Consider the following 143,865-nt stretch of genomic DNA (forward strand, 5'->3'; position numbering starts at 1 on the left):
GGAAGGATATGGACATTGTGCAGGCAGAAGGGATTAGTTTAGATAGGCATTTAATTATTAATTTAATTAGTTCAGCACAACAGCGTGGGCCGAATGGCCTGTTCCTGTGCTGGTCTATGTTCTGTGAGCAGAGTAATCGAAAGATGTGATAAGATAGCACATGAATCTAAGCTCTAATGTCGTTCCTGAATGAATACAGTGCTGCACCGGCAATGAGACTTCATCAACACCAGTTGGTTTGGAGGCATCCTGTTGCCTTACACTTTCCAAGGGCCAGCCAGCCAGTTATTTGTCATTTCTGCCAGCTGCAACAAGATCCCACCACCAGCCACGTCTCCTCCTCCCCACTCCTCTCCACCTTCTGCAGGGACGACTCCCCCTGTGACACCCTGGTCCGCTCACCCCTCCCTACCCACCATTCCCAGACCCCCGGCACTTTCCCCTGTAGTCGCAGGAGGTGTAACACCCGTCCCTACACCTCCTCCCTCACCACTCTCCAGGGACCTAAACAGCCCTTCCAGGTGAGGCAGGGATTCACGCGCACCTGCTCCAACCTGGTCTCCTTGTATTTGGTGCTCCCGATGTGGCCTCCTTGACATCGGTGAGACTAAGCACAGACTGGGCAACCGTTTAGCAGAGCACCTACTTTCGGACCAAAGTGCCCACCCTGAGCTCCCAGTTGCATGCCATTCATAGAACAGTACAGCACAATACAGGCCCTTCGGCCCACAACATTGTGCCAACCTTTAAACCTCGCCTAAGACTATCTAACCCCTTCCTCCCACATATCCCTCCATTTTAAATTCCTCCATATGCTTATCTAGCAATCTCTTGAATTTGACCAATGTACCTGCCTCCACCACCACCCCAGGCAGCACATTCCATGCCCCAACCACTCTCTGGGTAAAAAACCTTCCTCTTGATATCTCCCTTGAACTTCCAACCCATTACTTTAAAGCCATGCCCTCTTGTATTGAGCATTGGTGTCCTGGGAAAGAGGCGCTGGCTGTCCACTCTATCTATTCCTCTTAATATTTTCTACACCTCCATCATGTCTCCCCTCATCCTTCTTCTCTCCAAAAAGTAAAGCCCCAGCTCCCTTAGTCTCTCCTCATAACACATACTCTCCAAACCAGGCAGCATCCTGGTAAATCTCTTCTGCACCCTTTCCAACGCTTCCACATCCTTCCTATAATGAGGCGACCAGAACTGGACACAGTACTCCAAGTGTGGTCTAACCAGAATTCCAATTCCCCTTCCCCATTCCCACAATGACCTGTCCATCCTCAGCCTTCTCCACTGCCAGGGTGAGGCCCAACGCAAACCAGAGGAACAACACCTCACATTCCCCCTGGGCAGTCTGCAACCCGACAGCACAAACATTTGAGTCTTCCAATTTTCAGTTGGTTCTTTACCCCCTTTCCCCTCCAATCCTCCAGCAGATTGCTTGATGCTCCAGATTCCAACCCCTACAGTCTCTCGTGTGGGCCAGTTACCAGTTGTCCAACTCGAGAGAAACCCATAAGCAATGCGCCCACCTCTCACGGTGGGGGCAGCCCTCCTACGGTGGGGTGGTCAGCGGATCACGAGCAAGATCCCGTCCTCCTCCTATCTCAGTGGGACACGGCAATAAGCCAATAGTCTGTGCTTGTGTTTGCATTTCCCTGTCGTGGGGTGGATAGACCAATGACTTCATGAAAACGACCTCTCACCAACAACTCCTCCACCTCAGAAATCTAGGTTACTTGTTAATCTCATGCTGACTCTCCTTCAGGACCTCAGCACATCCACCTCCAACACTCTCCACCCCCTGCTCCTCACTCAACTGATCTCTGGAACCTCTGTCAACCCTACAACTTCACTTTCTCCCAGTTTGTTTCCCCCCCCACCCCCCAAACATTCGCAGCTCTGCCTCCAGTTCCCCAGGTCCTCAGTCCACAGACACAAGAGACTGCAGAGGTTGGAATCTGGAACAACAAACAATCTGCTGGAGGAACTTGGCAGGTCGAGCAGCATCTGTTGGGGGGGGGGGGGGGGGGGAAAAGAGGAGTTGTCAATACTTCAAGACTGGGACTGGAGAAGGGAGAGGGGAGAGGAGGAGCGGTGAGACGGGGGCCAGTGGGTGATTGGTGGACCAAGAAGGGGGTGAAGGAAGTCCTCCTTCTACTGGCTATCTTCTGTCTGCACCCTCAGTCCTGATGCAGGGTCTCAACCTGAAACGTCGACAATTCCTTCCCCCCTCCACAGATGCTGCTCGATCCTCTGAGTCCCTCCGGCAGATTGTTTATTGCTCCTCAGTCTGGACTTCACCTTCTAAGTCCCTCTGCCCTTGAAACCAACAACTTTCAGCGAGCCACCTTTCCCAGGTTCTCTTGTGGCTACATGTTGTATTTCACCCAATTACAAAAGAGCCTTAGGAATGTCCTACTGTTTTAAAAGCATCGCCCACATGTAAGCTATTGCTTTAGGCTGTAAAGCTCCCTAGCCTCAGCACAGATACGACTCCATAACCATTTGGCACAAGGTACACATTAGCAGCAGATGTTTCTGGGAGCCGGCAATTTACCGACAGCAGGGTGGTACCCATCACCTGGCAGGTGAGACACGAGTTCATTTCCTGACTCACAAACGTAAGCTCTGAGGTAAATCAAATTTTTTTATTTACATGGAAAAACCACACCGTCCCAATTATCTCCCCCTTCCTGCTGGGGCGGGAAGGGGGAGATAAACAAAACAAAGAAGAAAAAAACAATGCTGCAGCGGCTGTTGTAATCTTGCTTCGATAAGTATCGGGCAAGTCAGACTCTGTTTGATTCTGAGTCAAATCTCACTGGAAGGGGCCAGCAGAGGAATCACAAATCGGAATGCCTGATCCTACCAAGAGACATCTCACTGGGGATCCAGTCGTCGTTGGAAGCTTTGGCATCTTCACCTCCGTGGTCAGACACCAGACACATCCACGCACTTTGGAGGGAGGGCTCAGATTTTCACCACTTGTGCAGCCACGCAGGGGGTCTGCCTCTCCGCCTCCCCGCTCCTCTGCTTCTGCACAAACAGGCGGCCGTAGGTCCCACCAACTTGACCCTTGGTCAACCTCCCGGGGTTGACACAGATGCAGCCCAGGACGTCCTAGCGAAGGGCAAGGCACAGACAAAAGGCAGTCATGGTCAGTGTCTCCCACACGCTCCAGCATATCCATTGCTTTGCTTCAGATAATGGAGGCAGGTTAAGTACAAAGCAAAGTCCCTCAGAGGTCAGTCAAGGATGACCTGGTTCACACCTGCATTGTACCCGTCAGCTATCCTTTATAACGAGGACTAATGTTCAGGATGACACATACGGAAGGAAGGCTAAAGATTCAGACTGTCCGTCAAATATTCATGAACCTGGAGTCATCCAGCACAGAAAGAGGCCCTTCAGCCCACTGTGCCCATGCTGACTATTGTGCTTGTCTATACTAGTCCCATTTTCCCACATTTGGCCCATACACTTCTATACCTTAACGATGCAAGTTCTTCAATGCTTCTGAAACGTTGTGAGTGTAGCTGCCTCTGCTACCTCTTCAGGCAGTCCATTCCAGATTCCAACCATTCCCGGTGGAAAAAACTCCCCCTTCGGATCCCTTCTAAACTTATAGAACATAGAACAGTACAGCACAATACAGGCCCTTCGGCCCACAATGTTGTGCCGACCTTTAAGCCTCGCCTAAGACTATCTAACCCCTTCCTCCCACATACCCCTCCATTTTAAATTCCTCCATATGCTTATCTAGCAATCTCTTGAATTTGACCAATGTACCTGCCTCCACCACCGCCCCAGGCAGCGCATTCCATGCCCCAACCACTCTCTGGGTAAAAAGCCCCCCTCTTCCCACCCATTACTTTAAAGCCATGCCCTCTTGTATTGAGCATTGGTGCCCTGGGAAAGAGGCGCTGGCTGTCTACTCTATCTATTCCTCTTTTGTATACCTCTATCATGTCTCCTCTCATCCTCCTCCTCTCCAAAGAGTAAAGCCCTAGCTCCCTTAGTCTCTCCTCATAATGCATACTCTCTAAACCAGGCAGCATCCTGATAAATCTCCTCTGCACCCTTTCCAACGCTTCCACATCCCTCCTATAATGAGGCGACCAGAACTGGACACAGTACTCTAAGTGTGGTCTAACCAGAGTTTTGTAAAGCTGCATCATTACCTCGCGGCTCTTAAACTCGATCCCACAACTTATGAAAGCTAACATCTCATAAGCTTTCTTAACTACCCTATCCACCTGTGAGATAACTTTCAGGGATCGGTGGATATGGACCCCCAGATCCCTCTGCTCCTCCACACTACCAAGAATCCTGCCATTAACTTTGAACTCTGCCATGGAGTTTGTCCTTCCAAAGGGAACACATATTCCTTCTGGTTTTCTCACCATGGGAAAAAGATTCTTACCATCTATCCTATCTATCCCTCTAACAGGTCATCCCTTGGCCTCCCCCCGCTCCGAAGAAAACAAACCCAGCCCTTCCAAGCCACACACAACTCAGCGGATTGAGCAGCATCTGTGGGGGAAGAGGAAGATGCAGGGTTCCAATCCGAAATGTCGACCATTCCTTTCCCCTGCTTGACCCGCTGAGCTATTCCAGCAGATCGTTTGTTGCTGCAAAAATGTCACCGTCCAACCAACTGATTTTATTTGAGCGGCAGCCAAAACAACAGAGCAAGGCTTTGGCCATTCAGTGACAGTCTCGGGCTACCTGGGAGTGTTTGCTCACCTTGACAAAGTAACGCAGCTCAGAGGGAACAATCAAAACGTCGGGAGTAACAGGGAGCTGTACGTACAGCTGGAAGCAATCGTAGTCCACATTCACCTCTTCTGCAGGCGGGTAGAGAGGGTAGTAACTGCGGGGTGGGAGGTGGAGAAACACGTGGTTGATAAGTAGTTTTCCAGTGACTTTTGTTTAACATAAATTCAAGCCTTCTGCCCATATTGCAAAGCAATCCCAGGTTGACCACTGATGCACTCAGACCAAAAGATGCAAGGTGAGAGTCGATTTATTCAATCTTGGGCAGTAGATTTATTGCTGCACCCAGCTACTCCGAGCCACTGCTATGGCCCCACGTCAGTTAATCCCAGAGTGAGACTGGTGGGGGGGGGGGGGGGGGGGGGAGGGTTGGGTTGTTTAAGGAGTCTGACCCAGTAGTGATGAACAAATGGTCAGGTCAGAGGGCTAAGTGGGACTCCAAGTGGGGAGCTTGGAATTGATGACGCTCCAGTACTCCAGCAGCAAGGAGCTGGTGGAATTTTCATCCCTGTCTCTGGGGCTGAAGGTTTAATATTCAGCCAGCAGTGTGCATGAACATAGTAAACATGGGCAGGCACGGTAGCATAGTGGTTAGCGTAACGCTTTACAGTGCCAGCAACCCCGGTTCAATTCTGGCCACTGTCTGTAAGGAATTTGTACATTCTCGCGTCTGCGTGGGTTTCCTCTGGGTGCTCCGGTTTCCTCCCACATTCCAAAGACGTACAGGTTAGGAAGTTGTGGGCATGCTATGTTGGCGCCGGAAGCGTGGCGACACTTGCGGGCTGCCCCCGGAACACTCTATGCAAAAAGATGCATTTCACTGTGTGTTTCGATGTACATGTGACTAATAAAGAAATCTGATCTTAAAGTTCTGAGGGGCATGGAGAAAGACGGTAAAGATAATGTCATTTGATGGGATATAGAGCTTTACATTACTACCGACAGAGCCACATGTCCTGTTAGTCACTGTGAACAAGGAGGGGACCCACTCCCCCAAGTGTGACTAATGAAATGGATATGCAGGGGGGCACAATAGTGGTGATGGGGGCGAAAGAGGAACCCACCCTCTGCCAGGATTCACACATCAAGATGCTGGGGTCCGAGTCCATAGGACGCTCAAAGCAGCTGCACAGGTTGACTCTGTGGTTAAGAAGGCATATGGTGTATTGTCCTTCATCAATCGTGGAATTGAATTTAGGAGCCAAGAGGTAATGTTGCAGCTATATAGGACCCTGATCAGACCCCACTTGGAATACTGTGCTCAGTTCTGGTTGCCTCACTACAGGAAGGATGTGGAAGCCATAGAAAGGGTGCAGAAGAGATTTACAAGGATGCTGCCTGGATTGGGGAGCATGTTTTATGAAAACAGGTTGAGTGAACTTGGCCTTTTCTCCTTGGAGCGACAGAGGATGAGGGGGGACCTGATAGAGGTGTATAAGATGATGAGAGGTATTGATCGGGTGGATAGTCAGAGGCTTTTTCCCAGGGCTGAAATGGTTGCCACAAGAGGACACAGGTTTAAGGTGCTGGGGAGTAGATATAGAGGAGATGTCAGGGGTAATTTTTTTTTACTCAGAGAGTGGTGATTGCGTGGAATGGGCTGCCGGCAACGGTGGTGGAGGCGGATACAATAGGGTCTTTTAAGAGACTTTTGGATAGGTACATGGAGTTGAGAAAAATAGAGGGTTATGGGTAAGCCGAGTAATCTCTAAGGTAGGGACATGTTCGGCACAGCTTTGTGGGCTGAAGGGCCTTCTTGGCGTCCATATTCTATGTTCTGGCATTTGGGATTGGCACCCTAGGGCAGAGAGGCTCGTTGTCCTAACACCAGCGGTTATCTTTCAGAAAGGTGGGGGCGTGCAGGAGGCCAGAAATAATCTGCTCACCTTCTCTGAGTCAGGATGTGCTTGAGGATTCTTGTAAATCTGTCTGATCCGCCTAGAGAACTGGAGATGGAAATATGCACAGTCAGGGGTTTAATGAGTCATTTATCCCAAGAACACAATGTAACCTCACTGATTTAATGCAAATGCCAGGAACCATGGAAATTCCAGCATAATAAACATTTGGTTTTAGTACTTCCAAACCAACTCTAAAGCCACTTAAATTCCTGCTTAATATATACACAATTCCTCTTTAATTGGTTCTAACAATTCACTTTCTTCTTCTGAGTGACGTTGATGTGAAAAATATCTTTGCAACAGCCCCAGTTTTTTCCCTTGTGAAGACTCCATGCCCATTGGCACTAATCTTTCATCATGATCCTCCAAAGTCTCACAGACTGCCAGGAGATTTCTCAGCCTCCTCTATTACAATGTCAGAAGCCTCAATGCTTCTGAAGTCTTTTCACAACATCTAAAGCCTTTATAACTTGTTCCACCACCATGTATTATTGGCAGTCGTATATGGCAGCTACTGTGCTATTCAATTGCAGAGAGTTGTAGACACAGCTCAGTTCATCGCACAAACCAGTCTCCTCTCCACTGACTCTGTCTACACTTCCCACTGCCTCGGGAAAGCAGCCAATTTAGTTAAGGACCTCCCACTCCGTTCATTCTCTTCTCCCCTCTCCCATGAGGCAGAAGATACAAAAGCCTGAGAGCATGAAACATCAGGCTCAAGGACAGCTTCTTTCCTGCTGTTATCAGATTCTTGACGGACCTCTCAGATGATCTCTTGATCTCCTCTGTCATGGCCCTCGCACTTTATTTGTCTGCCTGCACCGCACTCTCTCTCTGTAACACTATATTCTTCATCTGGTTTTCTTTTTACTACCTCCACAGAATTATGTTTGGCATAAACTCTCTGGATGGCATGCAAAACAAGAGCTTCTCACAATCTTGGTACACATGACAATAATAAACCAATACCCAGTATTTTCCTAACCTTTAAGTCAATAAAACATGCTGCAGGATTTTGCTGCTTGCAAACTGGTTGCCAGCTTCTCTATAAGAGTGACCACACTTCAAAACCACTTTATTTGTTGATTGCCTCGATGCCTCAGAGGCTGCGATGGTCACTGTGTGCGTGAAATGGAGACACAAGAGAGAGACTGCAGATATACCAGAGAAACAAAGGACTGCAGATGCTGGAATCTAGATGAAAAACACGATGATGCTGGAGGAACTCAGCAGGCCGGGCAGCATCCGTGGAGAAAAGCAGGCGGTCAGCGTTTCGGGTCAGGACCCTTCTTCAGCACTGAAGATAGGTAAAGGGGGAAGCCCAATATATGGGAGGGAAAAGCAGAGCAGTGATAGGTAGACAGAAGAGGGGAGGAGGGGTGGGCACAGGGTGGTGATAGGTAGATGTAGGTAAGAGATAGTGATAGGTAGGTGCGGGGGAAGAGGGGAGAGCAGATCCACCAGGGGATGGGTCAAAGGTAAGGAGAGAGGAAAAAAAAGGCAAGGAAAGGGAAGAAGAGAAGAAACATGGTGGGGGGGGTGGGGGAAGGTGGTGCGGGGTGATGTTGTGAGGATGACCTAAAGTGGGAGAATTCAATGTTCATGCCGTTAGGCTGCAAGGTTCCAAGACAAAAAACAAGGTGCTGTTACTCCAGTTTGCCCATGGAATTCTCCCGGCAGTGTCGGAGGCCGAGGACTGACATATCAGTGATAGTGTGGGAGGGGGAGTTGAAGTGACCGGCAACAGGGAGATGTAGATCGCGGTTACAGACGAAGTGCAGGTGTTCTGCGAAACGGTCACCTAGACTGCGTTTGGTCTCACCAATGTAGAGGAGGCCACACTTGGAGCACTGAATGCAGTCGATGATATTAGGGGAGGTGCAGGTGAGTCTCTGTCTCACTTGAAAGGACTGTTTTGGTCCCTGGATGGAGGTGATGTAGGGGCAGGTGTTGCACCTATGGCGAGGGCAGTGGAAAGTAAGGGTGGGAGTGGGGTGGGTGGGGGGGAGGAGTGAACGAGGGAGTTGCGGAGAGAGCAGTCCCTGCGAAAGTCAGAAGGGAGTGGGGAGGGAAAATATGCTCGGTGGTGTGGTCCCGTTGGAGATGGCAGAAGTGGCGGAGAATGATGCGTTGGATACACAGGCTGGCGGGATGAAATGGGGGGACAAAGGGGACCCTATCCCTGTTGGGTCTGGGAGACTGCAGATGCTGGAAATCTGGAGCAACACACAAAATACATGCTGGAGGAACTCAGCAGGCCAGGCAGCACTGCTAACGTCGACTGTCCATTTCCCTCCATAGGTGCTGCTGACCTGCTGAGTCCCTCCAGCATGTCAGGCAACATCTATGGAGAGAAATAAACAGTCAACGTTTCAGATCGAGACCCTTCACCAGGACATCAGAAGTTTTTCGTTGTACCTCTACCTCACTGTACTTGTGCACATGACAATAAACTCAATGTGACTTGATGACTTGAAGTGTTCTGTACTGCCAGCTTGTCTCATTGAGTTAGAGGGTTAACAGGACCATAATACAAGTAGACAGTCCAGTGGAATGATAAGTGGGTCAAAGGCTCTCAACGTATACACTGAAGATAATTAAAGAACAGACATTACTCTCTTCATGAACCCATTACCTCAAACATTCTCCTGAACTCAGAGTTGGATTTATTGCTGGATATGCCACATTTACTGTCCCTTGTTCTGGGTTCTCTCCCTCCCAGCAGAAACATGTACATGTCAAGCACATGGATCCCCTTCACAACTCTTAAGCAGGTCAAGCCCTCAACCTCCTCTTTGCCAGGGGGACACATCTTCCTACACCACAGTGCCTGAATTTCAAGCAAATTCATCAGATTACGAACCGTTTTGAGATCTTGTGGAGGCTTTGCAAGGCAACGCCAACTTTTAACATAATACCGAGGCTCACTGAGGTCCAACGTAAACCACGTTTGTTAAACTGTAGCAGGTCCAGGAGCTGACTATTAGCTTTACACATCTGGGTTACATACAGCAGAGAGCAGCGGAGCTGGGCTTGCATGCTTCACCTCTGATGGATCCAACAGAGGCAAAGCTTTGGAACACGAAGCTGGCTGAAGGACTCTGCCAGCTCCCAGTCCACATATAGGAAGCATCTGCTCCAGGATGGAGGGGGGACCACATTGCCAGGAATAGCCAAGTCTGTTGCTTGAGATCATGCATGCCAGGAATGTCATCTGTACAACGTGGAATCATGGAATGCGACAGGGCTTCTCTCTTTCGGATCCTGATTACTCCAGCAGACACTACGCCATTCCTGAGGTTCCAGCTGTGCAATGGCTATATATAATTTTCCTGGCTTCACCAATGGATTGTAGAGATGGTTACTGGCAGTTATGCATCTACTCAGTCCACAGGGACGTAGGCTCCCTTCCTTGTCTTGGGGAGGTACTTGGGCCATCACCTCAGTTTGTGGTCAATGCCCTCACTCCAGACACTTGGGATCTAGCTGCGCACAATTTGGCCTCTATGTTATAACACATGAAGGTTCCTTCCTGAGGATGGGACCTCCTGAGGACATGGAAGGTGCTGTGGAGATGAGTGTCTCCTCTTACTCAAGCCTAATCCTTTCGTTGACCCCTGCACATGGACAGGCTTATTGCAGGGACGCGATTAGAAATGACCAATGCAGTAGAAACCATGCACTGTATACTGGGTCTCCCTGACCTCTGTGGCTCAGTAATGGGAATTTTATCTGTTGCAATGGAAAGGGCAAACTGTGCAATTTAACCAGGAATGGAACTGAAACAGGTTTCCAAGAGAAGGACCTGGTACTGATCACCTCTGGTGATATTTTTTGCCTATACCTTCCCTCATGCTTGATATACTCAACCAGCCCCAAACAGATTCATAGAAACATAGAAGACCTACAGCATTATACAGGCCCTTCAGCCCACAAGGTTGTGCCGAACATGTCCCTACCTTAGAAATTACTAGACTCACCCATAGCCTTCTCAGCTCCATGTACCTATCCAAAAGTCTCTTAAAGGACCCTATTGCATCTGCCTCCACCACCGTTGCTGGCAGCCCATTCCACGCACTCACCACTCTCGGAGTAAAAAACATACCCCTGACATCTCCTCTGTACCTACTCCCCAGCACCTTAAACCTGTGTCCTCTTGTGGCAACCATTTCAGCCCTGGGGAAAAGCCTCTGACTATCCACACGATCAATACCTCTCATCATCTTATACACCTCTATCAGGTCCCCCCTCATCCTCCGTCGCTCCAAAAGGCCGAGTTCACTCAACCTGTTTTCCTAAGGCATGCTCCCCAATCCAGGCAACATCCTTGTAAATCTCCTCTGCACCCTTTCTATGGCTTCCACATCCTTCCTGTAGTGAGGTGACCAGAACTGAGCACAGTAGGGTCTGACTAGGGTCCTATATAGCTGCAATATTACCTCTCGGCTCCTAAATTCAATTCCACAATTGATTCCTTTGAAAGAACCCAATCACATTTGTTGAAGAGGGCAAATTATCATAATAGAAATTCAGAAAGGAAAAGTGCTTACATTTCCACAACCTCAGTACTACAAAGCACTCCATAGCCAATGAAAGAGGTTTGAAGTGAAGTTAGCGTTGTGTTGTGGGAATGGTTTGATCTGTCCGCTCTGCTGCTTAAAGGCACGTGTGTGTGTGTGCGTTTAGAAAATTCACACGAGCTCTGTGTGGAATGGCTGCAATTGCCTTATTTTCTCCACAGTTTAAACTCACCTACTAAAACTTTATATTTTGGTGAACAAGTAATTCTGCCCTCCTCACCCTACCCTGAAAGAGAATGGACTCCTTTCCTCAAGAGTCCATTGCTTGTAGGCTGACAGCTGTTAATTAGGACACATTCCTTGCAGGAGGGCGCTTCCCAATAGGATCTTACCGACAGAGTTTGCTTTGAACAACTCAGACATGGCTTCCCTTCCTTCCCTTGGTACAGACCAGCCTCCAGCCGATTTAATAATAAAGGAAAGTGCTCTCTCTAGATCAAAGCCTCTGGGATGAAAAGCCAGCTCTGCAGCAAGTTAGCTGGTCTCAGTCACAGCAACAGTGGCATCAGCAACCTTGGCAGGCTGGGAAAATTGGGATGCAGGCAGCAGTACTACAGTGTCCACACTTCTCGCTGCCTCGGTAAAGCAACCAACGTAATCAAAGACCCCACCCACCCCAGACATTCACTCTTCTCCCCCCTCCCATCAGGCAGGAGATACAAAAGCCTGAAAGCACGTACCACCAGGCTCAAGGAGAGCTTCTATCCCGCTGTTATAAGATTACTGAAATGGTCCCCCTAGTATGTTAGAGGTGGACTCTTGTCCTCAGAATCTATCTCGTTTTGACATTGTCTGCCTGCACTGCACTTTCTCTGTAATTGTAAGACTTTATTCTGTGTTCTGTTATTGCTTTTCCCTTGTACTGCCTCGATGCACTGATGTGATGAAATGATCTGTATGGATGGCATGCAAAACAAGGTTTTTCACTGCACCTCAGTATATGTGACAATAATAAAACAATTTAGTGGCAGGATCCTTAACAGCATTGATGAACAGAGAGATCTTGGGGTCCAGGTACACTGCTCCATAGAATTGGCTACAGGGGTTGATAGGGCGGTAAAGAAGGTGTATGGCATGCTTGCCTTCATTAGTCAAAGCATTGAGTTCAAGAACCAGAAAGTCACGGTACAGCTTTATAAACTCTGGTTGGAGCATTGCGTTCAATTCTGGTCACCTCATTATAGGAAGGATGTGGAGGTTTTGGAGAGGGTACAGAGGAGGTTTACCAGGATGCTGCCTGGTTTGGAGGACACATACTATGAGTAGAGTTTGGACAAGCTGGGGCTGTTTTCTCTGGAGCGGAGGCGGCTGAGGGGAGATTTGATAGAAGTTTATAAAATTATGCATAGTCAGGCAGTATCTTTTTCCCAGGATTGAACTGTCTAATACCAAAGGGCATGTATTTAAGGTGAGAGGGAGAAAGTTTAAAGATGTGTAGGGTGAGTTTTTTTTGTACAGAGTGGTGGGTGCCTGGAATGCACTGCTAGGGTGGTGGTGGAGGCAGATAGCCTAGGAGCATTTAAAAGACTCTTAGATAGGTGCATGGATATGTAGAGAAGGGAGGGATATGGTCAATGTGTGGGGAAGAGGGATTAGATTAATTAGGAGTCATTGGTTTAATCAGTTTGTCACAACATTGTGGGCCGAAGGGCCTGTGCTATACTGTTCTATGTTACACTTCTTGGTAACAAAATTAAGAGCAAGGGCGAAATGTTATGCTTTGCTCAATTTCAGCTTCCTTTCTACTCTTGTGGACAGTCTGCAGATCTGGCTGTGGCTAGAAGTTTACAAGGCCTCAGCAAAACCTCACCAATCATGAACTGCACTCCAGTCCAACAAGACTCAGCTGCTCCCACATAATCACCAGAGAGTCTGGGAGGTCAGCTCGCAGATACCAGGGATGGCTCTCTCCCAACCCGCTTCCTCTCCTTGCTTGCTGTCTCACCATGAGAGCAATGCAGATCGCAGACTCCACTTTATCCTTCACAACGTTGTTCCAGTCACAAGGATCATCCCACTGCTCATCTCTGTTCTTTTCCCACCCTCTGTAATTTCTCTTCCACCCCCCACCACACCCTGGCATTAATCTGTCAATAGATTATAAGTAAACAAGCTTGCTGAAGAACCTAGGGTTTTACTAACGCAATTTATTTACAACACCATCAATTATAAGATTAGGACCGACTGAAGGGGGCAGGCTAGAATTGGCAGCAACTTGACATTAGTCATGTTGTGTTTGCAGTTCAGCCTTTTTGCATCTGTTTTTCATTATCGTCTTGTTACTTTCCTACTTATTTTTGCTAATTTAAGGCAGTGGGATAGTTTGACACTGCAGCATCAGCTGTTTTGTACAGGGACAGACAAGGAAAGGACTCAGCCATCAGGAAAGCTTATGAACTCAATTAGTTCCAAATCAAAACTGGCTTCTCCAGTTGCTCTCTCTGAATCAGGGAGAGGGCCAAAGACCAACTAAAGAGACTGACAAGACAAAAGTTTGATGAGATCACATCTTAACCATCTAAATTCCAGGGAATTCAATCTTCCTGAAATCTCACCTTGTAGACAAGAGAGCTGCCTGTAGCAAACGTGAAATAAAACTTGCAAGAGGTGTCGAAATCAACATAACTTTCCCCCCATTACAATAGTCTGGTGGTTAAGAAAAGTGTCGACCCCTTGAAAACTTTGGCATGGTTCTAACTGAAAATAAGGGGCTGCGAAATGTTGGGTAATTACGGTACTAACAGCAGAGGACATGCCAGATATCCCAGATAATCCAATACTGGGACAGAGATCACCAACATTCACATAAGCAAAACAATAAAGAAGAAAATATTGGCAGGGCAGACTGACAATTGGAGTCAGAGTTATCCAGCATGCAAGCAGGCCCTTCAGCCCAACTTGTCCATTTGAGCTAATCCCACTTGCCTGCGCTTGGCCCACATTGCTCTAAACCTTTCCTATCCGTGTCCAAGTGACTTTTAAACACATTCTAAATGTACCGAGCTCTGCAGCTCCCTCCTCATTCCATATACCCAACCCTTTTTGAATCTTTCCTCTCTTACCTTAAATCTGAGATTCCCTTCCCCTGGGAAATAATCCAGTTGATCTACACCCCTTATGATTTTATAAACCTCTCCAAGGAGAGAATAGCTATGTCAGCACAACATTGTGAGCTGAAGGGCCTGTTCTGTGCTGTACTTTTCTATGGTCACCCCTCAGTCTCCTAAACTCCAGGGGAAAAAAGAAGTCCCAGCCTATCAAGTCTCTCCTTATAACTCAAGCCTCAGTAACATCCTTGTGAATCTTTCCTGCACCCGTTCCAGATTAAGGGCATCCTTCCTATAGCTGGGCGACAATACTCCAAGTGTGGTCTCACCAACGACTTGTACGGTTGCAACATGACATCCCAACTACTGCACTCAAACCTCCAGGACTAAATGATTTCCACCACAGGGCTGTTGAGAATATTGTGGATCCCCTAACTATAGATATTTCCCAAAGTTCACTTGATTCAAGAAATGCTGGACAAATTGCACATCCCTCTCTTATTTAAGAAACAGTCAGAGGAAAACCAGAGATATAGAAGGGTTGGTTATCACAGCACTTGTGGAAGGGAAGGTCTTTGAAGATAAAAATTGTGTCAATTGAATTCCTTGGAATCCCTCAGCTGATCAGAGAGCTGGGACGGATTTGTAAAGAGTAGGATATCCCTCACAAACCTGACAACATTTGTTAAAGAGCTCACTGAAGTGGTGGACAGGGAATGGTATTTATATGGACTCTAAGAAGGAAGTGGATAAAAACCCTCATAAGAGACCATCAACCAAAGTTAAAGCTCTTGGAATGAAAGGATATTTTACTGACCCAATTAGGAAAAAGGCTGAACAGCAGAAGACTGTTGGTGTAAATTAGTAGGCTGGGACTACTGATGACCCAGGAGGATCTGTGACGATTGGTACATACACATTTATATACGGCTCAGAAATAGGGGGCAGGAAACCACATATCCAATTTTGCCACTGACACTTGGTAATACAGCAACATTAGCACTGTAGGTGGGAGGCACAAAAATCACAGATGCATTAATGTATTGACTAAATGGGTACATCTGTGGGAAACTGAGAATGTAGCCAGGTAGGAGCTTGCCCACTTTGCACCATAAAAGAACAGAACAAAGAATTTTCCAAATGTTAAAAAACACAGAAGCTGTAGCAATCCAAAGGCTTTGGAGTGCATGCCGATCATTAAAACATCTTAGACCCATAGAAAATGGGTCCAAGATGTTTTAAAGATCTTTTCACTAAAGCCTAGTGGAAGTGTTATTTAAATCTAGATTGGAAAACAAGGTGGTAGAAGTTATGCTCCAGCATACAAAGCCTTAGTGAGACCACACTTAGAAACACAGAAAACCTACAGCACAATTCAGGGCCTTCGGCAGACAGAGGGGGAGAGGGATTGGGGGGGGGGGGGGGGGGGTGGGGAGAGAGGGACAGGGAGGGACAGAGGGGGACCTCCTCTTTATTAAAGCCAGAAGAGCATTGATTGCTGCAAACTAACCTGAGGAATTTAGATGGTGTTGTCTAGATTGAATCGCTGCCTTGTTATTTATCCATCGTGACCTGTTTATCCCTTTCTGAAATGGCCTTCTGGAGATTTAATCGGATAATAGTGACAAAATAGAAGGGGAAGCTGCTTCATATTACGGGTCTGGAAGGCACACGGCCACCCTATCCGGATGTATCACGGCTTGGTACGGCAATTGCTCTGCCCGTGACTGCAAGAAACCGCAGAAAGTTGTGGACACAGCTCAGCACATCATGGAAACCAGCCTCCCCTCCCCTCCAGTCTACACTTCCTGCTGCCTCGGTAAAGCAGCCAACATAATCAAAGACCCCACCCACCCTGGCCATTCTCTCTTCTCCCCACCCCCCACCAATTGGACAAAAGATACAAAAGTCTGAAAGCACGGACCACCAGGCTCGAGGACAGCTTCTACCCCACTGTTATAAGAGTATTGAACGGTTCCCTAGTACGATAAGATGGACTCTTGACCTCACAATCTACCTTGTTATGGCCTTATTGTCTACCTGCACTGCACTTTCTCTGTAACTATAATACTTTATTCTGCATTCTGTTGTTGTTTTCCCTTGTACAACTTCAATGCACTGACGTTTTGCAATGATCTGAATGGATGGCACGCAAAACAATGTTTTTTTTTCACTGTACCTTGGTACATGTGACAATAATAAAACAATTTACCATGTGAGGCTCCTAGAGATCTGGTGAACAAACCCAGCTCCCCAATCCCAATGGCAGAATGAGAGAGAGATAGAAAATCAAGAAGGAGGGAAATCATCTCGGGCTCCCACCTCTGATCAACTGTACAGATACATGCCAGCAGAGGAGGACAGAATCGCCAAGCCCCATCCCTCCCTATCTCCCAGCCTCTACAACCATCGGGGAACTCAAGTGGCTGCTGCCTACACACGAACCTGCCTTACACAACCCAGTGAAGCTCAGTCAACGTGGGAATTAGAGGGTAACTGGTGCCCACTGATTACAAACCAGGCAGAGAACTGCTTTCAAGGAACGAACGCAAGGCAGGAATCACAAGCATATAACGACTGGCTCACTCCAATAAATGCAACTCCAAACCTGTGACAATTTGCATACATTTCAGGTTTTAAGACAATTACTCCCTTCTAACTCACTCTCTCCATGTTGGTATCTAGACTATGATTGCCACTTTGTTTAAAGAACAAAGAATCTGGTGATAGAACCGTTATGACTTTTAATAGTGATGAATAGATATTAAATGACTGCAATATCCAAGATGTACCGTCCAACAGATGAAGACAGAGTGTAGGAATGTAGTAAACAGGAGAGGACCGTACAGCCGGCATGGCCACAGCACAATCACAGGGCTCGGAAAACATCGCTGCCAAAATGGCAACTTCCCCAAAGAGCCCTGCCAATTTTACTTTAATGACTTTCATAACTTAACCAGATGTATGTGTGAGAGAGAGACAGAGAGAGAGAGACAGAGACAGAGAGAGACAGAGAGAGACAGACAGAGAGAGACAGAGACAGAGACAGAGAGAGAGACAGAGAGAGAGACAGAGAGAGAGACAGAGAGAGACAGAGAGAGACAGAGAGAGAGACAGAGAGAGAGACAGAGACAGAGACAGACAGAGAGAGAGACAGAGAGAGAGACAGAGAGAGAGACAGAGAGAGAGACAGAGAGAGACAGAGAGAGACAGAGAGAGACAGAGAGAGATTCTACAATTAACCAAGATTTTAGTCTGATGCTACACCAACATTGACCATACCAAATTCTTGCATAAACAGCTCCCAATTAATTTTGCTCTGGTCCACATACCCAAGGGTGGCTTGTACTGGTGGGCAACACATTTGGATCGACTCATAGGATGAAGAAGGGTAAGTAGGATGACCCAAAATTCCCTGGAGTTTGGATAAATGAGAGGTGATCTCACTGGAACAGTGAAGGGGTGACGGGAGTAGATGCTGGGAGGCTGCCCTTCAGCTTGAAAAGTCTAGTCAGAGGACAAGGGGAAATCAGGAGGAAGAGGGTCAGTCATTTAGCTCAGGGTCGAGGAGTTATTTCTGCACTCAAACATTGCAATTCCATACCTTAAAGTTGTGAATGACCAGTCACTGGGTACATTCAAGGATAAGATTTGACCTTTGTACGTATTTTGAAAGGCAAGATAATAAAAAGATGGGAATTGGGCAGGCATGACAATACCAGAGCAATCCTAAGGGGCCTCGTGCCCTTCTCGTTCTCATGATCTAGATGGCACTATGAAATTAGCTCAGAAGTGTCAACACTACCACCATCTTGTACGTCAACTGACCATGGACACTTCTCAAGAGTTCACCATGTTAATTCTCATTAATAAGTTGATTTGTGGGAAGATTTACTGTAGAGGAAGTCACAATTACAGCCTGCCACATCTGTGCCAGCTACTTGCTCGGGTGATCAAAGACCAACATCCGACCCCCAGTCTCTCCCTGCAGTTCCAACCATCAACATTCCCTTGAAAGGTGCTTCCCATATTCTCAGTTGCGTGTGGAGTTTGCGTGCTCTCCTTGCTTGGATCTCTCCCAGGTGCTCTGGTTACCTCTGACATCCCAAAGACAAGCTGGTAGGTTAACTGGCTGCTGTAAATTACCCCCCATGTAGTTGGGTGGTGGGAGAATTGGGGGGGGGGGGGGGGTGGAAATTGAAGGTCATGAGAGAGAGAATAGGTTATAAGTGGGGGAACGGGACCCATGGGATTGCTCCGAGAGCTGGAATACACTCAATAGGTCAAATGACCTACGTCAGAAGAAAATAGGAGGAGCACTCCATCAAAAACAAAATACATGGCTCAACCATCCTTGGGGTGAAGAAATTTCTCTCCACTCTTGCTGAGTGACAATTTTAATTAATGAGCCTTCTTTATTGGAATTGGAATAGAAACATAAAACATAGAAAACCTACAGCACAATACAGGCCCTTCGGCCCACAAAGTTGTGCCGAACGTGTCCCTACCTTAGAAATTACTAGGCTTACCCATAGCCCTCTATTTTTCTCAGCTCCATGTACCTATCCAAAAGTCTCTTAAAAGACCCTATTGTATCCGCCTCCACCACCGTTGCCGGCAGCCCATTCCACGCACTCACCACTCTCTGAGTTAAAAAACTTACCCCTGACATCTCCTCTATACCTACTCCCCAGCACCTTAAACCTGTGTCCTCTTGTGGCAACCATTTCAGCCCTGGGAAAAGCCTCTGACTATCCACACAATCAATGCCTCTCATCATCTTATACACCTCTATCAGGTCCCCCCTCATCCTCTGCTGCTCCAAGGAGAAAAGGCCGAGTTCACTCAACCTGTTTTCATAAGACATGCACTCCAATCCAGGCAGCATCCTTGTAAGTCTCCTCTGCGCCCTTTCTATGGGTTCTATGGAATCCAAGGACTTCAGAGAAAACCCAAAAGAAAAAAAATAAAATTGTAGATGCTGGAAATCTGAAAAAAACAGAAAATATTGGAAACACTCAGCAGGTCAGGCATCAGCTGCAGAAAGAGAAATTGCCAGTGCTTCATGTCGGGGACCCTTCTTCAGAAGGCAGGGTCTCATACCTCTGAAATGTGACACTGCTGCATTTCCAGAGCTTTCTGTTTGTTTCAGATAAAAACATATCCTTGCTGTCAGTGAACCACACCCCCACACTCTTCTAAATAACAAGCACTGTTCTCCCATTAATTAACAATTGATATTTACATAGCAACTTTAATCCAATAAAACATCCCAAAATATTATAAAAAAAGCATTACTAAACAGATGTCCTTGCCAAATTACACAAAGAGACATTAGAGCAGATAACCAAACACTTGGTCAAATACATATTCTTTGAGGAATTTCTTAATGGAAAGAAAGATTTAGACAGGAAATTCCAGATACCAGAACACAGACTGCTGGAGATCCCATTATTGATGGGGTGATTCCGTGTAAACCCAGTGAAGGTGTATGCAAAATGTCAAACTGGAAGGGGGGATAGGGTGGGGCAAAGATCTCAGACTAGAGGGCTGCAACAAGTTACGGAGATAACGAGAGGCAGAGAATTTGAAGGAAAGATGCAAATTTTAAAATTGACGTACTGCAGGATGGGCAGTGCGATAAAGGGGAAATCAAAGTTAAATAAGGAGCAAGTTGGGTTGCTAATGGAAATAGTCAGATCTTGAGGGAACAAAGATACAGGCGTCAACAGGAGTTAAACAGTCATGGAGAGAGAGAGTCATACAACATGGAAACCAGCCCTTCAGCCCAACTTGACCAAGATGTTTTCCTGAGCTAGTCCCGTTGGCTCATGTCCCTCTAAATTCTTCCCATCCATCTACCTGTCCAAATACCTTTTAAACCTCTGTATGGAAAATCTTGCCCCTCAGGTGTCCTTTAAACTTATGCCCTCTCATCTTAAACCTGTGCTACGTAGTTTTGGACTCCCCTGCCCTGGGTAAAGGACTGTGACAATCCACCTTATCTATGCCCCTCATAATTTTTATAAACCTCTATAAGGTCACCTCTCAGCCTCCTTCACTCCAGGGAAAACAGCCACAGTCTATCCAGTCTGTACTTATAACTCAAGCCCTCCTGTTCCAGCAACATCCTTTGTGAATCTTTTATGAACCTTGTCTAGTTTAATCACATCTTTTCTATAGTATGGCAACCAGAACTGCAGTCTCCAGACGCGGTCTCACCACTGTCTTGTACAGCTGCCTCCTACCCCTCCCCTCCCTCCCCCACCCCTCCCTGTCCCTCCCTCCACCCACCCCTCCCTGTCCCTCCCTTCCCCCAGCTGTAACATGACGTCCCAACTTTGGTACTCCACGTCCATCCTATGAAGGCAAGTGTGCTATACATCACCACCTTGTACATCTTAGAGGTTCCATGGGAGTTGGTGGTGAATTTGGAGTTTCTGTTTAAGTAATGTAACCTACTTCCCACATACCCGTTAATCTCCTCCGCGCTCATATGAATGAGAACATCTGTTGACGTCACCCCGAAGACTACTCCGTTGATATTCAGTGTGCAGGGATCAGAGACAAAATGGACTCGCTGTCAAAAGAAGCAAATGCACAAGACATTTAAAGATGTTTATTGTCCCATTATTATTCACTCCTGTCCTGAAGTGATGAATCCTCTGTCCTCCCATCACCAGATATCCTGGCGCCAAATCAAAATCAAAATTGCAAATGCTGGAAATCTGAAATAGTAACAGAAAATGCTGGAAACACTCAGCAGGTCAGGCAGCGTCTGTGGAGAGAGAAACAGATAATGTTTCAGGTCAGAGTTATCAGGATTATTATTTTTCTACTAAAAGATGGGCCTGAAATGTAAACTCAGTTTCTCTCTCCGCAGATGCTGCCCGACCTGCTGAGTGTTTTCAGCACTTTGGTTTTATTAACTTTTAGGCACCTCATCCATTTGCCATTATGCACTTGGGAGAGGTAGCACTAAGAAGCTGTAAACAAGGAACACATAATTCAGCTTACTTGTATAATTTTCCTGCATTCCAGCCCAAACACACTGGGTCTTAATACTCTTGCAACCATTTTTAGAGACTATGCAGTGAGTCTTTTGACCATGAAAAGTTTCTGAGGTTATTGTTATTGTTCGTACGAGGTATGTACAGAAAATCATGAGCTGGGTATATACGGCATCAGTAATGATACAGACAGAATGAGCTGGGTATATACGGCATCAGTAATGACACAGACAGAATGTGCAAACTCCGCACACGCAGCTCCCAGGGTCAGGACTGAATCTGGGTCGCTGGAGCTGGAGGTCAGCAGGACTAGAATCATAGAGCACTACAGCACAGAAACAGGCCCTTCTGCCCATCAAGTCCATGCCAGCCTGGTTTCTGACTAGTCCCAGCTACCTGCACCCGGACTATAGCCCTCCATACCTCTCTCATTCACGTACCTATCCAAACTTCTCGTAAATGTTACAATTGAACCCGCATCCACCACTTCCACTGGCAGCTCATTCCACACTTGCACCACCCTCTGAGTGAAGAAGTTCCCTCTCAGATTCCCCTTAAATATTTCACCTGTCACCCTAAACCTATGACCTCTAGTTCTCGCCTCACCCAACCCGAGGGGAAAAAGCCAAATGTATTCACCCTATCTATACCCCTCATCGTTTTGTATACTTTTATAACACGACCCCTCATCCTCCTGCGCTCCAGGGAATAAAATCCTAACCTATTCAACCTTTCCCTGTAACTCAGGTCCTCATGCCCTGCCAACATCTGTGTAAATTTTCTCTGCACTCTTTCAAGATTAATATCTTTCCTGTAGGTAGGTGACCAGAACTGCACACAGTATTCCAAGTTTGGCCTCACTAACATCGTATACAACTTCAACATAACATCCCAACTCCTGTACTCAATGCCCTGATTTATGAAGGCCAATGTGCCAAAAGCTCTCCTTACGACCCTATCTGCCTGTGATGTCACTTACAAGGAATTATGGACTGTATTCCCAGGCCCCTTTGTTCCACCGCACACTTCAGAGCCCTACCATTCACTGTGCAAGTCTTACCCTGGTTTGTCCTCCCAAAGTGCATCACCTCACACTTGTCTGCATTAAATTGCATCTGCCATTTTTCAGCACATTTTCCCAGCTGGTCCAGATCACTTTGCAAGCTTTGATAGCCTTCCTCATTATCCACTACGCCCCCAATCTTGGTGCCATCTGCAAATTTGCTGATCCAGTTTACCACATTGTCATCTAAATCATTAATATAGATGATAAACAACAATGGACCCAGCACCGATCCCTGCGGCACACCACTAGTCACAGGCCTCTGACTAACTACTGAAACTGTTCCAGATGGCTGTGGATTCAAGTGCTGTTCCAAGGACTGAAGCACAAAAATCTAAGCCAGAGTGGAGCGTTGGAAGTGCTGCAATCTCGATGCTGCCAGTTTACAGATGAGACCTTGTACAAAGGCTTCATCTGTTCCCTGAGCCAAATGGGAAAGAGACCACGTGGGATTCCCCTGGGCGCTCTGGTTTCCTCCCACATCCAGGGCTGGGCTGGTTGGCAGGCTCATTGGCTGCTGTGAACTATCCCTAGTGCAAGCGGTAGAAGGGGAATCCTTAGGGGTGTTAATGGGCTTGCAAGAGTCATAGCAACAGTATGACCACTTTGCCCTACAATGGACTTTGTTGTTTTGTTCTAATTATGTTCCTTCTTGTAAAAATTGTGTATAATTTATATTTATGTTTTTCTTGTGAATGCTGCTTATCTGACGCTATGTGCCTGTGATGCTGCTGCAAGTAAGTTTTTCATTGCACCTGTGCACACATGGACTCGTGCATGTGGCGATAAACTCGACTTTGAAATAAATGGGGGAATGAGACTGATGGAATTGTTCTGAGAGCTAGCACAGACCTGAAGGGCCAAATGGCCTCCGTGTACATTACAAGAAGACATACGAACAGCTGCTCATGCGAAAACTTTACACGGGTCAGGAGAAAGGAACCGGCCATATCCTGGGCATCAACAGCAGCCGGAGAACCACAGCTGGCATGGGAATAATAAAACGGCTTTAATGCTGAAGAGCATTTGGGGTCATCCTGCTAATAAATCTTTAAATTGGAACAAGCTCAGACTAAAAGCCTACTTTCCACATCAGGTTGTCTCATTTTATTGAGGTCAATATCAATCTGTTCCATTCTCTGACCGTCATCGCTCAAAGTCAATCACTGGGGAATTTCAGTGAGTGTGGATAAGAGTTGATGGGTGGGGGGCACAAAGAAAGGAGGAGTGGGGATTGGATCAGAAATTGATGGTGATTCTGGGCACTGCATCAGCAACTAATCTCAGGAACTTGGGTTCAAATCTAGTCCAGCCCGATAAGAGCTGGACATGTCCTTGCATTGCTAGTTACAATGGCTTCCAACGAGGATGAGAATATTAGAAATAAATGCACAACTTCAAGTCAATTCACAGATGGGGGCAAGGACCAAAACTCTACTGTGCCTGACTCAGGAGTGTTTGGACTAAGCAGAACTGAGGGAGGTTCCTCACAGCTCCAGTAACCCGGGTTCGATCCTGACCTCTGGTGCTGTCTGTGTGGAGTCTGCACGTTCTCCGTGTGACTGAGTGCGTTTCCTCCAGGTGCTCCCACATTCTAAAGACGTGCTGGTTGCCAAGGTCAATTAGCCACTGTAAATTGTCCCTAATGTAATCGGATGAGTAGCAGAATCTGGGGGGAGTTGATGGGAATAAATGAAATCAGTGTAGGACAGTGTAAAATAGGCAGTTGATAGTTGATGAATAGGCAGTTCATAGTCAATGAAATCTCGCTGGGCTGAAGGGCCTGTTTCCGTGCTGTATCACGCGATGACTCCAGAACTAGCCTCGAAACAGGTAACTATTCCTGTTACTACCTTCCTCTTCTCATTACTACCATCGGGGAGGTGGTACAGGAGCCTGAAGACCCACACTCAACGATTCAGGAACAGCCTCTTCCCCTCTGCCATCAGATTTCTGAACGGTCCATGAACCCTACCTCGTAATTCCTCTTCTTTTTCTACTATTTATTTTGCAGTCTAGAGTAATTTTATGTCTTTGCACTGTACTGCTGCCGCAGAACAACACATTTCACAATATACTAGGGACTAGAGGAAGTTTCGGCACAGACTAGAAGGGCCGAATGGCCTGTTTTCAGTGCTGTGGTGTTCTATGGTTCTACAAGTCAGTGATAATAAGCCCGATTCCCAACCTTAAAGGACAAGGGCAACAAGTCAGAAGGTCAACAGTTTGAGCCCCACTTCAGAGTTTTGAGCACTTTGTCCAGGTTCCAGCATTGTGGCATATCGGGGGTGCCAACTGTGTAAGATCTCACAATTGTGACACAACAGATGCACAGAAGGACCAAGTGCTGGTAAATAGAATTGGTGTAGGAGACCCAACGCAGACTAGGTGACCGCTTCGCAGAACACCTGTGCTCTGTCTATAACCGCGACCTGCGTCTTCCTGTTGCTGGTCACTTCAACTCCCCCTCCCACACTACCACTCCCTCAGCCTCCTCCACTGCCAGGAGAATTCCAAGCACAAACTGGAGGAACAGCACCTCGTTTTCCGTCTTGGAACCTTGCAGCCTAACAGCATGAGCATTGAATTCTCCCACTTTAAGTAATCCCCACACCCCCCCCCCCCCCCCACCGTGCTTCTTCCCTTTCCTAGCCTCTCTCTTTTCTCTACCACCCCTTTCTCTCCTTACCTTTGACCCCTCCCCCGGTGGATCTGCTCTCCCCTCCTCCCCCTGCACCAGCCCATCACTATCTCTTACCTGCATCTACCCATCACCACCCTGTGCCCACCCCGCCTCCCCTCTTTTGTCCACCTGTCACTGCTCCGCTTTTCCCTCCTGTATACTGGGCTTCCTCTTTTCCTATCTTCAGTGCTGAAGTGGGGTCCTGACCCGAAACGTTGACCGCCTGCTTTTCTCCACGGATGCTGCCTGGCCTGCTGAATTCCTCCAGCATCATCGTGTTTTTCATTGGTATAGGTGGCTACTTGATGCTTGGCATGGACGTGGTGGGTTGACTGACTTGTTTCTGTGTTGGATGACTCTATAACCCTGACTAAACTGCTAATCCCAAACCTGGTCTGCTCCCTGTCATTTTTTCCCCTCCTCCTGGTGATTAGATCTTTTGCATTTGCATTAGTCCCATTCTCCCACGGGACGAATGGGATGAAAAAAGATCAAATCACCAAGGGGTGGGAAAAAAAAGAGCTGCACTTCCACAGAAGACAAGAGAGACTGCAGATGCTGGAATCTGGAGCAACACACAGAACGCAGCAGGTTGAGCAGCATCTGTGGAGGCAAAAAGGTGCAGGTCGATGCTTCCGGTCAAGAGGATTGAGAGGGAACAGGAAAGGTTGCCAGTATACAACAGTGTGAATGGGGTTGGGATAGAGGTTGGTCAGTCATAGGTGGAAACAGATGGGGGCTGTTGGGCAGGTGCATTTCCACAGCACCTTACACAGCCTTGAGTTATTCCACAGGGTTTTACGGCAAAGGGATAGTGTGTTGCATCAATGTTTACAGTGAAGTGTGATCATTGATTCAACACAGGAAACACAGCAGCAGACTTGCACAGAGCAAGTTCTGACAGCAGGGTTTTAGTGATGTTGGTTGGAGGTACTGGGGGGGGGAAGCTCTCCTGCTATAATTCTAAGATATCTTTGTTAGCCACATGTACATCGAAACACACATTGAAGTGCATCTTTTTGCATAAAGTGTTCTGGGGGCAGCCCGCAAGTGTCGCCACGCTTCCGGCACCAACATAGCATGCCCACAACTTCCTAACCCGTACGTCTTTGGAATGTGGGAGGAAACCGGAGCAGCCGGAGGAAACCCACGCAGACACGGGGAGAACGTACAAACTCCCTACAGACAGCGGCCAGGTCACTAGCACTGTAAAGCGTTACCTAACTCTGAAACCTTTTACTTCCTCTTACAAAGGTAGACATGACCTTGGTTTAGTGTTTTACCTAAACGACAGCACTGTGCTGCCTCAGGTGTTTTATTACAGGGTTGGTTCAGAGCCTGAAGTGGCTCTCGACTTCAGATGAGACCAGAGTGCTACCCATTGAACACTTTTATCCCTGGTGGCCTGGGGGTGGGGGGGGAGGGGAGAAACGTGGCCATTATCACATTCCTGTTCATGGTCACATGCAGAGTGCAAGGAGCATTAGGGAAGTATATGACAAAGAAACTCACCCCTTTGTTAGCTCCTGCTCAAGTGGTCCCCGAGGGAGTTCAGTTAAGTGGCTTCATGCAAATTCCTTGGGGGATGGGGGCAATAAATTACATAGGGTTTCAGGCTTCAGGGCAGAACCTCCAAGCTGTTCACTTGCAGTAAATGAGGTTGATGCCTTAAAGGCACAGGCACATAAACACACAGTTTATGTAACAGCTTGAATGATGTGAACTACCCCTGCTGCCATAACTGCAATGGTGGCACAGACAGTCGTACTGCTGCCTCACAGTCCCGGGGACCAGGATCAATCCTAATCTCGGGCGTTACATAGAACGGTACAGCACAGGAACACCCTCCACGGACTCTGTCTACACTTCTCACTGCCTCAGGAAAGCAACCAACATAATCAAGGACCCCACCAACCCCGGTCATTCTCTCTTCTCCCCCTTCCATCAGGCTGAAGATACAGAAGCCTGAAAGCACGTACTACCAGGCTCAAGGACAGCTTCTGTCCCACTGTTACAAGACTATTGAATGGTCTCCTTGTACAATAAGATGGACTCTTGACCTCACAATCTATCTTGTTATGGCTTTGCACCTTATTGTCTGCCTGCACCATTTTCTCTGTAACACTATTATTCCGCATTCTGTTATTGTTTTCCCTTGTACTACCTCAATGCACTGTTGTAATGAAATGATCTGTATGGATGGCATGCAAAACAAAGTTTTTCACTGTGACAATAATAAACCAATTCCATTTCGGCTCAAGATATTGTGCCAAACTAATTAAACCAGTAATTAAACACCTAACTAAACTAATCCCTTCTGCCTACACAATGTCTCTATCCCTTCATTCTCTACACATTTCTGAGAGCCTCCTAAATGCCACTATTGTATCTGCCTCCATCACCAGCCCTGGCAGCACACTCTGGGCACCATCCACTCTGTAAAAAAAAATCTTGCCCTGCACATCTCCTTTGAATTTACCCCCCCTCACCTTAAATGCCTGCCCTCTAGTATTAGACATTCCACACAGCGTTGCCCATGTGGAATTTGCATGTTCTTCTCGCAGCCGAGTGGGTTTCCATCGGATGCTCCAGTTTCCTCCCACAGCTCCAAGGCAACTATTGCAAATTATCCTTCGGTGCAGGTAAATGGCAAAAGAATCAAAGGGCAGTTGAGGGGCATGAAAGTGTGAATAAGTTGTAGGGTTTCAAGGAAATAAGCAGGGAGAATGGGACTGATGCGATTGGGTCACAGATGGAGTTACAGACTCGTACAGCACACACACTTTGGCCCAGCAAGTCCACACCAGTGATCGTGCACCCAGTCCCATTTTTTCCTCCTTGTATTCCCATCAACTTCCCCCTTCTATTGGTATTGGTTTATTATTATCACGCACCGAGGTACAGTGAAAAACTTGTCTTGCAAACCGATCGTACAGGTCAATTCATTACACAGTGCAGTTACATTGGGTTAGTACAGGGTGCATTGATGTAGTACAGTTAAAAACAATAACAGTACAGAGTAAAGTGTCACAGCTACAGAGAAAGTGCAGTGCAATAAGGTGCAAGGTAGATCGTGAGGTCAGACTCCATCTCACTGTATAAGGGAATGGTTCAATAGTCTTATCACAGTGGGGTAGAAGCTGTCCTTGAGTCTGGTGGTACGTGCCCAGATGTTACCAGTAGGGGCTATTCACATTCGGCAATTAGCCCACCAACCCGCATGTCTTTGGGATGCGGGAGGACACCTGAACACCCGGGGGAAACCCACACTGGAAGAACGTGTAAATTCCATACAGACAGCACCGGGGGTCGGGATCAAACCCAGGTTCCCTGGAGCTGCGAAGTAGCAGCACTAACCACTGCGCTGCACTAAACATCTGCCAGGGACCGCCTTCTGTGTTGTAATTAGTATGTAAATAACACTTGCTGTGATACATGGAACAATCTTGGCTACATTGTCTTACTGCGACAGATGTCAAAGGAAGGAGGTGGGGGAAACATCAGGCCAACGTTAGGCGTGGATGGTAGGAGAGCACTGCTGGTGAGATGCTAGTGTGAAGCAGACACTAGTTAGGTGTAGAGGCTGACTTACTATTGGAAACAGGCATCACCAGGGTCCCCAAAAGCACTTGCATATCTCCCCTTCAAGGATAAAACAAGACTCAGCCAGTTCCATCACGGGTACAGCTCTCCCCACCATCGGGGACATCTACAAGAGGTGACATCTCAGGAAGGCAAAGTCCACTATCAGGGATCCCCACCACCCGGGCTATGCCCTCTTCTCGATGCTGCCATCAGGCAGGAGGTACAGGAGCCTGAAGACCCACACCTCATGGTTCAACAACAGCTTCTTCCCCACTGCTGTCAGGTTTTTGAACTTACCTGACAAACCCTAACACTACCTTAGACTATACTTGTATTTTTCCTATCTCTCAACCTGCACTAATGTCGTTAGGTGCTTTTAATTTCTATTGTTGTGCAAGTTATGTATAATTTATGTTAATTTGTTTGTTAACTTATCTTTGTAATGTACTGTGCTGCTTCTGCAAAAAGCTAATTTTCATGGCAGTTATACCCTGGGTATGTGCGTCTGTGACAATGAACTTGACTGATCTTCCATTCCTGACACCAGGAAAACCAAGCTGAGCCTTTCATAGAGGGTTAGTAGGGATCTGGGTGAAGAATGGAGACAAACAAACAGGTGACTGTTATGCTTCAGATAGTTTGTGACTCTGCTATGAAATTCATTTCTCTAAATAGCAGGATCTGAATCTGAAAGCAAAGCTCTCCAGCCAAGGTACCGGTGCTTTTTAGTTGCTGCCACACAACAGTTTTAGGTTGGGGGAAATTCAGCGGTCACCAGGTACATTGCCATCTGTCAAGGGCTCCATCGCATCCCCCTCCACATGGGTCTATAACAGTGTAAATAAAGCCTTTTGGACCAATCAGATTAAAACACTGGCTCATAATTAGAAGATCAGTTCAAATCCCACATTGAGGAATTTGAGAATTGGAATTGCATTATAACAAAACAGATTAAAAAGCCGAGATCGATAGATTTTTTTCCATTACAAAGAGGAGTTAGTGCAGGAAACAGCTGCTGAGATAACATATCAGCTGCTATCTTCATGAATGGCAGAGCAGACACAAGGGGCCAAATGGCCTACTCCTGCCCCTATTTCTAATGTTCTTATTAGGTTCTTAACACCTTATAAAAGTGACCACAAAGCAGTCAGATCATCAGCTAACCTTAGATGGTTCATTAAGTGGATGTCCTTGTTTGAATCAGGTGTAAATAGGACACCCAACATCTGAAGTGACAGACAAAAAGCTGGAGGAACTCAGCGGGTCAGGCAGCATCTATGGAGGAAAATGGACAGTCGATGTTTCAGGTGGAGGAAGCGTCCCAATCCGAAACGTGGACTGTCCGTTTCCCTCCATGGATGCTACTCGACCTGCTGTTCCTCCAGCTTTGTGTGTTGCTCCAGATTCAAGCATCTGCAGTCTCGTGTCTCCCTCTGAAGTATCGGGACAATTATGAAATGGTCAATAAACCAGCAATACTCACACTCCATGAAGGAATTAAATTATAAAAGCTCAGAATTGAAACTGAAACAGATAGCGAAAGATAAATAAAAGGAAAAATACCCCTTTATCGTCTTTGGCCGGCTCGAAGCAGTGGAACGGTGGCTGAGGGTACACAAAGTCATGATGAACATCCCTCAGCGACGGCACGAACACAAGGTGAGCCCCTGAACTGTACAGAAGACATTCCAAATTAAACAGAGATACAACCGTGTGCTGAAGTTATGCACAGATAACACATCCTCCCCATGGCTTACTTGGGGCCAAATAGAAACGTTACCAGATAAAAGCCCACATCATATTAAAAGCCAGCATTTGAGAATTTAGAAAATTAAGGAAAAAAAAATATCATCAACAAAGCTGAAAGGACAAGCTGCAGTTATGCAATTACTTTTAACACCGTCCCAGCTAGTCCCAATTTCCTGCATTCGGCCCATATCCTTCCAGGCCCCTCCCCTCCATGTACCTATCCAAGTGCTTCTTAAATGATCCTGTCGTACCTGCCTCACTCACTCCCTCTGGCAGCTCGTTCCACATACTCACCACCAAAAAAAGTTGCCCCTCAGGTCCTCCTCAAATCCTTCCCCTCTCACCCTAAACCTATTCCACCCAGTTCCACAATCCCCTAACCTGGGGGGGGGGGGGGGGGGGGGGGACTTACCACCTACCTTATCAATGCTCTCCTGATGAATCTTCCCTTAACCCCTCCAGTGCAATCATGTCCTCCCTATGGTGTGGTGATACCTGGGCAATCTTCAATATTGTTAGGGAGATGCTGGTGTAACTATACTGGAATAATTTGGCTAGAGGTGTGAATAACTCTGGAGCTCAGATTTCTCAACCAGCATGTTGTTCAGATGAACAATCTTTACTGTGCTAAATAATAGGCAATAATTGGTTACTGTGACAGGTTGGGCTGAAGGGCCTGTATCTGTGCTGAATTGCTCCATGACTTTGACAGATTATAATCAGATACAAATCAGCAGCAAACTGAAGGAGGAAATATGATGAGAGGGTTGACCAACAGTCTGAGGAGTAGCGAGGTCATAGACTACAGCATGTACCTGGGTTGATTTAGAGGGGAGTTGTAGGGTCTTGTTTGGCTAACACAGCAGGTGACACCAGAATGGGGTTTTGTGCGTGCGACGAGGCTGAATTGGTGAGAGAGGCAGCATAAAAGGGAGACATTATAGGGCCAGGGTTTACAGAGACATCTCCCAGGCTGTCTCTTGCATCTCAAATTGACAATAGCAGAGCAGCAGATGGAGAGAAGGCTGGGGAGGGTTATCCTGCACAGAAATCGAATGGAAAAGGGTTGTCACTGAGAGGGGAAAACAAAGTTTTGGGTCACAGTTTCCAGTCAACATCCTCATGGAATTAATAATTGGAGCCACAGGATGGTTCCAGAGTCTACAGGACCAGCCAGCTCGATTGGGGAAAACTATAAAGGGTTAAAGGAAACAACAGAGCCAGAGAGAGTGACCGAGGGCAGAGTGTACCAGAAGGCAGAGGGGGCAGCTGGAGAAGAGGAGTTGTATACACAGTGTCCAAGGGAGCAAGAGCTCATGGCACCCTCATCTGGACATCTCAGCATTTACACTCCACTATTAATGTAATAAAAGAGACCCCAATCTCCTGCTTGAAAGGCCAGTTGGAAGTTTTTAAGCCATTTAATTAGGCCGAAGCTCCAGATCCAGAGCACAGGCTTAAGTCCAACTGTTCACTCCAGCCAAGTGCCAATGCCAATCCCAGGACATCTATGCTGTGCTGGCAAAGTCCACCGAAGCAGCTCAGACTTACTCGCATTTCCCCAGCACTTAATCTGCCTGCTGCACTCCTGCCAAGTTAGATCTGGCACGTCCAATGAAATCAATGATGTCCATAGAACAGTGTTGACACAGGTTGCCTTTTAATTTCATTTAGTACAATTAATTTAAGTTATTTTAGTATTTTTAAGTGTGTGCAAACGCACTTCTTAGTATTTCTTGGTTACTAATTATTTTATTAATGGCTCCCAAATGTTTTTGAATGGTGGTGAGGTGCCAAAGACATTCACAAACATTCAGTTTAAAGAACATCTTTGACAGCCAGCGAGGTCCAGACTAGGCTGTCGAAGCCTTTCTGAGTGCAGAGCCAGACACGTGCTTGGAGGACCCCTGATCTACGCGGGGCTTTCCAATGGAAGGCTGCTCCAGAAACAACATGCAGGAGAAAGCACGCTCCAGAAGCAGGGGACAGGCAATTGTCCATCGGCAGAAGATCCCTTCTATAAATCACTGAATTATAAGAGTTCCAACTGACTGAAGTCAGCTCATGGCTCTGGGGTCAGGGACAAGATCAGGGCCTGACCCAAACCCAACAGGACCCAACTAAGTATCAAGTTTGGATGTGTACATTCTGATAAAACATTCAGTGTTGCACTGGGTCGGCCCAGATCAGCATTTATCCAGGTTTGCTTTGTATTACCCTAAGCATCCTTTCTTCTCGATCAATACCTGGCACCTCATCCTCAACCAGTGCCTTTGGAACTACTGTATCCACAGCTGTGGTCAGGTCAGCAATGTTGCTTCTAGTCAGGCTTAGATTGGTTGTGGCTGTGTTCGGTTTCAATTTAACACTCAGGCAGACCTCCAACTCCTGGCCGCAGTCTGAGCTCTTGTCTTGTTGAGCTTGACAACAAGTCTAACTCATGCAATCCAAATCACTGACCGAAGAGCTGGATGGAATCTATCATTAATTTCTAATGACATAGAGGGGCCATTAAGCTCAACAAGTCTCTGCCGACTCTGAGAAGTTCCCTGTGAGTCCCACTGCACCACTTAATTCCCTGTAACCCATTCTCCTCCACATTGCTCACCAACTGCACCTGATTATTCTGAAACCTGCCTACACGAGGGGGAATTTACAGTGGCCAATTAACCCGTCAATCTTTGGAATGTGCGAGGAAACTGAAGAACCTGGGGCAGCACCAATGACCAATTGCCCAGCCTGGCTTAGTGATGGGAATCTTCACTGTTAATACGAGTACAATGTAGAAGAAAGTTCTTCCTAATCCACTGCAGTTAGACCCACTGGTATTGGCAAACTACAGAGTTTTAGCAACGGCCATTATAGCTTCCAAACTTGCTATCTCCTCCAGCTAAATGAGACATTTCTACAACGAGGGAAGGTTTTACACGTGTGGACGGGTCTCCCACAAGGTTTGGAAAGCGGCTGTGGAATTTTATCTGTGATCCATCACATGAAATGCCACTCGCTTCTCCTCCTGCAGCCTACAGTACCTGCCCTGCTTCCCCAGCTGCTTGCTATCTACTGCACAGTGTTTATAACTGAACAAACTTTGACTGGTTAAATAAAGAGGGACACATACCTCCTTGTTCCTTCCACAATTCCCTTCATACATTGCTTAAAAACCTCCTGGAATGTCACTGTCAGCTGGCAGTTCTGGGAAGAAGACAGTAGAAACAATGAGTTGCAACATGATGAACAACCACATAAGCCCAAAACCTCTCAACATGGAAAAGGGAGGGAAAGCTGCACTGAAAGTTGCTGCCCTTGTATAGCCCACAGGCAGCACTCCCTCAGTAGCACCCCACTCCCTCAGCACTGCCCCTCCCACAGAGCAGCGCTCCCTCAGGAGCATCCCCCCACAGGGCAGTGCTCCCTCAGGAGCACCCCACTCCCCTAGTTTTGCCCCTCCCACAGAGCAGCACTCCCTCAGTAGCACCCCACTCCCCCAGTTCTGCCCCTCCCACAGGGCAGCGCTCCGTCAGGAGCACCCCCCCACAGGGCAGCGCTCCCTCAGTAGCACCCCACTCCCCCAGTTCTGCCCCTCCCACAGGGCAGCGCTCCGTCAGGAGCACCCCACTCCCTCAGCACTGCCTCTCCCTCAGGGCGGTGCTCCCTCATTAGCACCCCACTCCCTCAGCGCTGCCCCTCCCACAGAGCAGCACTCCCTCAGGAGCATCCCACTCCCTCAGCACTGCCTCTCCCTCAGGGCGGTGCTCCCTCAGTAGCACCCCACTCCCTCAGCGCTGCCCCTCCCACAGAGCAGCACTCCCTCAGGAGCACCCCACTCCCTCAGCAGCATCCCACTCCCTCAGCAGCATCCCACTCCCTCAGCACTGCTCCTCCCACAGTTTGCAGGGAGAACGTGCAAACTCCCCACAGACAGCACCGGAGGTCAGGATCGAACCCAGGCCATTGGAGCTGAAGCAGCAGCTCGACTCGCTGTTCCACTATGCCACCCAAGTCGAGTTTATTGTCACATGTACAAGTAAGTGTGTGCACAGGTGCAATAAAAAACTTGCTTGCAGCAACAACACAGGCACATAACATCATAAGCAGCATTCACAAGAAAAACAAATTAAACAAGCGTTTCCCCTTCAAGTATTAATCCAATTCTCTTTCGAAAGTGCCAAATGAATCCACAGCCCAGTCAAGTTGCTGATCCCACCAGAACTCTGCATTAAAAAAAATTCAAATCTTTTCCCCTCTCGTTCCTTTGCCAATCACCATAATGCACTTGAATTTATCATTAAACAAAACTTATAGGAGCTCACCTCAATCTGCTCGTGCTTGCTGTCCACAAACGGCCCCAACTAAAAGGAAAAAGGAACATTGAAAAAGACAGCAAGTTACTTACAGGAGACACCTGGGAAAGAGACTGGGATACAATCAAGGTGTTAAGATAATACAGGTTCAACCAGGAAAGAGAGCCAAAGGTCGTGACAGGTGCACCGTAGAAAGCATCCTATCCAGATGCATCACGGCTTGGTAAGGCAGCTGCTCTGCCCAAGACCACAAGAAACTGCAGAGAGTTGTGGACACAGCTCAGCACATCATGGACACGAGCCTCCCCTCCATGGACTCTGTCTATACTTCTCACTGCCTCGGTAAAGCAGTAAAAATAATCAAAGACCCCACCCACCCCGGACATTCTTTCTTCTCCCCTCTCCCATCGAGCTGAAGATATAGAAGCCTGAAAACACGTACCACCAGGCTTGAGGACAGCTTCTAACTTGCTGTTATAAGACTGTGGAATGGACCTTCTGTACGACAAGATGGTCTCTTGACCACACGATCTACCTCGTTATGGCCTTGCACCTTATTGTCTGCCTGCACTGCACTCTCTCTGCAACTGTCCATTATAGGAAGTATGTGGAAGCGTTGGAAAGGGTGCAGAGGAGATTTACCAGGATGCTGCCTGGTTTAGAGAGTATGCGTTATGAGGAGAGACTAAGGGAGCTAGGGCTTTACTCTTTGCAGAGAAGGAGGATGAGAGGAGACATGATAGAGGTGTACAAAATATTAAGAGGAATAGATAGAGTGGACAGCCAGCGCCTCTTTCCCAGGGCACCAATGCTCAATACAAGAGGGCATGGCTTTAAAGTAATGGGTGGAAAGTTCAAGGGAGATATCAGAGGGAGGTTTTTCACCCAGAGAGTGGTTGGGGCATGGAATGCGCTGCTTGGGGTGGTGGTGGAGGCAGGTACATTGGACCAATTCAAGAGATTACTAGATAAGCATATGGAGGAATTTAAAACAGAGGGATATGTGGGAGGAAGGGGTTAGATAGTCTTTGGCGAGGTTTAAAGGTCGGCACAACATTGTGGGCTGAAGGGCCTGTATTGTGCTGTACTGTTCTATGTTCTAAGTTCTGCATTCTTTTACTGCTTTTCCCTTGTAATACCTCAATGTACTGATGTTGTGAATTGATCTGTATGGATGGCATGCAAAACAAAGTTTTTCCACTGTATCTCAGTACATGTGACAATAATAAACTAATTACAGTTAGTAAGTATTGGAAGAATTGGCACATTACAGACTAACCCAGGAGGCATGCCCTACAGACAGGATCTTGCAATGGGGCTGGTGCAGTAGGAACTTCATATTTCAGGGGTTATTGTGCTATGTAAAATTAGCTTTAGTAAAATGGCATGAGCATCGATTTCTCTAACTTCCAGTAACCACTCTCCCTTCTTTCCCTTATCCCACCGGCCCCCATCACACCTTCTCTTTCCCCTCCATCTGCCCATCACCCACATCCACTCCTCCCTCCGGTTCCCCTCCCCACCTCCCTCCCTTTATTCCAAGGTGCACTATCCTCTGCCATCACATTCCATCTTCTTCAGTCCTTTGTTACTTCCACCTATCACCTTCCCAGCTTCTGACATCATTCCCACCCTCCCCCACCGGCCGATCACACACCCACCCTCAACCTGGATCCACCTATCACCTGCCAGCTCTTGTACCACCACTTCCTGCCACCTTTTTATACCGGCTGCCTCCCCTTTTCCTTTCCGGTCCTGAGGAAGGGTCTTGACCTGAAACGGGGATTGTCTGTTTCCCTCCACAGATGCTGCCTGACCCGCTGAGTTCCTCCAGCATTTTGTGTGCTGTTCCGGATTTCCAACACCTGCAGTCTCGGGTCTCCCTAAAATTAGCCCTGCTGTATTTCCGCTGGGAGATCAGTGCTTGCAGCTGCAATCAGATGCTGCACACCCGAGCCAAGTTGCTGGTTTGGGCTGCACATTTACTGAGAGTGGGAACAAAGCTCCCCCCACCACCTCCCACCCTCAAATAACAAGTCTCCAACGAACCCAAAGGTTATAGATCCCCCCCCGCCCCCACAAAGGCACACATGACCTTACTGCCAGTGAACTACAGGAGAAAATGTTAGGGGTCAGGGAGAAATAGGCAAAGCTTGACTGATAGTAATGTTACGTTAATAGATGGGCTTATTCTGCCAGAAGTGAAGAGATAATGCAAAATATTAAAAGGAATAGATAGAGTGGACTCTATCTATTCTTTTCCAGGGCACCAATGCTCAGTACAAGAGGGCATGGCTTTAAAGTAATGGGCGGGAAGTTCAAGGGAGATATCAAAGGGAAGTTTTTTTACCCAGAGAGTGGTTGGGGCATGGAATGCGCTGCCTGGGGCGGTGGTGGAGGCAGGTACGTTGGTCAAATTCAAGAGATTGCTAGGTAAGCATATGGAGGAATTTAAAATAGAGGGATATGTGGGAGGAAGGGGTTAGATAGTCTTAGGCCTGGTATAAAGGTCAGCACAACATTGTGGGCCAAAGGGCCTGTATTGTGTTGTACTGTTCTATGATATTACACACCAGTATACAGACGTCTGGTTGGTCCTTGTTGATGACATCTATAAGGTCCATCATGGGGTCATAGGTGATGCTGTCCGAGGTGGTGTATGGTCCACAGGCCACAAGAACCATCTGCTGCTCCAGTCCTGGATAGAATTCACAGCTTATTAACCTCCATCTGACACGAGAACCCCACCCCCTCCCTCTGGCATCCAGTTCAGCTGTGAGTACCATCTTATCCACATCAAATACAGAGACAAGAAACTGTGGCTCAGTCAAACTCTGCTGCACACAAATAAACACCTCCCTGGAATACACTCCAGAGAAATCACCCCCCACAGAAGGCCAAGGTTCTATACTGAGCCACGTTAAATAACATATAATATTGATTGCCGCTGAGTACCACAGATCCATACGAAATGAATTGGATCACCTGGACAACGTCGAGGATATAACCAGTAGGAAAAGATTGTACAAAAAGCCACGATATTTTCAAATAAGAGAAGATTAATGGTCAAACCAAATGAGGATTTTAATTACGAAGGGGCTTGGTAGAAAAGATAGTGCGCCAAAGGTCACACCATCTGCATCGAAGGTGCAGCTGGGGGAGGGTGAGGGCAGAACTATCAAAGGTAGTCACTAATAAATCTAATATAGAAAATGCAACGGGCAATACTATCCGCAATTATTATTAATGGCCTTGCATGTTATCCACTTACCTTCCAAGTCCTCCTCCAATTCCCTGTTAGGTCTGTAGAAAGGCAGCGGGACAGTCTGCAACAAGAGGCACAGAAGACACTCGTTCACTGCAAGGAGCAGGTGGTCAGAGACACAATGCAAGTTCAGGGAGTTTTCTCCTTGTGTAACTGCACTGACTGCAAACCCTCAAACATTCAGCCATCCTTATGGTCCCTAGCACAAGTTGCCAATGTTAGGAACTAACACAGAACAGGAGGACAAGAGACATGCTTATTACATGTGAGAAACATAGGACACGGAATGGTGGGAGTCTGGAATGCACTGCCTGAGGAGATTGTGGAGGCAAAGAAGCACCTGAATCGGCAAGGCGTAAAAGGCTATGGGCAAGTGTTGGTAAAACAAACAAGCTGCTGGGGCAACTCAGGTGGTCAGGTGGCATCTGTGGACAGCCAACGCTTCAGGTTGAGACTCTTCATCTGGACTGGTACTGGAAGTATTGGTAAAACAGCAACAGCAAGTGTTGGTAAATGAAACTAGTGCAGATGGGTACTTGCTGGTCAGCATTGACATGGAGGGGCTGAAGGGCCTGAGTTGTATGGATTCAATGAATAAGACACAAGTCCCCTGTGGAGGCCACAAGAGATGCTTACAAACTGATAGCAAGGCATCACACAGGACTTCACAGCACCCGGAGATACAGACAAACCATAAAACCATGGGAGCTGGATAGACTGGTTCCCAGGAAGTTCCTACTTTTGAGGGGAACTTTTCTGGGCTCTCAGTCAAGGAAAGAATACGGCAGAACAAGTGGGAATTATTACGTTAACAGGAAGCCTGGCCATTGCACATGTACTGACCTCGTACAACTGGGAAGCCACGATGCAGCGGCCAGTGCTGTTTATTCCCTCCAGGACCACCACCTGATAAGAGCAAACACCACTGTGGTCAGATCCAGTGCTCCAACATAGGCGGCAGATGCAGCAGAATTAACCAGAGGACAATTAACCCCGAGGCAGTTCTGTTACCCTCAACCATAAGACGCCCAGAATGGAGATCAGAAGTATTAGTGAATAACAATCACTGTGCATCATGCTAAAAAATATTTTTAAAAAATGCAGATGCTGGTAGCTCAAAATGAAATCAGAACATGCTGGAAACAGCCAGCTGGTCTGGCAGGACAAGTAAAACAGAGTTAACATTTCAGGTCAAAGACCAAAGGATCTTAGGGTTAATGTTTTAGGACAAAGATTTATTGGTCCTTGACCTGAAATGTGGTTTGGTTATCCAAGATGGTACTGGAGTGTGGCAACTCTTTGCAAGCTGCTCACAGCAGATCTATTTATTGTAACCATTCTATACTTCTAAATCTCAATTCTAAGACTGCAAGGATTACTCACCTTATTTGTCTACCTGCACTGCACTCATAACAGTAACACTATATTCTGCATTCTGTTTTGTTTCCTTTTTACTACCTTGATGTACTTCTGTATGGAATGATCTGTCTGGATGGGCACGCTAACATTATTCACCGTATCTCGGTACATGTGACAATAATAAACCAATCACCCACCAACTCAGTTTTACTTTCCACAGATGCTGCCTGACCTGCTGGGTATTTCTATCACACAAAAAGTGCTGGAGGAACTCAGCGGGTTGGACAGCATCCATGGAGGGAAACGGACGGTCGACGTTTCAGGTTGAGACCCTTCATTTGGATTCAGTCCAGGTGAAGGGTCTCAACCCAAAACGTCGACAGTCCTTTTCCCTCCATAGATGCTGCCTAACCCGCTGAGTTCCTCCAGCACTTTTTGTGTGTTGGTCCAGATTCCAGCATCTGCAGTCTCGTATTTCTAGCATTCTCTGTTTCTTTAATATGTTCTTCCTGTAAATTTACAGATGCGTTAGAGATTGGCGTCAGTCGACTTTCTTTTCCCCAAAACTTATTGTGTGTACATTCTCTATTGCATAGAGTTGCTTTCTTCAGCACATGTAGTTGTGGAGAAACCAGAAGGTTACAGAAGCCTGAAGTCCCACACCACCAGGTTCAGGGACAGCCACTTCCCTTCAGCCATCATCTTGAACTGACCTGCACAACCCCAACTCCTACCTCAGCAATGGAACACGATGGACCACCTCCTGCACTACCTTGGACTTGTCTTCAATTGTCTTTGGTTTTGTTTTACACTAAGATTTTGCTTTTCTTTTACCATTGTATGATATAATTTATATTCTGTGTGTTGTCTGTACCTACGTGCCTGTGATGCTCCTGGAAGCATGTTTTCCATCGTACTGTACCTCACTGTACTTGTGAGTATGACAATGGACTTGACTTGATCTCCCTGATCACAGACTGTCTACACTTCTCGCTGCCTCGATAAAGCAGCCAGCATAACCAAAGACCCCACCCACCTCGGACATTCTCTCTTCTCTCCTCTCCCATCAGGAAGATCCTGAAAGCACGTACCACCAGGCTCAAGGACAGCTACTATCCCACTGCTATACAAGAATGTTGAACAGTTCCCTAGTACAATAAGATGGATGAAAAACATGGATGAGTCCTAAAGAAGGGTCCTGACCCGAAACGTTGACCGCCTGCTTTTCTCCACGAATGCTGCCTGGCCTGCTGAGTCCCTCCAGCATCATCGTGTTTTTCATCTAGATTCCAGCATCTGCTGTCCTTTGTTTCTTTACAATAAGATGGACTCTTGACCTCACACTCCACCTCATTATGACCTTGCACCTTATTGTCTGCCTGCAATGCACTTTCTCTGTAACTGTGACACTTCATTCTGCATTCTGTTATTGTTTTTACCCTGTACTACCTCAATGCACTGTGTAATGAATTGACCTGTACAATCGGTTTGCAAGACAAGTTTTTCACTGTACCTCGGTACAAGTGACAATAATAAACCAATTCCAGTTCTTTTCTTTTCCCACTGTATGGTATAATGTTATATATAATTTATATTCTGCGTGTTGTCTGTACCTAAATGCCTGTGATGCTGCTGCAAAGCAAGATTTTCATTTACTTTTACCTCACTGTACTGGTGTACATGACAATAAACTTGATTCTATCCCTCAGTTTGGACTCACAAGAGCTTTCATTCCCAGAGACAGAGTGGTTTCCCTTCTGCACTGCACATTGGGTAAAATACATTCCATTCCAGCAAACCTTCTGCCACCTGGCAATGATCTACTGCCCTGTGGATCAAAGGTCGTCCATGGTTTGAAATATGTCAGTGGTCTCAGAACAGCTTTTATATGTTTAATTATGGAAACAATTTGGGTCCCTCAATAAATGTCCCTTTTTTTCCCATATTCCAGGCTTTTTTGTATCCATACCCCTTCAGAATCTTGCGAAAGGTCACATTTAGCATCCAATGAGCCTTGATCAGAAAAATACAGATTCAGCTCAAACACGCATGGAATGAAAGAAACCCGCCAGTCTCACGCCGCTACACTGCTCCGCATACCTGCCCAGGGAAGAGAGAATATTCCTTTAACTCCGACAGATCCACCGGCACTTGCATTCCTGTCGAGTGTTCCAGATCCCCCTGCAATATCACTGACTTTGCATTAAGTTTTCCATTGCTGTCACAGGCAATCTGCCCCAGAAACTTTACTGGTTCCTGCAATAAATTAAAAAGGTACAATTATTGAAAGGCCATGAAAACATGAGCTAATTTATGATGCAGGGTTTTGACCTGAAATATCGATAGTTCCTCCCCCCCCCCCCTCCCCACAGATGCTGCTTGGCCTGCTGAGTTCTTCCAGCAGATAATTTGTTGCAATGAATTTATGCTCAGCTTCTATATAATTCCAGCACAAGGACTGAATCAAACATGCCCAATTGATCTCCCCTTCAATCCTCTATACTCACTGAACCCACACAGCCTGCTGGTCCAATTTGAAAATATTCATCCTCACCCCCTCCCTATGCCTGCACCTTCTTTCAACTCTACAACTGACTGGTATCTTTACACGCCTCCAATTCTGGCTTCTTACACAACCCCTGGTTTCCATTACTTTCCCATTGTGGCTATGCCTTCTACTATCCGTGTCCCGAACTCTGGAATACCTCCTTAAACCTCTCCACCTCACTCCACTTTAGATGCTTGATAGATCCATTCTCTGCCCAGGCTTTTACTCACCTGCTCTAATATCTCATGTGACTGGGCGTCATATTTACCTGGAACACCTCACTACTTTAAGAATGTTTTGAAAATTCAGGTGTATATTGCTGCAGCGTAAAACCTTAGCTTCTCAATTACCCTCCAACACCTTCCCCTCCTGCGTCACTGATCATTGAGTATCCTGTGGGAACCAGCTTGAACTCACTTCAATTCAAAACTGTGAAAGGACTACATTGGGCAGTGAACAGAATGCACACAGTGGACTCTCTAGTGGTTGAAAAGTTAAAGGACGCTAAAGATTTGGTGCAAGAACCTGGAGGAAAAAAATGTTATCATTTACCAAGCTCTAGTCTATAGCCAAGCGTTAGTAAAGGAATGACCTTGGGCAATGGATTAACGAGTTAAAGTAACACACAAAGCACTGGAGGAACTCAGTGGGTCAAGAAGCATCTATGGAGGGAAATGGACATTCGCCGTTTTGGATCAACACCCTTCATCTGGACTAAAAGAAAGGTGGGGGGGAGGGGCAGATAGCTTGTATGGAAAGGTGCAGGGTGTGTCTTCCCTTCCCTCGACTTCTTTACACCGGCAATCTCCCCTCTTTCTTTCAGTCCAGATGAAGGGTCTTGACCCAAAACATTGACTGTCCATTTCCCTCCGTAGATGCTGCCTGACCTGCTGAGTTCCTCCAGTGCTTTGTGTTGCTCCAGATTCCTGCAGCTGCAATCTCGTGTCACCAGTTCAAGTGTTGAGCTCACTACTCTGCAATATTGAAGCCCTGACGCAGAATGAAAGGAGGCAGTGCAACTAAGATTTTAAAGCCAAATCCTCGATTTCTGCTGTTTTATGGGGTGATGAAATATTTCACTCAATACTTGGCAATTTCCTCGATGCAGTTCTGGTTACACAATGGAATCATTGTACTTGCTCCTACTGGAGATAATACCGGATGCTACCAGGAGGTGGCATACAGAAACAACTTCTCACAAGATGAAAATACTGCTGTGTGTTTACTCTAAATGTAAAACTACAAATAACTAAACTTTTGCTTGCATCCTTCACCCAGATCTTATATCTCACAAACCTCCATTTCTGTAACAACTACGAAACTTCCTAAGAAATATTAATAGCAGAAAATTGGTCAAAGGTTGGTCTCAATGAGTGTCTTAATGTAGTGAGGGGAAGCAGAAATCTTCGAGAACATAGGGTCCAAGGAACTGACGGCACAGCCAGCAGTGATGGAAAGTGACGCACAAGAGGCCAGAATTGCAGGGGTTTGGAGATCTAGCTGGGTTATAGAGCTGGATGAAATTACAGAGATAGGGAGGATTGAAGACACTGATTTGAAAGCCAGAACGAGAATTTTAAAACTGAAACGTTGAGTGATAGTAGATTAGCAAGCATTAAAATAATGGGACAGAAACCTTGAACTGAGTTTAGATTTATGAGGATGTTGCTGGGACTCAAAAGACTGAGTTATAGGGAGAGGTTGAGCAGGCTAAGACTTTATTCATTGGAGTGTAAGAGACTGATGGATGATCTTATAAGAGCATAAAATCATAAAGGCCATAGATAGGGTGAATGCGCACAGTCTTTTCCCATAGATGGGAAATCAAGAACTAGAGTGCACAAGTTTAAGGTGAGAGGGGAGAGATTTAATGGGAACCTGAGGAGCAACCTTTTTCACACAGCGAGTGGTCGGTATATGGAATGAGCTGCCAGAGGAAGTGGTTGAGGCAGGTATATTAACAACATTTAAAAAGCACTTGGACAGGTATGTGGATAGGAAAGGCTTAGAGGGATATGGGCCAAATGCAGGGAAATTGGACTAACTTCGATGGGTATTTTGGTCAGTATGAACTGGTAGGGCCAAAGGGCCTGTTTCCATGCTGTGTGACTCTAAAACCTCCGACAAGAAACATTCCAGAACAATTTTCAAGTTAAATAAATTCAATTTAACTTTTAAAGCTTGATTAAAGGAGATCCCTTTGCAACACAGTAAGTTTACTGATTTTGAATCAAGTGCAATTTATTACAAGATTTTGGGGATAGAACACAAACTATAATGAGGAAAGACTGTTGCCCACCTGAGCTTGTACGGCCACTGGCCTGAATTCCTCGATGTGCTGATGATCTGTCAAAGACGGAGTCAAATCCTCAATCCTGCTGTTCAGAACTGAAAGGGTTTAATGAACAGGCGTGGGGGTTAGTCATTCTTACTTTCTCCAACATTCTCAGCTCTCACACACAAAACCTTGTTGACAAAGTGCTTTCCCCCACCCAGCAAGGGCAGTATCAAAACAGAAAAAGCTGGAAAATCTCAGCAAGTCAGGTGGCATCTATGGAAAGAGAAACACTTCAGATCCAGGACAGTTTGTCAGTTCTGTTTATAGTTCAGATTTCCAGCATCTGCAGTTTTTATTTTCATTTAGTTTAAGTGCATGGCTGGACAGCAGATGTCAGTGGCTTGGAGACTGAAATTCTCCAACTTCCAGTAACCTGCTCCCCCTCTGTCACTTTTCTCTCTCCTCCTGCTCTCCCCAGCTCTTCCTACACCCTCCCTAGACCCCCTATCACTCTGTTTCTTTCCCCTCCTCCACCTAGTCCTTACCTCTCACTGTCTTGGTGAAGCAGCCAGCATAATCAAAGACCCCACCCACCCGGGTCATTCTCTCCTCTTCTGTCAGGTAGAAGATACAGGAGCCTGAGGACATGTTCCGCCAGACAAGGACAGCTTCTACCCCACCGTGATGACTATTGAACGGTTCCCTTATACGATGAGATGGACTATGACCTCACGATCTACCTTGTTGTGACCTTGCACCTTATTGCACTGCACTTTCTCTGTAGCTGTGACACTTTACTCTGTACTGTCATTGTTTTTACCCGTACTACCTCAATACACTCTTTACTAATTTAATGTAATTGCACTGTGTAATGAATTGACCTGTACGATCGGGACGCAGGACAGGTTTTTCACTGGACCTCGGTACAAGTGACAATAATAAACCGATACCAAATACTCCATCTGCCCATCACCCACACACTCTTCCCTTCCTCTCCCCCCCACTGCCCATATGCCCTCCCCACCCTCTCTTTATTCCACGCTCCACCTTCCTCTCATAGCAGATCCCACCATCTGCAGCTCTCTGTCACCTCCACCCACCACCTCCCAGCCTCTGTCGGTATTCCTACTCTTCCATCCTCCATCTGCCTATCACACCACACCACCCCCCCCCCCCTCCAAATCCAGATCCACCCATCACCTGCCAGCACCTCCCCCACCCCTTCCCTCCACCTCTTTATACTGACTATCTCCCCTCCATCTTTCAGCCCAGATGAAGGGTCTCGACCCGAAACGTCGACTCCACAGATGCTGCCCGACCTGCTGAGTTCCTCCGGCTTTTTGGGCGTTGCTCCTGACATCAGCGGCTGTTCCTCTGTGTAAAGCTTGTGTCCTAGCCCAATTCCCATACCTGTCTCCGTCCTAGCAGGAGTCACTATGTGGCCAGCAAGGGAAATCCGATTGCTCCCTTCGCCCAAGGCCACCGGGTTAAGGTTAATGCTGGTACCTCAGGTTAAGGACGGCTAACTCCGTACAGATATGGAACCGGACCCAAGGCCTTTGGCTCTGTAGGGACAGGAGGGCACCATTCAAGACAGGTTCAATTCCCGCCACTGTCTGTAAGGAGTTTGTACGTTCTCCCAGTGCATCTGCGTGGGTTTCCTCTGGGTGCTCAGGTTTCGTCCCACATTCCAAAGATGTACAGGTTAGGAGCTGTGGGCATGCTATGTTGGCGCCGGAAGAGTGGCGACACTTGCGGACTGCCCCCAGCACATTCTCAGTAATGCAAAAAGACACATTTCACTGTGTGTTTCGATGTACATGTGACTAATAAATAAATATCTTATCTATATAACCAAGGACATCTTGTATCTATTCAATCAGGTCAGTGCACAGGCAGTCGGAAAACCCAGTGAAACCAGAACACAACCACGGTACCTTCTCGGATGTCAAAGAGCTTCTGGAACATGTGTTTAAATCTTTTGGTGATCGAGTCCTCAGGCGCAGTTAGGAGCTGCACACTGGCATTCTTGCCACCCACACCATGCCACATATTCCCATGTACTGCGCCAAAGGAGGTGACCACTTCACCGCGGTTAGTTCTGGAACTATACTTCTGAGATGGGGTGGGACTGTGGAGAGAAAGGGAGGAAGTGAGTCTTCAAACACTAACGTAGTCATTGCCACAGGGGTTCATTCTATGGGATGTCGATGGCATGCCAACTCACTGCATGGGTTGAAGTGACAATTTTATGACAAAACATCGCAAGGAGCTGCACAGGAACAAATAGCGAACAAAATGCAACACCAAGCCACACAAGAGATATTGGGCCCAAAAACCTGGTCATAAGGATCGGTTTTTAGGAGACACTGCAGATACTGGAATCTGGAGCAAAATAAAACAAGCTGCTGGAGAAATCCAGTGGGTCAAGGAGCATCTGTGGAGGCAAAGGGATAGTTGACATTTTGGGTCAAAACCCTGCATTGGAACCCAAAACGTCAACTATCCCTTCTGTTATGAGTCAGGTTGCTATTTGGTGAATGTCCCTTTAAGGCACCTGGACAGTGGAGTAGTTGTGTGTGTGTGTGTGTGTGTGTGTGTGTGTGTGTGTGTGTGTGTGTGTGTGTGTGTGTGTGTGTGGTGTCATCAAGACAGCAAGATTATAACAACGTGCTGACAGTTTAACTCAGAGACAGAGACAGTCTCCATAATGGACAAAGAACAATAGCTGTGTCTGCCACTACAATCCACGTATGGATTTTTGGAGCAATCAAGTGGAGTCCACTCTGTCGTTAACCTGTGGCGGGAAACAGGTATTTCTGTGGACGGCCATGTATCAAATGCCTTCGGGGTGGCGGACACTTCGGAACAAAGCAATGGAGATCATTGGAGATTGAGGTGTCGTATGGGTTCCATCGTGGAACATGTGGATTTCGTAATTTCTCTCTACATTTTCTCTTCAGTCAACAGTGGTTTTGCAAAAGCCTTTGCTCACGTTTCACCTTATGACTTGCCGAACTGAACTTTCAGAACTATTCCTAGAATTGGGGTTTGGGAATTTGCCACACACTGAGTTTAGTTTTGGGGATTATGTCTGATATCTAAGGTTTTTACTTTTCTTATTACTACAAGTAGTTATTAATAAAATAGTTTTTAACACTTGTACATGCTTCGGTGTGTTTCTATTGTTGCTGGTACGTAACAGATGCTGCTCAACCCACTGAGTTTCTCCAGCAGCTTGTTCTTTTGCTCTAGGTTTTACGAAGTGTTCTTAAGGAGAGAGAGGGAAAAATGGTGAAGATTAGGGAGGGGTTCCAGGGCTTAAGGCTGGCAGAGGAAGACATGGCAGCTGGCATTCATGCATGTACAATCGGATGTTCGAAAGACAGATTTGGAGGAGTGCAGAGATCAGAGTGGATTATAGGGCAGGTGGTCAAAGAGGTAGGAGGAGCTGAGGTCAGAGAGGGGCTTAACGATGAGAATCGTAAAATGGAGGCATTGTCTGACAGGAGACTAACAAGGTTAAAGTAACGTGGAGATTGTGGGGGACAGGAGCTGAACAAAGTTATAGAACATAGAACACTACAGCACAATACAGGCCCATCGGCCCACAATGTTGTGCCGACATTTTATCCTGCTCTAAGGTCTATCTAACCCTTCCTTCCCACATAGCCCCCTATTTTTCTAATCATTCATGTGTCTATCTAAGAGCCTCTTAAATGTCCCTGATGTATCTGCCTCCACAACCTCTGCCGGCAGTGCATTCCACGCACCCACCACTTGTGTAAAAAAACTTACCACTGACATCCCCCTTATACCTTCCTCCAATCACCTGAAAATTATGTCCCCTTGTGTTAGCCATTGTCGCCCTGGGAAAAAGTCTCTGACTGTCCACTCGATCTATGCCTCTTATCATCTTGTACACCTCTATCAAGTCACCTCTCATCCTCCTTCTCTCCAAAGAGAAAAGCCCCAGCTCGCTCAACCTATCCTCATAAGACATGCTCTCCAATCCAGGCAACATCCTGGTACCCTCCTCTCCTCTGCACCCTCTCTAAAGCTTCCACATCCTTCCTATAACGAGGCGACCAGAACTGAACACAATACTCCAAGTGTGGTCTGACTAGAGTTCTATAGAGCGGCAACATTACCTTGCGGCTCTTGAACTCAATACCCCAACTAATGAAGGCCAACACTCCATATGCCTTCTTTACAACCCTATCAACCTGCGTGGCAGCCTTGAGGGATCTGTGGACATGGACCCCATGATCCCTCTGTTCCTCCACACTGCTAGGAGTCCCGCCATTAACCTTGTAATCTGCCTTCGAATTCGATCTCCCAAAGTGTATCACTTCACACTTATCCGGGTTGAACTCTGTCTGCCACTTCTCAACCCAGCTCTGCATTCTATCAATATCCTGTTGTAATCTACAGCAACCTTCTACACTATCCACGACACCGCCAACCTTTGTATCATCAGCAAACTTACTAACCCATCCTTCCACATCCTCATCCAAGTCATTTATAAAAATCACAAAGAGCAGGGGTCCCAGAACATATCCCTGCAGAACACCACTGGTCACCGACTGTGCTGGTCTGTGCTGCAGAGAGCTGGATAAACTCAAGTTCAAATGCACACAAAGATAGTGCATTAGAGCTCAACAGTGGCTCTCACTGCAGAACTGAGGATTCAAATCCCACTCGAGATAAATTCCACAATCCAGCCCAACATTTTCCATTTCTACCACCCAGAGCGTGCTCCACTGTCAGAGGAGCCCTTGTTGTGACAGGGACATTACTGAAGCCCTGGCTTCCCTCTCAGGTGAATGTAAAGAAGTTCTACAGTCACTACTGTTAAAACAGAGGTGTTCTCTTCAGTGATCTGGGGTCAATATGCAATTGTCCAATAACATCACAGGAACATAATCTGATCATTATCATTTGCTGTTTGCAGAAGTTTGTTGTGAACAAAAAGGCTACTGGAGATACTTCATCTAGACTGTGGACCATCGATCTCACGAGGGGTAATACAACAACGCTGGGCTGACGAGGAGAAATCATATCATTCTCAACTCCAGCAACACACAAAACACTAGAGGAACTCAGCATCTGTGGAGGGAAATGGACAGTTAATGTTTCGGGTCGAGACCCTTCATCTGGACTGCTATAGGGCAGGTGGTCAAAGAGGTAGGAAGAGTGGAGGTCACAGAGGAGGGTTTCACAACAACAATGAGAACTTTGAAATGGAGGCATTGTCTGTCAGGAAACCAACGAGTCCAAGCAGCCCAGATGAAGGGTCTCAACCCGAAACATCAACTGTCCATTTCCTTCCACAGATAGAACCATAGAACACTACAGCACAGAAAACAGGCCATTCGGCCCTTCTAGTCTGTGCCAAAACTTTATTCCGCTAGTCCCATTGACCTCCACCCAGTCCATAACCCTCCAGACCTCTCCCGTCCATGTATCTATCCAATTTATTCTTAAGAGTGAGCCCACATTTACCACGTCAGATGGCAGCTCGTTCCACACTCCCACCACTCTGAGTGAAGAAGTTCCCCCTAAACCTTTCCCCTTTCACCCTAAAGCCATGTCCTCAAGTACTTATCTCTCCTAATCTAGGTGGAAAGAGCCTGCTCGCATTTACTCTGTAACGGCACGGTAGCATAGTGGTTAGCACAATGCTTTACAGCGCCAGCGACCCAGGTTCAAATCCGGCCACTGTCTGTAAGGAGTTTGTACGTTCTCCGTGTCTGCGTGGGTTTCCTCCGGGTGCTCTGGTTTCCTCCCACATTCCAAAAACGTACAGGTTAGGAAGTTATGGGCATGCTATGTTGGCGCCGGAAGCGTGGCGACACTTGCGGGCTGCCCCCCAAAATCACTACGCAAAAGGTGCATTTCACTGTGTGTTTCGATGTACATGTGACTAATAAAGATCTTATCTTATACCCCTCATAATTCTGTAAACCTTTATCAGATCTCCCCTCATTCTTCTACACTCCAAGGAATAAAGTCCTAACCTGTTACTTTTCCCTGTAACTCAACTCCTGAAGACCCAGCAACATTCTAGTAATTCTAGTAATACATACTAGTAATACATACTAGTAAAGCTGCCCAACCCGCTGAATTCCTCCAGTGTTCTGCGTTTTGTTCCAGATTCTAGTACCTAGTCTCGTCTCTTCATTCTCAACCCCAATTCATTCATAACAAGAAAATGAATAAAGATCAATGCTTGAATGTTAAATTCAGTCCAAGACATGACGTCCACCATACTAAATTGTAGAGGTAAGAAATACATTTAAAAAATAAAGCATGTGATACTGGAAATGTACAGCTCCTGGTAACAGTAAAGTATCCCAACATCTTTATACAGCAAATCAAAAGCAAGAGGGGAACTAGAGAGTACATAAAGGACAGAAGTACAAGAGCTAGCACAGAGCCAGTCTGTTGGATTAACAGCCTGCTACAGACAAGCCCAACTGCTGCTTCCTTCCAACGTGTCAGGCTGTTACCTGGGAGAGAAGGAGGCCGGGGAGAAGAGGACGCGAGGGCTGCGGGCAGCAGACGCCTTCTTCGATTGCCGGTTTTCTGGGGTGGTCAGTGCTCGCTTCTGTGAAGTCGCCTACGGGAAGGGGGAAAAGAAACAAGTAAGTGGGAAGCGTGCAGGATGAACGACCCACAGAACAGACCCCAACCCCACAAAAGAAATCCAAGTACAAAAACTTAGTGCAACAGGCCACCCCACCCAATCAATGACAATACCGAAGGATAATTTACAACCATTCAATTTCCAGCAGGCTGTTGAACAGATGCACAGATCTGTGGGGGTGGGGAAAGAAGGACAGACAAATGTAGAGGGCAAGAGTGCACACCATCCAGGCTGCTCTTGAGATGCGGCAGAATTAGCAAAGCACTGGGGAAGGGACTCTTGTCTGATATCCCAGTGTAGAGAGAAGTGCGGGAGGAGGAACCCAGAGTTAATTCTGACCCACAGGAGAGAGAGAGGTACATACCCTTCCTGGTGTGGCGTAGGAGTCCAGCAGGTCCTCTTCCTCCACTTCTGCTTGGACACTGCCCAGAGTTAAGTAAACGTGTTGGGCACCGTGCAACTCAGTTGTCACTTCCTCTAACCTTTAAGTAGAATTTACAGTTCCAAACAGGTCACTTTTTTTAAATCTACATCTTATTCTCTCCCTTCCTTCAGGTGACAAAGAGGGTTTTGCACTTACTGAGATTAAATCAACCTCCCCATGACAGAGAAACTCTTTGTCCTTTCTTCTGTTAGACTGCTTCTACTGATGTACTGTTGAAAGTATCCTGACTGGGTGCATCAGGGTCTGGGACGGCAATTCGAATGTGCAAGAACGTAAGAAGCTGCAGAGAGTAGTGGACTCAGCCCAATACATCACGGGCACATCCCTCCCCACCATCGGGAGTATCTACAGGAGGTGCTGCCTCAAGAAGGCAACCTCCATCATCAAAGATCCCCACCATCCGGGCCGTGCCATCTTCTCTCAGCAACCATTGGGTAGGAGGTACCTGAAGTCCCACACCACCAGGTTCAGGAACAGTTACTTCCCTCCAACCATTCGGTTCTTGAACCAACTGGTACAACCCTAATCACCACCTCAGTAGAGCAACACTATGTCCACTTTGCACTACAATGGACTTTGTTTTTTTAATTGTTCTAATTGTGTTCTTTGTATAATTTTTGTATACTGTAGGTTTTTCTTGTGACTGCTGTGTATCTGATTCTGATGCTGCTGCAGCTGTGCATACATGTACTAGTGCGCATGACAATAAACTTGACTTTGATTTCAGGGGACAACCAAAATGCTGTTGAACTGGACACAGCAAGCTCAAACTGGGCAAGGACAGCAGAGTTCCTCCCCTAGGCAAGATGACTCCTCCGTAAACCCCAAGTGGCAGTGTGCAGCTAGTAGATCCACTGCCTCATAACTCAGTGACTCGGGTTCAATCCTCACCTCCGATGCCAACTGTGTGGAGTTTGCACATTCTCCCTGTGACCGCGCAGGATTCCCCCGGGTGCTCAGGTTTTCTCCCACATCCTGACGTGCTGTTCGGTAGGTCAATTGGTCATTGTAAACTGCCTCTAGTCGCAGGTGGTAATGGCCACACAAGTGGTAAGATCTGGGAGTTGATGGGAACGTGGGAGAATACAATGACAGTAGTGGAAATGGGTGGTTGATGGGCTCGGGGAACTAAAGTGCCCATTTCCATCCTGCACTACTCTGTGATGTTCTCTCTCTCCTGAAAACAATGTGCACGTTTTAAAATTTATGTTTCATTAAAAAGATACAGGTCTTCAAGAGTGTTCAGGTCCTGTATTGGTGCCCGGTAGTTTCGCTTTGCTGGACACGTCTTATTGACCCTTTTGTTAAGTATCTGGCAAGAGGAAAAAAAAGCACATTTTGAGGATGGGTGACAACAGAGGGAATAACAGACTTTATCATTGTGTGAAATTCAATCTCAACCAGAGCTACAATAAGAGTACAGGAAGTACAAAGTACAGGAAGGAGATAGAGAGTCTAGTGACATGGTGTCAAGACAACAACCTTTCTCTCAATGTCAGCAAAACAAAAAAGCTGGTCATTGACTTCAGGAAAGGGGGGCGGTGCACATGCTCCTGTCGACATCAACGGTACTGAGATCAAGAAGGTTGAGAGCTTCAAATTCCTAGAAGTGAACATCACCAATAGCCTGTCTTGGTCAAACCACGTAGATTTTTAAGAAGAGAGAGAGAAAACAGGGAACAATGGACCAATTCGCCTGACATAAGATAGGAAAATGCTGGACTCCAATATTTAAAAAGTGCTAACACAACACTGAAAATATGTGATTGAGCAGAGTCAACATGAATGTTTGACAAATCATATTTTGAGGTTGCAACTTGCAGAATAGAGATGGGTGAGGCAGCTGACGCAAGGAATTTAGATTTCAGAAGGCAGTAAATTATATGCCACAACTGAAGTTATTAAAAAAAATGTAGAGGGCACAGTATTGGGGTTAGTATACAAGCACGGATCGTGGATTAGTTTACTGACAGAAACCAGAGTGGGAGTAAAAAGGAGACACAAGAGACTCAGATGCTGGAAATACCACATAAAAGACTTATCCATAAGATAAGGATGGGTGGAGATGGGGGTAATGTATCAGCATGGATAGAGGATTGGTTAACCAATAGAAGGCAGAGAGTTGGGATAAATGGGTGCTTCTCTGGTTGGCAATCAGGTCAGTGCTGGGCCTGCAACTGTTCACGATATACATTAACGATTTGGAAGAGGGAACCGACTGTAGTGTTTCTAAGTTTGCTGATGACAGTAAATTGAGTGGAAAAGCAAATTGTGCAGAGGATGTGGAGAGTCTGCAGAGAGATATAGATAGGTTAAGTGAGTGGGCAAGGGTCTGGCAGATGGAGTAAATGTTGGTAAATGCGAAGTCATCCACTTTGGAAGGAAAAATAGAAGATCAGATTATTACTTAAATGGCAAAAGATTGCAGCGTGCTGTTGTGCAGAGGGACTTGGCGGTGCTTGTGCATGAATCGCAGAAGGTTGGTTTGCAGGTGCAACAGGTTATCAAGGCGGCAAATGGAACATTGGCCTTCATTACTGGAGGGATTGAATTTCAGAGCAGGAAGGTTATACTGCAACTGTACAGGGTACTGGTGAAACTGCACCTGGAGCACTGCATGCTGTTCTGGTCTCCTTATTTGAAGAAGGATATACTGGCTTTGGAGGCGGTGCAGAGGAGGTTCACCAGGTTGATTCCGAAGATGAGGGGGTCAGCCTATGAGGAGAGCTTGAGTCACCTGGGACTATACTCGCTGGAATTCAGAAGAATGAGAGGGGATCTTATAGAAACATATAAAATTATGAAAGGGATAGATAAGATAGAGGCAGGAAGGTTGTTTCCACTGGTAGATGAGACTAGAACTAAGGGACAAAGCCTCAAGATTCGGGGGAATAGATTTAAGATGGAGATGAGGAGGAACTGCTTTTCCCCAGAGAGTAGTGAATCTCTGGCCAGGGAAGCAGTAGAGGCTACCTCATTAAATATACTTAAGACACAGTTAGATAGATTTTTGCACAGTAGGGGAATTAAGGGTTGTGGGGAAAAGGCAGGTAGGTGGAGCTGAGTCCACGGCCAGATCAGCCATGATCTTATTGAATGGTGGAGCAGGCTCGACAGGCCAGATGGCCGACTCCTGCTCCTATTTCTTATGTTTTTAAATCTGGATCAACATGCAAAGGAGCTGGAGGAACTCAGTGGGTCAGGCAGCATCACTGAGTCCCAGCAGCTCCTTAGTGTGTTGCTACAGTAAAAGGGTTCTTTTTGGGCTGGGAGGGTGTAACTAGTGCAGTACTTCAGGGATTGGTGCTGGGTCCCAGCTTCACACAATCTATCTCAATGATTTAATTAAGTTTTAATGTATCCAAGTTGACAATGAGACAAAGCTAGGTGGCAGCATGGACTGCAAGAGAATTAAGAATTAATAAACCAATTTAAGAAACATTTTTAAATTCAGCCCTCTCACCATCATTCACTCAGGCTATGATCTCTGACACCATGGAGAAATAGTGACCCATCACCTATGGAATATAGTTTTTTCCCACCAACCTGATATCATTAAGCCTCATTTAGAATACAAAAGACACCCACAGAACGAGGCAAAATTGCATGTTTAAGCTCATATTTCCATATTACATAAGAGGCCATTTCTATCACATGGTTTGGTAGGTCAATTGGTCATTGTAAATTGCTTCTAGTGTGTTAGAGGCAACTTACAATGACCAGAGTCTATGCCAGTTCCAGTAATGCCAGAGTAATCCCACTAATTTTTCCTGTAACCTACTCTCCACATATTCCCTTCAACATCCTCACATTCCACCATTCACTTGCATGCTTGGCCAATTAACCTTCTAACCCACACATCTTTGAGATGTGGCAGGAAACTGAAGAACCTAGGGAAACCCACGTGGTCACAGGGAGAACGTCTCCACACACAGTGCCGGAGGTCGGGATTGAACCCGGTCCCCAGAGATGTGATGCAGTGGCTCCACAAACTTCACCCCTGTGCCTCCCCAGAACACATTTGATCTCTGCTTGCCTGCCCCCGCCCCAGACCACTGCTGCCTGTGTTAAGAATCACACCACAGACAATGCAAGTCATCCACAAATGGGGGAACAAAACAACACTCACGACCAACGTCACTTCACGGCCCACTCCACCCTCCTCTGATCCCAACAGGTCACCCTACTTACTGGACTAGGGAAGAGCTTGGTGGCAAGGCTGCCCCACAGATCCTGCAGAATCATGCAGCACAGAGGCTATTCAGCACATCAATCCCAATCTAGCCCTTTGAAACAGATCTCCACCTAGTCTTGCTTCCCTTCAGCCCTGTGAAAATCCCCCCTCTGCATCTAATTGTGGAAAACTTCCTAATGAATCAGCTTCTGTTGCCTTTTCAGACACTGGAGTGACAACACTCTTGGGCAGAGAGGTTTCTCCCCAATTCCTCACTAGATTTATCAGTTTATAACATAATTTCTCCTGTCTTCCCCAAAAGTAGAACCTTTCTGCATATTTAGTTCAACTCCTTCACAATTTTAAAAGAGCTGTATCAGATCACCCTTTTGTTTTTTTTAAAATTTTCTAGAGAAACTATCCCAGCCTGTTCAATCTTTAGTTACACATAAACCAGGCTGTTCTGCGGAGTACTTTCTCCAACGTTTCTATACATGTTTCGCGGTCTTGATACCAGAACTGTGAGCAGAGCTCCAAGGATGCATTGGATTTAACCCAATTACCTCATGCTCAAAGATGTCCAGATTGTCTGCAGTCAGGGGAATCCCGTATCGTGTACTACTGAACGCAAACCATTCATTCACTATCGTCTCCTCCTTCAAGCGGTACGTGACGCACAACTCCACCACTGCACATTCACAGAGAAGGGCAAGAAAAACAATCAGAAACCAAAAGGAGAAACAAAAAAACCACAATCTTCTGCAACAGCCCACGGTTCCTGGATCATAAACCCCCACTACATCCACATCGCAACACCGGCACCACGGCTGTCCAATCCGAGTGGCTCTGGTCCTTATTGTGACAGGTGACCCTGTGTGTGATTGAGAGAGAGAGATTAACAAACCATGCACAGAGAAGATGTTCTCCCCTTGGGTTGGAAGTTAGAACCAAGGAGCATAGTTTCAGAATAAGCAGTTGCCCATTTAGGGCAGATGTGGAGGAATTTTCTCTTCCAGGGGCGTGAATCTTTCATGTTCTTTATTCCAGAGAGCTGTGGTGACAAAGTTATTGAATATATTCATAGCTGTCACGGACAGATTTTTGAACCAGAGGGGAGTCAACTGAACAGGCAGGAAGGTGGAATTGGTAAGATAAGATTTCTTTATTAGTCACATGTACATTGAAACACACAGTGAAATGCATCTTTTGCGTAGTGTTCTGGGGGCAGCCCGCAAGTGTCACCATGCTTCTGGCGCTGACATAGCATGCCCACAACTTCCTAACCTGTACATCTTTGGAATCTGGGAGGAAACCGGAGCACCCAGAGGAAACCCACGTAGACACGGGGAAAACGTACAAACTCCTTACAGACAGCGGCCGGAATTGAACCTGGGTCACTGGCGCTGTAATAGCATTACGCTAACCACTATACTACCGGTCAATATCTGATCAGCCATGACCTTAGTGAACAGCAGAGCAGGCTCAAGAGGCCATACTGCTTACCCTGTCCCCATTTTTCATGTCCTTATGCCGAGGGAGAACCTTGCTGACCAACTCAAATGTGGAACCAGATCAAGATCGAGTCAGGCACTGAATACTTCCAGTGGGATGCCTCCATCTTAGTTAGTCTACCTGCCACTTTCGTGTTATGATAAGAAACTGAAAATGTTGGAAAAACTCAGCAGGTAAGGCAGCATCTGGCCAAGGAGAAAGAGTTACTGTTTCAGGTCGACGGGTGTCTCCAGGGCCTTTGTTTCCAATCTCCAGCATCGGCAGTGTTGTTTTTACTCTCATCTGGTTTACACAGACAGATTGATGCAGTTACAATGTGGGATGGCAGTGAGGTGGGGAATACAGTATCAATTGACCCAAAGGGGCATTGCTACAGATTTATCACCCACACCATCATCATTTGCACTGGAACATTCTACCCCTTTAGTTAGCGCTCCAAAAGTTCAACCTGCACGTGTCTGACCTCACCTCAATACAAGTTACTCCACTGCTTCAGCTTAAGCTCTTAGAGACATAAAGTTATACAGCATGGAAACAGGTCGGCCCAATTCATCCACGCCAGCCAAGTTGTCTACCTGAGCGAGTCCCACTTGCCTGTGTTTGGCCTGTATCCCTCTAAACACTTTCTATCCACGTAGCTGTCCAAATGCGTTTTAAGGTTGTAATTGTCCCCGCCTCTACCACCTCCTCTGGTAGCTTGTTCCACACACCCACCACCCTCTCTGTGGAAAAACTTGCCCCTCAAGTCCCCTTTAAATCTTTCCCCTCTAGTTTTGGACTCCCCTACTCTGGGGAAAAGACTAATCATTCACCCTATCTACGCCCTCATGCTTCAGTTCAGTTCAAGAGAAGGTTTGCCTTTATGTCTTCAACTTAGGGTCCCAGTCCAGGAATGCTGGTGCATGTTATGGGTCACTTTACGTTAGTCCCTTGCAACCTGCAGCCTTCTAAGATATCACGTGGCCAATCGTACATTTGATCCGTACTGGCGAACAAAAAAAGGAGCAACAGACACCACCTTTGGGCACACAATTTTAATACTCAGACTCTAACAGTGGGGTACGTGAACTACCTGTACAAACCGTATCATTGTTGTGGTAGTAGCCTGCTTTATTTCCTAGGTTACTAATGGCAGTAAATGTTTGCTAAGTAAATATATGGCCATGCTAATGCACAATATTTCCTACTTAAGCCTGTGGCAAGAACAGTCACCATAGCCATACCTGGACTAAACAGCAATTCCTTTCACAGCCAACATTTCAGGGGCTGTGATGAGGGAGCACTATATAGACACAAGGGCTGATGAAGCACTGGTCTGGCATGGTAGTGTAGCAGTTAGCGTAATGCTTTACAGCACCAGCGACCCGGGTTCAATTCTGTCTGTAAGGAGTTTGCATGTTCTCCCTGTATCTGCGTGGGTTTCCTCCAGGTGCTCCGGTTTCCTCCCACATTCCAAAGATGTACGGATTAGGAAGTTGTGGGCATGCTATGTTGGTGCCAGAAGTGTGGCGACACTTGCGGGCTGCCCCCAGAACGCTACGCAAAAGATGTATTTCACTGTGTGTTTCAATGTACATGTGACTAATAAAGATCTCTTATCTTATTTGACCCTGAGCCAAGAACAATGCAAGACATACACCTATTCATAATCTGATTTGGGGATCTTGCTGTGTACAACCGGGCTACTACAATTAAAACTGGGACAGACTCTGCTTAATGCAGCAACTTGGGAAGCAACTCCTAGGACAATAAAGCCTTGGCATCAGTGCAACCTTTTAAAGCAAGGATTAGTTTTTTCCTAGCAAACCACAAAGAGCTGGAGGGACTCAGCAGGTCGAGCAGCATCTATGGAGAAGAACAAGTGAAAGTTTGAACCTTCCTCCACAGATGCTGCCTGACCCTCCGGCTTTTTGTGTGTTGCTCCAGATTCCAGTCTCTTGTATCTCTATTGTCATTTTCCTGCCTGGAAGCAAAAGAGGGAGGAGGTAATGTCTTCATTGTTCCCTAGTTAGAGTCAGGTGAACAAGTTAATGAGTCAGTTAATGTCAAAGTTTACTTCATCTGTTGTGGGGGCAGTGCTGGGAAAACAGCACACTTACAATACGTTAGGATTGGACAAAGTTAACAAAAAAAGCAATTAAGGCAGCAAATGTTACACAAACCTTTATGAGAGGCTTTGATTATTAGACCAAGGAAGTTTAACTGCAATTGTATAGGGCTTTCATGAGACTGCACTTGGAGTACTATATCCAGATTTGGTCTCCTTACCAAGGGATAGATGTACTTGCCAGTGAAGGAGTGCAGTGAAGATTCACCAGACAGCTTCCAGGGATGGCAGGTTTGCCACACAAGAAAAGATTGCGTAAACTGGGACTGTATTCTCTATAGATTAGAAGAATGAGCAATTTCATTAAAAACTTAAAGGGTTTGACAGACGAGATGCAGAGAATGTGGGGAGAATGTAATGGGACGTGTAACTGGCCGTTTGGTCAGCACGGACTTGCAGAAGACACGAGAGACAGCAGATGCTGGAACCTGGAGCAAATAAAAACAATCCGCTGGAGGAACTCAGCGGGTCGAGCAGCATCTGCAGGAGGAAAGGAACTGTCGACGTTTCAGGTCAAAACCCTGGTGAATGATGAATCTCCTCTGCACCCTCTCCAGGACAATAACATTTTCCTTATAGTGTGGCAGCTAGAACTGCAGACAATACTCCAAGTGTGGTCTAACCAGTGTTCTGTAAAGTTGCAACATAGCATCCCAACTCTTATATTCCATACCCTGACCTATGAAGCCAAGCATACCATATGGCTTCTCCACCATCCTGTCTACCTGCATTGCCATTTCTGGGGAACTATGGAGTTGGACTCCTGGGTCTCTCTGTTCATCAACATTCCTTAGTCTCCTTCCATTTACTGCATATAGTCTACCCCTATTTGACTTCCCAAAATGTATTATTTATACATAACCATTTATCTGGTTGCCACAGTATAGGAAAGATGTGATTGTGCTGGAGGGGGTGTAGAGGAGATTTACCGGATATTGCCTGGATTGGAGGACATTAGTTATAGGGAGAGATTGGGCAGGCTGGGCTTGTTTTCCCTGGAGGGAACAAGGCTGAGGGATGACCTGATAGAAGTATACAATGTTATGAGGGATATAGATAGAGCAGATAATCAGGATCTTTCTCCCCATGATAGAGGTATCACAAATGAGAGAGTGTAGATTTAAGGTGAGAGGAAGGGGATTTAAAGGGAATCTTTTCTGACCTCATACCAGTTGGGATTAAATTTCATCTGTCCAATTTTCCACCTGGTCTACATCTTGCTGTTGCCTGCCTCACTACCTGCAACACTACCAATTTTCACATCATCTGCACCACCTACATTTGCACCCAAGTCGTTAATATATAATCACAAACAAGAAGGCTCGCCGCACCGATCCCTGCGGCACACCACAGATCACAGACCTCCCGTTAGAATAACATCCCTCCACCACATTCAGTTCTGCGCACCGCATTATAGGAAGGATGTCGAGGCTTTGGAGAGGGTGCAGAAGAGGTTCACCAGGATGCTGCCTGGATTAGAGGGCATGAGCTATAAGGAGAGGTTGGACAAACTTGGGTTGTTCTCTCTGAAGTGGCAGAACCTGAGGGGAGACCTGATAGAGGTCTATAAGATTATGAGAGGTGTAGCCAGTATCTTTTCCCCGAGGTTGAAATGTCTAATACCAGAGGGCAGGCATTTAAGGTGAGAAGGGGTAAGTTCAAAGGAGATGTGCGGAACAAGTTTTGTTTTACACACACAGAGAGCGGTGGGTGCCTGGAACGGGCTGCCAGGGGTCGGGGTGGAGGCAAATACGATAGGGGCATTCAAGAAGCTCTTAGATAGGCACATGAATGGCACATAGGCAGAAGGGACTAATTTAGTTGGGCATTTTATTACTAATGTAATTGGTTCAGCACAACATTGTCTTCCTGTGCTGTACTGTTCTGTGTACTCTGTCTCCAGTCACCAAGCCAATTCTGGAGGCAGAGTTACAGAGAAATTCCCTCACCCAGAGACTGGGTTTATTCTCTGAGGGGTGGCTTTATAGTATTGGTTTATTATTGTCACTTGTACCGAGATACAGTGAAAAACTTGTCTTGCATACCGATCGTACAGGTCAATTCATTACCCAGTGCAGTTACATTGGGTTAGTACAGGGTGCATTGATGTAGTACAGGTAAAAACAATAACAGTACAGAGTGAAGTGTCACAGCTACAGAGAAAGTGCAGTGCAATAAGGTGCAAGGTCACAACAAGGTAGATCATGAGGTCAGAGTCCATCTCATCGTATAAGGGAACCGTTCAATAGTCCTATCACAGTGTATAAAACCATAAGGGGCACAGACAGGGCAGATAATCTTTGCAATTTTGTTTTACTCAGGAGGCTGCGACAGGGACCCATGGGCTTTCTGACATTAACTAACCAAGGCTCGTGCAGGAAAGTGGTGCCGAGGTCAATAGACCAGAAACGAACTGATGGGAGGGTAGAGCAGGAGCGAGGGGCCGAGTGGCCAGCTCCTGCTATCTTTTCTCACTGCGCCCGCCCTCAGACTCACGTTTATCCAGCAAACCGTCATCTTCAACCGTCACGTCGAATGTTTCCAGCTCCTCGGCTATCGTCTTCACATTTACCGGCATCTCCGGGGCTTTGTTTACCTCAGTGGGAAGTTATGTTCACTCACTGAATCTATATTTTGTTTGTCGTCAACCGTTTCCAGCCGACTTCAAGCCTGACCCCAAAGAAGGCAGAAAGCGCTCAGATTCTCCCGCGCGTACCCTGCCTCCTCCCCCCCTCTCTTGGTCCTCCAGCCAATCAGTCTGCAGCATTCCGGTCCTCCAGCCAATCAGTCTGCAGCATTCCGGTCCTCCAGCCAATCAGTCTGCAGCATTCCGGTCCTCCAGCCAATCAGTCTGCAGCATTCCGGTCCTCCAGCCAATCAGTCTGCAGCATTCCGGTCCTCCAGCCAATCAGTCTGCAGCATTCCGGTCCTCCAGCCAATCAGTCTGCAGCATTCCGGTCCTCCAGCCAATCTGTCTGCAGCATTCCGGTCCTCCAGCCAATCAGTCTGCAGCATTCCGGTCCTCCAGCCAATCAGTCTGTAGCATTCCGGTCCTCCAGCCAATCAGTCTGCAGCATTCCGGTCCTCCAGCCAATCAGTCTGCAGCATTCCGGTCCTCCAGCCAATCTGTCTGCAGCATTCCGGTCCTCCAGCCAATCTGTCTGCAGCAACCTGGTCCTCCAGCCAATCAATGTGCAGTATTCACCTCCTCCAGCCAATCAATGTGCAGCGTTCACCTCCTCCAGCCAATCAGTCTGTAGAGTTCCGCGCCTCCAACCAATCAACGCGCTGCGCGGTGAACCTTAGCCCTTCAATTAGATTACACCGTCTAGTCTACTTAGCCAATCAGCGTGCAAATAACTTGCAATACAACCAATCGACGTGGAAGGCAGGATAATCAAAGTCCCGCCCAATTCCTCGATCCACCCAATAGTGAGAGCCCGCAGCAGAGAGGCGCCACCCAACCAGCCCCGCCCCAGCTGCGCGCGTTTTCATTGGACAGTTGATGGACGGAAACCTCCGGATTTGGCGCCCCTAGAGGCTGGGAGGACTACCGACAACATCCATTCCTTGCAGAGACCAATTGCCACGTCCAAGACTTTCCTGTCAGGGATGATCGTTAACTTACTGAAACTGCACCTTTAATCAATAGTAAAACCAGTAACTGAACATTCTTATAAATATATCAGTTTAGATAATATCAGTTACTGCAGGAAAAATGTGATGAAGTTGGGTGGCTCTTATATGACAGGAACAGACCCAACGGGCTGAATGGCCTCCAATGTCAATTTTCTATGATTTTATTGTTTGCAATGAATCAATGGAGAAAGTTAAGGGTCTCTGAATTAAAAAAAAAAACAGAAAATGCTCAAATAAAACATTCAGCAGTTCAGGCAGCATCAAAGTTATGCGGCACAGAAACAGGCCCTTCAGCCCAACTCATCCATGCCGACCGTGAATCCAACTGCACTAATCCCACTTGCCCGCATTAGGCCTGTACCCCCTACTCCTTTGCTACCCAAGTATCTGTCCAATTGCCTTTTAAACATTGCAATTGTATCTGCCTTCACCACCATTGACTTCAGGAAAGGAGGCGGTGTACATGCACCTGTCTACATCAACGGTGCTGAGGTCGAGAAGGTTGAGAGCTTCAAGTTCCTCAGAGTGAACATCACCAACAGCCTGTCCTGGTCAAATCACGTAGATGCCACGGCCATGAAAGCTCACCAGCGCCTCTACTTCCTCAGGAGGCTAAAGAAATTCGGTTTGTCCCCTTTGACTCTCACCAACTTCTCTCACCAACTTCTGGATGTATCACGGCTTGGTACGGCAACTGCTCTGCCTAGGACCTCAAAAAACTGCAGAGAGTTGTGGACACAGCCCAGCGCATCACGGACACCAGCCTCCCCGCCTTGGACTCTGTCTTTACCTCTCGTTGTCTTGGTGAAGCAGCCAGCATAATCAAAGACCCCACCCACCCAGGACATTCTCCCTTCTCTCCTCTTCTGTCGGGTAGAAGATACAGGAGCCCGAGGGCACGTACCACTAGACTTAAGGACAGCTTCTATCCCACTGTGATAAGACTACTGAACGGTTCCCTTATACGATGAGATGGACTCTGACCTCACGATCTACCTTGTTGTGACCTTGCACCTTATTGCACTGCACTTTCTCTGTAGCTGTGACACTTTACTCTGTACTGTTATTGTTTTTACCTGTACTACATCAATGCACTCTGTACTAACTCAATGTAACTGCACTGTGTAATGAATTGACCTGTACGATTGGTTTGCAAGACAAGTTTTTCACTGTACCTCGGTACAAGTGACAATAATAAACCAATACCAATACCACTGGCAGCTCGTTCCAGATACCCACCACCCTCTGAATGAAAAACTTGCCCCTCAGATCTCCTTGAAATTTCTCCGCTCTCAACTTAAACCTGTGCCCTCTAGTTCTAGACCCCCCTACCCTGGGAAAATAGATGCTATCCTACACTATCTATGCCCCTCATCATTTTATAATCCTCTGTAAAGTCACCCCTCAGCTCCTACTTTCCAGTGAGAATAAACCCAGTGAAACAAAGGACTGCAGATGCTGGAATCCAGATGAAAAAACAACAAGATGCTGGAGGAACTCAGCAGGCCAGGCAGTTTCTCCCCCCTATATACTGGGCTTCCCCATTTCCTACCTTCAGTCCTGAAGAAGGGTCCTAACCCGACACGTTGACCGTCTGTTTTTCTCCACGGATGCTGCCTGCCCTGCTGAGTTCCTCCAGCATCTTGTTGTTTTATCATCGAGGATAAACCCTGTCTGTCCAGTCTCTCCTTATAAGTAAAGCCCTCCATTCCAGGCAAAATCCTGGTGAATCTCTTCTGCGCTCTTTCTAAGGCTACCACATCCTTCCTGTAGCGTGGCAACCAGAACTTTTACACAATACTCCATGCAGCCTGACCAATGTTTCGTACAACATAAATATGACGTCCCAACCCTTATACTTAATGCTTCGGCCTATGGAGTCAAGCACGCCAAAAGCCTTCTTAACTACCTTATCCACCTGTATTGTCATTTTCAGGGAGCTACGAACTTGCACCCCAAGGTCCCTCTGTACATCAACACTCCTGAGGTCCCTGCCATTTACTGTGTTTATCCTGTTAGTATTTGATGCCCCAAAATGCATCATCTCACACTTGTCTGGATTAAATTCTACCTGATACTGCTCTGCCTAACCTTCCAACCGAGGTTACAGAGACTGGTGGGACTCAGCCAGTTCCATCACGGGGACAGCTCTCCCCACCATCAATGACCTAGGTATTGGTTTATTATTGTCACTTGTACTGAGCTACAGTGAAAAATTTGTCTTACAAACCGATCGTGCCGGTCAATTCATTACACAGTGCAGTTACATTGGGTTAGTACAGAGTGCATTGATGTAGTACAGGTAAAAATAATAATAGTACAGAGTAAAGTGTCACAGCTACAGAGAAAGTGCAGTGCAATAAGGTGCAAGGTCACAACAAGGTAGATTGTGAGGTCAGAGTCCATCTCAACAGAAGGGAACCGTTCAGTAGTCTTATCACAGTGGGGTAGAAGCTGTCCTTAAGTCTGGTGGTACGTGCCCTCAGGCTCCTCTATCTTCTACCCGATGGGAGAGGAGAGAGAATGTCCCGGGTGGGTAGGGTCTTTGATTATGCTGACTGCTTCACCAAGACAATGAGAGGTAAAGACAGAGTCCAAGGAGGGGAGACTGGTGTCTGTGATGCACTGGACTGTGTCCACAACTCTCTACACCTTCTTGCGGTCCTGGGCAGAGCAGTTGCCGTACCAAGCCGTGACAAAGCCGTGTACCAAGACATCTACAAGAGGCGACGTCTCAGGAAGGCGACATCCATCATCAGGGACCCCCACTACCCGGGCCGTGCCCTCTTCTCGATGCTGCCATCAGGCAGGAGGTACAGCAGCCTGAAGACCCACACCTTAAGGTTCAACAACAGCTTCTTCCCCACTGCCGTCAGGTTCTTGAACCCACTTAAGAAACCCCAACACTGCCTCAGACTGCATTCCCTCAACTTGCACTAATGTTGTAATGTTTGTTTTGTTGTGTAAGTTTTGTAGAATTGATGTGAATTTAAGTTTATATAATTTACATTTGTCATGTCTGTAATGTTTTGAGCAGCTCCTGCTGCAAAAAGCTAATGTTCATGGCATTTACACCCTGGGTATGTGTGCCCATGACAATAAACGATCTTCAACTTGATCTATGTCATGCTGTACCCTTTCACAACCTCCCTTCGCTATCTACTACTCCACTGATTTCTGCGTCATCAGCAAACTGAGAAATCCATCCACTTACATTCCCATGTGGAAATAGAACCACAGTTAACATTTTGGGTCAAAGACCTTTCATCAGAATTGGGAAAGAGAGAAAAACAAGATCGTTTTCAGTAGCAGAGATGGTGGGGGTGGGATGAATGGAAGAAGGGGAGTGTCTGTGATGGGCGATGGGTTCGTGTAGCAGCTACAATCAAATTATATTGTCCGTATTATACGTTTGTAATTGCAGGACTGTGGGACATACCCAGTGGGCCAGGCTAAACTCATGGAGAGGAAAATCTGAGCCAACAGCACAGATGGTTGACCGGCAGACATGGCCAGTCACAGACAGATAGAAAGAGCGAGTTACCTAAAGGTGGAGGATTCAACATCAAGTTCAGAGGCTACGACGCGCCCAGGTGGAACATGAGGTGTTTTCCTCAAGCTTGTGTTGGGCCTCGTCGTAGCAGCGCAGGGAGCTGGGGAGGGAGGGAGAGGGAGAGGGAGATGGGGAAAGGGAGTGGGGAGAGGATGGGAGAAGGGGGTAGGGGAGGGATGGAGGAGGGAGGGATGGAGGAGGGGAGGGAAAGTGAGGGAGGGGGAAGCAGGGAGAGGTGAGGAAAGGAGATTAGGGAGAGAGAGGAGGAGGGCAGATGGGGAGAAGGGGAACGTGAAAAAGGGAGCAAAGCAAAGGGGGAGACGGAGGGTGAGAGGAATGAGGGCTGGCGAGTGGAATGATAGGGCAGGCGAGGGGGACAAGAGGGGTGAGTGGGAGTTTGGAGGAAGTGGGGTGGGAGAGGGATCTCTGTATCCCTCCCTCACTCCCCTCTCCTTCCCTCCCTCCCTCTCCTCCTCCCTCCCTCTCCTTCCCTCTCTCTCTCCCCCTCCCTCCTTCCCCCTCCCTCACTCCCCCTCCCCTCTCCCTCCCTCTCTCCTCCTCCCTCTCCTTCCCTCTCTCTCTCCCCCTCCCTCTCCCTCTCTCCCTCCCCCCTCTCCCTCCGACCTCCCTCCCCTTCCCTCCCCCCTCCCTCCCCTTCCCTCCCCCCTCCCTCCCCTTCCCTCCCCCTCCCCTCCCTCTCCCCTCCCTCTCCCCTCCCCCTCCCCCCTCCTCTCTCCCCCCTCTCCCCCCTCTCCCCCTCCCCCCTCTCTCCCCCCTCCCCCCCTCTCTCCCTCCCCTCCTCTCTCCCTCCCCTCTCTCCCTCTCTCTCCTCCTCTCTCCCTCTCTCCCTCCCCTCCCTCTCTCCCCCTCCCCTCCTCTCTCCCCCTCCCCTCCTCTCTCCCCCCTCCCCCCTCTCCCCCCTCTCTCCCTCCTCCCCCCTCTCTCCCTCCTCCCCCCCTCTCTCCCTCCCCTCCTCTCTCCCTCCCCTCCTCTCTCCCTCTCCCCCCTCCTCTCTCCCTCTCTCTCCTCCTCTCTCCCTCTCTCCCTCCCCTCCCTCTCTCCCCCTCTCCCTCCCCTCCCTCTCTCCCCCTCCCCTCCTCTCTCCCCCCTCCCCCCCTCTTCCCCCCTCCCCCCTCTTCCCCCCCACCCCCCTCTTCCCCCCTCCCCCCTCTCTCCCTCCCCCCTCTCTCCCTCTCCCCCTCCTCTCTCCCTCTCCCCCCTCCTCTCTCCCTCTCTCTCCTCCTCTCTCCCTCTCTCCCTCCCCTCCTCTCTCCCTCTCTCCCTCCCCTCCTCTCTCCCTCCCCTCCTCTCTCCCTCTCTCCCTCCCCCCTCTCTCCCTCCCCTCCTCTCTCCCTCTCTCCCCTCCTCTCTCCCTCTCTCCTCCTCTCTCCCTCTCTCCCCTCCTCTCTCCCTCTCTCCCCTCCTCTCTCCCTCTCTCCCCTCCTCTCTCCCTCCCTCCCTCCTCCCTCTCTCTGGGGCCGGGTGTAATGGGAGATGGAGAGGCGCCAGTAATGTGCGTTCCCATGGAAATACCAAGGCGGAATTTTCCGCGTCATCTCGGAGCACCCCGGGCAATGTGCGGCCGGAGTGGATGAGGGAGGGAGAGAGACGGGGAAGCAGCAGCCCAGCCCAGGTAGGAGAGGCGCCGGCCGGCAGCGAGCGCAGATCCGGCCGAACCTCAGTCACTGAGCCGAGGGGGACTGAGCCAGTGGGGCTCCGGGTGGTCAGTGCCTCCCCCTCCAACCCGCGGAGCCTGGCCCGTGCTAAAGCATGAAGCACAAGCCTCCAGTTTATCGCGGATTAAAAGATTCCAGACTGGGTTTCACACCCTCCCCATCCCGCGCTGACAACGAATGCAACCTTCACCTTGGAAGCGAAACTCGTCCTTGTGTCTCAGCTCTAGGTTCCTGCCGCAGGAACATTGGCTGCAATAGTTTTTGTTCAAAACTGAAAATGCTGGAAACACTCAGCAGGTCAGGCAGCATCTGCAGAGGGAGAGAGAGAGAGAAAAACAGCTAACATTTCGGATTGGAGACCCTTCAGTAAACGACAAACAAACCTGCAGATGCTGGAAATCTGAACCAAAAGCTGAAAATGCCATGAACACTCAGCGGGTCAGGCAGCGTCTGTGGAGAGAGAACTTTTGACATGTCAGGTCAGAGTCCTTTCAAGTCCGGTAACCCTCCCCTACCTCCTCTGCTATTGAAAATCAACTCACTTTCTCCCCTTCCTGTTTCTGACGTTGAGGCGTTAACCGTTTCTCTCTCTGCGGATGCTGCCTGACTTGCTGAGTCTTTGCAGCATGTTCTGTCTTTATTTCGGCTTTCCAGGTTCTGTGGTCTTTTTGATTTTGCTTCTTTTTGTTGAGTTCCTCAAATCCGGGGACGATTCACTCGCGTGGTGATCATTCTGCAGTTTAAGCATTAAGCCTGATGCACGGTCTCGACCCGAAACGTCGACAATTCATCTCCTCTCCCCCACAGATGCTGCTCGACCCGCTGAGTCCCTCCAGCAGATTGTTGCTCCAGACTCCAGCACTCGTGGTCTCTTGACCCTCTGCGTAAGGATTATGTCTAGTTAAAAATAGTCTTCCCACTTGGCAGGCAGTATCTGTTAGGCTGACTGTCCATCCTGGACTTTGCTAGCAAGGACATCATTGCCAAGGCACTTCACTGTTAGGTACCAGTTGTGCTATAGTTGTCCTGTGGACAAGTTCTACGGGACAAATTCATGGGTGTCAGGGTGAGTCACGCCTCCTGGTTACACAACACTTCTTATAGCCTGGGAAAGAAGAAAGCACTTTACAACAATAAAGAACAATAAGGATGTGGAAGCTTTCGAGAGGGTGCAGAGGAGATTTACCAGGATGCTGCCTAGATTAGAGAGCATGTCTTATGAGGATAGGCTGAGTGAGCTAGGGCTTTTCTCTTTGGAGAGGAGGAGGATGAGAGGTGACTTGATAGAGGTGTACAAGATGATAAGAGGCATAGATCGAGTGGACAGTCAGAGACTTTTTCCCAGGGCGACAATGGCTAACACGAGGGGGCATAATTTTAAGGTGATTGGAGGAAGGTATAAGGGGGATGTCAGGGGTAAGTTCTTTACACAGAGAGTGGTGGGTGTGTGGAACGCACTGCCGGCAGAGGTTGTGGGGGCAGATACATTAGGGACATTTAAGAGACTCTTAGACCCATGAATGATAGAAAAATAGGAGGCTATGTGGGAGGGAAGGGTTAGATCGACCTTAGAGCAGGATAAAATGTCAGCACAACATTGTGGGCCGAAGGGCCTGTACTGTGCTGTAGTGTTCTATGTTCTATGGACAGGAATCACACAAAGGTCCAGAGCCAGAGAAAACAATAGAATTCTTTCCTAGTGGGGCAGTAGTGAAAAGTTACTATGGATGGGCTCAGGAGCGGACCATTCATTCTCTGAAGTGCCCTGTGATATGATGCCTTATGCCTGCACATTTTTTCTTGTCCCTTTTCTAACTTTTATCGAAATCTCTATCAGCCTCAGAATTGAAATGAATGATCGATTCAGCTCCTGTTCAGAGCTGAAACATGAACTTTGCTTCTCTTTCCACAGATGCTGCCTGACCGACTGAGTGTTTGATAATTGGTCAAAGTCAAAGTCCAGTTTATTATCATATGCACGTCCATGTGTGCACAGGTGCAATGAAAAACTTACTTGCAGCAGCATCACAGGCACAGAGCATCAGATAAATCGTATTCACAAGAAAAACATCAATTAAAAATAAATTATACACAACTTTTACAAGAAAGAATACAATCGGAACAACAATAAGTCCACTTTGGTGCAAAGTGATCACAGTGTTGCTAAACTGTAGTGATTAGGGTTGTGCCGGTCGGTTCAAGAACCGAATGGTTGAAGGGAAGTAGCTGTTCCTGAACCTGGTGGTGTGGGGACTTCAGGCTTCTGTACCTCCTGCCCGATGGGAGCTGCAAGAAGATGGCACGGCCCAGGTGGTGGGGATCTTTGATGATGGATGTTGCCTTCTTGAGGCAGCGCCTCCTGTAGATACTCCTGATGGTGGGGAGAGATGTGCCCGTGATGTGTTGGGCAGAATCCACGACTCTCTGCAGCTTCTTACATTCCTGGGCATTTGAACTGCTCTAACAGACCGTGATGCAACCAGATATTGGTTTATTACTGTCACAAGTACCGAGATACAGTGAAAAATTTTATTTTGCATGCCATCCAGACAGATCATAAATATATCAATGTAGTACAAAGGCAAGAGCAATACAGAATGCAGGACAGCTACAGATAAAGTGCAGTGCAGGCAGCCTGTTTTTATTTCAGATTTCTGGCATCTGCAGGTTTTTGGATTTTCATTTACCTTTGATTTGGCGCTGCCCGCTGCTTTCAGAGGAGTTCTGGAAGGTTCCTGACTTTTGTGAGTTAGGACTTTGGAACGGGGATTTAAGATGATTAGTAGGAGTCGGGGAAGGAGCTTCTTACTGGTGGTGCAGTGATGGGTCTGGAACACAGTGAAAGGGTGAACCTAGAAAAATACAGCACAGGGGTAGGCCCTTCGGCCCACAATGTCTCTGCCGATCATAGAATCATAGAACAATACAGCACAATACAGGCCCTTTGGCCCACAATGTTGTGCCGACCTTTAAACCTTGCCTAAGACTATCTAACCCCTTCCTCCCACATACCCCTCTATTTTAAAATCCCCCATATGCTTATCTAGCATTATTATAGAAAATGATCGTTCAGAAGAAGTTGTTTGGCTCTTTGAGTGATCCAGTTGCTCCCACCACCAGAGACCATCATTTTGTTTTCTTTTCATGTAAAAATCTGTTCTTTTTGTACCCTTTTACTCTCCCCTCCCCTTGGTTCCTCCTTTCATATCTCTCCATCTTCTTCTCTCTAATTTCCTTTCTAGGGACAGTCAATGTTTCGATCTGTTGCCTCCACAGATGCCGCTCGACCCGCGGAGGTCTACCAGCAGTTTGTTTGCTCCAGCTTGCAGCATCTGCAGTCTCTTACATGTCTCCTTTCCCACTCTGCTCCTTTCTCTTGCCCTTTCAGGACAAGTGATTTATCGCCAAGGGTGATTGTGTTACTCACAGGGAGGCAGATGTGAGGCATGTGTATGAGAGTAAGTTACAGTCTGCCCTCTCCAGGGAATGGAGTCCAGAATGAACAGGGGCCACAGTTGATGGAGACACAAGAGATGATGAATCTGGAGCAAAATACAAGATGCTGGAGCAACTCAGCAGGTGGAGGGAAATGGACAGACAATGTTTTGGGTTGAGATAGTCAGTATAAAGAGTTGAGGATAAGGGTGGAGCAAGAGCTGGCAGGTGAGAGGTGGATCCTGGTGAGGAGGGGTGCTAGATGGAGAAGGGGGAGAGTGGGGATGGTGACGGAGGCTGGGAGGTGAGAGGTGGGGGTGACAGAGGGCTGCAGATGGTGGGATCTGACAGGAGAGGAAGGTGAAGCGTGGAACCCTATAGGGGAGGGGTGAGAACTGTGGGGGGGGGGCGTGTGGGTGATGGACAGATGGAGGAGGGGAAGGAAACAGGGTGATGGGGGGCTGGGGTGGGTGTAGGAGGAACTGGGTAGATCAGGAGGGGAGGGGAGGAGGGACAGAGGGGGAGCAGGTTACCTGAAGTTGGAGAATTCAGTGTCCGTGCCGTCGGGTTGTAGACTCCCCAGGGGGAATATGAGGTGCTGTTCCTCTAGTTTGCTTTTATCCTCAGTGGTTGATGAATCATCAACAACCTAGTAATATTCAATATCAGCTGCACACACACACTTAGAGGGCCTCCCCAGTGGCTCAGGCAGTCTGGAACCACAACCTCGCTGAAGGCTGTGGAACCAACCAAAGTCACCAGCAATGTTTAGGTGAGTTTATAGGGAGCGTGGGAATGGGGGTCCCGGTGAGTGTTTAGGGAGCGTGGGAACGGGTCTCCGGTGAGTTTATAGGGAGCATGGGGACAGGGGTCCCAGTGAGTTTATAGGGAGCGTGGGGACAGGGGTCCCGGTGAGTTTATAGGGAGCGTGGGAACGGGGGTCCTGGTGAGTTTATAGGGAATGTGGGAACAGAGGTCCTGGTGAGTTTATAGGGAGTGTGGGAATGGGGGTCCCAGTGAGTTTATAGGGAGCGTGGGAACGGGGGTCCTGGTGAGTTATAGGGAGCGTGGAAAGATAGGGTGAATGCACAGTCTTTTTCCCAGGGTTGGGGAATCAAGAACTAGAGGGCATAGGTTTAAGGTGAGAAGGGAGGGATTTAATGGGAACTTGAGGAGCAAAATTTTTCTCCCCACAGATGATGGTACATATGTGGAATGAATTGCCGGAGGAAGTGGTTGAGGCAGATGCAATAACTTACTGGGTTCTGGGTGATTCTAAACTTCACCAGGTTGTTACCTGGGTTGGAGCACTTCAGTTATGAGGCTGGGTCTATCCTTCCTGGAGCAGAGGGGGTTAAGAGGGGACATGATCGAGGTACATAAAATGATGAGGGGTATAGGTAGGGTAGACTGCAGGAAACCTTTTCCCATATCAGAGGTATATAAAACTAGAAGACACAGATTTAGAGTAAGGGGTAAAAGACTTACAGGGGAAGCTTTTTCACCCAGAGATATGTGGATGCAGAGTCACTGGTAGCATTTAAGAAGTATCTCGACAAGCACTTGAATCGCCCAGACATAGAAGGCTATGGGCCAAGTGCTGGGAGATGGGATTGATACAATTGGGTGTCCTCGGGTCAGCATTGATGTGGTGGGCAGAATGGCCTGCTTCAATGCTGGTTGACTTTGAAGTGGTCACTCATTGAAGTGGGTCAGCACCACCTTCAGAAGTTTCGTTAGGGATAGCCTTGCCACTGGAGGCAGAGGTCCTGCCAAACAAGCAACACCTCTTCACCCCACAGCTGTTTGTAGGAGCTTGCTGTTACAACCAATAACACGATTGTATCGTTGGTGTGAATGGTGTTGGGATATCCCAAGGGCTGAAAGGTGCTGTATAAACACAAGTCCTTATCTTTAGGAGCGAACAATTCCGTCTGTTGTCTGTCTGCTGATCCAAAATGGAGAGGATGGCACTCCCAGCAGGAGAGGGGCCGCAGAAGAGAGGCAGCGCCCCTCCCCTCGGGGACTGGCGGGTTGGCCGGGGGAGGGGCTTGGGGCGCCGTGGCCCCTCCCTCCTCAGCAGTCGGCTGGAGGTCGCAGAGGACGAGGAGCTGACCAGCTTGAACTGGCTGCACGAGAGCAAGGACCTGCTGATGGCCATGAGCCTGGATGGGCGACCCCTGGCCAACCCCCTCCCTGCTCAGCCCAAGGAGAAGCAGCCGCTTCCGGTCGCCGAAGGGCAGGCCAAACCTCGGGAGACCAAAAAGCCCCCCTACTCCTGGAACAGCCTGATCTTCATGGCGATCGAGGGCTCACCTCGGAGGTGCCTGCCGGTGAAAGAGATTTACAAGTGGATCTTGCAACAGTACCCCTACTTCAAGAGGGCCCCCGGGAGCTGGAAGAATTCGGTGCGGCAAAACCTGTCCCTCAACAGGTGCTTCAGGAGAGTGGTGAAGTGCAGCAGAGAGGTGAGGAGCGTCACAGGGAGGGCGAGAGGGTGACGGTGGGCAGGCGAGGAGGATCCGGGCTACTGATGGGAGGAGGGAATGGGGGGGAAATGGGTAGAGGTGAGTGAGGGGTGTGGGGGAAGGAAACAGAGAAGGGAATGAATGCAAGGGTGTGGAGTGAGGAATGAGTGAGGGGAAAGGATTCACACGGTACATCAAAGGTTGGGAGGCTTCAGCCAGAGTAATACAGCTCGGAAACAGGCCCTTCGGCCCAACTTGTCCCTGCCCGCTAAAGTGCACATCTAAGCTAGTCTTATTTGTCTGTGTTTGGCCCATAACCCTCTAAACCTTTCCTATCCACGTACTTATCCAAATGTCTTTTAAATATTATCGTACCTACCTCAACTACTTCCTCTGGCAGCTCGTTCCATATACTGACCACACTCTGGATGAAGAACTTCAAACCGAAAGTCAAAAAGTCAAGTTTATTGTCAGATGCACAAGTCCATGTGTGCACAGGTGCAATGTAAAACTTACCCGCAGCAGCATCACAGGCATAGAGCATCAGATAAGCAGCATTCACAAGAAAAACATCAATTAAACATAAATTATGCACAATTTTTACCAGAACAAAAATAACAAAGTCCATTTTAGTGCAAGGTGATCATAGTGTTGCTAAACTGTAGTGATTAGGGTTCCCTGACTTCTTTCTTCCTCTGTCTCGGGGAGGAGGGATTTTGGATGATGGGGAGAAGCTGGGGCTTCTCTTCTTGGAGTAGGGAAGGTTGGGTCAAAGTTGAGTTTATTGTCAGATGCACGAGTCCATGTGTGCACAGGTGCAATGAAAAACTTACTTGCAGCAGCATCGCAGACACCTAGCATCAGATAAGCAGCATTCACAAGAAAAAAATAAATTAAACCTAATTTAAACACAATTTTTACAAGGAAGAACACAATTAGAACAAAAAAAACGCCCATTTTATGCGAAGTGATCAAAGTCATAGTGTTGCTAAGCTCCAGTGATTAGGATTGTGTCAGTTGGTTCAAGAACAGAATGGTTGTTCTTGAACCTGGTGGTGTGGGACTTCAGGCTTCTGTACCTCCTGCCCGATGGGAGCTGTGATGGTAAACCCATGCCCTCTAGTTTTTGGCTGCCTTTCCCTGGGAAAAGGAGGACAAAGGGAGTAACTTGGGCTTTAAGGAGTGGAAGAAAAGATTTGAGGAGGCGTGCTAATGGTTCTGGGAGACCAGGTAGATCAGTTCGATAAGAGGGAATAACTTCGAGATCCTCATCAAATGTTTGCAGGGGTGCGGGTTTGAAGGTGACGTTTGGTACTTCAGAGGCCAAAGTTTGTCTGAAACTCTCACTCCACGTCTGTTCACAGGCTTTGGGTAAAGGCTCCTTCTGGTCTGTTGATAGGGAATTCAGACCAAGTCTGCTGCAGGCCATTCGGAAAAGAAACCTGCGGCTCCACAGCCCCAGCCTCAGGTATGTAGGATGGAGGAGCGGTCAGTGCACAGTAAATCATTCCACCATGGGAGAGGGGAGGGCTAACTCACCCTCAGGCTGTCTTCTAAACCCCATTCTGAGAGACAAGGAGGAAAAAGTTGAATCTGCAGCCTCCTGCAGGCACGGTGGTGTAGCGGTTAGCGTAATGCTTTAAAGCGCTAGCTACCCGGGTTCAAATCCAGCCACTGTCTGTAAGCAGTTTGTACGTTCTCCCCATGTCTGCGTGGGTTTCCTCCGGGTGCTCTGGTTTCCTCCCACATTCCAAAGACGTACGGGTTAGGAAGTTGCGGGCATGCTAAGTTGGCGCCGGAAGCATGGCGACACTTGCGGGCTGCCCCCAGAACACTCTACGCAAAAGATGCATTCACTGTGTTTCGATGTACATGTGACTAATAAAGAAATCTTATCTTATCAACTGCACTCTGAAATTCCCCGAGTCCTTCAGAAGAACTCCACTTCATTTGGATTCTGTACACTGCAAGATCCCAGGAGTGGTAAAAAGAAGTATGTTTGCTCAGGAGACTGCAGTTGCTGCAGAGACAAGGTGCTGGAGGAGCTCAGCGGGACAGGCAGCATCTGTGGAGGGAAATGGACCGTCGATGTTTCGGGTCGGGACCCTTCACTCAGTCCAGACGAAGAGTGTTGACCCGAAACGTTGACGGTCCATTTCCCTCCACAGATGCTGCCTGACCGATAGAATGTTTACATTGACTTTTCCAGCATTGAAGGATCCCACAGAAGTGGTTCACTGCTTGAATCTGGTATGGGTGAATGTTAAAAGAGAAGCTTAAAGAGGCTACTTAAGATAATAGCAAACTGGGCAGGGTGATTTACTGGTAGAGGGAGAGAACAGAAGGAATTCAGATTGAGGGAGAGTGGGAGAAGGAGAAGAACTACTATCAGAAACAAGTTGGGTTGAATGGCCCCGTTTCTGTGCTGTTGATACCACATATTGATATGTCCCTGGGATCGGCACAGTCCCTCTCAATAACATCTCTCCCTCTTTCACTTTCTCTTCCAGTTCCAGTGCCACGGTTCAGCAGAACCCATCCTACAGTCAGAACACAGGTGAGTTTCTTGGAGTGAATCCCCTGTGAGGAGTGAACTGCCTGGTCCCGAGGGCTGGAACTATCTCCCTGGCTGACTGGCGGTGAAGGTATCTGACCATTCTGCGAGTCCTGCACACCTTCAAGCTCCTACTTCCCCGATAACCTGGGAGAGAACTTGAGCCTCACAAAGCAGTGCAGAAACAGGCGGCAGCAGCTTTCAGACTTGACCTTCCAGCATTTTGCTGGAGAGAATTTCAGTTCATCCAACACTGAAAACAAATCAAATAATCAGTGCGACAAACTAGAGCGGTGCTTGGTTGGACTTTGGGACCTAGTGCTGGAAGGTGGTAGGCTGGAGACCAGCAGACATGATGGGCTGAATGGCCTCCTATGCTGTGCACTGTCTGTGGCTCCATGGCCTCTGACAATCTTCCTGCAGCCTATCCTGTACCTCTTTAATGCTGAAGCCAGGACTGTAGAAACACGGAACATACGGGCAGGAGGAGGCCATTCAGCCCTTCGATCCCTTTCCAGCGCCCGACCCAATCACGGCTGATCATCCAAACGATCCCCTCTTCTGCCTTTCTCCCCCCATCCCTTAATCAATTTAGCCTCAAGAACTATGTTGAACTCCTTGAATATATTTAATGGTTTGGCCTCGGCTTCCTTCTTTTTTTCAATCTTTTTATTAGTTTTCAAATTAATACAGATTAATATATAACATCAATGTTTGTACATGTAATACAAAGAGATCTAGATAACAATCATGGCATAGATAATCATAAAGAACAATAAAGTATAAAAAAATCTGTAGATCCAATGATCTCTTAGTAAATTAATATAATATAAAAGAAAGAAAAAGATTTATTATATAAATAAAATAAAGAAAGGGGGAAAGAAACCCAAATCAATAAGAAAAATTATAAACAATATATCAAACCAAACTAAGCTAAACAGAAAAATTTCCAAAAAAACAAACAGAAAAAAACTGGACTAAAATTTCTCCGTAGAAACACAGCAATATTATGTCGTCAACTCCATTCCTCTAAGTTGGAAAGTTATTGAAAGGGGATCTACATCATGTGAAAATATTGAATAAATGGACTCCAAATATCTTCAAATTTAAGCGAAGGGTCAACAGTACCACTCCTAATTTTTTCCAAGTTTAAACATGATATAGTTTGAGAGAACCATTGAAAAGTAGTCGGGGGTATTGGATCCTTCCATTTAAGCAAACTGACTATTTTATGTATTTAGGTGTTAAAGTTACCAAAAAACATAAGGACTTATTTAAAGCTAATCTATTGCCTTTAATTGACCATGTTAAACAATTATTTACTAAATGGTCCCCTCTGTCTTTATCATTGGTAGGCCGAATTAATGCGGTTAAGATGAATATTCTACCAAAATTTTTATATTTATTTCAAGCAATTCCAACTTTCATCCCGAAATCTTTTTTTAACACTATTGATTCTAAAATTCTTTCATATATTTGGCAGAATAAAAACCCAAGATTAAGTAAGAAATATTTACAAAAACTAAAAAAAGATGGTGGTATGGCCTTGCCTGACTTTAGATTATATTATTGGGCAATTAATATCAGATATTTAACTTTTTGGACACAAGATTCAGATGTAATTCAATGCCCTAAATGGGTACACCTTGCGCACCAATCAGTCCTTGAATTTTCATTAGTTTCTATTTTAGGAGCTCCACTCCCTTTTGCACTTACCAAATTAAGTAAACATATGATTAACCCAATTGTTAAATATACAATAGGAATATGGTTTCAATTTCGTAAATTTTTTGGTTGAATAAATTTCACCTGTCAAGTCCTATTCAATCTAATTTTTTCTTTCATCCATCCAGAGTTGACTCAGCTTTTTCTATATGGAAAAAGGAAGGGAAAAGTATGTTTTCGTGATTTATTCATTGATAACTGTTTTTTTATCTTTTGAACAATTGTCTAACAAATACAATTTGCCTAGATCACACTTTTTTCGATATTTGCAGATTAGAAACTTTTTAAAAGCTACTATACCCTCTTTTCCGACACCTTACAAAACTGAAATTATGGAAAAAATTTTAGGTCTTAATCCTTATTAGAAGGGCTTGATAGCAATAATCTATGATTTAATTATGAAAATATGTCCAGAATCACTGGACAAAATTAATAATGAATGGGAAAGCGAACTCCAGACATCTTTACCTACAGAGACTTGGAAGAAAATTCTTCATTTAGTTAATACATCTTCAATGTGTGCCAGACATTCTTTGATACAGTTTAAGGTAGTTCACAGGACCCATATGTCAAAAGATAAGCTAGCCCGTTTTTATCACCATATAAATCCTATATGTGACAGATTTAAGTCGAATATGGCTCAGCTTCCTTCTGTGGTGGAGAATTCCATTGGTTCACCATTCTGTGAGTGAAGATATTTCTCTTCAGTGGCAAACCACATCTCCTTAGGCCGTGAGCCTCCACCTCAGGATTTTCCCACCACCATTCTTCTCAAATGTGGCCTACCCAGTTACACCAAGGTTTTCATAGAATCATAGAACAGTACAGGCCCTTTGGCCCACAATGTTGTGCCGACCTTTAAACCTTGCCTAAGACTATCTAACCCCTTCCTCCCACATATCCTTCTATTTTAAATTCCTCCATATGCTTATCTAGCAATCTCTTGAATTTGACCAATGTACCTGCCTCCACCACCGCCCCAGGCAGCGCATTCCACGCCCCAACCACTCTCTGGGTAAAAAACCTTCCTCTGATATCTCCCTTGAACTTCCCACCCATTACTTTAAAGCCATGCCCTCTTGTATTGAGCATCGGTGCCCTGGGAAAGAGGCGCTGGCTGTCTACTCTTATCTATTCCTCAATATTTTGTACACCTCTATCATGTTTCCTCTCATCCTCCTCCTCTCCAAAGAGTAAAGCCCCAGCTCACTCAGCCTATCCTCATAAGACATGCTCTCCAATCCAGGCAGCATCCTGGTAAATCTCTGCACCCTCTCCAACGCTTCCACATCCTTCCTATAATGTGGTGACCAGAACTGGACACAGTACTCTAAGTGTGGTCTAACCAGTGTTTTGTAAAGCTGCATCATTACCTTGTGGCTCTTAAACTCGATCCCACGACTTATGAAAGCTAACATCCCTCAAGCTTTCTTAACTACCCTATCCACCTGTGAGATAACTTTCAGGGATCTGTGGATATTGACCCCCAGATCCCTCTGCTCCTCCACACTACCCAGAATCCTGCCATTAACTTTGTACTCTGCCTTGGAGTTTGTCCTTCCAAAGTGTACCACCTCACACTTCTTCGTTTTACGCTTGAATGAGCTTCCTCTCGTTCGTTCATTTACCTATTTATTTATTTATGTTTGTAATTAAGAGATCTTTATGTCTTTGCACTGTACTGCTGCTGCAAAACAACACATTTCACATCATATATCAGTGATAATAAACCTGATTCTGATTCTTCTACACTCCAGCGAATCCAAGCCCAATCTCTCTTCAAACGTTAGGCAAATGTGAGCTGCTGGAGGAATTCAGCAGGTCAGGCAGCATCTGTGGAGGGAAATGGATGTTTCGGGTCAAGACTCTGGACCAGATGAAGGGTCTCGACCTGAAACATTCAACTGTCCATCTCCCTCCACAGATGCTGCCTGACTTGCTGTTCCTTCAGCAGCTCGTTTTTTGCTCCAGGTTCCAGCATCTGCAGTCTCCTGTGTTCCCATTTTACTACTCCACTGTGAAGTCTCTTTGCCCACTTTGAAGAAGTCTTCCTCCCAGTCCAGATGGTCTCAACCCAAAATGTCGACTGTCTTTCTCCCTCCACAGCTGCTGCCTGACCCACTGAGTTCCTTCAGCACCTCATTTTTTGTTTGCTCCAGGTTCCAGCGTCCGCAGAGTCTTGTGTCTGACATCTTTGGGTCAACTTTCAGCTCTAACGCTGGCCTTGCTTTGTATTCCCCAGCCGGACAAGGCCAGGACCAGCCCCCCGTCTCCAGTCAAGTCCACAGCATTACTCCTGCACTCTTACCTGATGCGACCAATACAATTACCAGTGGAGAGTCCGCCCAGACAAACAGGTAGTGCACCAACTAGTCTCTATCACTAGGAGAACATGGCTCGATTGAACATAGAAACATAGAAAACCTACAGCACAATTCAGGCCCTTCGGCCCACAAAGCTGTGCTGAACTTGTCCCTACCTTAGAAATTACTAGGCTTACCCATAGCCATTCTAAGCTCCATGTACCTATCCAAAAGTCTCTTAAAAGACCCTATTGTATCCGCCTCCACCACCGTTGCTGGCAGCCCAGTCCATGCACTCACCACTCTCTGAGTAAAAAACTTACCCCTGACATCTCCTCTGTACCTACTCCCCAGCACCTTAAACCTGTGTCCTCTTGTGGCAACCATTTCAGCCCTGGGAAAAAGCCTCTGGCTTTCCACGCAATCAATGCCTCTTATCATCTTATACACCTCTATCAGGTCCCCCCTCATCCTCCGTCTCTCCAAGGAGAAAAGGCCAAGTTCCCTCAACCTGTTTTCATAAGGCATGCTCCGCAATCCAGGCAACATCCCTGTAGATCTCTTCTGCACCCTCTCTATGGCTTCCACATCCTTCCTGTAGTGAGGCAACCAGAACTGAGCACAGTACTCCGAGTGGGGTCTGACCAGGGTCCTATATAACTGCAACATTACCTCTCAAGACTGGGAGATGGATGGATGGGGGATGGGGGCGGGTGGGATGAAATGGAAGGAGAGAGAGACAGAGACAAGGTTGGGTGTGGAGAGGGAGTGGGGGACAGACAGATGTGGGGAGGAGGCAGTGAGGTGGTGGTGAACTAATTGCCATCTGATGGCCTAATGTTTCCCTTCCTCTTCTCCAGCCGGGACCTAGCACCACGTCCAGTCTGGGGAGACGTCTGTCTCACCAGACACGCACCAGCTGTCTGCGCCATGCCCAACGGAGACCACAACTACAGCTTGGCGAGGAACAGCGAGTGGCAGGTCTGGCCCCCGGGAGCCAGCGGTCAGGTCCAGGAGCAACACAGAACCGTCTCCGCTAAGGTCGAGCGGGAGGGTGATGAGGGCAGCGAGGGATTCGTGAGCGGCAGCGAGTCGGAGACGGAGGACGAGGGGGCCGAGGACTCGCTGGCTGACAGCGGCTACATCCCACTTGGCGTCCAGCCCCCTTGCGCCACGGAGGGGTTGGGGGGAAGCCCCTGCCTTGGGGAACGGGAGGCGCTGGGCTTCTCAGACATCGACGAGGAGCTGCATGAGGTGGCTGGGTCCCTGCTCAACCTGGCTGGGATCCACAGCTGAAGGAGAGCTTGGGTTGAACACTGGAGGATTGGGGAGGAGCAGAGAGCTGCAAATATTCAACTGACACTACGCAGCCCCACCCCTGGGGGCTCACACTAGCTTCCCCTTCCCCAGCTCCCTGTGACTCCAAGGTTTGGTGAGCTACACCAGCTCAAGAAGGTCCATGGGCCTGTGTAATTTAGTACCCCAGTGGGCAGTGCTCCCCGTCCCCATTCCCCCATGTTGCTCCAAACCACCCTCCCTTGTAGGATTTCATTTTGAACTGAATCACAAGGAGAAAGATTTTAAGGAGACAACAAGAGAGTGAAGATGCTGGAATCTTTCTCAACCAAACAATCTACTGGAGGAACTCAGCGGGTTGAAGTTTTGGGTCAAAACCCTGCAGTAGGATTCAGGGTTTCAACCCGAAACGTTGACAATTCCTTTGTCCCCACACTTGCTTCTCGGCCCGCTGAGTTCCTCAGGCAGATTGACTGTTGAGAAAGATTTTAAACTTGTGCCGTTATCCTTTTCAGTGCCCAGTAACTTCCTTTCCAACCTCAGATCTCCTGATCACTATGGGCTGTGGCCTTGGTGAAGGAGCATGGACAGGAGGGAAGAGCTTGGAGCTTGCATACACTGCTCTGCTCGGACATATGGACAGTCACATTCATGTACAGTCTCAATCAGATATACACATGACCAGATATACACACAGAACACCACAGCACAGAAAACAGGCCATTCGGCCCTTCTAGTCTGTGCTAAAAACTTTGTTCCGCTAGTCCCATTGACCTGTACCCAGTCCATAACCCGTTCTTGTATCTATCCAATTTATTCTTAAAACTTAAGAGTGAGCCCGCAGTTACCATGTCAGACGGCAGCTCGTTCCACACTCCCACCACTCTCTGAGTGAAGAAGCTCCCCCCAATGTTCCCCCTAAACCTTTCCCCTTTCACCCTAAAGCCATGTCCTCTCGTACTTATCTCTCCTAATCTAGGTGGAAAGAGCCTACTCACATTTACTCTGTCTATACCCCTCATAATTTCGCAAACCTCCATCAAATCTCCCCTCATTCTTCTGCGCTCCAAGGAATAAAGTCCTAACCTGTTCAATCTTTCCCTGTAACTCAACTCCTGAAGACCCGGCAATATTCTAGTAAATCTCCTCTGCACTCCAGTCTTACTGATATCCTTCCTAGAGTTAGGTGACCAGAACTGCACACAATACTCCAAATTTGGCCTCACCAATGTCTCATACAACCTCACCGTAACATCCCAACTCCTGTACTCAATACTTTGATTTATGTATGAACGTTCATGTAAACTCATGGACAGATGCATATACACATGAACAGGCATGCAAACAATTCCTGAGCATTCAGTTGACAGGGATGTGATGGGCCAACCTATCTTCTCCTGTGCCATAGCTTTCTATAACTTTACAAACTGGCTGATGTGAAGAATTCTGAATCGTCTGTGGCTTTATACTCAGATTGAGCATGAGACTTGGGAGGTTTTCAGCTTTTTGTTTCACCGAATATTCAAACAGGTCAGACTGCAATGAAGTGAGGTGCCTCTCACAGTTTACAGACAGAAGGTGCCATCATTGTGCCAATGGGTGTTTCTGTTTATTAAAGCATTCATGTTCCTGAAATGAATAAAAGGTTTGTAATCAAAAGGTCCCAGTATGTGTGGGTGTCAGTGATGGCAGGATTCTGTCAGTCTGTAAACACCAGACTGGCGTCACTGAACACCCGCCTCAGAAGTGGTGTGGGTGCAGGAGGGAGTATGGGTGCAAGAGGGGGTGTGGGTGCAGGAGGGGGTTATCGGTACAGGAGTGGGTGTGGGTGCAGGAGGGGCTGTGGGTGCAGGAGGGGCTGTGGGTGCAGGAGGGGGTATGGGTGCAGGAGGGGGTGTGGGTGCAGGAGGGGGTATGGGTGCAGGAGGGGCTGTGGGTGCAGGAGGGAGTGTGGGTGCAGGAGGGGCTGTGGGTGCAGGAGTGGGTGTGGGTGCAGGAGGGGCTGTGGGTGCAGGAGGGAGTGTGGGTGCAGGAGGGGGTTATCGGTACAGGAGTGGGTGTGGGTGCAGGAGGGGGTGTGGGTGCAGGAGGGGGTATGGGTGCAGGAGGGGCTGTGGGTGCAGGAGGGGCTGTGGGTGGTGCAGGAGGGGGTGTGGATGCAATGATCTTTTCCAACACGGTTCAACTTCCTACCTTTGATTTTCAACGGCATCACCACTGCTGAGTCCCCATTATCAACATCCTGGAGTGTTGACCTTAATCAAGAATAGCCTCTTGTTTGACATTGGAGGATCAGAGCTGAGGGAATGTCACAACATAGAATGCACAGTGCTAAGGGAGCGCCGCACCATAGGAGGGGCAGTGGTGAAGGATTGCCGCACTGCAGGAGAGGCAATACTGCAGGAAGGTTACACAGCCAAAGGAGTAAAATTGAGGGATCATCAGGAGGGTCGCAATGAGTCAGTGACACTGCTGGTGGGGTAGCACTGTGCTATTGCACTGTCGGAGGGACACTGCAGAGGGAGTGCCGCACTATGGGAGATGCAGTACTGAGGGAACTATCAGAGGATCAGCACTAAGGAAATGCCATACTATTGAAAGGAAGTACTGTGGGAGTACAACACTGTAGGAGAGGCAGCACTGAGGAACCACCTTGTTATGTTTGTTCTTCATCAAGGTACAAACTCCTCGTGGGTTTAACATCTGAACATTTTTATTAACCAACACCAGCCTTGCTTGCTTTCCCTCTCTTTTTACAGCCGGTTCCTCCTCAGAGGTATCCCTCGCTTCGGCTGGATCTGGTATGAATGTGGATTTACTTCCTCTTGCACAGCTCCTTGCATGGACCATGTGCCAGAATCATGATCTCGGATTCGCACTTGATCCCCAGGCTTCAGGACTGGTCGGCTTTTCGCTGTCTTGTCGTGATTCCGTTTCTGATTTTCTTTCCCTTCCTCTTTAGCCTGTCTGACCTTGTGTGCTCCCTCAGGTGTCAACAGGTTTTCAGGTATTGGAAGGTTAGTGCATACATGTTGACTCATCAGCATTTGGGCTGGTGAAAGGCTGTACTGCAGTGGTGCACTTCTGTAAATCATTAGACTTCTGTGGAAATCCTCTCGTCCATCTTGCGCTTTCTTCATGAGGCACTTCACCACCTTAACTGAACTCTCTGCTAGGCCATTAGATTTTGGGTGATGTGGGCTTGAGGTTGTATGTTGAAACCCCCAAACATTGGCAAAGGATTCAAATTCACAGCTCGAAAATTGTGGGTCATTGTCCAATACTACTTCATGTGGAACTCCATGCCTCGCAAACACAGCTTTCAGGAATGTGATAACTGCTTTGCAGGACATTGATTGCAGTGTTGCAACCTCTGGGTAATTGGAAAAGTAGTCTGTTACAACAATATGGCTCTTCCCATTACAGTCAAATAAATCCACTCCAGCTTTGAAATACAGCCTCTCTGGTACAGGCTGTGGTGTAAGTGGATCTGCTTGCTGCTCTGGTCTGTCGCTAAGGCATATTTCACATGAAGTGGTGTCCGGCTGATGTCTTGGTTCATTCTTGGCTAGTACATCACTTCACGTGCTCTACGTTTACATTTTTCCTCCGCAAGATGCCCTTCGTGTATCTTCTGGTGCTCCGGTTTCATCCCACATTCCAAAGACGTACAGGTTAGGAAGTTGTGGGCATGCTCTGTTGGCGCCGGAAGCGTGGCGACACTTGCGGGCTGCCCCCAGAACACTACGCAAAAAATGCATTTCACTGCGTGTTTCGATGTACATGTGACTAATAAAGATCTTATCTCCTTGCGTAGTGACACTGGAATCACAAACCTCTTCACTTTGAAGACCATATCTTTCACTACTGACAGTTCAGCTCTGCATGCCTAATAATCCCGAATACACATTGGACAGTCATCCTTTGCTGCTGGCCATCCTTTCCGTATTGTATCATTGAGTACTTTCATTGTTTCATCTGCCTCTGCTGCTTTCCTAATCTGCTCTGTTCTATCCAGAGATACTGGAAGAGAGGTGACAATCATGTCAACATGGGCCTGTATATCTGCATCAACCTGTTAGTCACTCTTTTCTGTCCTGTTGACTGCCCAAGACAGCGCATCAGCAGCAAACATATTTTGCCGATGTGTAGATCATTTTCACATCATATTTCTGTAGCTTTAGTAACATTCGCTGTATCCTCATGGGACAGTCATTCAGTGGTTTGGACTTAATTGAAACCAATGGTTTATGGTCTGTCTCCACTTCAACAGCTTGCCCATAGATGTGCTGATGGAACCTTTCACACGCATATGCACTGGTGAGAAGCTCTTTCTCTATCTGTGCATAGTTGGCTTCCGTGCTTGTCAAAGCCCTTGAAGCATAGGCCACAGGTTGCCATGTGCCATCATGCTGCTGCAGTCGTACTGATCCAAGGCTGTGCCAGGACACATCAGCTGATATCCTGATACACCTTTCCGGACCATAAAACTTCAGCACCGGCTCTTCAGTCAGGACCCTTTTCAACATCTGGAAACACTCTTCTTGCTCATGAAACCGAATCCATTCATTTTGTTGCTCAAGGAGTGATCTAAGTGGTGTTGACACTCTTGACAGTCGAGGGATGAACTTAGCCAGGTTAGTCACCATCCCTAAGAAACGTCTCACCTCCTCTTTGTTTTGGGGCCTCTCCATGTTTTCAATAGCTGACGTCTTTCTTGGGTCAGGCTTCACTCCCTCTTCAGATATGACATCTCCTATGAAGATCAGTGTCTTAACTCCAAACTCACATTTCTCTTTATTTAATTTCAAATTGATATTCCATGTCACATCAAGCACTTGTCTCAGTCTAGCATCATGTTACTCCTTGGTGAACCCCCAGACGATGATGTTATCCATCATGGTCTCGACCCCAGGTGTGCCCACAAAAATCATGTAGATGGTTTTATGGTAGACTTCTGGTGCGGACAGGATCCCATATGGCAGCTGAAGATAGCGATATCTTCCCTGTGGTGTGTTAAAGGTACACAGTATCCAACTTGCCTCATCAAGCTTCATCTGCCAAAACCCAAACGATGCGTCGAACTTGCTAAATCATTTGGCACCTGAAAACCGGGACATGATCTCCTTCTGCGTTGGCAATTTAAAATGCTCTCTCTTGATGGCTTTATTGAGATCTCTTGGGTCTAGACATATCCGCAATGACCAGTGAACTTACCCAATATGTTGGCTCTTCAATTTTATGTATTACATTCATCCATTCCATGCATGCTAGTTCTTGTTTAAGTTTATCTCTAAGTTGAAACGGAACTTTCCTGCATGCAATGGACAACAGGAACCACTGCCTCATCTATGTGAATTTTGTGTACACCAGGTAAGCATCCGAGCCCCTCAAAGACATCTGCATACTCTTCCATGAGTGTTGTGTCATCATCTTTGGCAATGTGAAGCTAGTATGAAAACTCTTTTCACTAGGTCGAGCTTTTCACATGCACTCAGACCTTATATTGGCTGTACTCTCTACAATCAGTAGCTGTGATTTTAAGTGCTGTCCCCTGTGCTTGAAGATCATCACACAGCCCCCTTTTACTGGAACTTTCTCTCCAGTGTAGCTTGTCACTTTTAACTTCAAAGGGTAAATCTTACTCTTTACTGTGAGAGTCTCCTAATCATCCATGGATAATAGATTCACCTGAGCTCTGGTGTCAAGCTTGAATGCAATTACTATCTCATTCACAGTTACTGGAACAATCCATTCTGTTTTACCAGCAGCCACAGTCTGTACAGAATCCACAAAGAATTCCTCCATTTCCTCATCAACTGCGTGCACCTTTCTCTTGTTAGCCCCAGCTTTGCAGTACCTTGCAAAGTGATTTTTCTTCCCACAGCTATTGCAGGACTTCCCATCAGCAGGACACATCTTTGGAATGTGCCTCCCTCCACATCTGCTGCATTTGCTGTTTGAGCTTTTCTCTTTGCTTTGCTGTTGCTTTCGGAAATGCCTTGTGTGCTGCTTCTCTGTTTTCACAGCATGCACTGTTGTGTCTGCCCTGTGCAGCTCCTTAGCTTGTGTTCGTGTGGTTTCTGCTGACCTACACATATTCACTGCCTTTTCCAGGGTCAAATCTTTTTCACGCAACAGTCTTTCCCTGAGTCCATTATCTTGAATTCCGCAAACTATTCCGTCTTTAACTAGTGAGTTTCTCAAATCTCCAGATTCACAAGACTTACTCAGTGTGTGAAGCTCAGCTAAATATTGGTCAAAGTTCACACTTTGTTTCTGGTCACAGGAAAAAAATTTATAGCTCACAAATGTGACCTTTTTACTTGGGATAAAATACTCCTCAAATTTTTTTCATCAAAGTGCCCAACTCAAAAGCTGTCTCATCAATTTGAAAGCTGTTTATAGACGTCCAAAGCATCTTCACCAATCACATGTAGAAAAATAGACACTTTCAATTTTTCATCGTTCCTTCCCACTCCACTAGCATCTAAATATATGCTGAATCGCTGTTTGAAGCGTTTCCAATTATCACTTAGATTGCCAGTAAACTGCATAGGCGTGGGAGGACTTAGCTTATCCTTAACGGGAACTCTCGGCCTCTCACCTGAATCTCTCTCGGCAAATCCAGTGACTGCTGAACTTCAGGAACAATGTGCTCCCTCGCCAAGTCGGCCAGCTTTCTCTCCGTCTTATTACAGCCTTTCTTTCATACTCACTGAGTCTCTTTCTCAATTGCACACAGTACTCATCTACTGTCCCTGTTCAGACCTCAGTCCCACTTCTGACACCATGTTATGCCTGTTCTTCATTAAGTGACAAACTTCGTGTGGGTTTAACATCTGAACATTTTATTAACCAACAACAGACAGGCTTGCTTTCTCTCTCTTTTTACAGCCACTTCCTGTTCCCCCCATGTAACCCTTTGCATTGCCTACGAGGAACTGTAGTTCTTTATTATGACTACATAATAACACACACCTAGAATGTGAAGAAGCATGGAATAAAGAAATTCATTGGCTCCTGTCCAAAACATCTCAATTTACACACCAGGGTCAAAAGTCAGATTGGTGCTCAGTCACAATCTCTCCTTGAACGTGGACAAAACAAGGGAGATGATTGTGGATTTTAGAAAGGCCCAGGCTGACCACTCATCCCTGTGCATCAATTGGCATCATTGTACAGACAGTCAGCTGTTATAAGTTCTTGGGAATACATATAGCAGACGATCCACTTTTTACGGCAGCTGAAGAGAGCAAACATGCCCTCCCCCACCCTCACCACATTTTATAGGGGTACCATTGAGATTGTCCTGACCAGTTGCATCTCTGCCTGGTACGGTAACTGTAACATCTCTGACCGTAAGACTCTGCAGAGAATTGCGAGTACAGCTGGAAAGATCATTGGAGTACCTCTTCCCTCCATCCTGGACATCTACAACACACGATGCACACGCAAGGCCTGTAGAATCATAGGTGACCCTTCTCATCCCTTCCACGACCTATTTGTCCCACTGCCGTCTGGCAAGCAGTACTGGAGCATCCGGGCCACAACTACGAGACTGTACAACAGCTTTTTCCCCCAGGCTGTCAGGCTCCTGAATACCCTGGAGACAGTCTCAGACAAATGCCACGTCAAAAGCCCTGGTTTGCACAACGGCGTATAAGAACTTTGGCTGCAGCTGAACATGTTTATACAATTAGTGTAACACACTGAGTTCTGTATTTTCTTTGTCTAACTCAGTTTTACACTAACTCTGCACTAAATTTGTATTTTGTATATACCATTTTTTGCACTATTTGTACTTACAATAACCACAGACAAAAAAAAATTGTGTATGTCTTCTGTTCTATGTATGTCCTCTGTTGTGAGAGTCTGGGGGGAAACGACATTTCGTTCCTCTGTGTGTTTTTATAGCATACAGGTGGATGACAATAAAGTAACATGAACTTGAACTTGGTTTCACTTTAGGGGCAAAGTGGAAGGAAGTCCAAAACCAGAGCAGTCAGGTCAAAGGTTGGAAGCTGAGTACTTTCAGAAGAAAGACAAAACGTTTCGTGATTCTGATCTGCCAGTGTTGTGAAAATCAAAGGAGGTTCAAACTCACCAAGTGAATATGAGAAATCAAAATGTAAGTTTGTTCAAAATATTTTAAATCTCATTTTTAATCTAATTTCCATCAGTCAGGAAATGGTCGACACCCACCGCCCTACCTACAGAGCACCAGAAGACGACGATCTGCTGACAATGGATAAGATTGGGTGCAGGTGGAGATTTTCCTGAGGTTTTCTTTGCTCTCATGCAGTCTTCAGGTGACGAGGCTGCTGAGACTCGGTAGAAGTAGTGTAGGGTGTGATCAGCGATTGGCGAGAGAATGGCGAGCAGCAGCAATTGGTGGGAGGCCTCCCTCCTGGACAGAGAGCGAGCAGGTGTCAATTGGTGGGAACTTGGATGTGGGGAGAGTTGGGGGGGGTGTGAAATCACAGGGTAGGGTGTAAGGGGCTAAAAGGGAATGTGAGTGAAAGAGACAATTCTGGGAGGGAGGGGGACTGAGGGAGCCAGTTGGGGGAAGGGGAGCAAAGGATTGGAAACAGGAAGGGAAAACTGAAGGAAACACATACAAGGGAGAGGGGAGCCCAGGATGCGGGCAAGATTGTGTATCAGTTTCCATGTGTGTGCGAGCATGCATCTGCCCGTGTAGGACTATGTACTTGTTTGCTAAATCTGTGTTGAAGAGCCTGCTCCCCAGTTTTCTTGGTCCTCCTTACCACTGGATCAAGACTGTTACCCCCATACGATAGCTATGGTGCAACGGGCACCCCATGATAAAAGAATTCACCTACAGGCATTTTCTAATCCTCTGAATCAGACCAAAAGCAGGTTACCCTCCTTCCCGAGGAACTGCCAATGAAGGCCAAGACTGTAGATTTTTACAAACAGGCTTTTTTGCCCTGCTGCAGTTGAAATACTGGTTTGTAAAGTGCCAAGACTTACCTGAGTTCATTTCATTTTTCACATTTATTCAGCCTTCCTGAAAAGATCTCCACTGCTGACCTCAACCACTTCCTATAGAGCAAGTTCTTCATTCTCTCCACTCTCTGACTAAAGATACTTTCATTTCCTGTCACATTTATTAACACCAATCTGACTGTTAATTTTATAAGAATCTGGTATAAATGGAAAACTTCTGGTCCAGGCAAAGAGTTCACATATCGACAGAAGGTCTTCAGAGGGCCAGAGAAGCGGAGAGAGAAATGTAAAGTGCCACATTTGTCAAGAATGAGAAAGCAGCCCAATGTTCTGAGTGAATCGCAGAAACAATCAGGGAGAGAGGGACCTTAAAAATTGGCTTGAATGTGGTAAAAATCCACAAAGCACACAAATGATTTGGCGACTTGATCACACACACTGAATTCACACTTGCTATTCGCTCACTGTTGGAGTCTGTGTGGGAGAGGGAAGACATCCTCTCTCCCAAACTAAACTGGTACCAGGGCTATTATGAGAACTTTCATTTCAAACAAAAAGGTATTCAATTAGTACAGCCACTAAGACAACGATCAAATACCAGACTAAAATTAAACAAAGGACATTTGGATTTAATTTCCTACCTTGCTTTTGTTCCAAGCTATCTCAGGCCCCTTGTCTCTTTTAGCTCCACCTCAGTCTCTATTCTCCCTACCAATGGATTGGGATTCTCTTCCTTATACTCACCTGCCACAATCTGTTCACTCCTGTACATTGGTCAAGGCACTCAGTGGTTCCTGGGCAGCCTCATTCATGATGCTGAGAATCGTGGATCAGCAGGCAGCTGCAATAACTTTTCTACATGGACAAGTAATGATCAGTGGATAAAAAATGAAAAGGTCGGGTGAAATATTGAGCTTTGAGTCAAGAGGGCTGGAATACATGGACTGGTACAGTATAATGAGCAGACTCATCTGAGTTAGTTCCATCCATTCTGGACCCCACATCCCAGGAAGGGTAAAGCAGCCTTGGGGACATTGCAGAACAGATTCATCAGGAAAATAGGGAAGCTGAGAGAATTATGAGAACCACCTGCACAGATTCAGTTTGCACTGCTGCAGAAGCAAAACATTAATGAGTGAAGTTGTTGGAGATGTTGTTTTGCACCCTAACCATTAGAATCCATAGAACTATAAACAAAGACATTTTCAAACATCTGGTGCTACTTTCTAATGCGATCCCTGTCTTGGTTCCAGCCTTCCCCTAATCCACAACCTGGAGATTTGATTGAAATATTCAAGGGTATGTATAGCCACTGGGCCATCTACATTGGAGATGGAGAGGTCATACATTTAACTTCAGGTAACAGCTACAAATTTTTTCTCCTATTTAACATGTCTTGTAATAAAGACATCTCTGCCCACATTCCATTCAACCCATCCTGGGAATGCTATCAGATTCAGTAAAATACCTTTTAATATGTATTCTAGATGGAGCGAGTGCAGATGTTAGTGTTCGATTCTCTAGCTCTGCAAAAACTGCTGTGGTTAAGAGGGAACCTTTTGATACGGTGGTTGGAAGCAATGATTGGCATATCAACAATTCGGACGGAAAACGGAAACCTTTACCCAGTGACGATATAATAAAAAAGGCAAAAGCAATGGTTGGACAGAAAGTGTGTTACAATGTAATAAAACAAAACTGTGAGCACTTTGTTAACTCACTTCGGTATGGAGAAAGTGTATCAGACCAGGTAAGTGCAAAGCAATATAAAGCAACTGTTCTTTCAGAGGGTTTGAGTGCCTTTGGTCTTCCAGCTGGCAGCCTTCCCCGTTGCCAGTCACTTCAATTCTCCCTCCCACACTATCACTGATATGTCAGTTCTCAGCTCCCTCCACTGCCAGTCGAATTCCAAGCGCAAACTGGAGGAACAGCACCTCATTTTCCCTCTTGGAACCTTCCAGCCTGATGGCATGAACATTGAATTCTCCCACTGGAATCTAGATGAAAAACACGATGATGCTGGAGGAACTCAGCAGGTCAGGCAGCATCCCTAGAGAAAAGCAGGCAGTCAATGTTTCGGGTAAGGTCCTGAAGGGTCCAGACCCGAAACGTTGACCGCCTGCTTTTCTCCACGGATGCTGCCTGGCCTGCTGAGTTCCGCCAGCATCATCATGTTTTCCACCTAGCCTTCCAAATGTATGTGACATGTTACAATGGGATTGCATGTTAAATGGGTTTATTATACATCGTTGGCAGTGAGATTCAACTCACTCACTTGGGTGGGGCTTGGGGAAGAGGTTACCTCAGAATCAGAATTATTATCACTGATTTAGATGACGTGAAATTTGTTGTTTTGCGGCAGCCATACAGTGCAAAGACATAAAATTACTATAAATCACAAAAATAAATAAATAGTGCAAATGACAAGAATAACAAGGTAGTGTTCATGGGTTCATGGACCGTTCAGAAATCTGATGGCAGAGGGAAAGAAGTTGTTCCTAAAATGTTGAGTGTGGGTCTTCAGGCTCCTGTACCTCCTCCCTGACAGTAGCAGTGAGAAGAGGGCACGTCCAGGATGGTGAGGGTCCTTAGTAATGGAAGCCGCCTTCTTGAGGCGCCACCTCTTAAAGATGTCCTCAATGGTGGGGAAGGTTGTGCCCGTGATGGAGCTGGCTGAGTCTACAACCCTCTGCAGCCTCATGCAATCCTGTGCATTGGAGCCTCCATATCAGGCTGTGATGTATTCAGTCAGAATGCTCTCCACTGTACTTCTATAGAAATTTGTAAGAGTCTTTGGTGACGTACCAAATCTCCTCAAACTCCTAACAAAGTAGAGCCACTGGCGTGCCTTCTTCGTGATAGCATCGACGTGTTGGGTCTAGGATAGTTCCTCCGAGACGTTGACACCCAGGAACTTGAAGCTGCTCACCCTTTCCACTGCTGACCCCTCAATGAGGACTGGTGTGTGTTCTCCCGACTTCCCCTTCCTGAAGACCACAATCAAATCCTTGGTCTTGCTGAGGTTGAGTGCGAGGTCGTTGTTGCTACACCGCTTGATCAGCCAATCTATCTCACCCCTGTACGCCCCCTTGTCACCATCTGAGATTCTGCCAACGACAGTGGTGTCATCAGCGAATTTATAGATGGCGTTTCAGCTGTGCTTAGGCACACAGTCATGAATGTTGACGGAGTAGAGCAGTGGATTAAGCACACACCCTTGAGGTCTGCCGGTGTTGATTGTCAGCGAGGAGATGTTATTATGGATCCGCACTGACCGTGGTTTCCTGGTAAGGAAGCCGTGTGCCTTGGTTATTCTATGGAATTGTAATGAAGACCAAGTCATACATTAAAGAGAGGGGGAGGCAAAGGCAACATAGGGAGGTGTCCAGAAGTCATGTCATCAATGACATAAATTGGGATCAGAGTCACTTGAAACAGTTTTACTGTAGAATCCATTGCTATAATTTGTAAAATCTTTATTCACAGGCTACTGCTGTTACTTCAGTTGCCAGCATTTTTGCATGTGCTATTGCTATTGTTGCTGCTGTATTGCTGCGTCGTCCTTTATCATGAAGAAGACGGCGCTGAAAGTGATTGCTGATGAGGAACAGAGTGCTGGATTGTACAAAAATAAATCCAAAACTCATAATTAAAGCACTTAATTAACTCAATTGACTGAGTTGTCGACTCTGTTGCAATATTGGAACTCTGGCACCTTTCTTCAGCCCTCATTGGGTTTATTGGCTCCAATTACTGTCCTGCTATGGTCCAGGTGGACAGATTTTGAAGCCAATCCATTTCACACCAAGTCTACCTTGTTACCCTCAGTGCCGCACAAACAGGGAGGATAGATGGGAGGGAATGGGAAGTCAAATCCTGGAAACTACTAACCTTCAGTAATGTGAGACATGGGGAGAGCAGGAAGCAGAAACTAACACTGAGGGTTTACAGAGGGCAACAAGCACTCCACAGGAATGAAAAACAACTGGTTTCATTTACATTCCAAGAACAGGAATTGTAAACCTTTATCTGCCTCTGACTATTGTGTTGGCCTCAATAAAAGCTGCGAAGTTCATTCTCAACTGACAGCAATTCACAGCACTGGGGATGCCATTCAGCCACAGTGCACTTGCTGGCTTTTTGAAGAACAGTTAGCTCCACACTCTTCCTTTTCCAGACAGCTGTGCGAATTGTTCCCCTTCAGATGTACCTTCAAGCCCCTTGTGAAACATTCCTGGTGATTCTGCTTCCCACGTTCTTTCAGGCAGCGCATTCCTGATCACAGCAAGTGACAGTGTTGAAACATTCTCTTCCCCTCTTCTCATTTTTTGCTGATCACCTTCAATCCCTTTGGTCACCAACTCTCCTGCTCCTTTACCTTTGTGCTTTTGATCACCTTTCGTAAATCTCCCTTTAATCTTCTCTGCTTTAAGGAGAACAGCTCCAGATCCTCTAAGTTCTCTCTTTTAACTGAAGACCCTCACACCTGGGACCATTGCAGTATCTTTGTAATCTCTCAATCTGGGATATCCATCACTCTAAAGTCAACGTGGGGACCAACCCTGCTTCAATGAGAGCAGAAGGGCATCATGGCAGCAGCATCCCACATACATCAAGATAAGGTGCAAACCAAGGGAAGCTGCAACACATGACTACATGTGTGCTACACAGCAAATATAGGATGCAATATACAGAGGTAAGCTGCCTTTACCAATAGATTACATAGAAGCATAGAAAACCTACAGTACAATTCAGGCCCTTTGGCCCACAAAGCTGTGCTGAACATGGCCCTACCTTAGAAATTACCAGGCTTACCCACAGCCCGCTATTTTTCTGAGCTCGATGTACCTATCCAAAAGTCTCTTACATAACCCTATCGCATCCGCCTCCACCACTGTTGCCGATAGCCCAATCCACGCACTCACCACTCTCTGAGTAAAAAAACTTACCCCTGACATCTCCTCTGTATCTACTACCCAGCACCTTAAACCTGTGTCCTCTTGTGGCAACCATTTCAGCCTCTGACCATCCACATGATCAATGTCTCTCATCATCTTATACTCCTCTATCAGATTCCCCCCTCATCCTCCATCGCCCCAAGGAGAAAAGGCCGAGTTGAAAATCTGCAGTCCTCCCAAATCTAGTCATGAATAGTAGGGGGCAATTAAGCAGCTAACAGGAGAAGGTGGCTGCAAGAATGTTTTCATCCTCAATGATAGCAGTGCCTGCTACACGAGTGCCAATGGAAAGGCTGAAGCATTCACAACCCTGTTCAATTCACTCCTAGTGACATCAGGTAACAGCCGAGAGCACTGGATATTGCAAAGACTATGGAATCAGACACCATTCCAGCCGTAACGCTGAAGATCTGTGCTCCAGAACTCGCTGTGACATAAGCCAAGCTGTTCTAGTACAGTTGCAACACCGGCATCCACCCGACAATGTGGAACACTGCCCAAGTATGTCCTGTTCACGAAAGGCAGGACAAATCCAATCCAGCTAACTATCGCCTGATTAATAGTGAAGGAAGCTGTTGTCAATGGTGATATCAAATGCCATTTTCTTAACAATAACCTACTCGCCAAAGCGCCATTTGTGTTTTGCCAGGACTATTCAGTTCCAGGCCTTCTGGATCAAAGAGCTGAATCCAGAGGTGAGGTAAGGGGGACTGCCCTTGACATCAGGTAAAACTGAAGTCAGTGGCATCAGAGAGAGAACACTCCAGTGCTAGGAGTCACATTACAGACAAGGGAAGGTGGATGTAGATGTTGGAGGTCAACCACCCCAGCTCCAGGACCTCACTGCAGGTTTAGCGGAGTCATCGATGATCTACCTTCCATCGTAAGGTCAGTAGTGGGGATGTTCAGTGCTGATTGCACCGTTCAATTCCATTTGCAACTCCTCAGTCAATGAAGCAGTCCAATGAAGTAAGATTATGGGAGAATAAATGCCTGCAGTGCCAGCAATGTCGCATGGAAGAACCAATGAACGCCAATGGGAAAAGGAACCTGATACCCTGAACCTTCCTCTTCAGTGCCCACTGACAACCAGAATAATACTGAGTAACTCGCTGCTAGTCGGGATATTATATGGTTATGGGTGTGGGTAAGGATTTGGACATTGTATGCATCGGGATATGGTTATGGGTATGGAATGGACATGGGTAGGGCCATGATTATAGGTATACTGTTGAAACAGGTGTGGGTAAGGACCTGGTTATGTGTATACTATGGATGTGTGCATGGGTCTGGGTAAGGATATGGTAATGGGCATTGTAGGGGGAGTAGATCAGTGTAGGTGAAGATTTAGTTATTGGCATTGTATTTATATGGATACAGTTGTAACTAGGTATATGGATATGGGCTGAGAATGGATATGGGTGTGGGTATAGGTTGAGCTTTGTTCTGCGTACAGTATAGATGTATGTGTGGGCGGGGATATGTTACAGGTATTGTATGGATACAGATAGGGGTTTGGTAAGGAGATGGTTATGGGTATTGTATGTTTCTGTGATGGGTAGGGAAAAGATTATGAGTATTATATGGGTGTGGGTGTGGGGTGGGTGTGGCTGATGGTCTTCCTCAGTTCTGATCAAAGGGAGCTGCTTGGCAGGGAACCAGAAGGTTGGTGTGATGAACCATGAGATATTCTGCAACAAGTGAAATTAGAATAACTAGGGGAGTCCTGGATTGGTCATTGTGGTCAACTATGTACCTGGTGACATCTCCAACAACATATAACGTAGGGGTAGGGGTACAGAGGAAGGGTCATAGGGAAGGGCGACTAAAGGGAGGACAGGATGGGAAAAGTCCCTTTTGCCCACCAAGTCCACACCAACCATCAAACACACATTTACATGAATCCTACGTTAATCCCATTACTTTAATTACCTCCACGTTCCCATCAACTCCCAGATTCCACCACTCACCTATGCACTAGGAGCAATTTACAGTGGTTAATTAACCCACCAAACCACTCTGTTAAATTCCCTTTGGATCTTATATATTTGAATAAGGTCACACCTCGTATTTCTCGTACAGTAGTTGAGTGGGTGCAGCAGCAGGTATGTGTGTAGTAGGATTCAGTAGTGTGCAGGGTTTCCCAGCAGGTCGGGATATGTATACAGTAGTGGGTATGGATAGGGATTTAGCAGCAGGTATGGATAAAAAAAGCAGATTATGGATAGAGGTACAGCAGCAAGATAAGATATCTTTATTAGTCACATGTACATCAAAACACATAGTGAAATGCATCTTTTTGTGTAGAGTGTCCTGGGGGCAGCCCGCAAGTGTCGCCATGCATCTGGTGCCAACATAGCATGCCCAAAACTTCCTAAACTATACGTATTTGGAATGTGGGAGGAAACCAGAGCACCCGGTGGAAACCCACGCAGACACGGGGAGAATATACAAACTCCTTACAGACAGTGGCTGAAATTGAAGCCGGGTCACTGGCGCTGTAAAGCGTTACGCTAACCACTACACTACCGTGCATGCAGGCATGACTATGGCTGCAGTGGTGTGTTTGGGTACAATAGAGTAGGGGTTTATCACTGGACAAGCAGCCAGAAGTCTGGACCACTGAACCCTGGCGACCGGGGAATTAAATAAATCTGGAAGTAAAAGCCAGTCTCAGTGACAGTGACCATGGATCTACAGGAAAGTTGTAAAAGCCCATCTGGTTCACTGCTGTCATTCAGGGAGGGAAATCTGCCATCCTTACACGGTCTGGACCTACACATGACTCCAGTCCCACCAATGTGGTTGACCCTTAACTGCCTCCATAGTTGAGGGGTAATTGGGGATGGACAATAAATGTCAGCAGTACCAACAATGTCCCATGGAAGAACAAATGAATGACAACGGGCATAGGAAGCTGATGTCCTGAACTTGGCTCTTCACAGTCCACTGCCAACCAGCAAAACGCTGAGCAACTCGCTGGGAAAAGGGAGCGGGCCACACCAGGAACGGTGGCAGGAGGGCAGAGGGAAGTGGGAAGTTGGCTTGAGGCCGAGTGACTTAGTTTTGTTGCCTTCCTCTCCCAGCTCTCAGTACCAAAACCCCTCCCAGCGGAAAAACTTCTTATTCACTCCATCAAAGTCTCCCTGTCAAATCACACTTTAAGGGACAACCATACAACAAAAACTGAAGTGGCAATGAAGTCTCAAGTTCCTTCAGAGCAGCCTTACCAAACTGGGCACCAATCATGTGGTGAAAGGTTATCAGCCTGAAACGTGTTGATGTGCAGAGGGATCTTGGGGTACAAGTCCATAGCTCCCTGAAAGTGGTTACATAGGTTGATAGGGTGGTAAAAAAGGTGTCTGGCATACTTGCCTTTATTGGTCAAGGAATTCAAGAGCCGGGAAGTTACGCTGCAGCTTTGTTAAGCTCTAGTTAAGCCGTATCTGGAGTATTGCATTCTATTCTGGTTGCCCCATTACAGCGAAGATGTGGAGGCTTTGCAGAGGGTGCAGAAGAGGTTCACCAGGATGCTGCCTGGATGAGAGGGCATGTGCTATAAGGAGAGGTTAGACAAACTTGTGTTGTTTTCTCTGGAGCAGTGGAGGCTGAGGGGAGATCTAATAGAGGTTTATAAGATTATGAGATGCATAGATAGAGTAGGCAGCCAGGGTTGAAATGTCTAATACTAGTGGGCAGGCATTTAAGGTGAGGGGGGTAAATTCAAAGGAGATGTGTGGGGCAAGTTTTTTCTTAGACAGAGAGAGCGGCGGGTGCCTGGAATGTGCTGCCAGGGGTGGTGATGGAGGCAGATACGATAGTGGCATTTAAGAGGCTGTTAGATAGGCACATGGATGCACTGAGAATGGAGGGATATGCACATTGTGTCGTCAGAAGGGATTAGTTTAGTTGGGCATTTGATTACTAATTTAATTAGTTCAGCACAATATCATGGGCTGAAGGGCCTGTTCCTGTGCTGTACTGTTCTATATTTACCATTTCTCTCTACTGACCTGCTAAGTATTTCAAGAGTTTTACGTTTTATTTCACATCCCCAGAATCTGCAGAGTTTTGGCTGAGGGTATTGAAAGCAGAGAAGGCTGTGGTACCAGCAGACATCCCAGCTAGCCACGTTGTTGCAGAACAGTTGCAACACTGGTAACTACATGACAATACAGGCGAGCCCCTTGTTAAGGAGAAGGGCTGCGTTCCCGGTAAAACATCTGTATCACCATTTTCCATAGCACAGGGGTACGAGGAAAGCATGAACCTTGTACCCTTGTACACTGATTTGTACGCTGCAACTTTATTTTCTTGCTACGTGAATTCCATGACAGCAAATTTTTATTCCATATTTCAGATTTTTGGTAGTGATTTGTGAATTCTACAAGGGCAAATTTCCGTTAGCCAAACTGCTGCAACAGAGAAGGCTGCCTGCACAGAAAAGTGCCCAACAATGTCCTTACCACAAAAGGCAGGACAAGTCTAATCTGGCTAATTACTTCCCAATTCAACCTGCACCCAGCAAAGTGTTGGAAGATGCCGGTGGCAGACTAACACATGCTCACTTTCGTTTTGTCAGGATCACTCACCTCCAGACCACTCCCGAGTGACGACTGGTAAATTGGTTTATTATTGTCACATGTACCGAGGTACAGTGAAAAAACTTTGTTTTGCGTGCCATCCACAGATCATTTCGTTACATCAGTGCATTGAGGTAGGACAAGGGAAAAGCAATAACAGAATGCAGAATAAAGTGCTACAGTTACAGAGAAAGTGCAGTGCAGGCAGACGGTAAGGTGCAACCGTGTCTTAGAGGCAGAATTTAGATTTAAAAGAGTAGAATGATTATAATGGAAGTAATGAATCAATCCACAGAGAGCAGCTTGCAATGAATTGCCACGCTCTGGTGCCATTGATCTCCTAGTAATGTTAATTGAAGTTAAAGAAAACAAACCGCTTGCCACCATTTCGAATGCGGGTTGCTGCTGCCGTGGGTGACGTAAAGCTGAGGCGTCAGATGGGAAGTGTATCCAACTCTCAGCTCAGATCGTTACTGTAGGCCTCTTGACTCAAGACACCACTGCCCTTACTGTTGAGGAGACCCGGTACAACTGAACTGAATGGTAATCAAGAGGAGCACTCACCAGCGGCTGACGTCACACCAAGCACAAAGGAAGGTGGTTGCTGTTTCTGGAGACCAATAATCTCAAGGAAAGGACAAAGCGACATAGTTCCTTCAGGTAGAATCCACACACAACCATCTTCCCTCTCAGAACGTCAGGAATCAGGATGTTTGATGATTGTTGCATAATATTGAGATCCGTTCGCAATTCCTCAGGTAACAGGGTATTCCATACCTGCATTCAATTAACCCAAACAATACTCAGGCTTAGGTTTATAAGTGGCAAGTAATATAAGGCAATGATCTTTTCCAACACGGTTCAACTTCCTACCTTTGATTTTCAACGGCATCACCACTGCTGAGTCCCCATTATCAACATTCTGGAGTGTTGACCTTAATCAAGAATAGCCTCTTGTTTGACATTGGAGGATCAGAGCTGAGACTCATTGCGACCCTCCTGATGATCCCTCAATTTTACTCCTTTGGCTGTGTAACCTTCCTGCAGTATTGCCTCTCCGGCAGTGTGGCAATCCTTCACTACTGCCTCTCCTATGGTGCGGCGCTCCCTTAGCACCATGCATTCTATGTTGTGACATTCCCAGTGACACTGCTGGTGGGGCAGCACTGTGAAGCTGTTGCACTGTTGGAGGGACACTGCACAGGGAGTGCCACATTATGGGAAATGCTGTACTGAGGGAATTATCAGAGGGTCCGTGCTGAGGGAATGCCACACTATTGAAAGGAAGTACTGTGGGAGTACAACACTGTAGGAGAGGTAGCACTGAGAAACCACTGCAGTTTTTGAGGGGAACACTACTGAAGTCACACACTATCAGACGAGTGGCATTGAGGGAGGACTGCGGTTAGGGATGTGATTATGGGTATTGGTGAGGTAAAACTGGGGGTGTGCTGCAATCTCGGTGGGGGGCAGTTCTGAGGGAACATGACACTGTTGGAGACACCACTGAGGAACCTTGTTGGAGAGGTATCACTGAGGGATAGGTGTACTGTGCGGAGGGATGGGTCTGAGGGGATGCTGCTCTTTGGATGAGATATTAAACAGAGACGCCTTCTGTAAATGTTTCCACAGCCATTACTGGGGAGAGGGTAGGGGTGCTCTGCCCGATTTCCTGGGGCGAATAATTAACCATCAGACGCAGGCACATAATTCATAAGATCACAGAGCCGCACGTGGGATCTTGCTGTGCCTTCATTGATCGTGCATTGGAGAACGGTAAATTTAAGCGACTTCTTTTTGTTCTCCTCCAAAACAATTTAGTTGAAGTTGGTGTTCTCCGACCAGGATAGGAAAGGGTGGACCGTGTACAGGAAGCTTGCTGAGTAAAACCAAAAGCTAGCCCCCAACCGAAACCGAAGTGGAATTCTTCCAAAAGAAAGGCAAACTGTTTCTTAATTCTGACCTGCGGGTGTCGCAAAATCAGAGGAAGTTCAAACTCACCAAGTGAACATGACAAGTCGAAAGGCAAGTTTGTTCGAACACTGTTCATCTCGATTTTAGTGACGCGTGCCGCTCCCAGTTATCTGCACTGGGACACATCTGTGGCCGAGGCCCACCGACCCACTGACAGAGCACTGGGAAACCAGGGTCTGCTGACAACGGGCGAGGCTGGAGATTTCGCTGAGGTTTTCCAGGCTCTCAAGAGGTCTTTTGGTGACGTGCCGGCTGAGACCATGGAAGAAGTGGTGCCGGCTGTAATCAGCAATCGCAAACAACCCTGAGAAGGGCGAGCAGCAGCAATTGGTGGGTGCCCTCACTCCCGGACAGAAAGCGAGCAGGCGCCAGTTGGTGGCAACGTGGGATTGGGGAGGGTTAGGGTTGGGGGGTGAAATCACATGGTAGAGGACAGAAGGGGCTAAAAGGGAAGGCGAGTGAAGGAGACAATTCTGGGAGGTAGGGAGAGCCTGAAGCAGACAAGGGAGAGGGGAGCCCTGGAAAGCTATGTGGGCAAGATTGTGCATCAGTATTCGTGTATGGGGATCATGCATCTGTCTCTGTGGGACTATGTACTTGTGTGCTGTGCTGAAGAGTCTGCTCTGTTTTCTTGGCTTTCCATCCCACCGAATCAAGTACTAACTCTGTTACCCCCATGTGATAGCTGTGGTGCACCGGGCATTTTTGTGGTACCCCACAAGCATTTTTTAGTCCTCAGAATCAGAGTGAAGGCAAGTGACCCTCCACCTGCCAAAGAAGACAGAGTGTAGATGTTTAAAGAGAGCTTATAACAACAAAACAGGTCATTTGGCCCAACTGCAGTTGTTCATACTCCTTGTGAACCTCCCCCATCCCTCTTCATTTCACTCTCAGTTGCCAGACAACTAAGAGTTGTCCTGGGGGTTCCTTCAATGCTGCTCAACCACCAGCTCAGCCACTCCCTCTGAAATACCAGTGTGTAAATTGCCAAGACTTACCCGAGTTCATTTCTCTTTCACATTTATCCAGCCTCCCCCGAAAAGATCTCCACTACTCACTTTAGCCATTCCCTGTGAGAGCAAGTTCATCGTTCTCTCCACTCACCCCTATTAATGCCTACCCTGTTATTTTAGAAGAATCTTATATCAGTGGAAACCTCTGGTCCAGGCAAACGGTTCACATATCGACAGGAGGTCTTCAGAGGGTCAGGGAAGCAGAGAGAGAAATGTAAAGTGGCATATTTGTCAAGAATGAGGAAATAGCCCTCATGACAATGATCTGAATGAATTGCAGGAACAATAAGGTAGAGAGGGAGGCACAGATCCTTAAAAAACTGACTTAAATATGGAAAAAAACATGAAGCACACAAATGGTTTGGGAATTGATATACACAAACACTGAATTCACACCTGATGTTCCTTTGGTCACCGCTTAGGTTTATGTGGGAGAGGGAAAATCACTCCCCCCGAAGTAAGGTGGTGCCAGGGTTATGAGGAGAATATTCATTCCTAACAAATGAGATTGTGCTAATTTAATACTCAAGGCCATGATCTAATACCTAACTAAAATTAAATAAAGCACATTTGGAATTTAATTCCCATCTTACTTTTGTTCCAAGATATCGGTGGCTCTTTGTCTCTTTCAGCTCTGCTATTTCCCCTTCTGATGGAGAGGGATTCTCTACCTTAAACCCACCTGCCACCATCTGTTCCGTCATGTATACTGTTCAAGGCATTCTGTAGTTCCTGAACTGCCTCATTCAATTCCATTCTCCCCAACCCCATCACTTCAGAGGAATTCAAGATCAGTACACGTTTCTTGCTGAGATGTTGAGATCTGCAGACAGTTGCAGTGATTTTTCTACCTGGACAGGTAAAGATCAGTGGATATAAAATTGAAAAGCCAAATAAAATATTGGCTCAAGAGGGCTCAAACACAAGGAGTGGCAATTATCTTTAATACCTAGAGAGTATACAGCAATGGAGACATTGCAGCTCATTCACCAGGAAAATAGGGAGGCTAAGAGAATTATGAGAATGACCTGCACAGATTTGGTGTGCACTCTTGCAGGTCCAAAAGATTAATGGGTGATTAAGTCGTTGGAGTTGTTGTGTTGCGCCCTGGCTACTAGAATCCATAGAACGATAAACAAATAAATTTTCAAAACATCTGGTGCTACTTTCTTATGCAATCCCTGTCTTGATTCCAGCCTTTCCCTAATCCACAACCTGGAGATTTGATTGAAATACACCGCAGATATGGGTACAAACACTGGGCCATCTACATCAAAAATGCAGACGTCATACATTTAACTTCAGGTAAAAGCTACTAATTTTTTTTCTTTTATTTAACATCTTGTATTGTAGACATCTCTGTCCACATTGCATTCAACCCATACCAACTCGACCTGCAGCACATCGTTTGTTACTCCAGATTCCAGCATCTGCAGTCTCGTGTTTCCATTCAACCCATACCAGGGATTCTATCCAACTCAGTAAAATACTCTTTAATATCTATTCTAGATGGAGACAGTGCAGCTGTGAGTGTTGGATTCTCTAGCTCTGCAGTCACTGCTGTGATTAAGAGGGAGCCTCTCACTAAGGTAGCTGGAAGTAATCACTACTGTATCAACAACAGTTTGGACAGAATATGGAAACCTTTACCCATTTACCAGATTAAAAAAACAGCTAAAGCAATGGTTGGACGTAAAGTGCATTACAGTCTAATACAAGCAAACTGTGAACACTTTGTTAATTTACATCGGTATGGACAAAAGAAATCAGATCAGGTAAGTACAAAGCATGATCATAAATCAATTGTTCTTTGAGGGAATCTGTGTGACTTGGACTTCCAGCCAGCAGTTGTCCCTTCAAGTGTAAGGGACACGATGATACAAGGGGGTTGCATGTTTAATGGCTGCCTTGTATATATTTGGCAGTAGGAGATTCGACTCACTCTATTGAGGTGGGGATTGGGAAAAGGTTAGACTGAATTGCCTTGGTTAATCCATGGAATACTAGTGGAGACAGAGTCACATATTAAAGAGAGCGGGGTGGGTAAGGCACCATGGAGAAGTCACCAGAGGTCCTGTCATTAATGACATAAATTGGAATCAGAGTCACTTGTAACATTTTTTACTGTAGAATCCATTACTATAATTTGTAAAAATCTGTCTTCACAGGCTTTCACTGCTTGTGCAGTTGGCATTGCTTCAATCATCAGTGTCACTGTGGCCAGCCTTCATGTTCTTCCTGCTACTGTTGCACTTCGGGCTTTATGTGCCATTAACGAGTATTGTTCTTCAAAAAACCGGCAGCATTTGAAAACGATGGAGGAGGAGTATCAGAGTGTGCTGGTTGGTGCATTCATAAATCTGCAATTTATAACTAAGGCATTTCACTAATTCCATAATGAAGCTGTAGTCACTGTTGTAATATCAGAACTGTAGTACCTTCCTTCAGGCTCTGAAAGGGTTTATAGTGTCAGATATGGTCTGATTATAATCCCGCCACAGAACATAGAACAGTACTGCACAGAACAGGCCCTTCGGCCCACAGTGTTGTGCCGACATAGCTAATCCCTCCTACCTACAGTCCACATGGACAGATTTTGAGGCCAATCCATTTCATACCAAGTCTACCTTGTTATCCTCAGTGCCGCACAAGTAGAGAAGATGGATGGAAAGAGAATGGGACGCCAAGTCCTGGGAACTACTAACTTTCAATACTGTGAGACATGGGGAAAGCAGTGCCGCACAAGTAGAGAAGATGGATGGAAAGAGAATGGGACGCCAAGTCCTGGGAACTACTAACTTTCAATACTGTGAGACATGGGGAAAGCAGTGAAGAGGAAGCAGAAGCTAACAGTGACAGTTTACAGGGCAGCGAGCACTCTACAACGATGAAAAACAACTCCATCAGCTGGATTTGGATCTAAAAACAGGAACCGTAAACCCTTACCTGACTTTGAGAATTGTGTTGGTCTCAATAAATGCTGTCAAATTCATTCTCAACTTATAGCAATTCACAGCACTGGGGATGTTATTCGTTCCATAGTGCATGTGCTGGCTCTTTGAAGAGCAGTCAGCTCCACACCCTGCCTATTCCACACAGCTGCGCAATGAATAAATGTGGGTGGGGATATGTTATGGGTATTGTATGGTTACAGATATGGGTTTGGGTAAGGAGATGGTTATGGGTATTGTGTGTTTATTGGATGGGTGGGAAAAAGGTTATATGTATTATATGGGTGTGGCTAAGGGTCATCCTCAGTTCTGATCAAAGGGAGCTGCTTGGCAGGGAACCAGAGGGTTGGCGTGATGAACCACAAGACATTCTGTAATATTGCAACTAAAATTAGAATTACTGGGGGTGTCCGGGACTGGCCATTGTGTTCAACTATGCGCCTGGTGACATCTCCAACAGTGTACAAAGTGGGGGTGGGGGGGCACAGGAAGGGAGACAGAGAAGGATGACTGAAAGGAGGACAGGATGTAGGTGGGGGGGATGTGAAGCAGGGAGGACCGAGGAGAAGGGAAGAGAAACAAAACTGCAGATGCTGGAATCTGAGGCAAGAACAGAAATGCTGGAAGAACTCAGTCAGTCAAGCAGCAGCTGTAGAAAGAGAATCCATAAATGTTTTCGGTCAGAAACCCTTCCTCAGAACTGGGAGAAGAGTGGAGGGGTTTACATTGTTCAAAGCACAGCTGGGGAGGAATGAGGTGATATGTTAGGACAGATCAGGTGTTAGGAGCACTTGACCATTTGTCTCTGGTTGTGTCCTTTTCTTTTGCACTCAGGTCTAGTTTCTTTGCAGTCTTTTTTCTCTCTCTCTTAACGGTCTTGTATAATTTATGTATAATTCTTATTCTGGGTTTTCTCTGTAAGTACGTGCTGTGATGCTGTTGCAGGCAAGTTTTTCATTGCACCTATACCTCACTGTACTTGTGCACATGACAATAAACTCGACTTGACATGAGACTGCAGATACTGGATCTGGAGCAAAAAACAAACTACTGGAACTCAGCAGGTTCTCAACACAAAACATCGATCATCCCTCTGTCTCCACAGATATTGCTTGATCCACTGAGTTCCTCCAGCAGTTTGTTTTTTGCTGAAGTCTTGTACTCTGTTCCCCTTCTTGGATAAAGTTCATAGAGGGCTTGACAGTGTAAAATAAGGAGTCCAGAACTCACAATAAGGGGTAGGCCATTCTCGAAGAAGGCGCACCAGTGCTCTACTTTCTTGGAAGCTTAAGGAGATTTGGCATGTCACTAAATACTCTAACAAACTTCTATAGATGCACTCTTGAAAGTATCCTGACTGGTCACATCATGGCCTGGTACTGCAATTCCAATGCACAGGAATGCAAGAGGCTGCAGAGAGTAGTGGACACAGCCCTCCATCATAGGCACAGCTCTCCCTACCGCTGACAGTAGTTACAGGAGATGCTACCTCAAGAAGATGGCATCTATCATCAAGGATCCCTGCCATCCGGGTCATGCCCTCTTCTCACTGCTAACATCGGGCAGGAGGCACAGAAGCTTGAAGTCCCACACCAACAGGTTCAGGAACAGCTACTTTCCTGCAACCATCAGGTTCTTGAACTGATTTTACAACCCTAATCCTACCGCAGCAATGGAACACTACAGAGCTCCTCTTGCACTACCATAGACTTGTCTCTGACTCTGGCTTTTTTGTTTACACAGTCTTTTTCTTCTCTCTCTTCACTGTCTTGTATGATTTATATTCTGTGTGTTGTTTGTACCTACATGCCTGCAATGCTGCTGCAAGCAAGTTTTTCATTACCTATACCTACCAAACTTGTCGATTTGACTTGATCAAATGAGGAGAATCTTTGAAATTCTGTCCCCTAGGGTTTCTGGAGGCTCAGTCATTGATTACAGTTGAAATGGAGACTGACAGATTTGGGATTTTAAAGGAATCAAATGATATGGCGGTAGAGCAGGACAATAGAGTTGAAGTAGATCAGCCATGATGTTGAATGGTGGAATAGCCTTATTTTTTAACATTATGAATTTTAAAATGGTCTGCCATTACCTCTTTAACAATAGATGTTATGCTAACCAGTTTATTATTACCTGTTTTTAGCCTTCCACATTTTGTTTGAATGGGGATGTCACATTGTCAGTTTTCCAATCCTCCAGTTCTTCTCCAGAATCTAGGAATTTTTGGAAGAAATGCAACCAATGCATCCAGTGATTCTGTGACTACTTCTTTTAGGATCATAAGATGCAAACAATCACATCCTGAGGAGCCAGTGGCCCCATCAGATTGCCTGATACTAATTCTCTAGTGATGGTGGTGGTGATGGTATTTAATTCCTCCCCAGCATTATTCTGTATTAATGGGGTGTCTCTTCTATGGAAAAGAATGATGCAGAATACCCGTCTTACTCCTCTGCCATTTTGCTTGTTTCCTTTCTTTTTCAATCTTTTTATTAGTTTTCAAATTAATACAGATTAATATATAACATCAATGTTTGTACATGTAATACAAAGAGATCTGGATAACAATCATGGCATAGATGATCATAAAGAACAATAAGATATAAAAAAAATCTGTAGATCCAATGATCTCTTAGTAAATTAATATAATATAAAAGAAAGAAAAAGATTATATAAATAAAAAAAAGAAAGAAAAAACCCAAATCAATAAGGAAAATTATAAACAATATAAACTAAACTAAACAGAAAAATTTCAAAACAAAACAAACAAAAAAAAAGACTGGACTAAAATTTCTCAGTAGAAACAGAGCAATATTATGTTGTCAACTCCGTTCCTCTAAGTTGGAAAGTTACTGAAAGGGGATCTACATCATGTGAAAATATTGAATAAATGGACTCCAAATATCTTCAAATTTAAGCGAAGGATCAACAATACCTGATTTTTTCCAAGTTTAAACATGATATAGTTTGAGAGAACCATCGAAAAGTAGTAGGGGGTACTGGATCCTTCCATTTAAGCAAAATGGATCGTTTGGCCATTAATGTAACAAAAGCAATCATACGGTTAGCGGAAGCAGATAAATGGCCAGACTCTATCCTTGGTAATCCAAAAATTGCAGTGATAGGGTGAGGTTGTAAATCAATCTTCAAAACATTTGAAATAATGTTAAAAATGTCTTTCCAATATTTTTCCAAAAAGAGGACAGGACCAAAACATGTGTCAAAGAAGCTACATTCGATTTACATCTATCACATATAGGATTTATATGGTTATAAAAACAGGCTAGCTTATCTTTGGACATATGGGTCCTGTGAACTACCTTAAGCTGTATCAACGAGTGTCTGGCACACATTGAAGATGTATTTGCTTGTTTCCCATAACTATTTCTCTAGCCTCATTCTCTGAGGATCCTAAGTTGACTTTCATCTCTCTCTTCCTCTTTTTGTATTTAAATAACCTCACTGTCAGTTTTTATATTTCTTAATGCAATGTCCTTGTGGCTCATTTTCACCTTCTTGATTATTTTTTGTGTCTCTCTATGTAGGATTCTGAACTTATCCCAATCCTTGAGCCGATCATTAACTCTTGCCACCTCATGTGTTTTCTCCTTCAACTTATTAACTTAATGCCATCCTTAACTCTGTTGCTTAGCTATCGTTGGTTCAATCCCCCTGCAGTAGAAAGAATGGGGAAATTGAATCTTTCTTTCTTATTGGGATAGATTCTTGCTGGGAGTCATGAATTATCTCCTTCGATATCTGCCACTGTTTATCTGTTGTCTCACGTACTGATCTATTTACCTAGTCTACTTTAGCCAACTCTCTCCTCATTCCTTTGTAGTTCCCTACTTTAAGTTTAACACAGTTATTTCAGACCCAGTTTTCTTACTTTCAAGCTGAATGCTAAATTCCATCACGTTGTGACCACTTCTTCTGAGGAGATCATAAACTCTGTGACCAGGTCCAAAAATAATCTGTCCACTAGTTGGTTCCATAACATGTTGCTCTAGGAAACAATCCTGAAAGTACTCAATGACTTCATTCTGATGGCTGCCATTTCCAGTTTAATTGACTCAATGTACCTTGAATTCTCCATGATTATTGCACTGCTCTTTTTACATGTCCCCTTTATTTCTTGATTTACACCCTACAGTGCAGCCACTGCTAGGAAGCCTACACACATCACCTATTATTGACTCATATCTTTTGAACTGAGAACATTTCTCACAACTGCATTTATTTCAGCTTTTGTTAACAGGGTTTCCCCCACCACCTTTTCCTTTCCACTTATCCTTTCTAAAAGTCAAATAACCCTGAACATTAATTTCCCAGCTTAAATAAGACAAGATATCTTTATTAGTCACATGTACATCGAAACGTACAGTGGAATGCATCTTTTGCGTAGAGTGTTCTGGGGGCAGCCCACAAGTGTCGCCACACTTCTGGCGCCAACATAACATGCCCAAAAATTCCTAACCCGTACGTCTTTGGAATGTGGGAGGAGACCGGAGCACCTGGAGGAAACCCACGCAGACACAGGGAGAACGTACAACCTCCTTACAGACAGTGGCCGGAATTGAACCCGGGTCACTGGCACTGTAAAGCGTTTAGCTGACCGCTGCACTACTCTTCTTGTAACCATGTCCCTAATGACTTTCAAGTCATACCCATTTATCTCTATTTATCCTGTTAGTTCACCAATTTTGGTTTGGATACTACCTACATTTAGATATAGATCTCTTAATCTTGTCTTTTTATAACCTTTTGTTATAAAAATACCATCACTGGTTTAATTGTTTCTTACGTTTCTTCCCCTCGCTTTCCTCCTTTCCTTCTTTCTTCTTCCTTTCATTTCTATCCCTGTTTCTCTCTCCTCTTACTCACTGCTAAGATACCTATTCCCTGATATACCAGTGTAAACCCTCCCCACATTGCCACGAAATGTGAATCCATGGTCATATCTGGGTGTTACCTAGTCCAACTTGTACACATCCCATCTTCCCAGAAATGGGGTCCCGATACCTCTGGAATGGAAATCCTACCCTCCTACACCATCACTCTAGCCATGAATTCCATGATGAAACAAGAGTTTGCATGGGGTTAATGGCAGTATTCTACATGTTTGGCAGTGAGAAACACTACTGGTACTACTTGGGTGAGCCTTGGGTAAGAGTGGTTAGACTAGAGTACCTTGAAGTGCAAGCAAGTCATCCTCCATCTTGAGGGAGTACCAAAGAAGAAGATGTAGGTCATGGATTTCTAAAAAGAATTTATAGCAACAAAACATGCCACCAAGCTCAACTGCTCATTGCAGATGTTAATGCTCCTTGTGAACCTCCCTGTCCTTATACTATTAGGGTTTGGTTATCAGGCTCGTCAGACAATGAAATGTTGGCCTGGGTGTTCCCACAGCGCTGCTCCTCCATCAGGCCGGCTGTTCCCTCTGAAGTGCTGGTCACTGGAGCGTGCCACTTTGTAAAACACTAGATAACCAAGACTTGGTTGTATACCTTTCTCTTTCACATTTATCCAGCTTCACTGGAAATGATTTGCACCCACAGCTCACCCGCTCGCTGTGGCTCTACATTCCCACCACCCTGACTAAAGATCATTTTCCTTTAGTTCCCAATCAGCTTTATTAGCAACTATCCGATATTTAAATCACGGAAGTGTCCAAAATAGATTGGAACCTCCTAATCCAGGAAAGTGCAAGTCACATGTCAACAGGAGGATTTCAGAAGGTTAGAGAAGCAGTGAGAGAAATCTAAAGTGATATATTTTTGCAAAAATGAGAACATTTCTATGAGGGCAATTTTCTCAATGAAATGCAGGAACTAATATGGGAAAAGGAGAGGCACAGATCTTTGAAAATTTACTTGTTGGTGAAAAAACATGAAGAACACAACTGATTTTGAGATTGATGCATACAAACAGCGAATTTACACCAGATGTTAGTTCAGTCACCGCTGAGGCTTGTGTGGCTGAGGGGAAAAAAAAACAGAAGTGAGAACATTCATTGATAAAGGGCGAGGCTAACTCAATATCCAAGGCCACAATTATATAGCAAAATAAAATGAAATAGAGAACATTTGGATTTTATTTCCCACTTCCTTTGGTTCCAGGATTACTGGGGGTTGTCAACCTCTTTTAGCTCTGCTTCAGTCTATTTGCTAGTTTCTATTTTCCTTCCAGTGGGTTGCACTTCCCTACTTGATATCTATCTGTTAGCACACGTACCACTTAAGGCACTCTATGGTTGCTGGACTGCCTCATCCAATTCCATTCTTCCTTCAAGTCACTTCAGAGGGAATCAAGATCAGTACAAGTTCCACAGTGAGATGCTGAAAATCATGCAGCAGCAGAGAGATGCAGTGATTTTTACTTGGACAGGTAAAGATTCAAATAATGTTCAAATAATTAAAACAACGTGAAACATTGACCTATATCTAAAGAGGACTGGAACTTAAGGTGTGACAATTATCTTACAGTATATTTAAAGCTCCAGGCAGAGACATCTAAATTAGTTCTATCTGTTGTGGACCCCACACCTCAGGAAGAGTAAAATGGCCTTGGAGACTCTGCAGGAAGATAGGGAAGCTAAAAGAGTTACGAAAACAAGTTGCACAGACTCGGTTTACGCTCCCATGAGTACAATAGATTAATGAGTGATTAAAATTATTAGTGTTTTTGCAGTTTTACAACCTAACTACTAGAATCCATAGAAACAAAAACAAATACTTTTTTCAAACAACCCTGCTAATTTCTAACATGACCTCTGTCTTTTTTCCAGCCTTACACTTTTCTAAAGCGTGGATGTTTAATTAAGATCTTCCAGCTTGGGTATGAACACTGGGCCATGTATGTTGGAGCTGGAGATATATATCCATGCTCAGGTAAAAGCTACTAATTATTTGTACTCCTATGTATGGCATGATGTATCTGGATAGCACGCAAAACAAAAGATTTTCATTGTATCTCAGTACATGCACCAATACCAATTTATCATGTTTTATATTGAAGACTTCTCTGCCCACATTCCATTCCACCCATGCTGGGGATTCTACTAAACTCAGTAAAAGACCTTCTAATATCTACTGTAGATAGATGGAGTGCACGTGTGAGTGGTGCATCCTCTGGCTACGTGATAGAGAACCTCTCGCTGAAGTAGCTACAAGTGATCAGTGGAAGATCGACAACAGTTGGGACAACAGGATGGAACCGTTACCCATTGACAAGATAATAAAATGTGCCAACGCAATGGTTCGACATAAAATAAAAAGGAATGCAAAAGACTTTATCAAACTCATTCGGTATTTTGAAAAGGTAAGAACAAAGCCTTATCACTGAGGGGCCCCTCACTCTGTGTTTGCGCTTCCAGCCAGCAGGTCCCTCCAAATGTACAGTACATGACGATACAAGGGGTTGCATGGGATCAGTGGCAGTATTCTGTGTTTGGTAGTGAGAGATTTGACTCACAATACTGGGACGAGCTTTGGAGAAGAGGGATTAGACCAGAATACCTTGATTATTGCATGGAATTGGAATGGAGACTGAGGCACAAGCACCAAATTTACACCAGATGTTAGATTGGTCACTGTGGAGGTTTGTGTGGCTGAGGGAAGACTCTCTGAACTAAGGTGATGCCAGGGTTATGATGAAAACATTCATTTCTCACAAAAGATTGGGCTTATTTAATATCCAAGGCCACAATCATATAGCAAAATCAAATACTAAAATGAAGTGAAGCACATTTTGATTTTATTTACCATCTTGCTTTAAATCCAGGATTTCTGAGGCTCTTTTATCTCATTTAACTTCACCCTGGCCTATTCTGATCTTCCCTTCTTGAGGTTACACTTCCCTAAACCCATCTGCCACCTTGTACTTTGTGCAAGAAATACTGTATTTTATGGACTGCCTCATCTAATTCCATTCTGTTCCCAAGTCACTTCAGAAGGATTCAAAATCAATACAAGTTCCACAGTGAGATGCTGGGAATCATGGATGCAGTGATTTTTCTACCTGGATGGGTAAAGATTAGTGGACAAATAATTAAATTGACAAGTGAAATATTGAGCTTTAACAAGAGGGTCAGAATTCAAGGAGTGGCAATTACCTTACAATATATATAAAGCTTTGGGCAGACTCATCTAAATTAGTTCCATTTATTGTTGACCCCACACCTCAGGAAGGCTATATGACCTTAGAGACATTGCAGTACAGATTCACCAGGAAGGTAAGAAGGCTATAAGAGTTATGAGGACAAGTTGCACAGACTCAGTTTACACTCCCTTGAGTACAAAAGATTAATGAGTGATTAAGTTGTTGCTTTGTTGCAGTTTTACATCGTAGAATCCATAGAAGCAGAAACAAATACATCTTCAAACAACTCTGCTAATTTCAAATGTGACCCTGTCTTATTTCCAGCCTGTCTCTGATCCAAAGCCTGGAGATGTGATTATGATCATCAGGCCCAAGTATAATCACTGGTCTATCTATGTCAGAGATTGAGATATCATAAATCCATATTCAGGTAAAAATTACTAACTTTTTGTACTTCTATCTATCGTGTTTTATATTGAAGACTTCTCTGCCCACATTCCATTCTACCCGTGTTGGGGATTCAGTCAGACTCAGTAAAAAAAAACCCTTTCACATCTACCCTAGATGGATCAAGTGCAGTTGCAAGTTGTGTGATTGTGAGAGATCCTCTCGTTGAGTTAGCTGCAAGTGACCTCTGGTGTATCAACAACAAATTGGACAACAGGATGAAACCGTTAGGGACAGACAAGATAATAAGAAATACTAAAGCAGTGGTTGGACTAGAAACAAAACTGAGTGAAAAAGATTTTGTCAAACTCATTCGGTTTGGTAAAAAGGTGAGTAGAACGTTTGGTCACTGAGCAACTATACACTGAGGGGCCGCTCAGTCCTGATGCAGTGTTTCGACATGAAAAAATCAACAATTCCTTCCCCACCACAGATCACCAGAATAAAAAATTCTTTTCACAGGCTGTTTCTTCTTCTGCCTTGCCGGATGTTCTCATCAATGCCATTAATAGTGTCAATTCTGCTGGCTTTGCCAATTCCATTGTTGTCATTTGGACCGTTGCTGCCCTGGGGATCTTGCTGCTGTACCTGCTGCAGGCATTCTAGATGTTGTTGTTCTTTTGCTGTTCATCTAAATGCTGTTCTTAGAATTATGTTTCTTGCTTGCATTGTCTTTATTTAGTATCCAGGTTGCTGTTGAAAGTAACACCATGCATAGAGTCATGCAGTGGTATTATGATGTATATTCAGTGTCCAGGCCATAAATGTTTATTGCTAACCTCAGCTATTAAGCACAGCAGATAAAAAACTAAGATTCAAAATGCTTATTGATAAACTCAATACTTATCTGAATGAAACTCCATTGCCATTTCTTGGCACACTTACTCAGCTGATTGAGATTCCTCTGTAATTCCTGAGAACCATCTTCAGTGTCTGTGACACCACCTATTTTAGTGTCATCTGCAAACTTACTAACCATGCCTTGTACATTCTCATCCAAATCATCAATATAGATGACAAATAGCAATGGTCCTAGCACCAACCCCTGGGGAACACCACTAGTCACAGGCCTCCAGTCCGAAGAACAAACTTCCACCGTCACCCTCTGCTTCCTACCATCGAGCCAATTGTGTATCCAATCAGCTACCTCTCCTGGATCATATGCAATCTAACTTTCCATTGCAGCCTACCACGAGGAACATTATCAAAGGCCTTACTGAAGTCCATACAGACTACGTCTACTACCCTGCCCTCATCGACCTTCTTGGTTATTTCTTCAAAAAACTCAATCAACTTTGTGAGACATGATCTCCCACACACAAAGCCCTGCTGACAATCCCTTAAATAAGGCTCAAGAGTTGAGGACTCTAGAACAGGAACACTCAATATCATTATGGTACAGCAGAAACAGGACTTTCAGCGCAATATTTCCATGCCATCATTGTACCCAGCTGTACTAATCCAATTTACCCGCATTAGATCCATAGTCTTCCATGCCTTGGCAATTCAAATACTTGCTTCTTAGATATCATTAGAGTAGCTACCTTCACCAGGCAGTGCGTTCCAGAATCCAACCACTCAATTCCCCTTTAAACCTCCTACCTCTCACCTTAAACCTATGCTTTCCACCACCATGAGAAGAAGATTTTTACTATATACCCGGTCTATCCCCATCATAACTTTACACTGGCTATATTCTTTATACTGGCTATCTCCTCTCTATTTTTCAGTCCAGATGAAGGGTCTCGACCTGAAACGTCGACTGTCCATTTTTCTCTGCAGATGCTGCTTGACCCACCGAGTTCCTCCAGAAGTTTGTTTGTCCAAATTGCAGCATCTGCAGTCTCTTGTGTCTCCATAATTTTATATACTTCCATCAGGTCACCCCTCAGCCTCCTCTGCTCCAGGGAAAACAAACCCAACTTGTCCAGTCTCTCCTTTAACCATCTGTGATGCTGTGATGGTGACCAGAACCATAAACAATACTCCAGATATGGCCTAACAAATTTTAAAATAAAGTTTTAGCATGTTGTCCCAGCTCTTATATTCTATGCCATGGCCAATGAAGGCAAGTATCCCATATGTCTTTTTCACCATTTTGTCCATCTGTGCTGCCACTTTCGGGACCTATGGACTTGTACCCTAAGGTCCCTTTGTTCATCAATACTCTCTAGGACTCTACTATTTAATGTGCATCTCCTACCCTTGTTTGCCTTCCCAAAATACATTACTTCATATTTGTCACGATTAAATTCCATTTATTATTGCTCTGCCCAACTCTCCAACTGATCTACGTATATCATGCTGTAGCCTTAAACAACCTTTCTCGTTCTCTACAACACCAGCAATTTTCATATTACCTGCAAATGTACTTATCATACCTCACATCCCAGTCACTAATGTATGTCACAAATATCAAAGGCCCCAGCACAGGTTCTTAAGGTACATCGCTGGTCACTGACTTCCAATCAGAAAAGCAACCCTCCACACCCACCCTCTGACTATTACCAAGACAATTTTGTATCTAATTACAGCCTGCCTTGGATCCCATGGGCTTTAACCTTCTGGACCAGCCTACCACGTTGGACCTTGTCAAAGGCCATAATAAAGTCCATGTAGGTAACATCTACTACACTCCCTTCATCAATTTGCTTAGTTACCTCCTTGAACAATTTCAATCAAATTTATGAGGCAGGATTTCTAAACAACCAACTAAGTACCCAGCACTGATCCTTCTGGAACACCACTGGTCACATATGTCCAGTCAAGTGACCAGTGGTGTTTTCTTGGCAAGTAGGATTAAGGAAAATCCCAAAGCATTGTATATGTATATTAGGAGCAAGAGGGTAGCTAGGAACAAGGTAGATCCACTCAAGGACAAAAGAGGGAATTTTGCCTGGAGCCAGAGGACGTGGGCAAGGTAATAAATGAGTACTTTGCATCGGTATTCACCAAGGAGAAGGTAAGGGGGAAAGTTTAAAGGAGATTTACGAGGTGTTTTTTTTACACACATAAAGTAGTAGATGCCCGTAATGTGCTGCCAGAAGTGGTGGTAGAAGCAAGTATGATAGCAAAGTTTAAGAAGCATTTAGACAGACACATGAATAGGCAAGGTATGGCCTGATATGGACCACGTGAAGACAGATAGGATTAGTTTAATTTGGCACCATGGGCAGCACAGATATCATGGGTCAAAGGGCCTGTTCATGTGCTATACTGTTCTATTTCCCATGAACAATGCGATGCTGACTATCCCTAATCAATCCCCGCCTTTAGTTTATTTATTGTGTTGGCAGATAAATAAATGATAAATATTTATGGGTTTGTTTCTCAATCAATAAATACAGTCTGTGCAATGAATTATAATCGTAGAATTTAATGAACTGACTTAACTGAGCTCTAATTACTCTTGCAATATCAGAAATGTGGTACCTCCCATTATACTCCGACAGGGTTTGCAGTGCCCCATACAGTTTAAGGTTCGAATATGGTCCAGTTGGACAGCTTTTGAAACCTATCCATTTCACACCAAGTCTACCTTGTTATCATCAGTACAGCACAGCAGGGTGGAATGGAATGGAATGCCAAATCCTGGGGTCTACTAACTTGCAGTATTGCTGCAAGACTGTGGGACCCAGAAATAAAACAGTAAATAAAGCAGAAACTAACACTGAGGGTCGAGAGAATAAGGCAGGGAACCCGCACAAGAATGGAAGCGAACACCTTCTGTTGGCTTCTAATTCATAGAACAAGAATTGTAAACCTTTCCCTGTCTCAGGGACTCGTGTTGGTGTCGAGATGAATGAGCAAGATCCGTGAAATTAACTCCCTTCTCACAGGATAAACCTAGGCCATTCAGCCCACAGCCCCCATGCTGGCTCTTTGAAGAGCAATCAGTTCCACCCACTCCCATTTCCGCACATCCATGCAAATTTTTCCCCTTCAGGTATTTCTTCAATCTCCGTCTCTTTGGTCACTGACTCCCGTTACTAGAAACAATTTCTCCTCTTTTACCCTCATGCTTTTGTTTGATACATCTCCCTTGATTTGTATTTATTGGTATTGGTTTATTATTGTCACTTGTACCGAAGTCCAGTGTAAAACTTGTCTTGCATACCGATCGTACAGGTCAATTCATTACACAGTGCAGTTACATCGAGTTCGTACAGAGTGCATTGATGTAGTACAGGTAAAAACAATAACAGTAAAGTGTCACAGCTATAGAGAAAGTGCAGGGCAATAAGGTGCAAGGTCACAACAAGGTAGATCGTGAGGTCAGAGTCCATCTCATCGTATTACAGTGTTATCACAGTGGGGTAGAAGCTGTCCTTAAGTCTGGTGGTATATGCCCTCAGGCTCCTGTATCTTCTACCAGATGGAAGAGGACAGAAGAGAGAATGACCTGGGTGGGTGGGGTCTTTGATTATGCTGGCTGTTTCACCAAGACAGCGAGAGGTAAAGACAGAGTCCATGGAGGGGAGGCTGGTTTCCATGATGCGCTGGACTGTGTCCACAACTCTCTGCAGTTTCTTGTGGTCCTGGGCAGAGCAGTTGCCATACCAAGCCATGATATATCCAGATAGGATGTTTTCTATGGTGCATCAATAAAAGTTGGTGAGAGTCAAAGGGGACAAACCGAATTTCTTTAGCCTCCTGAGGAAGTAGAGGCGCTGGTGAGCTTTCTTGGCCGTGGCATCTACGTGATTTGACCAGGACAGGCTGTTGGCGAGGGCCAAATATAGAGAGGGCCTCCCTTCGAGAGGGTCAATGCCTCAGATTCCAGGGTGCCAGAACATGCAACCTTACCCTCCTTTAACTTACACTCTCTAATTAAACTTGTGCCAGTGTGACTGGCAGCTTCAACACAATGGGCCTCAAATGAACTAAAGAATTTTCCACAAGTGAAGCCAAGTTCTTGCATCCTGTTTGACGACTTGGTGCGTGCCCAGCAGGCTCTGAGCTATATGTGTCAATGAGCACAGAGGATGTACTTAAATTTCTGAAAGTGAAAAACACTTGCACAAAAATGTTTAGACTCAAATCTTTTAGATAAAATTCACCCACTAAGCGCTCAAAAATATTGCTCCACGCAGAAGAACTTCTAGCCCAAGGTATTGTTCAATTCACCTGGATATTCTGCCCTCTCCCTTTCCAGTCCTGATGAAGGATCTTGGCTCAAAACGTCAAATGTTTATTTCCCTCCATAGATGCTACCTGACCTGCTGAGTTCCTCTGGCACTTTTTGTGTATTATTGCTGTTCACTGCTGCTCTCATCCGAACTCGCTGCTGCCCTCACATGGCCAATGAATGTACAACTAGTTTCTTCTCAATTCCATCCAAAAGACCATAAGGTGTAGAAGGAGAATTAGGCCATTCGACCCATTGAATCTGCTTCATCATTCAATCATGGCTGATTTTTTTTCTCAACCCCATTTTCCTGCCTTCTCCGTGTAACACTTAACCCCCTTACCAATCAAGAACATATCAGTCTATTAAATACACCTAATGACAGCCTCCACAGCCCTCCGTGGCAACAAATTCCACAGATTCACCACCCTCTGGCTGAAGAAATTCCTCCTTATCTCAGTTCTAATGGGCTGTGCCCTCGGATCCTAGACTGTCCCTCTAATGGAAACATCCTCTCCATGTCCATTCTACTCAGGCCTTTCAGTATTTGATAGGTTTCAAAAAGGTTTCCCCTCATCCTTCTGAACGCCACTTGAGTACAGGCCTAGAACCGTCAAAACGCTCCTCATACATTAAGCCTTTCATTCCCAGGATCATTCTTGTAAACTTCCTCTGGACCCTCTCCAGGGTCAGCACATCTTTCCTTGGATACAGGGCCCAAAATTGCTCACAATATTCCAAATGTGGTCCGACTAACACCTTATAAAACCTCCACAGTACATCCTTGATTTATATTCTAGTCTTCTCAAAATGAATGCTAACATTGCATTTGCTTTTCTTACCATCAACTCAACCTCCAAGTTAACCTTGAGGGAATCCTGAACTACGACAGCCAAGTCCCTTTGCACCTGATTTCTGAATTCTCTCCCCATTTCGAGAATATTCTACACCTTTACTCTTCCTACTAAAGTGCATAACCCCAAACTTCCCTATGCTGTATTCCATCTGCCACTTCTTTGCCCACTCTCCTAACCTGTCCAAGTCCTTCTGCAGACTCCCTGCCTCCACAACACTACCTGTCCTTCCACCTCTCTTTGTATCATCCCCAAACTTGGCCACAATGCCATCAGTTCCTTCATCCAAATCATTAACATATAAAGTGAAAAGTTGTGGTCCCAACACTGACCCCTATGGAACTCCACTAGTCACCGGCAGCCATCCTGAAAAGGACCCCTTTATCCCCACTCTCTGCCTTCTGCCAGTCAGCCAATCTTCCATCCATGTTTGTACCCTATTCCAGTAAATCTGGAAGCTCTTGACCCAGGGTATCCCTCGCTCTAAAATCAATGCAAGGATCAACTCTGCTTAAATGAGAGAAGAAAGGCATAGTGGGAGCAGCATAATAAATATCTAAGAATAAGGTGCTAACCAAGTGATGCTGCAAAACAGGGTGACAAGCATGCTGAACAGCAAATATAGGATGCAATATACTGAGATAAGTAATTATAACTAATAGATTAGATTTAAACTCTGCACTTCTCTCACATCTGGTCATGAATAGTAGTGGACAATTAAATAGTTAAAAGGAGGAAGAGACTCCAAGAACAGTTCCATCCTCAAATGATAGAGGGGCCCAGGACATGAGTGCTAAAGAAAAGCTGAGGTATTAACAACAATGCTTAACTAGAAGGATCGAATAGGTGATCCATCACAGGACTTTGAGGGTCACCATTGCGAGAGAGACGCAATGTCAGACATTGAGTGTTGTGCAGTCAGGGGCTGGAACCGATGGAGTATCACACTGCTGGAGCGTCAGTGTTGATGGCCATTGAATTGTCAGGGAGCTAGCATTGACAGAGTTCTCCATTGTTGGAGGAGAAGCACTGTGGGTCAGCTGCTCTGTCAACAATATATTCCATCGAATGAGATGTTAAACAGAGACTCCTTCTGCCCTCTCAGATGGATGAAAGTGTTTCCACAGACATTACTGGGAAAAGAGCAGGGGTGCTCTATCCAATTGACTGGGGCCAATATTTAAACCTCAATCAGAGCAACGTAAATCAGATGAAAACAGAGCTGCTAGTGGGATCTTGCTGTGCATCCATCAGTCATGCAATGTTTAGATTGTGGAAAGATATGAAATTAAGAGAATTCTATCTATCCCAAAACAACTAATTGAAGTTGTTGTTATCGTAGCCGTAGGATCTCTGTTCTTCTCAGATGGATGTAAAAGATCACCTAGCAAACTTTGCAGCAGGGGAGTTTTGTTCAATGACCTGGAGGCAATATTTATCGCTCGTGTTTCCAGAATTGCTACATTAGTAAAAAGATTTCTATTCTACTATTACACATCACTTATTAACAACCTCAACACTTTGTTTCCAATTATATCAGTATCACTCTAATATTCTAAGAACATAAGTAATAAAAGCAAGTGTAGGCTAATCAGCCTGTCTCACTTACTCCACCATGATCATGACTTATTTTCCACCTCAGTACCACTTCCCTGTGGACGAAGGACTTTCTTCTCAACTCTGCCCTGAATGGCCGACTCGTTATAAACATCTCAGCTTTGGATCCTTTCTTCCAAATTACTGTATTGATGTTGAATATGGAGACCTAGGACACACCGCTGGTCACAGCACTTCAACCTGAAAATGATCCCTTTATAACTAGCCTCTTTGCTACTTGTCAATCCATCCTCAGAGGAAACATCAACTCTTTAATGAATTTTGTGTGTTTTAATGAGATCACCTTTCATTCCTCTATATTCTAGTGAGTACAGGCTTAGTCTGCTTAATCTCTCTTGTACAACAAACCTACTATTCCACAAATCAGTCTGGTGAACCTTTGCTGCACTCCCTCATTTGGAAGTATATCTTTCTTAAGTATGGAGACCAGACCTGCACACAATATTCAATATGGTCCCATTAGGGCCTAATACAATTGCAGAGACACCTTGACTCTTTCAGGAAGCACATTCCCAATAATAACTTGATGTGAGAAAAAATTCTGCTTATTTCCCCCTTGGCTTTATTATCAGTCACCTGCAATTCATATCTCTCTGGTCACCAACTCTTCTGCTGCTGTCAACAGTCTCATAAAGACATAACATAAGAAACAGAAGCAAGAGACCAATCAGCCCCTCAAGCCTGTTCCATTGGTCAATAAGATTATGGTTGACGTAAGCTCAGCCTCAATACTATTTTCCATTCCCATTTCTCATGCCCTCTATTTCTGTTAGTTATCCAGTGCCCCACCCCAGACCATGCTCTCTTATCCTGAGCTGTTTATGTGGCACCTAATCATTTGGCTTCTAGAAATCCAAGTGCATTACATCTACTGTTTCCCCTTTATATACCTTGTTTATTACATCCCCAAACTCTAGCAAAATTGTCAAACATGATTTCCTTTAATAAAATCATGATGACTTTTTAGATGTCTTACGATTTTCTTAATGTCTTTAAATTATTTCTTTAATAATGGATGCCAGCAGTTTCCCAATGACAGATGTCAGGTGAATTGGCCTCTGTTTTCCTGTATTCTGACTCCCTCCTTTCTGGAAGATGTGGCATTACATTTGTGGTTTTCCAATACTATGGGGTCTCTTCAGAATCCAGGGAACTTTTGTTGTTTGCTACCATCACATCTACTTTCTCTGCAGCCACTTCTGTTAAGATGCTATGATGCAGGCCATTGGGTCCAGGAGACTTGTAAGCCTTTAGCCCCATTAACTTGCATACTACCTTTCCCCTCCAGAGACAGTAGTTCCTCCCCCAGAGCAACTTAAATATCTAATATTATTAGGATGTTTTTAGTGTATTCTAACAGGAAGTTCAATCCAAAATAATTATTTTCAATTTTCACCATTTCTCTATTTCCAATTATTAATTTCCCAGACTCATCCTCTAAGAAACCAATGTTTACTCCAGCTACACACTTTCTTTTCATATATTTACAGATGCTCATATTATCTGCTTCTATATTACCTGCTGGTTTACTCTCATATTCTACCTTCTTCATCTTTTAGTCATCCTTTGTTGATTTCTAAAACATTCCCAACCCTCTGGCTTAACATTTTACTGAATGAAGCTTCTATCAAGTTTCAGGTTGTGCCTGTTATTTACTGAATCAAATAATCCTTATGATTTGAACACAGTGAGTTAATAGGCTTTTGACTTTCACTGCTACAACTCTCAGTATTCCCTGAAATTCCTTACCTCTAGGAAGTGAGTTGAAGCAGTTGAATAAATCTCCTCTGCAGCCACTCCAAGATATAGAACCAATGCTAGTAAGTTTACAGGGGTGGCAACATGGTCATCAATTTGATAAGAGTCACCACTAAATCTAATCAGTAATGATAGGGGTGTGTGTGGAATACCCTCAGGCAGGAAGTGGTCGAGGTGAACAAGGTTTAGGGAGAATATGGATAAATGTGGTAGGGTGGAATCACCCTCATTGTCTCCCCACATACTATCCTGAAACTATGCCACCACCGCTTGTCACCCCAGCAATTTTAGACTCTCCAGCCCAAGGAAACAATCTTAATTAATTTCTCCCAGATTCTAGTGAAGCAATATTTCCTCCCCATTACTCAGAGTATCATTGTGCTTCCTATCATAGTTACTCCCATTTATCACACATATCCCCTTCGACACCGTCCTCAAACCCCCACTCCCAATGCAACCCCATTCTCTCCTTCCCGACCCTTTACATTACCCATTCCCACCACTCCCTAATCTCTACACTCACCAATACACCCACATTCCCCCACCCCCTGTGGAAACCACCTGCTCCATTCCCCACCCTGCCATCAGCCCACCATTCCCTCCACCCTCCCCCATTACCCACGACCCTCCCTTACTTCCCTCAGCTTCCCAATCCCCATGCCCTCCCACTCCTCTCAGACCCCCATCCGACACCCACCTCCATTCCCCTCGCCATCAATTCCCCTCACCCCCTCCATTAATCCCCCTCAGCCCCATCAATTCCCCTCACTCCCATCAATCCCCCTCACCCCTCCATTACCCACACCCCTCCCCATTAATTCCCCCATCAATCCCCCTCAGCCCCTCTCCATCAATTCCCCTCACCCCATCAATCCCCCTCACCGCATAAATCCCTCACCCCATCAATCCCCCTCAGTCCTACCCATCAATTCCCCTCATCCCTCCATTCCCCTCACTCCTTCCATTAATTCTCCTCACCCCCATCAATCCCCTCACCCCCCCATTAATTCCCCTCACACCCTTCCATTCCCCTCAACCCCATTTACCTCATCTGTTCATTCCCTTCGCCACCGGCCTTTCCTCCTCCTCCTCCTCCTCCTCCTCCTCCTCCTCCTCCTCCGCCTCCGCCGCCCCACCTGCCCTGCACGCGGCCGCCGCCGCCGCCGTTGAAGTTTTGGCGGCAAAGCCACCTCGCGCACGCGCACAGCTGCAGCCGGCAGCCGTCTCCGACCGACGCGCATGCGTCCAGCCGGCAGCAGATTCGGCGCAGGAGGGAATGGCGCGACCCACCTGACGGGTAAAAAGAATTAATTGGTTTTTTTTTGGGTGCCGCATTTCTCGGTTTTCAACCGGTGATGGACTTTGGCAATGCCAGCCAGTCTATTAATGTGCGGAACACGGCTCTCAATTTGCGCACAGTAAGATCCCACAAACAGATCATTAACATAGGGTAGGTTGGGCCAAGGGGCCTCTTCCCACCATAGACCGTGGTTTCGTTTTCGTCGACGTTAGGTCTCTGAAACTTAGCACCTTTGTCACTTCATTGCTCCCTATTAAGGCATGAGGAGGCCATTCAGCCCCACTAAGCTTTATTGGCTCCCCACAGAACAATCCCATCTCCTCCCTCTTAATTCCCTCTAACCTATTCTCCCTCACATGACAATCAACTCTTCTCTCCCCCGCCTCGCCCACTACTATGTCTCTGGACCACAAAGCTGCTCCTCCAACAGTGCAGTAGCTCTTGGCAATGTTCCACCTGATTTTGCAGCAGTCCCTCCTCACCTCACCTCCCACAACGTGGCACTCCCTTGGCTTCACCGCTATGACTGTGTAGTGCTCCCCAGCACTGCCCCATCATCACCACTTGGGAGCACAGCATAGCCATAGCGATAAACTGAGGCTTCACCTAGCCTTTGACAAGTGGCATTCCGTTACGACTGACCCCTTCAACACAGCAGCACTCCCTCAGTAAACTCCCCATTAACACTTAATCCCCAGGAGCTTTTGCCCCATTCATCCAGCCAATCCAAAGGGCTCTTGGCCCATTTAATGAACCAATCCCATTCAAATGACCAGTCACAGGGCTCCTACTCTGTTAAATCACCAAATTCCTGGGTACACAGCTTTCTAACTCGTGCATATATCTACTCCACATGGTAACCTGGAAAATCTCAGAGCAGGGGTTGAATGTTTGCAATGAATCCAGCAAACAAGATGATACTCCACTGCCCAGAATCAGGAATCTTGTATCCCTGAGATGGCCCTCTCTATCCTGCCACAATCCTGGAAAAAGAAGAGAGTGACACAGCAGTCTTTCATATTAGCAGGATTTTATTTGGATAGAAAAAAATTGTAATACTTTAATATATTGAAGCAAAAGACACAGAACGGAGACCCTCACCGAAGGAACACATCACACACACTCTCTCCGAACACATAACAGGCCTGCTGTTAATAGCTCAACGGAGGCAAGGACAGAGGAAGCACAAAAAAATTACACAGAGACAATTGTACACTGTCCCCAAGGAATCAAAGGGAGAATGGAAGCACGTTTAATAGAAATTTACAAAATGGAAGTCAATAAATACTTGAGGAAAAAGCATCAAGACTGCAGGGACTGAGGCTTATTGAAGAGCTCTTTAAAACAGCTGGCACAGACACGATGGGTTGAAAGGTGTTCTGCACTGGAATGTGCTTTGAAGCCATGACCATCTTCTTCCTTTGATGCCTGACTGATGTGAGAGTTTACTGGTCCTCAGGATGGCCTGAGCCTAGAGGATTCCCATGTAATTCTGGTTGCAATGTGGGAAGGAAGACTAAACAGAGGACCCCCCACCTCCACCCCTAAGATCCTTCCGCACCTCTGCATCCTTCCTCACCATCTCTCAGAGGTGCCAATTCTCATCAGGGGTACGGATTGCAGAGGTTTGCAATCAAGGGGTCATTTCAACATCATGGAGACAATCAAGTCTGGTTGTTCAACTGTAGGAAGCCTCGTGGCTGAACCAGAATCCACTCTCCCGCTCTCACGGTCATACATAATGGATGGCGACAGTAGATACTGCCCTGCTGAACTCCTCCAAGTAAAAGTAAAGCGCACCACCATTTGTTAATGTGCTCGTGCATTCAACTGCTCTCCACTCTTTGAACCAACTTTTATACATAAGTTTTTAAAAAAATTAATTCCAAAATGCAGATATTCATACACAGTCCACTAGGATCAAAGGGGGCGCAGTGATTTCTGATCACTGGGCAGTCAACAGAGGCAGGAACCCTGGTTGGTTTACCTTACCCACAGCTGCAACTGGCTATTTTGCCCAGGCCAAGGATGGACCCAGGCCTTCCCTCATTGCAGACTAGTTACCTGCTGTGTTTTGGGCAGCTCCTCCTTGATCTAATGGCAGTGCCTGGCACTTCCCCTTTTCTACATCTGTCAGGATCTGACATGTGGCTTATGCCACCCACAGTACACAAACGTTCAAAACAACGAGGACAAAATTCACTATTTACAACATGAAGCAGAACATTACCAGGAACACAAGACTTTGGGCACAACAGGAAGCAGAGGAGAAGGGCTTCATCTGACAGGACAGGATCTGCTCTCCCTTCTCCTCAGTATTTGTTCTTTATCCCCTGTACTGCTGCCGTTATTCTCTGAACACACACACACACACACACAGCTTATTTTACATTATATTATTGAACACTCCTGGACAGTTTCAGCATGGGTCAGCTCCAGAATAAAGCTCCCTCTACTATCCCATTACACACTCCCAGGGCAGCCACAGTGTGGGTTAAACCACAAGTAAAGCTCCCTCCACACTGTACTGTAACATAGTCCCATGGCAGGGACACAACAGATTAGATACACAGTAACCCCCCCTCTTTACTCAGTCCCATTAAACACTTTCAGGAAGATACAAATTAGGAGTAGGGTATGTCAAACAGCACCTCAAACCTGCTCCTCCATTTAAAAAGATCGCAGCTGATCTGACTGACACTCAACTCCACATTCCCATTTACCCACAAAAACCTTTCACCCCCTTACTGAGTTAGGTACAGAATAAAGCTCCCTCTACACTGTCCCGTCACACAATCCCCAGACAGGGTTAGCACATCTTAGACACAGAACAAAGCTCCCTCCACACAGCCCTGACATGCAGTGCTGAGGTAGGGACAGCCCAGGTTGGACACAGTAAAGCTCCCTCTGTACCGTCCTGCCACACACACCCTAGGCAGGGCAAGCAATGGGGTAGATACAGAGTAAAGGTCCCTCTAAAGTGTTCCACTTCTGAGAGTGAATGATCCTCCTCAGCACTGAAGAAACTGGGTCTGGTGGTGGAGAGGGGAAGGGTGGGTGAGGAGGGGTGGACCCTTGATCTGTTGCATCTGGAGCTAAGATGCCTTTTGTAGCATTCTGTCAACAAAAGAGAGAGAAAGGAAAGGGAGTGATTCCTGCTTCACAGATACATTTGGATGGCGTCCACAGTTTAGGGAGTGGGAAGATGGGCAAAACAGATGGGGTGGCCACAGACACGGAGGGGGTGACCACAGACACGGAGGGGGTGACCACAGACAGACTGGGACTGACACAGACACACTACGAGAATAAAAGCTGCTCTCTACACAGCTCGCCAGCTACGACATTCATTTCAGAAACCAGGCGGCTTAGCATTGGTTTGAATTTCCAGTCGGAAGTGTTCTCCTGGCAGCTGAGAGTTTGCAGAGCAGACGTCCCGAGCACTCGTGCAGCCGTTCTCTCTGCAATGAGCTAGCAGCCGGGCTTGCTGTAGGAGAAGAGTCCGATGGGGAAGTGCTTCACGTGAGTTGGCCACTGAGCTGCCAGCTGGAAAAACTTAACGTCATTCCAATCCAGCCCATCGATGGAGACTGCAAGACAGAAAGCACCATTCACTACTTTCCTCCCTCTCTCAGCTCTCCTCCCCCACCACCCCTCTCTGCCTTACAGTTGATTGGATGCAAATTTAAAATTGAACTGCACGAGGAGATATCAGGCAACACGAGCAAAAGATTCATCAAAGAGGAAAGGTGGGGGGTGGGGTGGAGGTGGAAGGGCTTAAGGAGGGAATTCTAGAGCTCGCAAGCCTGACATGGTTATCACTGGAAAGGGGCAGGAATCCTGAGATGATCAAGAATGCAGATGGATGTAGGGCTGGGGGGTGGGGATGGGGAATTGAACCTGAGGGGGAGGATTTCCAAATCAAGCCATTGTTTAACTGGCAGCCAGTGCAGGTCAACAAGCACAAGAGGAACAGCAGAACTCCGATAATCTGCTATCCAATTATTTGGAAATCCCAATGGTTTGGCATCTGGCTCACTAGGTGCTGACTCCCACACTCCTTTTCACTCACCAGGGTCCCTGTTCCTACACTCCCTTGAAACAACGGGGCCCCCCTTCCCACGCTGCTTCTAAACTGACCAGGGCTCTAATTTCCGTGCCCCCCACCTTGAAACTCGCTGGGTCCTGGGCTACCGTACATTCTTTAAATTCACCAGGACCCCTTTTCCTGCATTCCCTTTTAACTTACTGGCTTCAGCAAAAAAAATGTATCATTATACGATGTAATATAGGGTAATGCAGCACGGAAATAGGTCCTTCGGCCCAACTTGTCCCTGCCGACCAAGATGCCTATCTAAGCTAGTACCATTTGACTGTGTTGGGCCCATATCCCTCTAAACCTTACCTATCCATTTTAAAAAAGTGTGTTAGAAGTACTTCGGAGTATTAACATCCAGCAGTACAGAAAGCTTGCAGGTCCTGTACCATTAAAGTCCTGAGTGTGCCAGAGTATCTGAGTCTTATTTAACTGGTTTATTGGGACATGGGGCAGTTTAATTTTGAGTGAACGAATCGGAGGAGGATGGGAGTCCAGCAGGTCTACGGTGTTCCAGTAAGGCGGTTGGCCTGCAGAAGCATCACACTGGGGTGGAGGGGTTGTCTGCCCGCATCACACTCTTGGAACTCAGGTGATGCTTTTGAAAACTAGACGGTGACATCCTAACCAGATCTGATTCACAGTGCTTGCTTCCTGCAACATTATCAGTATGGGTAGCCACTGGGAGCCAAGTGAATCCACCCCCTGATGCTGCCTGACCTTTCAACATGCTCTGTTGCTGCTGTTTTGCTGAGCAGATCAGGCGACTGATGCCTTCGATGACCTGACTCTTCGAGTCCAACTCTTTATCCTTTGGTCTCTTGCTCAAAAATATCGTTGGCACTGCAAACAAAGCAATGTTAAACACACTCTGCTTTCCCGAGTCAATCAGCCACCTCTCCATCACTCCTCCCCTTATGCCTTACGCCGAGGTTGCAGTTTAAGCAAGCACCAACCATCCTCAACTTAAGGGGGCGACACAGTGGTGCAGCTGGTAGAGACGCCACCTCACAGCTCCAGCAACCTGGGTTCAATTCTGGCCTCTGGTGCTGTGAGTGGAGTTTGCACTGTAACTGTGTAGGTTTCCCCTGGGTGCTTCCCTCCCACATCCCAGACATGTGGGTTGGTAGGTTGATTCGTTGCTATAAGTTGTCCCTTGTGTAGGTGGCTGGTAGAATCTGAAGTGGGGTTGATGAGAATATGGGTTACAGGGAAAATTAGTGGGGAAATGGGATTGCGCTCTGAGCTAGCATGGATTCATTGGGCCAAATAGCCTCCTTCTATGTCCTATTTAAATCAAGAGGACATCCATCATTGGATCAGTGTCATACAGCAAAGAAAAAGACCCTTCAGCCCACCATGTCCATGCCAACCACCAAGTACCAATCAACACTAAACCCATTTGCCAGTGCTTTGCCATCTATGTCTTGGTGATTCAAATGCTCCTCAAGATATTTCATAAATGTTGCACGAGTTTCTGTCTCCACCACTCTCTCAGACAGTGGGTTCCTGATTCCAACCACCAGAAGTTCTTCCTCAGATCCTCTTCTCAATCGAGGATGATTGTATCCTCAGTTACGGTCCATCCAGCAGTATCTATGGCTGATGTTACCCTCCCCAGAGTCCCCGTAGGCCACTCTCACTGGGGACCTAGTTGGGATCAGCTTACGCACATTAGGGCTGGAGCACAAGGTTCAGGGGAATGAGGTCAGACAGATACCTTAACCCAGGAGTCAGAGGTCCCATTGGGCCTATTCCCATCTGCCTCACTGCCCACCCTACCCCTTCAATCTTGCTCTCACCTTTCTTGTTCTTTTCTTTGGTGACCACAGTCATGGACATGGTAACAGAGGGTGTGAGCTCCCCGCCATTCGGCAGCCGGCTGACCTGAACCGAGCGGAAGGCGCTCTTCAATGTGTTCTTAGCATTAGCGTCCCGCTTCTCTCCTTCCTTCCGCCGCTCCACTGACTGCGAGAGCCAGTAGTCCACCTGCAGACCCATGGCTTCCCCGCCGCCCGGGCTGCAAGAGCAACACCAATGTCATCACCCGGGCAGGGCCTTGTACCCACCACCTCCCATTCCCCAAATCAACTCCCAGGGAGCACGGAACCCAGCCCACTCCATCCACACTCACCTCGTTGAGGAGAGGACACCACTCATGGATGGGGAGGAGGGGGGTGTGGACAGAGCCTCTTTGACATGTGCAGAGCTTGTACTGTGGGGAGGGGACGTGGAGGGGACAAAGCTCACAGGTGTCATCGTGTCCTCTGGCTCGGCTGCTGCTGCAAGAGAAAGAGAGAAAATGAGTCACAGAAACATGACCTCCCAGCCTCAACACACCATAGAGCCGTACAACACAGAAACAGGCCCTTCAGCCCAACTCGTCTATACCGACCAAGGTGCCTACCTGAGCAAGTCCCATTTGCCTGTGTTTGGCCCATATCCTTCCTAATCTTTGCTATCCATGTACATGTCCAAATGTCTTCTAAACATGGTAATTGTACCCACCTCTACCACTTTCTCTGACACCTTGTTTCATATAACCTCTGTGTGAAAAACCTGCCCCTCAAATCCCCTTTAAATCTTTCCTCTCTCACCTTAAACCTATGTCCTCTAGTTTTAGACTCCACTACCCTGGGAAGAAGACTGTGAGTATCTACTTTATCCATGCCCCTCATAATTTTATAAACCTCAATAAATCAGCCTCTTATGCTCCAGGGAAAATAGTCCCAGCCTATCCAGTCTCTCCTTATAACTCAGGCCCTCCAGTCCTGGTAACATCCTCATGAATCTTTTCTGCACCCTCTCTAGTTTAATCACATCCTCCCTGTAGTGTGGTGACCGGAACTGTACCATAATCGACCTCCATTGTTCATCAGCCCTGAATCACCAGCAGATTTCAGTCAGACTTGAGTGGTCGGTGGACAAAAACTTACAATTTCGCGGAGAAGTGAAAAAAATCCTGTAAATTATTGGATCAATAACCCAGAGACCTATACCAAAAATCCAGAGACCAGAGTTCAAATCTCACCATGGCAGATGTGAAATTTAAATTTCATCTGGAACTTTTAAAAGATATTAGTCATTAATAACGACAACCACAAAACTACCTAACTGCTATATAAATAACAAGGTCCTATACAAGCTTGAGGAAAAACACCTTATCTTCTGCCTGGGGACATTGCAGCTTTCCAGACTCAATGTTGAATTCTCCGACTTTAGGTAACTCACTCTTTCTGTCTGTATCAGAAGTAGCCATTTCTGCATGCCATTGATCTGTGATTATGGCTCAGTTTTTCTCTATCAGCACAGTCTGACCTGCTGCAAATGTCCCACAGCCCTGCTATTAGCAGCACATAGCACAGACAAAGCAGCAGAATCTAACTGCCACAGTAACTCATTTGGTCTCACCCACTGAAATTCCCTCACCCAAAGAAATTCCCTTTGTTCTGCCCATTCCTCTCTCACCTCTGCAACTGAAAACCTTTTCCTCGCTTTCCCAGTTCTGATGAAGGGTCTCAGGCCTGAAACGTTAACTCTATTTCTGAGTTTTCTATTTTTATTTCCAATTTCCAGCATCTGCAGTTTTTCATTCCCTGTTATAAAAGCCCATATGGTTCTTCAGGAGAGCAAATCTGCTGTCCTTACCTAGTCTGGCCAATAGGTGACTCCAAGCTTAGCAACGTTATTGACTTTTAAATGCTCTTTGAAATGGCCCAGCAAGCCACTGAGATCAAGGGCTGTGAGGAATGGGTATCAAATGGTGGTCTTGCCAGCAACACACTGATCTCAAAAAAATTGATTAAATCAAAAAGTGACATCTTGCCCACATACACCCTCGCTCAACAACAATGATCAATCGCTGAGGGATGGTGGGGGTTGGTAAGAGAGATAGAAAAACATAAGGATAGTGGGCAAGGCACTGGGACTGGAGGAGACACAGGAAGAGAGACAGGAGCACGGAGACAGTGGGAGGTTCAGATATTGGCAGACCCAAAGATATCGGTACCTGAAGTGGAGGGGCATGGTTCGATGATCCCAACTTTCACAACCTGTGGAATAAATGATACTTTAAATTAAGGTTGTTTCGTATTCTAGGTCAAGTTTTAATCCCCAATCACATACAAAAGTAGGGGTGTGTGTGTGTGTGTGTGTGTGCGCGTGCGTGCGTGTGTGTGTGTGTGCCCACACAAGAGAGTGCACATGAATTTGTGTGTGAGAGAGAGAGCGGGAGTGCGAGGGAGAGATACACAAACACGCACAGTGCATGTGCTTGAGAGAGGGAAGCAATGCATGAGAGAGGGAGATGGGGCATGTAAGAGAGAGAGCACATGTGCATGAGAGAGAGGTTGCTGGGGAGAGAGTGCAAGTTTGTAAAGCACAGGTCAAGAGATGAGGTACTCACGCCAATAAATGGAATAAACTTCTGATAGGAATCATCTTCGTGGCTGCAAAGAGAAAGAGGCAGCTTGTTAGAGGACAGACTGAATAATAAGGAGCTGTGGCAACCAATGTTCAACTCACCGATCCTTTGGATACATGACCCGTGTGTCTTGTTACCTTTTATGCTTGCAGGTCAACATGGCCTCGGCAATCGGGAGCTGGTGAGTCACCTGTGCACCAGATATGTACTGCATAATCCGCCCAACCACATCCAATGGATCTAGAGGATGTTATAACAGACAGGAAACCATCAGCAGGATTAGACAAGTCAGCATGGATTTACGAAAGAGAAATCATGTCTCATAAACCTACTCGTTTTTTTTTTGAAGATGCAACTTGTAGAATAGATAAGGGAGAACCACTGGGTGTGGTGCATTTGGATTTTCAAAAAGCTGATGAAGTCCCACATAAGAGGCTTCAATGGAAAATTAAAGCTGGTGGGATCGGGGGTTCATAGACAGGCATAGACTGAAAATTGGTTGACAAGACAGGAGGTAGAGGTGGTAGGAGGTTTCTAAAAGGGGACCACAGGGATCAGTGCTTGGGCCCCAGCTATTCACAATATATATATCAACCAGTTGGACGATTGAAGTGAAAGTCTGCCCACAACACAAAAATGGGTGGGGTATAAGCTGAGAGGAAGTTGCAAAGAGGCTTCGATTTTGACAAATGTATTGCAAATGCAACATAATGTGGATAAATGTAAATTTACTCACTTCAGAGAGAGAGAGCGTGAGAGAAAGAGAGTGAGAGAATTATTTAAGTGGTGACATGTACAAAGGGACTCGAGTGTCCTTGTACAGTAGTCGTTGCAAGCAAGCATTTGAGAAGCAAATGGTACGCTGGCTTTAGTTGCACTAAGTTTTGAGTCACAGAATCACACAGCTAGGAAACAGGCCCTTCTGCCCTATCCTACCTATACTGGGTTGCTCCAATTTGCTGAACAGCTCACTCCACGCAGAGTCCAGGAAGAGGGTGTTGTACTTGCTGTCCAGGGATGCCATGTATTTGGCAACAGGGTGAAGCCCTGGAAGGGAAAGGAAAAGGGTGGCAGTGTTAGGAAGGCTCCACATTCAATACACCACTTGTCCACTGCATCCCCATGTAAATCATGTTACTCTCTAATGTTACCTAATGTTCAATTAAATTCCTACGTCACAGAATAGAAAGAAAGTAAGGGTGTTTTTTAAATTTTTAAAAAATTTTATTTACAGCGTGGTAACAGGCCCTTCTGGCCCAACGAGTTCGCGCTGCCCATTTTAAACCCAAATTAACCTACCCGTACGTCTTTTGGAATGTGGGAGGAAGCCCATGCAGACACGGGAGAACGTACAAACTTTCTTTCAATTGCAGAGTGATGTGCTCGAAGAACACAGCCAAGATACTTGCAAACTCTGCAAATTACCCTCCATGGAATCAATGCCTGGGTTCTGCTCTGCAACCTGAGCAAGCCCAATGCCAATATGATGTGTCACCCTAGAACGTTCACCTCCTCAATAAATGATGCACCCTGAAACACTCCATGGGCATTCCCATGGGATACACAGGGACCCCCATCACTTTCTGGATGTGTTCTCTACAGGGGGCTGAGGGGAAGTCATTATTCCCGCTTACTGCCCACGACCTGCACACTGTGACAAAGTGAGACAACCCAAGATCGAAACCACTGAAGAGGTATGTGCAGGATAATGATCCCTTGACAATGGGTGTCCATGGAGGGAGTCAGAAGGGGGAGGTGTTAGACGAGGAGAGGGAAAGGGAGGTCAGTTCCTGAGGGGGTGGTGGAGGCAGAGGTCTCACAAAGTTTATCTGGACAAGCCCTTGAATCGCCAAGGCGGAGAAGGCTGTGGATGGGATTAGTGTAGATAGGCCGACATGGACATGGTGGGCCGAAGGGCCTGTTTCTGTGTTGTACAACTCTGTGGCCATCTTAGGGTAAAAGCAAATCAGACTCTGGGTACCCTGCAGCAAGTGACTCACTCCCTATCCCTCAAGGCCCTTCCACCACCTACAAAGCACAGACCAGGAGTATGATGAAGTACTCTCCACTTGCCTGGATGAGTGTACCTCCAGGGCATCCCACCCAGCACCCTGAACAATCATTCCCTCCATCATGGTAACCTGCAAATGGTATTCCAGCTGCACCTGCTAAAACAACGACCTCTACAAGCAAGGACACCTATATATCTGCAGGTTCCCCCTCAAGTCACATCATACTGACTTGAAAATATTTCGTCGTCCCTTCATCATCACTGGGTCTGAATCCTGGTACTCCGTCCCCAACAGTATTTCACTACTCAGATAGCAGCAGTCCAATACAAAGACTTGCCACCAGCTACTCAAGCAAAATCTCACTGGTTGCATCACGGCCTGGTATGGAAACTCAGGAACACGAGGCTACAGAGAGTGGTGGGACTCAGCTGGTTCCATCACAGGTACAGCTCTCCCCACCATCAAGGGACATCTACAAGAGGCGAGGCCTCAGGAAGGTGACATCCATCATCAGAGACCCCCACCACCCAGGCCATGTCTTCTTCTCGATGCTACCATCAGGCAGGAGGTACAGTAGCCTGAAGACCCACACCTCACGATTCAACAACAGCCCCACTGCCATCAGGTTCTTGAACCCACCTGAAAAACCCTAACACTACCTCGGACTATATTTTGCACCAGTGTCATTATGTTTAGAGAAACAAAGGACTGCAGATGCTGGAATCTAGATGAAAAACACAATGATGCTGGAGGAACTCAGCAGGCCAGGCAGCATCCATGGAGAAAAGCAGGCGGTCAACGTTTCAGGTCAGGACCCTTCTTCAGGACTGAATATGGGAAAAGGCAAAACCCGATATACAGGAGGGAAAAGCAGAGCAGTGACAGGTGGACAAAAGAGGGGAGGTGGGGTGAACACAAGGTGGTGATAGGTAGATGCAGGTAAGAGATAGTGATGGGCAGGTACAGGGGAGGAGGGGAGAGCAGATCCACCGGGGGATGGGTCAAAGGTAAGGAGAGAGGGAAAGAAATGGCTAGGAAAGGGAAGAAGAGAAGAAGCACGGGGGGGGGAGGGGAGTTGTGTGGAAGGGGAGGTGGTGATTACCTAATGTGGGAGAATTCAATATTCATGCTGTTAAGGTTCCAAGGTGGAAAATGAGGTGCTGTTCCTCCAGCTTGCATTTGGAATTCTCCTGGCAGTGGAGGAGGCCGAGGACTGACATATCAGTGATGGTGTGGGAGGGGGAGTTGAAGTGACCAGCAATGGGGAGATGCAGGTCGCGGTTACAGATGTTATGTTTATTTTGCACAGGAAAGTTGTGTATAATTCATGCTAATTTAAGTTTACGTTAACTTATGTTTGTCATGTACCGTGCTGCTGCTGCAGAAAGCTGATTTTCATGGCATTTATACCCTGTGTATGTATGCCTCTGACAACAATGAACTTGAACTCAAGGCGGGGATAGAGACGGGCAATAAATGCTGGTCTGGCCAACGACACCCACACGAGTGGCCGGGCCCTCACCGTCAAGAGGACGGCACTCACCCAGTGGGATGACGAGGATCCGCAGGTAGTTGAGCCAGTCCGAGGTTTTGTTGGCGAGCTGCTCCACGAAGAAGCGCAAGATGGCAGCGAGGTAACTCTGCCCCCCGATGGCGGCCACCTTTACCGGCCGTGGCATCTGGGCGTTACAGTTACAGCTGGTGGGAGGGAATGTGGACATAGGGTCAGCAGAGCAAGGTAACGGCGTGGGGACCAAACCTTCAGCCCTCCACCCCAAACCAAACCCTAAAAATAATCCAAGGGATCTTATATGTTCACAGGCCTGCATTTTAAGGTCTTGCCCAAAAGACAGCTTCCCCAATGGTGCAAAGCACCCTCAGTGTTGCTCCTTCGGCAGTGCAGAGCTCCCTCAGTGCTGCCTATTTGTCAATGCAAAGCTCCCTCAGTGCTGCCCCTCCGATAGGGTGGAGCTCCCCCAATGCTGCCCCTTTGACAGTACAAAGCTCCCTCAATGCTGCCCCTTTGAAGGTACAAAACTCCCTCAATGCTGTCCCTTTGACAGTACAAAACTCCCTCAATGCTGCCCCTTTGACAGTACAAAGCTCCCTCAAGTGCTGCCCCTTTGACAGTACAAAGCTCCCTCAGTTTTGTCCCTTTGGCAAGGTAAAGCTCCCTCTGTGGTCCCTTCAACAGGGTGGAGCTCCCTCAGACAGTGCAGCCCTCCTTCAGCACTGCTGACAAGTCAGGTCTCTAGATGACTTGTCCAGTAGCACAAAAATTGAACTATCATTTCACAACCTGGAGCACTGCACAGGAATTTTTGGCCTGGGTTATGGGGCTTCTTTTCCCTGGTCTGAGACTTGAACCCACGATCTCACGACCTGTTACAGAGGGACAGGCAGATCACACAGTAAGTAACGTTAGCAGAAAATACACTCACTAGCGCTGTATCCTGGTGAGGATGGCAGAGAGGGAGGTCTGAACCTCTATCATGGAGCACGTGCAGACGATAGCTTTCTTCTGTTCAAGGAGGAGCTCTGAAACGTACTGTGGAGGGGGAAGGTGAGAGAGGGTTATCGCATGCAAGAGAGAGAGAGAGAAGGTGAATGAGCAGGGGGGATTGGCAGTAGGTGGGGTTGGGAGGGGGGCGGGGGTAGAGAAGGGAGGGAGGGAGAAAATGGGAGGGAGCGAGGGAGGGAGAAAATGGGAGGGAGCAAGGGAGAGAGAGAAATTGGGAGGGAGGGAGGAATAGGGAGGGAGGGAGGGATTGGGACAGTTCCACCATAACCAGTATCCCAGGTTATGGTGGAACTGACATGAATAAAAGAGAGAAACACTTCCACAAAGGTGAAGAAGGTGCGTACCTGCCCCTGCCAGTCCACGGTGCTCACCATGATGACTGTCTCCGGCACGCTGCTTTCAGATGCTGACAGGATTTGGTTCAGCTGATCGTAAACCACTTTACGAGGGACCTGGCGAAGGAACAGTTCAGCACATCAGGAAGGAGAGAGTCCGACAGAAGATGGGGTACACGTCAGGAGTGAGGAAACCCAACACAATCCGAGATTGACGAAAACTGCCTGCTCCCTCACCTGGATGCTGAGTTCTGGTGATCTCTCGCTGTCGGAGCTGTTCGCCCTCTCGTTCTGTGCCCGCGATACCTGCCGATCCTTCAGTGGAGTCCTCCTGTGCTTTGGAGTGTGGGAAGCTTCGGCTTTACTGAAAACACACGTCACAGTGACACGTCAACAACTTCCCAGTGAGGGTCAGTGCGTGTGTGTGTGTGGGACCCGTCCCCCAGTGAGTGCGTGCATGAGAGAAAGAGAGAGAGAGAGAGAGTGACCCTTCCCCCAGTTAGGGTCAGGTGTGTGTGTGTGTGTGTGTGTGTGTGTGTGTGTGTGTGTGTGTGTGTGTGTGAGAGAGAGAGAGAGAGAGAGAGAGAGAGAGAGAGAGAGAGACCCGTTCCCCCAGTAAGGGCCAGTGTGTGTGGGGTGTCCACCCTGCCGTGAGGCTCCAGATGAGTGGGGTCCATCCCCCAGTTATGTGGCAGTGCACATGGAGTGACCAATCACCTGGGTGAAGCAAGGATCTGAGTCTCTGATTTGCTGCTTTTTGTCAGTGGCTTGGATTTATCGAGATTTGACCCAGTAGGATTGAGCTCCCCAAACGTCTCCTGGTCCGTCAACTCCTGTGGGAACAATTCAACAGGGAGTTGAAATGTACTCATCCCAATGACTCCTTGCTGGAAAACCCAACACAAGCACACAGAGAGGTGAGGGAGACAGGCCCCTGAGGCAGAGAGAGATGTTCAAACGATCTACTGAGTGTCAGAGACTCTCACCCACGTGTCCATTGCAATGTAGGGCCAAGAATATACAAGGGTGCACAGACTCAGGCTGAGAGCAGGCCCCAAGATGATAGCCTTGCTCAAGCATCATCCCCGAAGCTTGAGTGCAAGGGGAAGAGCCATTGGGATGCTCACCAGTGGTGGGGCTGTTACATCTACCTGCTCCTTACATGCTTCTGGTACTGGGTATTATTGAACAAAGACCTGCAGCCAGAAGTCAAAGGGAACAGACTTCCACTCTCAAACCCAAAGGACCGAAGTTGGCAGACCATCATGGACAACAGACAGAACTGGTCTCAGGACCACCTGAAAAAGCTCTCCTCCTGAAATGTTCACTGCTTCTCCCTCCACAGATGCTGCCTGACCTGCTGAGTGTTTCCAGCAGTTATTTTTTATTTCAGATTTCCAGCAACTGTGTTCTGCTCCCACGTTATCCTTCCCCTTCTTTCCTGATCTTGCACATCACTTCTATTTACAACTTCTCCAGACAGATCAGCTGTAATTAACAACCTTCTCTTGTCACAACACAAGCAGACAGGGTGGTAAGGAACTTGCCTTCGTCAGTTGCAGTGTTGAGTGTCAAAGTCGGGAAATGCATTTGTATAAAACTTTGGTTAGGCCACATTTGGAGAATTGCGTACAGTTCTGATCACCCCATTACAGGTTGTGGGGGCTTTGGAGAGGGTGCAGAATAGGTTCACCAGGATGCTGCCTGGATTAGAGAGTATTAGTTATAAGGAGAGGTTGGACAAACTTAGATTGTTTTCTCTACAGTGTCAGAGGCTGAGGGGCATATAAAACTATGAGAGGTCTAGGTAAGATAGAGCGAGTCTTTTTCCCAGGGTAGAAATGCAAAGTACGAGAGGGCATAGCTTTAACGTCAGAGGGGGAAGGGTTAAAGCTGATGGGCAAGGCAAGTTTTGTTTTTACGCACAGAAAGTGGTAGGTGCCTGGAACTCACTGCCAGGGAAAGCGATGGAAGCAGATCTTTGAGGCTCATTAGCATTTAGACAGGCACTTGAACAGGCAGGGATTGGACAGATATGGTATGGGCAGGTGAATGGGATTAGTTAAAATTGGCACCATGGTTGGCACAGACATTCTCCGCATTCTTAACCAGCTCCACCACTGCCATTTAGTCTCTCTCGGTCTCCACCCTATTAAAGGCACTCCCTTTGTTCTCTCCACCACTCCCCCTTCACTGCAACTTTAAACATGACTAGTTTCCTTCATTTCCCCAGTTCTGATGAAAGGTCATCGTCCCAGAATATTATCTCTGTTTCTCCCTCCACAGATGCGCAATGGTGCAGCTGGCATTGGTTCTGCCTCACAGCTCCAGTGACCCGGATTCGATCCCGACCCCCGGTGCTGTCCGTGTGGAGTCTGCACGTTCTCCCTGCGACAGCAAGGGTTTCCTCCCACACCGCAAAGGCGTGCGGGTTGATAGGATAAACGGCTGTAACTTGCTCCTGGCGTGCAGGTCAGGTGAGTGGTGGAATTGGGGGTGAGTGGTTGGGAATGTGGGCAGAATAAAAATGGGATCGGTATAAATGGGTGGTTGAGGTCAGCACAGACTCGTGGGCTGAAGGGCCTGTGCGACTCTGTGACCAGCTGAAAGTTTCCAACATGCACACTTTGTATTTTATAACCAGTCAAGCAAAGAGGCAGGGTGGATTGTTGTGACACTGGGGAAGGTACAAGGCATTGTAAGACTTGGATGATTATTTTTCCTGAACTATTAAAACCACAAATTCCTACTTTTATGCTGTCATTCGCCAGATCAGGACATCCCACATCACTTTAATACTAGCAAAGTAATTTTGCTTTGAACTGTCATTGCTGTAATATAGAAAACAACACAAGTGAGTTGTGGATAAGAACTCACTATTAGCTTTGAGACAACAATCAAATTAATTGCTTCAAGCAATGTTAACTTGGAGATGAATATAGCCTATCACACTGAGATAAACTCCCTGCACTTATTGACCATTGGAATTTATAACTGCATCTGAGCGGCAGAAAGATTGCAACCCTGAGAGTGCGGCACTACCTCCTCACCACCCCCTCCTGCAGCGTGGCGCTCCCTCCTCACCGCCCCTCCCACAGTGCAGCACTCCCTCCTCACCACCCACTCCTGCAGCGCGGCGCTCCCTCCTCACCGCCCCTCCTGCACCACGGCGCTCCCTCCTTGCCACCCCCTCCCACAGCACGGCACTCCCTCCTCACCGCCCCATCCCGCAGCGCTCCCTCAGCCCTGTCCCCTGACAGTGTAACACTCCATCATCACTGCACTGGAATCTCTGGCCTGGATTATGATTTCTGTGGACTGGGCTCACCCACTACCTCGGGAAAGGAGGGCAGTCCTATATACTCTGAGACAAGGTCGAACCCTCGGCTAGGAAACCAAATACTTTACCGGGATTTCGGACTCTGACGCCACATCCTCCGTGAGCTTGACACGAGACGCTCGGAGCTTCTCACTTGGTGTCGCCTCCAGCTGGCCGTTGTGAGAAGTCAAATGAGAAGGAAAGGAGGTATTAGTTCGAGCAACCCCCCAGGAGCACGCCTCAGCCCCACCCTACACTGCAGAGTCCGCAAACACTTACCGGGCTGGCGAGTTCCTTGCTCAGGCTCCCTTTACTGTTCAGGCTCCCGAACTCCGTCTGGGAGCTGGACTGAGACATTCCCTCGAAAAAGGGTCTACAGTTGAGGAGGAACATAGAACATGGAACAGTACAGCACAGTACAGGCCCTTCGGCCTACAATGTTGTGCTGAGCTATATAAAGCTGCCCCACAATCAATCTAGCCCTTCCCTCCCACACAGCCCATAACCCTCCATTATTCTTACATCCATGTGCCTATCTAAGAGTCTTTTACAGGTCCCTATTGTATCAGCCTCTACCACCACCCTCAGCAGTGCGTTCCAGGCACCCACCACTCTCTGCGTAAAAAAAACCTACCTCTGATATCTCCCCTAAACTTTCCTCCACTCACCTTAAACGGATGTCCTCTAGTATTGGCCATTGCTGCCCTGGGGAAAGGTGCTGGCGGTCCACTCTATCTATGCCCCTCATAATCTTATACACCTCTATCAAGTCGCCTCTCATTCTGCGTCACTCCAAAGAGAAAAGCCCTTGTTCGTTCATTCTTTCCTCATAAGACATGTTCTCTAATCCAGGCAGCACCCTGGTAAATCTCCTCTGCACCTTCTCTAAAGCTTCCACATGAAGCGACCAGAACTGAACACAATACCCCAAGTGTGGTCTAACCAGAGTCCTACAGGGCTGCAACATTACCTCGCGGCTCTTGAACTCAATCCCCCAACTAAGGAATACCAGCACACCATAAGCCATCTTAACCACCCTATCAATTTGCACGGCAACTTTGAGGGATCTATGGACTTGGACTCCAAGATCCCTCTGTTCCTCCACACTGCTAAGAATCCTGCCTTGTACTCCACCTTCAAGTACGATCTTCCAAAGTGTATCACTTCACATTTTTCCCGATTGAACTCCATCTGCCACCTCTCCACCCAACTCTGCATCCTGTCTATATCCCGTTGTAACCTACCTTCTACACTATCCACAACCCCTTCAACCTTTGTGTCATCTGCAAACTTACTAACCCAGAGAACGGGAGAGAGGGGGAGAGAGAGAGTGTGAGTGTAAGGGGAAGAGCCTGGAGAGGGAAAAGGGGAGCAAGCAAGAAAGGGAGATGGAGTGAAAGGGGAAGGGACGGGACAGGAGATCTGAGGGAGGATAGGTGGGCGGGTGGTGGAAGAAATGGGTCAGAGAGAACAGGAGTTGGGATGTCTCGGGACCATTGGGGGCCATGGGTTAGGCTTCTGGCTTCTGCAGCAGACACAGGAAGTGGTGCAAGACATGGTGGGTCCAGGATGCCCAACACAAAATGGGTCCATCAAGGGTTGACAGTACCAGGAATGATTGGGGTTCGAGCCCAACATCACTCTTCTGAAAGCACCCGAATCTCAGCAGCCACACACTAAGAAAAGGCAAATTACAAAGAGCTTTGAGAGACCTGGTGGTTTTCCTGTAATTGTGTCAAGGAAGCCCAGTTGGGATCCTGGGAGCAGACGTCGAGGACAGTTTCCCCAAGGGTGTCTCCTCCCCTCC

At 46.5% G+C, this 143,865-nt stretch overlaps 5 protein-coding genes across 10 annotated transcripts in view; 2 read left to right on the forward strand and 3 right to left on the reverse strand.

Moving 5' to 3' along the window:
- Positions 1–2,639: 2,639 nt before the first annotated feature.
- pola2 (polymerase (DNA directed), alpha 2) lies at positions 2,640–61,804 on the reverse strand. Of its 3 annotated transcripts, XM_052045138.1 has the most exons (18): positions 61,541–61,804; positions 55,989–56,113; positions 52,478–52,563; positions 51,171–51,228; positions 50,670–50,779; positions 46,095–46,288; positions 44,179–44,267; positions 41,432–41,587; positions 38,816–38,878; positions 37,979–38,033; positions 37,281–37,405; positions 34,717–34,755; positions 33,525–33,598; positions 30,218–30,326; positions 20,787–20,893; positions 6,672–6,731; positions 4,756–4,882; positions 2,640–3,129 (listed from the first exon to the last, which is right to left on the reverse strand). In XM_052045138.1, exons 1-18 carry the CDS (start codon positions 61,620–61,622, stop codon positions 2,980–2,982), a joined length of 1,809 nt encoding a protein of 602 aa, XP_051901098.1. In that variant the 5' UTR covers positions 61,623–61,804; the 3' UTR covers positions 2,640–2,979. The 3 variants fall into 3 exon arrangements, with proteins under 3 accessions (XP_051901098.1, XP_051901099.1, XP_051901100.1); XM_052045139.1 differs by lacking the exon at positions 20,787–20,893 and having other exon boundaries at positions 2,984–3,129; positions 61,541–61,750; XM_052045140.1 differs by lacking the exons at positions 2,640–3,129; positions 4,756–4,882; positions 6,672–6,731; positions 20,787–20,893 and adding an exon at positions 20,952–21,091 and having other exon boundaries at positions 61,541–61,750.
- Positions 61,805–67,593: 5,789 nt separating this feature from the next.
- Positions 67,594–83,339, forward strand: LOC127587026 (forkhead box protein N2-like). 2 transcript variants are annotated; one of them, XM_052045159.1, is made up of 6 exons: positions 67,594–67,869; positions 73,266–73,815; positions 75,180–75,283; positions 76,326–76,372; positions 80,337–80,451; positions 81,258–83,339. In XM_052045159.1, the coding sequence occupies exons 2-6, from the start codon at positions 73,306–73,308 to the stop codon at positions 81,691–81,693; spliced, it is 1,212 nt and encodes a 403-aa protein (XP_051901119.1). In that variant the 5' UTR covers positions 67,594–67,869; positions 73,266–73,305; the 3' UTR covers positions 81,694–83,339. The 2 variants fall into 2 exon arrangements, with proteins under 2 accessions (XP_051901119.1, XP_051901120.1); XM_052045160.1 differs by lacking the exon at positions 67,594–67,869 and adding an exon at positions 67,880–68,391.
- A 6,358-nt stretch (positions 83,340–89,697) lies between these two features.
- Positions 89,698–94,276, forward strand: LOC127587034 (phospholipase A and acyltransferase 3-like). Its single transcript, XM_052045177.1, has 4 exons — positions 89,698–89,824; positions 91,917–92,022; positions 92,151–92,413; positions 94,150–94,276. Exons 1-4 carry the CDS (start codon positions 89,810–89,812, stop codon positions 94,234–94,236), a joined length of 471 nt encoding a protein of 156 aa, XP_051901137.1. The 5' UTR covers positions 89,698–89,809; the 3' UTR covers positions 94,237–94,276.
- Positions 94,277–126,365: 32,089 nt separating this feature from the next.
- LOC127587036 (phosphofurin acidic cluster sorting protein 1-like) overlaps positions 126,366–143,865 on the reverse strand; it is a 100,447-nt gene continuing 82,947 nt past the window's right edge. Inside the window, 1 exon segment of the mRNA XM_052045180.1 lies at positions 126,366–127,732. The gene's annotated coding sequence lies outside the window, so the exon portion shown is untranslated.
- The window catches only part of LOC127587017 (phosphofurin acidic cluster sorting protein 1-like), a 42,182-nt gene continuing 24,682 nt past the window's right edge, over positions 126,366–143,865 (reverse strand). For 2 of the 3 annotated variants that reach the window (XM_052045128.1, XM_052045126.1), the window contains exons 10-24: positions 142,338–142,431; positions 142,148–142,228; positions 139,457–139,572; positions 138,977–139,103; positions 138,749–138,856; positions 138,325–138,431; positions 137,427–137,581; positions 134,808–134,918; positions 134,009–134,111; positions 133,854–133,896; positions 133,458–133,500; positions 131,583–131,730; positions 131,251–131,468; positions 130,169–130,291; positions 126,366–128,942 (exon numbers count right to left, since the gene is read on the reverse strand). In XM_052045128.1, coding sequence (XP_051901088.1) covers positions 128,824–128,942; positions 130,169–130,291; positions 131,251–131,468; positions 131,583–131,730; positions 133,458–133,500; positions 133,854–133,896; positions 134,009–134,111; positions 134,808–134,918; positions 137,427–137,581; positions 138,325–138,431; positions 138,749–138,856; positions 138,977–139,103; positions 139,457–139,572; positions 142,148–142,228; positions 142,338–142,431 — 1,696 coding nt within the window. In that variant the 3' untranslated portion in view covers positions 126,366–128,823. The remainder of the gene's footprint in view (positions 128,943–130,168; positions 130,292–131,250; positions 131,469–131,582; positions 131,731–133,457; positions 133,501–133,853; positions 133,897–134,008; positions 134,112–134,807; positions 134,919–137,426; positions 137,582–138,324; positions 138,432–138,748; positions 138,857–138,976; positions 139,104–139,456; positions 139,573–142,147; positions 142,229–142,337; positions 142,432–143,865) is intronic. The other variant, XM_052045127.1, reaches the window with a different exon arrangement.

This window comes from Pristis pectinata, chromosome 38 (genome assembly GCF_009764475.1).
Source record: "Pristis pectinata isolate sPriPec2 chromosome 38, sPriPec2.1.pri, whole genome shotgun sequence".
Lineage (NCBI taxonomy): Eukaryota > Metazoa > Chordata > Chondrichthyes > Rhinopristiformes > Pristidae > Pristis > Pristis pectinata.

Coding starts and splice junctions, on each gene's coding strand:
- LOC127587034 (XM_052045177.1), top strand. Junction 92,023..92,150: donor GGTCATACATTTAACTTCAG/GTAACAGCTACA, acceptor TATGTATTCTAG/ATGGAGCGAGTGCAGATGTT. Junction 92,414..94,149: donor GAGAAAGTGTATCAGACCAG/GTAAGTGCAAAG, acceptor CTTTATTCACAG/GCTACTGCTGTTACTTCAGT.
- pola2 (XM_052045138.1), bottom strand. CDS start 61,622: ATGCCGGTAAATGTGAAGACGATAGCCGAGGAGCTGGAAACATTCGAC. Junction 52,564..55,988: donor TGGACATCTTTGAGCATGAG/GTAATTGGGTTA, acceptor TCCTCTTGCCAG/ATACTTAACAAAAGGGTCAA. Junction 4,883..6,671: donor CACATCCTGACTCAGAGAAG/GTGAGCAGATTA, acceptor CCCACCCCGCAG/TTACTACCCTCTCTACCCGC.
- LOC127587026 (XM_052045159.1), top strand. CDS start 73,306: ATGGAGAGGATGGCACTCCCAGCAGGAGAGGGGCCGCAGAAGAGAGGC. Junction 75,284..76,325: donor CTCCACAGCCCCAGCCTCAG/GTATGTAGGATG, acceptor TTTCTCTTCCAG/TTCCAGTGCCACGGTTCAGC. Junction 80,452..81,257: donor GAGTCCGCCCAGACAAACAG/GTAGTGCACCAA, acceptor CCTCTTCTCCAG/CCGGGACCTAGCACCACGTC.